Source organism: Lygodium microphyllum, chromosome 20 (genome assembly GCF_053477565.2).
Source record: "Lygodium microphyllum isolate KBCC chromosome 20, Lygodium_microphyllum_v1.1.10, whole genome shotgun sequence".
Classification (NCBI taxonomy): domain Eukaryota; kingdom Viridiplantae; phylum Streptophyta; class Polypodiopsida; order Schizaeales; family Lygodiaceae; genus Lygodium; species Lygodium microphyllum.
Window position 1 is genome coordinate 76902346 of NC_141154.1, and position 144179 is coordinate 77046524.

Here is a 144179-nt window from a genome sequence, read left to right on the forward strand (position 1 = left end):
TAGTAGTCTACTTGCTTTAGATCAAAATTTTAAGGATTTCAGCAAATATCCTATAGTGGATCTTGATGTTTTACCCAATGAGGACATTATTACAATACTAAAGGTTAGATCATCATGTACATTACATCCTGTGAGGGTGGATTCATAGAATGAAGATATCAAATTGCCATGTTCATTTGCATTCTAACTTAATAACAAATGAGTCAATTTATACATCAAGTCACATACATACATACATACATACATACATACATACATACATACATACATACATACATACATACATACATACATACATACATACATACATATATATATATATATATATATATATATATATATATATATATATATATATATATATATATAAGTCCACTTTTAATTGTAAATATCTATACTAAAATTTTTATACATATGAAAGGAAATAGAGAGAAAGGTACAGTGCAAGGATGTTGAAGAAAATATCTCTTTACTTTCAATAAAAATACAAGTTTAAATATTGTGTTTGATTTTTGTATGATCTATATATATGAGCTTTCAAAAGACAATATATAAAAGCCTTTGTTTTATGAGTGGTAGCAGATCCATTATTAGCTTAAATTTTGAAATTGTGATCGCTTGGCATTCTTGAATACCACATGGCCAAGACAATACCATGCTTAATCCAAAATTGGCATTGTATTAAATGTAGAGATAGTTGATAATGTTGAAATCATTTAAAGACTAATCAAAGTTTCTCAGGGTGCTCCTCCCCATTAGATTGAATGCACAAGTCATTGAGAATACCTCAAGCCATCGTCTTATCATATCTTTGAAGTTAGTACACATATGTTATGTCACACTAGAAAGCATTTGAAGCATTGATCAAATTAAAGAGCGTGACTATGCAGGTGAACACTCTCCATTTTATGACAAAGGTTATTTTGTGCCTATCCGTTGGATGGACTTACACTTGTTATATCATGAAGCCATCAAAAAAGCTATAAAACTTCTTTGTCAACCACTCTTTTGATCATATAGTTAGTGTACAATAGTGAATAATGGTATTTTTTGGTTGTAGCATTTAATTTCTTATAGTTAACACATGCTTTGATTTTTCCATACTTTTTGGATACCACAATGATGGGTGATACATAGTTTGTATGCTCGATTTCATAAATGAATCTTGTTGTTTATGGTGTGTTTAGTTCTTTCCAAACATGGTGAGCATAGAAATGATTCATGGGGTATAGTCTTTATTTTACTGGCTTGGTGTTATGATTTAATGATATTGTATGTGTTAGTACTTGAGGGGAAATTTCTTTAAAATCTGAGTAATTCTAGGAAAACATGCCATGGTTGTTATTCATCCTTGGCAATAAGGTCCTTTGTAATATAGATTAGTTTGGGAGATTCTCCATGCTTTGCAAGGTTCACCTTGATATACTGTGTCCCACATATGACATGCTGGACTTGAAGGAACTCCTATTATTTCAAGAGCTTCAATGCTCATGGACTTAAGTACCTCTCACATGGTGGCTCACACTTAAATTCGACCACTAACTCTCCTCTTACTCTCCCAAGCACGCAAGTAAGAAAATCAATAAGAGCTTGTAGTAGGCATGTCTTCTCACCTCTGTACACTAGTGAAGGCTCAATGGCACCTCACAATCCAAGAGTGGCTCGTTTGGTTCGATTCCATTGCTTCTCCATGACTAATCCTCACCTTGAGAGCTCCAACAAAGAGAGGAAATGTGGAGAAGAAAGAGAGCCCAACTCTAGTATGGAAGAAAAAGGGGAAGAAGAGAAGAATGCAAAGCAAGAGAGAAGCTTCACTCTTTGGTCCCTCACTCACTCTCTCACTGTCACACCTGCACTCTCCTTCACTATCAACGTGATACATAAGAGAATAAGATAGAAGAAAGAGGAAGAGAGCTCTCAAATGTGCACACCCAAGAATGTAACTTTTATTCACTTTTTGACTTTCATACAAGGGCTTCGATTTTAGGGCTTCACTTATGACTAATCTTTTCCACTTTAAGTGTACACCTTGAGTTAACTAGACCAATCCAGTTGAGTGAATAAGGTATTGATTGACATTGTAACAATGGTCAACCTAACACTTATGTGAATAACTATGCCTAAAATATTACAATACAACCCAAGGAATATACTCCTTCACAAAATTTATTTTGCATGTGGCACTTCTACTTTGATGTGCATTCCCCTTCACCATTGTGGTTATCCCCTTCGTAGCCAAGTGTTAATCCCATGGAATTTGCAATCATAAGCAGTGTGTCACAGCATGCAATGAAGGTGTCAAATACTTGGGACATTTGGATATTAGCCTCTAAATGAGTAGTGGTACTTTATTAATGAGGGATGCCACTTGCTATAGGGTGGTTGGTGGTGCTAAGTGCTAAGGGATTGGTACTTGTGTAAGAGGGGGATTCTATAAGAGCCTTGTCACACCTAAGTCCATTTACTTAGGTTGGAGGGGCAACGATAGGAAATTAGTATGGCCATACACAAGGAACAACTTGTGTGGACCATGCACATCCAATGATGAGAAATGCTTTGTTGAGAGAGAGAGAGAGAGAGAGAGAGAGAGAGAGAGAGAGAGAGAGAGATCTGGCTGCCACATCACCAAACTTGGTCGAGTCTTTGAAGTCTCACTAATTTTAGTGAGACTAGCTTCACTTGCTAGAGTCCTAGATTTTTTGGAGGCCAAGCAGCTTGGCCACGCTCGCTTGAACTTGACTTCTTGGACTTCTGTAGGTCTTTTCGGTCTAAGTGTGGTTTGTCTCTAAGAAAAGGCAAGGCTGTAACACCGTGGCTTTAGAGGCGCTGAGACGAGTGCGCTTGCGTGGGTCCTAGTGCGGAGTGCAAGTATACCTTGGATGGATACTACGGGGTGTGCTGCTGGACTGTTTCTTAAATTCTCAAGGGGAAGACATAGGAACCAAGGCTTATGCGTCTCAGTAATGTGATGCATGGAAAAGGTTCGGAGCGTAGAGAAGAAGAGGGAGCTTACCAACAGCGGAAGTACGTACGCTGGTAGCCGAGGATGTGGTACCTCTGCTACTTCCTGCATCGGCTGCTCGACTACAGGGTCCCCGAGGTGGAGTCCCTCGCCAAGCTCTTTGACGTTGAGCAGCTGCACGAGCCTCACCTCCGCTGGAAGCAGCCCCCTCACCACCATCCCGATTCGCCTTTCTACTACGTAGACCTTCCATCCGAGGACATTGCACGCTCTATCGCTCGTAGAAGTAAGTATGCATCTTTCTTCTTTCTCGTTGTATGGTTTTTCTGTCTCAGCCTTATGTACTTACTTCTACGAGAAAGAGCGTTTTATCGTTGTATCGCTCCTAGTAACTGGCAAGCATTATAGATGTCCTTGGATAGTTTCAAGCGGGAAGGTTCTTAGCCGTTTGATGGCATGACCACTCATAAAGAGAGTCATACCTAGGGTGTCCAAAGTGGAAGTGCCAGAGATGGTCATCATTCATAAGCTCCTCAAAAGTGGCTAGGGCATGAAGCTATAATGGAATTTAGAGCTTGCTGATTTCAACTGGGAGGGAAAGTGTATCATCATATAGAGGCCATGAGGTTGTACCTCACCATGAGCAATCACTAAACAAATCGTGGTATCAAGGAGCCACTAGGCTATATCTCACCGTGAGAAGTTAGTGGACTAGTTGTGGAATCAAGGACCTTGATTGTGGTCGCGGTGTAGAAAATTGCTTGCCCTAGTTGGCAAAATCGCTAGACAAATAATAGATTCAGTCCAAGCTGTGGGACATATAAACATCGTCCAATGAAACGAGATTAGGGCTTGTGTCAGTATTAAACTTGACACAACTAAGACCCTAGATCTTGATTGAGTAGTTAGAACCACATATTATATTTTTGGTTGTAGGGGCTCGAGGTATTATGTCATTGATGGGGATCATGTGATGTGTGTTTCCACTGTGTGTAATCCAAGTAGCTGGAGAGCCACAATGTTATGTAGGGTGAGCCTATGTGGTTGTGTCGTTAATGTGGACTAAGCTTGTAACCTTGGATGTCTCTGCAAAGACAAGTTGGGTGTGAGAATGAATGTCCATTGAGAGGCTAGTCAAGCATGCTCTCTAGAATTGAGAACCGTACCAACTGTGATGGTTGATGTGTGGCTTTGTGATTTTGAGAGAGGGGAAATGCGCGGGTGGGTAATCCATATGAAGAATATCCTGAAAGTGCTCAGTTTGGAGGACAAGCCGTCACCACTAGTGCATCTCCAGACTTCTGTGTCTTGCATAGGAGTAGATGGATTAGGTTGAAAGAGCGGAACATACTCAATGTTTCTTTCTCTATTTTTCACTGTGTTTTTCGGGTTGATCACTAGCCATCATCTACAGGTGAAATTTCTGCTCGATGTATAAGAATCAAGTTGGATTCAACTAGTGAAAACACAAATGAATGGTAAGAGCCATGATAGTTAGATGTTTGATCATGTTTCTTTGCTAGGGCCAGAATCTTGAGGAGCAAGCTATGAGGCTCACTCCTACTTAGTTCGTGGCAGAGGTTGCTCTAGAGATTGCAGTGGTGAGGAAGTGTTTGAAGTCATTTTCCCCTTGAGAGTTCTTTCATTTCTGATGTCGAACTTTCAGATTAAGGCATAGGTTTCTTCAAAGAGTACGGGACTCTGACACCATGTAAAGGAATACTTGAACATGAAAGATAAATACGAATGTATGACAAAGCACAGAGTGATAACAATAGAATTCAGAGGTAAATAGTAACTCAGAGACAATGAAGACCGAAGAAGATTGAAGAATGAATAATACAATGCTCAATATGGTACACACACTATGCAGAATGAATACAAAATCTCATGTCTTTGAAAGGAATGGGGCATAAGATGAGTTAGAGAGTGTCATACTTTGAATGGATGTCGAAATGTAGCAGGGAGCCTCCAAACAATGGCCAGCTACCGTAAACGGCAGAAGACAGGTATGCAGGACACATTTTTCTAAAAAACACTGGGCTGAATATGTCGGTGACTGATCTGATAGTGAAAACAGCAGGAAACTGGTGACAGCCGGCTCTTGGAGTGTTTGTGCAGGCTGGGCGGTAGCTGCAGGCTGAAAATGTAGTAGTCTGGGAGTGGGCGACAGCTGGCTGACAGAAAATACAGCAGTCTAAAGGCTGATGATGGCTGATCAGCTGCAAATGCAGGCTGTTGGAGGGCTGAAAACTTGTGCTGAGCTGATGGACGGCAGCATAAACTGAGGTATTTGTATGGAAGGGGTATAGACAGTAGTATATAGGGCATCAATGATTTGCAAGACAAGATAGGCTGAGTGGAAGAGTAGCCTTCTATTTATAGATGTCTGGATCCTCCCAAATTAGGGTTTGGCTTATTTGGGATGCTAATGGGACATACACTCTCTAGAAAAGTTTGGTAATTTTAATGACAGTTCAATAATATTGCCAAAAAAAAAAACACTTAGTCATCATTCTCTCTCTCCCGCTTTGCGGGTGCCACACATGTCCATTATTTGCTGTACATTGTCATTAAATTGATCTAGTGCTCTCATTGATGCTTCGGGTTGCATATAGGGACTGATTAGTGTGCATTGCACTCAGCATTCTATTTAGATCGGTGCGGTTCTTTCCTTATATTTTCAGCATTTTCATTGGTCTCTCTCCTCCCTTCTCTCTCCATGTTTGTGTTCTTTTGTCATGCACACTCACAGTTTCACCATTTGAGCATGGTTGCCACGTTTTATTTTAGCATGGCAAGGGGTCTTTTTATTTGATTGACCCCTACACATTTATTTTTGGAAAGAGAGGGGGGAGGGAAGATTTTAGTGTTACATCCTTGGACCTTTGAATGGGTGCTAGAGGCATTGGTCATAGTGGTCATGAAGTGATTAAAAGCATTAGGGTTAGGGTGGCCAAGTCCAATTCATAGAACTCAAGGCCCTATTGTGCACATCATTGTGTGATCACCCTTTTTGGACTCTTGGTCCATAGGTTGACGCGTTCGTACATTGGGACGGTGTGGGCTGGTGTAAGGGATGCTAGCTTTTGGCATGTGGTTGAGAGGTGGGTTTAATGTCCATTCTTACTATGTTTCTAGATATGGCTTAAATTGTGTCTTGTGTGCAAGTTGGATCTTAGGTGTCTTGCTCCATTGTATCAACATTATACATGATTCACTATTGGATTCATCTTTTGTGTTTTTGAGTTTTGTGTCATAATGTTTGTTGTACAATATGTGTTCCTCCCCGCAAACCCTACCGTTACCCTTCAAGCTATTGCCTAGCTTTTTGATGTAGTTTTAGGCTGCATTTTAGCATCAATTGCAGGATATGTGCTATCAATCTAGTCTTTGGTATCCACCGAAGGATATTAGTGCATTAACTTGCAAATACATCAGACTGAAAATAGTAAATTAGCAACTTAAATACTCACAAACAAAGGGGCTATGATGCTCCTACTTAATGTCGATGACACACAGGAGAGATCTTGAATGCAATAATTATTGAGCTAAAAATGCATTACAAATTGATTATCTCTTTAAAATAGCTCCAAAATATATAAATTACCAAAAGTTTCATCAAATGGTGCATAGTCCTAGAGAGTTTCTGTGTCCCATAAGCAAAACCTTAATTTGGGAGGATTCTTCTGTATCTATAAATAGATAGGCTGCCTAGCATTCAATCTATCCTTGTCTTGCAGGTTTTAGCCCTTTGCTAAGCACAATTGATTCACAAATACTTTGTCATCTTTATTTGTAGACTCTTACCAACTTTTGACTATCCAAAAGACCACTTGTAGACTTCAACAAGTTCAACTTGCCAAACCCAAGAAAACACAACCAACAATTTGGCACGAATTCATGGAGCAATATTTAATTAAACATGTCTTGGATAGTTTGCATGCATGCTTACATTGCCTCTCTTACAAATGGTGAGTTTTTCGTGTTGTCCATGACAAAAGTCTACAAAGAGCATGTGGATTGTGATCTCAAATGAAGAGAGAGGTTTCCAACCCTAGTAAACTTGTTCCAACAAGATTTTGATCAAAACCAAAAAGCTGCCACCTTGTTGCTTGATGTTGTCTCCTCCTCCATGTCCTATGACTCATGCAAAAACTGCACAATCAGATTTTCACTCGCATTTTTGCCTAAAAAGCATATTTTTCACATGTTAAATTCAAGTATCCTAGGTTTGGGCCATCTACCGAAATTTAAACGGAACTTTTGGTACCCGGGTTCTAAAATCCCCAATTATTTGGATGTGCACTTTGCATTTGCATATCAAGTAATTAAAAAATATATATTTGGCTCTCAACTATTAAACACTTGTTACTAATGAACCTGCCCATATCTTGCACAACTTATGCAACATCATGCTTACCCATTGCCCAAAGTGTTAGCCAGTCATTTCCTGGACAGTCAGTGCAGTACGGCAGAGGAGGTGCCACGTCAGCAGTGCAGTCGGACTGCATAGTCGGCCAGATTTCTGCTGTCGGCTGCATTTAATGCAGCTGACCTGATGCTGTTATTATTATTATTTCTTGGCTATTTATAGCCGGTTCTTGTGGCACACTTTATTATTCACTCTTCAGTGATTTTAGATTCTGATCTTGAAGACCCGTTGGCTGAGACAGACTGTGCTCGGGCTGACGGAGATCGAGGTCATCAAGTCGGAGACGTACGCAGATATTTCCTCTGTCCCCTTGTGTATTTCTGCACTCTTATACAGCATACTACACCGCAGATTTTCTGCGTTTACACTCCTCTCTCTCTCTCTCCCTTCTCTCTGTGTTCACTCTCTCTCAGTCTTTGTCCTACGCTTTTGCATCGCTGCACTGTGACACAAAGAGCTAGAAGTAGTTAATTTGAAACTTAGAGAAACACATCCTATTGACACTTAATAATGTTTCCTTGCAAATGTGATGCTAATCGATGTGATAAAAAATAGGAATGGAATCTAAAGGAGTTGTGCTTGAGTGCAAATGACTTGTGAGATGAAATGAATGAAGGGGATTGATTGACAATATGTGTGGAGTGAAAGGATTGGTGATAGGAGAGGTAGGATTCTACAATTGGATGCACCAAAAGCAAAATCACTAGAAGCGTTGTGACTTACATGTCATATGGAGAAACTAGAGGAGTATCGCAATGAAATTGGTCCAACTCCAAAAAAATTTCCATACATGCAACATAATCCATGAATTTAGTGTTACTTCTGAATCAAACTTCCTGAGGAATCCAAATAGTTGCCATGTCTTGAGGACCAAGGTTTTGCAATGTTTGAGGAGCCAAAGATGCTAGGAATCAGCATAAAGAGTGTGTCATACTTAGATGGATCTTGGATGCATCACTACAACTTCAATTTTGCTACAAATCATTAAACTTACTGCTTTATTGAATCTTGGAAGCTTCTATGGAGTCCCATTGAAGTGTTGCAACAAATTGCTGCAAGTATGTAATTGCTTTCTAGCTTGTCCTTGGCTCCATTAAAAGCATGAAAATTTATTGCACGACCACCCTCTTTGTAAGCCTTCGCCTTACCCTTGTATGATTATCATAGCGGCACAAAATTAGTGGCTAGAGAACTCACACCCATGCTTGCTCTCTCACTAAGGACCAGGACCAAGTGAAGAACATCACATGGGCCAAAGGGGAGAGAAGTTTAACAATAATTGTTGGCAATCATGACAAATAGGAGTGTAGCATCACATCCACCAAAACATCATTGTATGTGATGCACAAGAGGAAAGAATTGATGAAATTCAATTACCCTTTATTTAGCATGTGATAGTTGATGATGTTCAACATAAATAATGGCACATTTTTGGACTGTTATAGTGGCAAGACCTCTAATTTCTTGATCATTGTTTGTGGTGCTTGCTCGTAACTTTCATTTTTTGATTGTTATAGTCGCAAGACCTCTAATTTCTTGATCATTGTTCATGGTATTCGCTCATAACTTTCATTTTACCTCTATCCAAAATGGAGTAGTTTTTTTCTTTTATAAGTGAAAAACCTCAAATTATCCAAGAAGATGCACAACCATAACCATGTGTTGCATTGCACATGCCATTTAAGAACTAAGATCATTGTGCACTTGATAATATGGTATTGCAAGGTAGTTGAAGGCATGGCTAAAGCACCACATGGTTGGCGATGGGGATCACATTTGCCATTTGGGTTGTCACGTTGACGAAGGCAAGGATTGCACAAGTGCAACCAATAGCTAGTTCAAGGAAGTCTACATGCAAGGTTGAACCAAATTGGTTGACCAATTAAAAATTAAGTGGCTTTGCCTTGATTTGAACGTGAAGTGGCTGGAGTCGGCGGACATTCATAAAATAAAAGCATGTTGGGCTGACTATTTTACATGTTCCTATTTATGGCGACAATAGATAGGAGACAAGGCATGGTTAGCATTGCTAGCAAGGATTGAGATTTGTTGATTTTTTGTGGATGCATTGTCAGTAGCCATACCTTGTATACACCCATATTAGTGTTGTTATCATTTATGCCTTTGCACTCTCTTATCTTTTGTTAAATTGTGCATTTAGGACGTAGTGTCTTATAGTTGGTATTGGAGTCAATTCTCAATGATTGGGCATAGAGCACTAGGAGTCAGAGGATTCCAAAATTTCATTGCTTTTGAACAACCAAAGTGCAAGAGTTCTCTTCACATGAAGATTTTGTGTTGCTTGTAGAGGCAACACATATGGAGATGTAGGTGACGTGCACAAAGGCAGCAATGCTTTGCCTAGTCACTTTGTGGGATGTGCTGGTAGTGCACTATGGGGACACATTGTGGGATATGCTGGTAGTGCACTATGGGGACACATTGTGGGATATGCTGGATAGTGTACTGGGGTTGGAGCATTGTAGAGGTATGGTATTGGCAACATAGTCATAGGGGATCTGGGCTTAGAACACATGGACTATTGAAAATGAAGGAAGAGAGAGAGAGTGAACACAAGACAATGAGCAAGAGTGGGCAACAATTCCATACTCAAAAGATGGAAGTGCTAGAATGATAGAATGAAAGTACAATAGGGCTTAGAACACATAGACTGTTGAAAATGAAGGAAGAGAAAGAGAGAGTGAACACAAGACAATGAGCAAGAGTGGGCAGCAGTTCCATACTCAAAAGATGCAAATGCTAGAATGATAGAATGAAAGTACAATAGGTCTTAATTAAGACCTATCCCTAACTCAATCGGAGTTAATTTAACTCTAGAACTAACTTTAGAAGTGGTAACACAACTTATTAATGTAGTTGTGTTCACACTACAAACCAACTAACTAAAACATTGGGCATTGCCCATAGAATCGGCAAATTCTAACACCCCCCCTACGGTGCCAATGTGATAGAAGTACAGGAAGGTCAATCACCAAAGGGTAGCAAGTTCAAGGACTTTCGAAAAGCCTCAAACTTCTCACAAGGATGTGGGCTGGTGAAAATGTTTGCAATATTCTCTTGTGTAGGGACATACATCAAAGTGATCTCTCTTGCACAGCATCTCTCTCTGACATAATGGTAATGTATCTCAATGTGTTCCGTATGAGTATGAAACATAGGATTCCGTGCGGCTGCAATAGCACTCTGATTGTCAAAAAGAATGGGTGTAGGACCCTCCAAAGAAATCTGTAGATCAGCCAACAATCTATGCAGCCATACTCATTCCATTGTTGTGGTGAAGGTTGCTATGTACTCAACCTCACAGGACGAGGTAGCCACTGTAGGCTGTTTCTTACTTAGCCATGAAATGCATGAGCGGCCCAGAAAGAAAGTGTCCATTAGTAGACTGCCTAGTGTATGCATCATCAACCCAATTTGAATCACTGTAAGCTTGTAGATGCAAGTCTCCCCCCTAGAAAATAATAATGCATTTGATTGAGTACCTTGCAAATATCTGAAGATGTGCTTAACAGCTGGCCAATGTATGGTCCATGGGCTGTGCATATACCTGGTCACCTGAGATATTGCATATTGAATGTCAGGGTGTGTGTTGCAAAGATAAATAAGACAATCAACAGCTCGGCTGTAAATTGCAACATTAGACATTTCTTCACCATCATGCATAGACAGCTTTAAGCTTGGCTTCATAGGAGTGCATATAGGTTTGCAATCTTGTATATTAATCTTATGTAACAGCTTATCCGGATACAGTGACTGTGTAATGATGATACCATGGTGATTTTGGGTGAATTGAATCCCCAAATAATAGTATAAACAACCTATATTTGACATAGCAAATGCATGTTTTAATTCAGTCTTAAAATGTGTAAAATTTTCCTCTATAGGTCTAGTGAGCATTATGTCATCTACATAAAGAATAATAACCAGCAAGTCCCCCCTTTCATTCTTAATATATAGAGTGGAAGAAGTCAAACTATTTTTGGACCCTTTGCTAGCCAAATAAGCATCAATTTTAGAGTACCATGCACGAGGAGCTTGTTTAAGGCCATAAAGAGCTTTATGCAACTTGCATACCATATGCTCTTTCCCTTTAATCTCACACCTTGGAGGTTGAGACACTTTAATATCCTCATGCAAATCCCCATTTAAGAATGCTGTTTTAATATCCAACTAATGTACTTTCCAACCATAATGTGCAACCATTGCAATCACACATCTCATTGTACTCATTGGGATGTAGGAGTAAAAGTTTCCTCATAGCCTATGTTTTTTTTTCTGTGCATCAACTTTTGCAACCAATCGTGCTTTGTATCTATGAATTGCACCATCAGCTTTACGTTTGTTTTGGAAAACCCTTGTAGTATCAATGGCCTTCTTGCCAGGTGGTAGATCTACAAGATCCCATGTAGAGTTAGTGGTAATGGAGTCTAACTCCTCCTGCATGGCCTGAATCCAATGTACATCTTGTTGAGCTTCATCCAAGGAAGTAGGCTCATTATCATCCAACAATGAGCTTATAAACACATGCTCATCACAATCATCTACTTTCGTTATATCAACTAAATGTACCCCCCTTGCATCATGTGTTGTATGCGTAGCCTGTCTAGTACATAGTGTACGTTGCGATAATGGGGCATCCATTTTACTCTCTTGGAGAGTTTGTAACAGTCATCTCGAGATTGCTTTTACTGCATTTACAGAAGCCCTTTCATACTGAATTGCTACCTCCACTACATGTGGCAAACCCTCATCAATACCTTATTGTTCAAGAGTATATGGAGTAGCAATAGTTTGCTGTAATAGGTATGTCCTACCATTTATATCAAGCACGAACTCCAAAAGAAGTGGTAAAAGGCCTTCAAAAACATCACCAATGTTATGTGTAGTTGGCATTTGAAATTAGTCACGAGAAAATGTTGTATTTTCAGCAAATATGATATCCGTACTACAAAGACCTTCTTCATGTGTGGGTCATACATGCAATAACCTTTACTTTCTGAATTGTAGCCAATAAAAATGCATTCTATAGCTTGGTCATCAAGCTTCCCACGAAGCTCTTTCAATACATGTGCATAGGCTTTGTAACTAAACACCTGAAAGTAGTTAACTTTGGTTTTCTTTTCTCAAACAGAGTGATTGTCTTCAAAGCCTTTGTAGGTACCCTATTCAATACATGATTGGCACCACACAGAAGCCCTTCTAACCAAAATTTATGTGGCAGTCCCTTGTGAAGGAAACTGCTAGGGTTTGCACTGAGGACACATAGAGTGTACTACCACGACAGAAACACAAAGAGACAGACACAGACACAGAGGGCAAAACTCAAATCCTAAACGCAAAACTCAAAACTTAAATACAAACTGAAGAAGGGAGAGAGAGAACACAACTCTGAAGTGAATGAATGCTGTAAATGAATGTAAGAGTACACAGTGTGCTCAAGGGTAGAGCAATGTTGGAGTGTGACGTCCACCGAAGACGGATCCCAAGTCTGTGACCACCAGTTGGAGTGTAGGAGTGCTAAATAGTGAATGGCAGCAGGCTGGTCACCAAAAAGCAGTAGTTTGGAGTCTGGAAACTGGTAAACGTAGCAGTGTACCACTGATCGGAGGCTAGAAATTGTGCACAGTCTGTTGAAAACCCAGGCAGGTTGAAATAGTGTTTGAGAGTATCAGGGCCTACAATGCTGAAAACCCAGGCTGGCTGATCCTAGAGATGATGGACAGCAGATTGAACAGCAGTCTGGGACAGTCTGGAGCAGTCGCCAGCATCTGAGAGCTGTCGCCTACAGCAATGGACATGCTGAAGATAATGTGGCTGCAATCGATGATGGCTGGATAGCAGATGGAGGTGGGCTGCAGGTTGGAAACGGGGCGCCAACAACGGCAGAGGGTGTACGGGCTGGTGTAACCTGCAAACAAGGATAATGGTTGAATGGAGGCAGCCTGTCTATTTATAGATGTGGAAGGGCGCCCCAAAAATTAGGGTTTCCACTAAACTCTCTTGAACCGCTCCCTGTTTTACGGTTTCCACTGAACTCTCTCGGACCGCTCCCCATTTTAGGGTTTTACTCTAAAAGAGCATTTTTAGTGTGATTTGGGGCTGTTTAAGAGGCTAATCAGCAAGTAATGCATATTTTAGCTCAATATCCCCTCTCAGGCCCAAAACTGAGCTGAAAGGTTAGGCCAGCCATTGTGATGTTTATGTACCCCAAGGCGTTGCATCCCAAAGCAGCCAAGGCATCGGACAAAGGATGTACATCGGCTGCCCAGTGGCCTACCAAGACTATAGAGGCGATGGTTATCTTACCAAGGGAATCCAAGTAGTCACCCTAGAGAGGACAGGGCATTGGACAAAGGGTGTACGTCAGCTGCCCAGTGGCCTACCAAGCCCTACAAAGGTGGATGAAACTACATGGATTTTTTTTTGGTGGTTTTTTTGAATAAGTGAAGTAAATTTGATGGGATGCGGCCCATTGAGTAAAAGTGACCTAGAAGACGGGAGTAGAGAGGGTACATCCAATACATCACAAAACAGTACAAGCTTACCCATCTACTCAGGGTGTCGATGACGAGGAAAAATAGGTGATAGGGTATCCATGTGATGAAGAAAGATGGTGGTTTGGTAACATGTAAACGCCCCGAACAACGTAGTATGCTTAACAATCATGATATTCGCTTGTTTTCAAGATTTAATATAAAAGAGAATGAACACTTAAAGCTGAAAATGAAAATTACTCACAAAATTACAGCCATGAAAATGTAAAAGTAATGGAGACAAGATTGAGGGTTGAAGATGGGCAACCAACCTCCTTCCCCCCCCCCCCTTTCCACCCCCCCCTGCCGAAGGAACGTATTTCTGCTCAATCCAAGTCCCTTAGGGAAGAGCTCAGTTACAATCAACCAGAGAGTGAGAAGAAGTAATTCTCACTCTCACAAGATCATGTAAAAATGTACAAACACACATGCATTATCTATTATGCAATGATAAGAACTGATTTCTTTACAGTATGAGAGAAGAAAGAGGGGAAATCAGCCTTTCTCCATCGTTGATCAGCAGTACATGGATAGGGCTTGCTTCTTGTTGCTAAAATGGAAAAAAGAGCTCGAGAAGGAGGTGCTGTAATGAATTTACAATAGAAGAGGGAATATGGAGGAATTTGATAATGGAGAAGTGGGGGATGATGATGGGGATGGATGGGGCCAGTTTCTGGCTATCTGTGGGTGCTGTACATGAGTTTACAGCAAAGAAAAATGATGCTGAATGAAGAAAAACGAGCTCTTATTTATAGGAGGGGGAAGAGCTAGTACAAAAGGGGAAAGTGGAGTAGCACAAGACAAGTGTCCAGCCACATGTCATGAGATGTGATAAGTGGTGGGACACTTGGAAACTTGTGTGACAAGTGTCTTGACACTTGTCTCTTCTCTATGGCCTTCCTTTTTGGGCTGAATACTGTCAAGAATAGAAACAACCAAATTTAGTAAGCACAGTCAGAGTACAGAATTTACTATTTTTAGAACGACATCTCTATTTTTTAGGACTAGCATTTTTAGGCTAATTCGAGGCTCCTAAAATTTAGGGACCTCCTAAAATTTAGGGACCCCCTAATATGGGTGTCATATGAAAGCTTTTTCCGTGTACATCGCAAAAACGGTATCAGAATCTTCGTGTGACTTTTCTATACAAAGAAATGTGCAGTTCAAGCTTTCAGCCCACACATGTACATTGTACAAGCATTTCATGGTCATGCCATCTTGTTGATTGTAACTGTTTGTTCTGGTGGATCTAGCCCACACTTCAAGGCATCAATCCTTTCTGTGTGCGAGTCTAACCCTGATATGCGTGAGTTCTGGTCACAGGCGCCCAATCGGGCCATATAGGTGGAAGTGTGAACTATCTTTTCTCTAACCCACTGCGTGGGTCCACCATAACCTGTGACCACTCATCAGTGGCCAGCTCCAATGCACTTTTCTTTATATCTAATTAGTGCAAAGGAAACAAATTTAATAAATCATTATATAGACAAATTAATGAAAAAGGATACCTATTCTGTTTCTATAGAGTTGTGACAGCCCTCTGGCTTTTATTCAGCTATTCTCAGCTGAAAAGCTTCTTGATATGACTAAAGAATGTCTGGGTAATCCTTCATGAATTTTTCATCTACCCACTGTGCATCTGTTGTGGGTAGATTCTTGAATTTTAGTTAGAATTTTTGTGTCACAAGGCCATTTCTCGTGGTTCGATCCTTGTGAAACAAAATGTGTTCAAGTTTCAAGAGTTGCTCTGTTTCTTCAACTTCTGGGGGATCTTCAGTAATGGGTTCCTTTGGTTCTGGTCCTATGTAAGGTTTTAGCAAACTTATATGAAAAGCATTGTGTATTTTCCAATGAGCAGGAAGCTCAAGTCAATAAGAAACTTCATTTATTTTCTCAATCACATTGAAGGGTCCAAAGTATCTACTGGAGAGCTTTGGAAAAGATGAATTTTGACCGGAACCTTGTTTGAGCCTGCTTTGATCAAACTTTAGCAAGACATATTGACCTTTTTCAAAAGCCAAAGGTCTTCTTCGTTTATCTGCTTGCTTCTTTTGTTGCTCTTGGGCAACTTTGATAGTGGCTCGAACTTGATCCATTGCTGTTTTTAAATCTGAAGCAAACTCATCAGCAGCAAAAATCTTATCTTTAGTGCAAATAATTGAATGAGGAATCACTTTACCCTGTACTATTTCATTTGGAGCTTTCCCTGTGGATGAGTGCACTGTATTGTTGTAAGCAAACTCCAATAATGGAAGATATTTCTCCCATTGTGACTTATGTTCACTAACATAAGCTTTCAACATATCCAAAAGAGTGAGATTCATCACCTCTGTTTGGCCGTCAATTTGAGGATGAAAAGTTGAGGAGAACTTTAAAGTGGTTCCCAAATTCTCAAATAAAGCACGCCAAAAGTTACTTGTGAATTTAGAGTCTCTATCTGAGATGATCTCAAAAGGCATATCATGTAATTTGAAGATATGTTGAATGAAAAGTCTTGTAGCTTGTGCGGATTTCAATGTTTTATCACATGGAATAAAATGTGATTGCTTGCTGAATCGATCAATTATGACCCAAATCATATCATGACCTTGAGGTGTTCTTGGAATACCTAAGATGAAATCCATTGTGATAGATTCCCATGGATCTTTGGGCATTAGAAGAGGTTGCAACAATCCTGGAGTCTCCTGCCTATCATACTTGGATTTTTGGCATACTAGACAAGCCTCAATGAAGTTACGTGTATCTCTTCGTAATGTTAGCCAATAAAAGTAGCGCTCAATTGCACTTAGAGTGGCTGCCCTTCCCCTATGCCTTGCATAAGGGGGTTCATGACTTTCTTCAACCGTCTTTGATGGAATAATCTGGATGAGAACCTCCTTGCTGTAAATTTGACCAAATTGCTGCAAAATCAGTATCTTCATCATAAGTATTCTTCATCGTTTGAAAATCTTCATGATGAGCCACTGTAATAGTTGCAATGCGAGGCACTCTAGAAAGTGCATCAGCAACTACATTTTGTTTCCCTGGAGTGTACATAATTTGAAAATGAAACATAGACAAGAAATTTTTCCATCTTGCATGTTTCTCCTGCAAATGCTTTTGAGTCTTGAAATACTTCAAGCTCTGATGATCGGTTTTAATAAGGAATTCATTGCCTAAAAGATAATGTTTCCATATCTTCAAAGCATGAACCACTGCTAAGAGCTCATTTTCATAAATGTCATACCTTTTCTCCACATCATTTAGACGGCGGCTTTTAAAGGTTACGGCATGGCCTTCTTGATTTAGCACTGCACCAATACAATCACCGCAAGCATCTGCTTCCACCACAAATGGTTTTACCAAATCTGGAATGATAAGAACAGGTCCAGAAGTAAGAGCTGTTTTCAGCCTTGTGAAGGCTGCCTTCTCTTTTTCCTTCCATTGGAAAGAGGACTTCTTCTTTGTAAGGTCATGAAGTGGAGAAGCCATATGTGCAAAATGCTTGATGAAGCGGTGGTAATAAGAGCATAAGCCAAGAAACGATCGCACCTCATGTACATCATGAAGATGAGGCCATTCTTGAATTATCTTGATCTTTTCAGGATCTATCTGAATCCCTTCAGAAGAGATGACATGCCCAAGGTAATTTATTTTATGCATGAAAAATTCACTCTTTTTACCATTTACCAAGAGATGATTTTGTTGAAGTAATTGTAGAACGATCTCCAAGTGTTGATGATGCTCCTCTTCATTCTTGCTAAAGACAAGAATATCATCAAAAAAAGTACCGACATATTGTCGATGCTCTCTAAAGATGTGCTCCATTATTCGATTAAAGGTGGCTGGTGCATTGGTTAATCCGAAAGGAACCACCAAGAATTCATAAAGACCGTATGAAGTGCGGAAAGCAGTTTTGTGTACATCTTGTGGTATTACCCTAATTTGATGATAACCACTCTTTAGATTAATGCGGCTGAAAACCGTTGAGCCTCCTAGACGATCCAAAATGTCGTCAATTCAAGGAATATGAAACCGATTCTTCACAGTGATTTTGTTGAGGGCTCGATAATCAATGCACATCTTGAATGTGCCATCTTTCTTTTGAACAAGAAGAACCGGTGAACAAAATGGTGAGCTACTTAGCCTAATTAGCCCACGGTTGAGTAGGTCTTCGACTTGCTTTCTGATTTCTTCTTGTTGAGGGCGGCTCACACGGTATGGTGCTATATTAGGAGGAGAACTGCCTGGAATAATATTAATATGATGGTCTTCTGGCCTTTTTGGGGGAAGCTGATAAGAAAGATCTTCCGAAAAACAATCTTTATACTTTTCCAAGAGCTAAAGTCGCTCTTGGTTTTCAGCATTTATATTATCTTTTACATCAGTGACATAAAGCAAACAACATTGAACACAATCCTTAATTGCTCTAGAGACTTACATATGGCTTACCATAGGTATGGTGTCTCCAGAAACTCTAGCTTGGATCTCGTACTTCTTGCCTTTGTTGGTGAGTTCTACCTTCTTTTTCTGAGAGAAGATATTTGAATCTACTCTATGATTCCAGGGCATGCCAAGAATCACATCGCAACCATCAAGGTCTCCGATACAGAAGGTATCTTCGTCACTGTAGCCTTGAATTTGAAACTTGAGCTTGCCAATGTAAGGTGTCACAGTCTTCACTGTGTCACCTTCATCGGCATTTAAAGCTTTGCGAACTTCTGTCGGAGTGTCCATCTCTTCATTCTTTAATCCAAGCTATTTAGCTAATTGCAAGGAAATGACATTTTCATTCGCTCCAATATCTATCAAGAATAGTGCTTGCTTACCTTGCAAGTGTCCCCAAGCTTTTAATAATTTGCGCATCTCTGGAGTGTGAGTTGTGTTTGCAACTATATCACTGATAGCATTGATTTTCACTGGCGACTTAGGCTTGTTGTCAGAAACCTTGCTTTGTTCTTTGTTTGGACATTGCTTCGCTATGTGGCCTGTTTGTCCACATTTAAAGCACTTTCCTTCTTTCATGAAGCGCTGCTTTTCTTCTTCGGAAAGTTGCTTTGCTTGTGGGTATAGATTGGAGCGAAATTGAGGAGCATTAGGAGGTGCATAGGGCTTCATCTTCTTTTGATTTGATGGCTGCTTTTGCCGTTGTTTTTGTCCTTTATTTGGGGCTGAATACTCCTCATCATCAGCTACTCTCTTCTTATCATTCTTTTGGAATGATTTGTTGCCATTGTGCTCCATTTCCCATGTCTCAGCATGGTCCATGAGTTCCCTGAGACTAGAACAATGATAATGATTAAGAGCAGTACGAAGTTTAAAATGCAAACCTCCTTGAAACTTCCAAGCTTTTCCGAACTGCTGATCTTCTTGAAATGTTGGACCTTCAAAAGTAGCTCCCAAAATCTCTTGGTATAGTCACCAAGTGACTCATTTTTCCTTTGCCAAAGCCGATCCCATTCCATTTTTACATCTCTTTTGAAATGAACAGGAAGAAATTGGCTTTGTATCATGCGAACAAAGGACCGCCATGATTTTGGGGCAGCATGATCATATTCCAACCCCGTCCACCAATTATGGGCTAAGTCGGTCAAATGCAAAGTTGCAAACTTAATCTTTTCTTTTTCTTTATACTTGTCACGACCATACAAAATTTGAAATTGACGAATAAACTTCAGAAGAAGATCAGGATTTCGGGAACCATCATACATACTGAACGTGATCTTCTTTTCAAGTTGAGATAGTGACTTAGTCTTCTTCTTCTTCTTATGCCTTCGTCCATGCCCGGATCTTGAGGTTGAAGATGATGAAGTGCTTGATGGGGATGAAGATGGAGACGAGGGTGAAGAATGTCGACGCCTTTGACGATGATGAGGTCTTCCACGAGAGAGGTGTGACTCTTCGTCACTAGAAGAGGGTCCATCAGAGTAGGCGCCAGATGACTTTGAAGAAGAGGATGAGCTTCGACGCGATCTCTTTCTTTGTCTTGAAGTAGAATGGGACTGCCTCTTAGAAGTAGTTGGACTTCTTGATTGGCTCATTTCATTGGTATGGCTTTGTCTCCTTGAAGCAGATGGGCTTCTTTCCTTGAATTCTTTGGGATTCTCAACTTTTTCTAGTTTGAGAAGTTGCTCACGAATTTGCTGATTCTCCTCTCTAAGACTCTGAATGGCTTGAAGGATAGCACTCGACTGATCCATTGAGACTCTAAGAAAAATATGCTCAAGCACTCAATGCAAGGGTTGAAAACAAACAAACTTATAATTGTAAGTACTACCAGTGTTGGGGTGAGGATCGAGCCAAAGCTCTGATACCACTGTAAACGCCCCGAACAACGTAGTATGCTTAACAATTATGATATTCGCTTGTTTTCGAGATTTAATATAAAAGAGAATGAACACTTAAAGCTGAAAATGAAAATTACACACAAAATTACAGCCATGAAAATGTAAAAGTAATGGAGACAAGATTGAGGGTTGAAGATGGGCAACCAACCTCCCTCCCTCCCCCCCCCCCCCCCCCCCCCTTTCCACCCCCCCCTGCCGAAGGAATGTATTTCTGCTCAATCCAAGTCCCTTAGGGAAGAGCTCAGTTACAATCAACCAGAGAGTGAGAAGAAGTAATTCTCACTCTCACAAGATCATGTAAAAATGTACAAACACACATGCATTATCTATTATGCAATGATAAGAACTGATTTCTTTACAGTATGAGAGAAGAAAGAGGGGAAATCAGCCTTTCTCCATCGTTGATCAGCAGTACATGGATAGGGCTTGCTTCTTGTTGCTAAAATGGAAAAAAGAGCTCGAGAAGGAGGTGCTGTAATGAATTTACAATAGAAGAGGGAATATGGAGGAATTTGATAATGGAGAAGTGGGGGATGATGATGGGGATGGATGGGGCCAGTTTCTGGCTATCTGTGGGTGCTGTACATGAGTTTACAGCAAAGAAAAATGATGCTGAATGAAGAAAAACGAGCTCTTATTTATAGGAGGGGGAAGAGCTAGTACAAAAGGGGAAAGTGGAGTAGCACAAGACAAGTGTCCAGCCACATGTCATGAGATGTGATAAGTGGTGGGACACTTGGAAACTTGTGTGACAAGTGTCTTGACACTTGTCTCTTCTCTATGGCCTTCCTTTTTGGGCTGAATACTGTCAAGAATAGAAACAACCAAATTTAGTAAGCACAGCCAGAGTACAGAATTTACTATTTTTAGAACGACATCTCTATTTTTTAGGACTAGCATTTTTAGGCTAATTCGAGGCTCCTAAAATTTAGGGACCTCCTAAAATTTAGGGACCCCCTAATATGGGTGTCATATGAAAGCTTTTTCCGTGTACATCGCAAAAATGGTATCAGAATCTTCGTGTGACTTTTCTATGCAAAGAAATGTGCAGTTCAAGCTTTCAGCCCACACATGTACATTGTACAAGCATTTCATGGTCATGCCATCTTGTTGATTGTAACTGTTTGTTCTGGCGGATCTAGCCCACACTTCAAGGCATCAATCTTTTCTATGTGCGAGTCTAACCCTGATATGTGTGAGTTCTGGTCACAGGCGCCCAATCGGGCCATATAGGTAGAAGTGTGAACTATCTTTTCTCTAACCCACTGCGTGGGTCCACCATAACCTGTGACCACTCATCAGTGGCCAGCTCCAATGCACTTTTTTTAAATATCTAATTAGTGCAAAGGAAACAAATTTAATAAATCATTATATAGACAAATTAGTGAAAAAGGATACGAATTCTGTTTCTATAGAGTTGTGACATAACAACAACCGCCAGTGGAAACAACTTAGGATCCGTGCAAGTGGTGCTCTGCACAATGAGATGCAAAGTATGCTACATGCTAAAGAATGCTCATGCAGCATGTGCCACTTGGACAGCGTCCCTCGTGGGAAAATTGTTCACTTGCCCAAGCGTCCTAGTACAAGAATGATGTAATCATGCAATGCAAAGGGTAAGGTACAACAGGGGGAAGAAGCTGATGTCGAAGACAAAGTGCTGAAGCTTGTAGAATACCAAGAAGGATAGGAACCCCCTTTCAACTTGGATGTAGATGCCGAAGAAGGAAGAGGAGCCTGATGTCGGTCTTCATATGGTACCGAGAACCATAAGGAATGAAAGAATATGAAGTGGATGAAGTATCCCGCTAGAAGAACAAGGTAGAAGTCACCGCCATGATAGCATCGAGAGAGTTGTTGCACGATCCGCCTCGGGAGGGGAAACCGCCATGCTGGAAGAAGAGCAAGTACTCCTAGGATGTTTATACCATGAAAGGAATGGTGCGCATCCCCACGTCTCTAGCCTAGGGAGGACCAAAGCAATCTGCAAGCTAGCCCTACACTAAAAGACAAAACCGTGCAAAAGAGATGAGAATCTGCAAACACAGAGGTTACTGGTAAGATGCTCCAAAGCAAAACAGAACAGAAAGAAAATCTAACTCAAAATAAATGCAATGAATGTGTATGTGTATGAGTAAATGCAGCGGAAGACAAAAAAATGGAAAAACTAAGAATAATGAATCCTATGGGCTCGACTCTAAGACTGCGAAAATTGAATGCTAGATTGACCTAGGGTATTCGAAAGGACCTAGAGGCATGCGAGTCGAAGAAGGTGGCTATCATCGCGTATGTCCAGTAGTAGGGCTTTGCCAAGGGAATGCTTGACAAGGTGGAGAGGAAGGTGAGATGGATGCATGAAGTGCAACAGGATCGGAACTTGCAAACCAATCAGCCAATCCCTTAGGGGTAGTGAAAGAGATGGGCTGTTGAGGCTATACTCGAGCCACATGTCCAACATCAACGAGTGCTGAAGGAGTAGATGAAGCAGGAGTGGAGGGCGTAGCCGCATTGGACTGTGCAGTCGCAGCGGTCTGCTGAGGCTTTTTAGGTGGTAGACCTTGGGCCTTGGAGCGACACTCCTCGTCCACATGGCCTGCTCTCTGGCAATGTGTGCAAAACCGGTTTTTCTTAGGGAGTTGCTACCAGATAGGTCTAGATTCTTTGGTTCCATCTGAGGAAGAGGAGTCACTCTTTGATTGGCTTGCCTTCGCATCTAGCGAGTTTATGCCACTAGTGGTTGTCTCTCTCTCGACTAGGCAACCAACCCCCTCTACTCTGAATAAGGCTGTGATGAGGATTTTTTATGGACTTGAGCATACAGCCTCGTGTAATGCAAAAACTGGCACTTAAACTCGTAGAAGGTTGGCAATCTAGATTGGGAGATGATGTGTTGAATGAAATTGAAGTACTTGTTGGGCAACTTATGCAAGAAGAATGTAACTTGATCGTCATCTGACTTTGGAGAGCTAGTAGTGGCGAACTCAGCAAGTAACCGCCTATATTTAGCCAGCTTGACTTTCAGATCATCCCCTTCCTTAATAGAGAACTCTTGAAGCTCAAAGTCAAGATTGATGTGCTGAGTACGATCATGAGCCGCATAGCGGTCGAGAAGGTGACTCCAACGCTCTGATGCGAGCGGGAAGTGCTGCAACTGAGAGTGAAACTTAGGAAGCAATCCTTGCATCAGCTCAACAGTGGCTGTGGCATATTGAGCTCTCCATTGACGGATGTAATCAGGGTGAGCTAGTCGAGGGTCCCGCATAGGCTCTAGACCAATGACGAGGTCCCAAAGATTGTGAGACTCAAGCACTTGTTGCATGAAATTAGACCAAGTGGTGAAATTTGACCCGTTAAAACGCGTCTTATCCGTGAAGGCATTCTTGGCCATTGCAAAAGGAGTGGTAGTGCTCGGAGATGGATAGTGTCAAAAAGTGTAGTGTGGGTAGGATGGGGGAGTGGAGTACACTTGGGAATGGGCCCCAGAGTGACCACTAGGCATGCGTGTAGTGTGCAAGGTGGATCCATAGGTAGGGATGGGTGGACTAGGCATGGGCATGGTAGCCACATGAGGAACCCAAGGAGGTGGGATGGGAACACGGTGAGCAGAAGATGGGAATCCCTACATAGGTGTAACCCAAGGAGAGTGTGAAGACGCACCATAAGCTGAGGATGGAAACCCCTGCGTATGAGTGGTCATGGGAGATGTGAAGCTGGGGATAGTGAGGAGGATGCCCATCACAGTTGTCCCAAGAGTTATGGGTGTGCTCATGTGCTGAAATAGGTGAGAGGCACTGTGTTAAAGGGTGGCATTCCTCCTAACGAAGTACCATGGTGCAAAGAGGTAGAGAATGGGATGGAGAAGGAAAAGGTGCTAGGAGCGGAGACGGAAGATCCAACCCCTAGGGTGTGTGATGCAGATATGGAGTGTAATCCAAGGTTTTGTAAAGATGATGAGAGGGGTGACATAGAAGAGGGTGGGATGGGAGGGAAGTGAGAAGTGTGTGTGATATGCTCAAATGAAATAGAAGCTGTAGATGTACCTGAATTTCGTCTGCTTCGTGAGCCCCCTCTATTGAAGTTCACATATGTAAAGCCATCGGGATCCTGTATCTCAAAAGAAAAAATAGGTGAGAGTTTTGATTCATGCAACACAAAAGAATTGTACAAACCTGACATTGGACCTAGCTGAGATGATGAAGATGGATCGCTAGACGTTTCGATGTGGTAGCAAAACTGGTAGGAGGGGTGTAAACGTCACCATACTTGTTGCGATAGTACTTCGCAAAGTCCTCCTTTGTCATGTTAGTGAAATTTGGTGAAGGTGGTGTGAGAGTGCGCAACGGAAGAAGAACACGAACACAGAGGAGGAGAGAGAGACAGCAGAAAATGAAGGAAGAAAATCTGCACTGACTGTAATGAATGCTGAATACAAAACTGTGGACTGATCAGTCCCTGCACGCAGCCCGAAGCGTCAGTGAGGGCACCAGATCAGGCTGATGATGACGGCAGCACCGAAGACGGAGGAAGATGACGGAGTCGGAGTGTGCACCTGCCAAGGAAGGAGGGAAGATGATAATACAACTGATTGCCAAGTGGGAAATGGCTATAAATAGCCAAAAAACCCAAAAACTGGCCGACCTGAAATTTGAGGCCATAAATATGTCCGACCAGCATTTAAAACTGATCCGACCAGCATTTAATGCTGGTAAAAATGCCAGGAATGCTCAGAAAAATCCCGGAAAGGGTGGACAATGTCCGGCAGGTGAGGCAGGCTGAAGAATGCAGAAACTGCCCCAGGAAATGCACATAAAATCCCGACTGGAGGTGAAAATGCACTGAAATGCAATAAACTGAGTGCTCTAGAATGAGCTACCTTCTCCGTCAAAACAAGTGATAGACAAGTCAGAGCTCCTAAAGTCCTCATCTGACTCAGACTGAGGCTCACAGGCAGGAGATGACAAGGCATGACAAACATGACTGCTAACACCCCCTCTCAGATCCTGGATGTGGCTGAAGGCCAAGGGAGAAACGGATCCTGGGGTGGCAAGAGGAATGCCAAGGTCGATGAAGTCCGTCGATGTAGACTGCTGCTGAAGGAGCTCCTCACGATCCTGGGAATCCCCCTCTAAAACACTAGGGGCCAGGGAATCCACAGCCGCATCACCGAGATCGTCCCCCTCTGAAAGGGATGGGGGGTAGAGGGAACCACCGGAGGAGAAGGTGGGGGATGGGAAGGAACCTGTGGAATAGAAGGTGCATAAGCGGGAACGGGTGTAGCAATAGACTGCCTCGGAGGACCCTGCATCAAAGAAGGGGAATGGAGCCTGTAAAGCCCGCTCTCCTGCCAACCTGTAGATAAGACAGCTCATGTAAAAGAATCCTCAATAACAACGGCATGCTCGGCGAAGATCACTCGTGTGCCAAGCCTCGTAAGGCCATAAACTGAGAGAAGGGGAAGGCCCAAATCCGGAACATGTAGGGCCTGTGAAAAGGAGCTCGAAGGTCGGTCGGTAAACAAAGGCAATGTGCCAACACCACGAATAGGCACCAATAAAATGTCACCAACAGTGACTGAACCCTCTGATGGACGGAGATCCTGTAACAAATCACCTCGGGGAGTCATATGACTCGAAGCACCACTGTCCACTAACCAAGGCTGCGCAGAAGACACTGCAGCCACGGAAGAAGGATCCTCCTCCAAAGCATGGATATGAAGGAACACTGACTCATGGGTAACAGCTGGTGTAGAGGTAGAAGAAGGCTCCGATGTAGATCCACCCGTCGCTCCCGGACGAAGGTGAGGGTACTTCTTCCAACATTTCTCCTCGGGATGTGTCCCTTGCCCACAGTGTGGGCACTTCAGGCGCTCTGAATCTGAGTCAGAGCTTGAAGGACTGTCCTTCTTCTTAGCCTTTGACTTCTTCTTCTTCTTCTGTCCTCCTGAACCTGCAACAAAGGCTCTAGTGGAGTCGGATCCACTAGCACTGACCTCTCTGAGTCGCTCGTCATGCTCCAAGACAAGCGGGGATAGCTCCTCCCATAGAAGCTTCTCACGGGTCCTCGAAGTAAGAAGGCTGGTGTAGAAGACATCAAACCGAGGCGATGGCAGCTGAGTCAAAAGAATCATAGCCATGTCTTCAGAAGATATCGTCCGACCGAGGGATGCAAGCTCATCCCTCATATCCTGTAATCTGGTGATGTGGTCCTTCATGGAAGGACTATCATCAATAGCGAGCATCCGCAACTTCTTTTCAAGAGATATCCGGTGGGCAAACGTCTTCTGTTGATAGAGAGACGCGGGCTTTCTCCACACGTCTGCTGCAGTCTTCAATCTGTGAACATGAATAAGGACAGAATCCTGCAAACTCAGAAAGAGGAAAGATCTGGCTCTAGAATTGAGCCGATCCCATAAGGCTGCACGATCCATAGATGTCCCATCTGCGGGATCCACCTGAGGCCGGGGAATAGGAACAGAAACAAGCTCCCAAAGATCGAAGGAGTCCAAGATACACTCCACCTTGCACGACCATAAAGAAAAGTTGGAGCCATCCAACCGGTCCTCTTTGGGCAGCTGAGGAAGTACGGGTACCTGTACAGGGGGTACCAAAGGCTGCATCTTCGGCCCACTGGAAGGGGCTCGCCGAGATACATGAATAGAAGGGGGACGGGAAAGAGGAATAGACTCCGGACGACGGTCCTCGTGACAGAAATCACGCCTCCGTTCAGATGAGTGTCGAGACAAAAGCTCGTCATCTGAGTCATCAAAGCCCGTAAACTGATGAGAAAACATCTGCGATATCTGCAAACACCAAAACACAACAAGGGAAGGTTGCCGGTGCCGAAACACCAACACCAGAAGCTCTTGAGCTGGCCGCCTTGCACAGAACGCAAGGATGATGTCAAACGCAAATGCTAACGATGCAGTCACCACAGAAAAACAGCCTCTTGCCTCAAAACGCCAGTAAGGAAGACGTCGCCCAGTTGTTGGGGAGGCCGCCTGGCTGAAAACGTAAGCAGGAAGAGGTCGTTGATGACGTGGCAGCCACTGGAGAAGGCGCCAGCAGCAAATGCAAATATTTGGGATCTCTTGGAAGGGCCGCCTTGGCTGTTGGGGATGACGCCAGCAGCAAACACAAAGATATGACACCAAAATAGGCCGCCTTGATCAAGAAGATGGTGCAGAAGGTGACGTCTCAGCTGTTGGAGACGTCTTGACCAGCAAACGCAAAGTTGTGGGTGTTCTCCCGCGTAAATCTCAGCTCCGTGTACTCTCCTTCGGCTCTGATACCATGTGAGAGTGCGCAACGGAAGAAGAACACGAACACAGAGGAGGAGAGAGAGACAACAGAAAATGAAGGAAGAAAATCTGCACTGACTGTAATGAATGCTGAATACAAAACAGTGGACTGATCAGTCCCTGCACGCAGCCCGAAGCGTCAGTGAGGGCACCAGATCAGGCTGATGATGACGGCAGCACCGAAGACGGAGGAAGATGACGGAGTCGGAGTGTGCACCTGCCAAGGAAGGAGGGAAGATGATAATACAACTGACTGCCAAGTGGGAAATGGCTATAAATAGCCAAAAAACCCAAAAACAGGCCGACCTGAAATTTGAGGCCATAAATATGTCCGACCAGCATTTAATGCTGATCCGACCAGCATTTAATGCTGGTAAAAATGCCAGGAATGCTCAGAAAAATCCCGGAAAGGGTGGACAATGTTCGGCAGGTGAGGCAGGCTGAAGAATGCAGAAACTGCCCCGGGAAATGCACATAAAATCCGACTGGAGGGGAAAATGCACTGAAATGCAATAAACTGAGTGCTCTAGAATTAGCTACCTCCTCCGTCAAAACATTGATAGACAAGTCAGAGCTCCTAAAGTCCTCATTTGACTCAGACTGAGGCTCACAGGCAGGAGATGACAAGGCATGACAAACATGACTGCTAACAGGTGGAGTGTCGTCCTCCTCACCGAGTCCATAATGCCGTCTTAGGGCCTCCAATGCTGGAGAATCTTGATAAGACATCATAGGAATTGGGGAAGAAGGTGTCTGGGACATAGTGATTCGGTTACAAGTCGTATTGTGAGCCTCGCACAAAGACTAGCTCTCCACAATATCCACAGGATACTCTTTACATGAGCACCGGCTCTGATACCATGTGAAGGAAATTGCTAGGGTTTGCACTAAGGACACACAGAGTGTACGACCACGATAGAAACACAAAGTGACAGACACAGACACAGAGGGCAAAACTCAAACCCTAAATGCAAAACTCAAAAACTCAAAACCCTAAATGCAAAACTCGAAACTCAAACACAAATACAAGAAGGGAGAGAGGGAACACAACTCTGAAGTGAATGAATGTTGTAAATGAATGTAAGAGTGTACAGTGTGCTCAAGGGCAGAGCAATGTCGGAGTGTGATGTCCACCGAAGATGGATCCCAAGTCTGTGACCACCAATCAGAGTGTAGGAGTGCTGAATAGTGAATGGCAGCAGGCTGGTCGCCAAAACATAGCAGTCTGGAGGCTGGAAATTGTTAAACACAGTAGTGTACCACTGATTGGAGGCTGGAAACTGTGCATAGTCAGCTGTAAACAGCAGGCTGAAACAGTGTCTGAGAGTGTCAGGGCCTGCAATGCTGAAAACCCAGGCTGGTTGACCCTGGAGATGATGGACAGCAGGTTGAACAACAGTCTGGGATAGTCTGGAGCAGACGCCAGCAGCTGAAAGCTGTCGCCTACAGCAATAGATAGGCTGAAGATAATGTGGCTGCAGTCGATGATGGCTGGACAGGAGATGGAGGCGGGCTGCAGGTTGGAAACTGGGCGCCAACAGCAGCAAAGGGTGTGTGGGTTGGTGTAACTTGCAAACAACGATAATGACTGAATGGGGGCAGCCTGTCTATTTATAGATGTGGAAGGGTGCCCCAAAAATTAGGGTTTTCACTAAACTCTCTTGAACCGCTCCCCGTTTTAGGGTTTCCTCTGAACTCTCTCGAACCGCTCCCTGTTTTAGGGTTTTACTCTAAAAGAGCATTTTTAATGTGTTTTGGGGCTGTTTAAGAGGCTAATCAGCAAGTAATGCATATTTTAGCTCAACATCCCGTGCTTTTCAACATACAACGAGTCATTTTCATAAGAGTGTGATTATTCCTTTCAGCAACTCCATTTTGCTGAGGAGTCATTGCAATAGCGGCTTGATTCGTAATGCCACGATCTAACAAATATGTCTCAAATATACGAGACATGTGCTTCCCCCCTCTATTTGTGTGAAGTGTCTACACTTTTAAACCAAATTCAGCCTCAAGCTTTTCCACAAGATGTTTAAAATGCATGAATACATCAAAGTTAGCCTTCAGCCCATACACCCATGTATACCTTGAGCAATCATTGATAAATGTAACAAAGTAAGGTGACCCCCAAGTGCACATGTCCTCATGGGACCATAAACATCAGAGTGAATAAGTTGCATTTTCGAACAACACGCATTGCACCATCATTTTTGAAGGCAAACCTGTGCATCTTGCATCTTGCCCAAAATACATCCCTTGCATGCATGAAGAGGTGGAGTCTCCACTGGAGGCAATGCATCTACCATATGACACCTCTGAAGGGTCATCAAACTCCCAAAGCTCATATGTTCATAACGGGCATGCCAAAGCTCCGCATTCTATATAGCGGGTGTAAGACTAGTGATTGCTAGAGCATCATGAGACTGTTGGCTATAAGTGTCTAACAAGAATAAACCCTCATATAGGGTGTTGGACAGCACGAGTCCATAGTCTCTCTCTGTCTTTGACAATACATTTGTCATCCTCAAAGATGTCCTTGAAAGCCATGCTTATTTGAATGCTGAAATAGAGAACAAGTTCTTTGTAATGCCAGGCACAAATAATACATCGAGAAGCATGAAGTCTGAACCATATGCAAGAGTAATAGTGACTGTCTCAATGCCACAAATATCATAGTTGCTGTTGTTTACATGTGACACGCTTCCTAGTAGGGGTTAAATGCATAGAAGTAAACAAACACTTCCTTGAAGTGATGTGCTTTGAAGCACCACTATCAAAATACCATTTTTGCTGCGTTTAAGCAGCATTAAATGTTGAATCAGCCACATAAGAATCATGACTACATGTGAGAAATGCATAATTCTTCTCAACCAAGTTGGCTAAAGTATCGCTATCTGCTAATTTGCTGGTTGATGTCTCTTCGACAGACAAATTGGAGTCTTTCTTCTTATCCTTCGCCAATCTCTTTTGGCACTCATCAATATAAAATGACTTGGCTTCTCGCAATAATGGCATTTTCCCTTCTTTTTAGACTTATCTTAGTCTTGGACAGCCTTGTTTGATGGTTGTCCAACATCACCCTTTTGTTGATTTTGTGCATTTTACCTAGTTTTACCCTTGTCTTAAACTTGGAAAGCATAGCCCCATCACTTAAACACAAAGAACATTCTTTTGAGTCTGCTTCTTTTGCAACAAAGGGCCTTCCAACTCCACAAACTTAAGGGATTGCCATTGCCCCCTCGGCAAGAGATCTTGGTCTCATTGCAGGCAGCAAACATACGCTCAAGTATGTCCCATCGTGATTTTGAGGTCTTGCAAGACCGGATATACAGAATGATAGCCCTTTTCACTGACAATGCTATCAAAGAAAGTGCATGAGCATCCTTAGAATCCCATTTTCTTAGATCCTCCGTAGGACTCCGTAGGAGGGGGAAGAGGAGTAGTAGCAACAACAACACTAGCAACATGTCCTTGAGCACGACGTTGAGGTGTTTGAGGTGCGAGGCCTCCTAGTCACTGCAAGTCACTTGTAACATAGTCCCATGAATCTTTTGCAACAAGAAGGCTGTGGACCATAAAACTCCACAATGGGTAGTTGGATTTATCAAGCTTGTCCTGCTAAGGGAGGACACCAAGGATGCTGCACTGATCATTGTTGCCTTGACGTGCCATGCTGTCAGAAATGAGCAAAAATTTGCAGCCAAATACTTCAAAGCTGAAGTATAGTCCGTAGAGTACTAGAGATCCCTCAGGATTACCAAACAAGTGCCAAACTGTCATACAAATGCCAAAGTATGTGCAATGTCACCCAAAATAGCACTTAGCCACAATAATAATAGCAATGCACTACTGTAGTACACCTGCCTCATAATTCATGACCACAAAATTACAAATTCCAGTAATTTAATGTCGATTCACACCAAAATTTTTGCATTTCCCCCAAATTTCCTGTTCAATCTGATTGTAGCAGCAATTAAATGCTGTTGTACCACTAATTTTATGCCTTGGGATGTGTGCAAGGAAAAAGGCCCAAATTTCTCTGAAATTTCAAAGAAATTGAAGAAATTTTCACCTTATAGTCCAAATTTCTACAAAAATGTCACTTAGGGACATGTTCCAAAAGTAATGAGTAGTTGGAATCCACCTCATGATGCGTGTTGGGGCAAAAAACTGAACAGTCCCAAATTTCTTGCACTAATGTTGAAGAAATTGTGCAATGTTGGCAATTTTGGTGGAGATTCACGCATGGGAGCTTGAATTGCCCAAAAGCCCCAACATATCTCGAAGATATTTTGAGAAATTTTAAAAATAGGCTGAAAATCCCCGAATTTCTTGGTAGGAGTGTGAGAAATTGAAAATTTCTTCAAAATTAGGTATGAGACGAGCAAGATGGATGAGAAATTGCAGAAATTTTTGAAAATCCCCAAATGTGGAAAGTTAGGGTTTTTGCATTTTTTTGTCAAATTTGCAGAAAATGGCGAGCAAAGTTGAGAAACTGGCGGGTAGGGTTGAGAATATTATGAACAGGACTGAGAGAGGCTATGTGTATAGTTGTATGCAAGACTACATATGGGATTGCGTGTAGGCTGAAAACAATAGCAGCACCTTTTCCAAAATAGCAACTTTTCTTCCTTAGGCTAAACGTTGGCTGGCTGCAGCAAAACCTTGGTGGAGTGGCACTAGCTAACGGTGGTTGTTTAGAATCCGTGTGTAGAAGTTGCTCTGATACCAAATGTTGGAAATGGGAGGAAGAGTGTGTGAACACAAGACAATGAACAAGAGTGGGCAGCAATTCCATAGTCAAAAGATGCAAGTGCTAGAATGGTAGAATGAAAGTATAATAGGTCTTAAGTAAGTTAAACCTATACCTAACTCAACTAGAGTTAATTTAACTCTAGAACTTTCTTAGAAGTGGTGACACAAGTTATTAACTTAGTTGAGTTCACACTACAAACCAACTAACTAAAACATTGGGTACTACCCATAGAGTTGGCAAATTCTAACAGGGACCCCGTCTCCAATGCGTCGTGAAAAGGGTGCATCTCCATGCAATGGTCCATCACACGGGATAGGGGGGATAGAGGGAGGCATGTGGGATGGGACCTAGGGGACTCCATGTGTCATAGGGTTTGTTACTTGTACTATTTGTATTGTTTCTTGTAGTCTTTAGTCCACTAGTTTTATTGTTTCTCAGCTTGTACTGTTTCTTGTAGTCTTTAGTTCGAGGGCTCATTATTTAATGGTTATTGTTGAACTTTAGTCTTTATGTCATATGGCATCTATGATTCCTCAGTTTAAACTTTTACTACATTTCTTAGTTTGTATTGTTTCTTGTAGTCTTCAATTTGAGTACTCATCATTAGTGTTTACTGTTGGACTTTAGTCTTCAAGTCATACAACATTCCTTAGTCACCATTTGGCATTGACAATTATTACTTCTACTTTTCAGTTTGAGTATTCATTATTCATTTAGGTTTCAACTTTCATGGCTCGTGTATTGTTTTAAACATTTATGGGACATTTTTAGGAGGTTTTTGAGTTAAGCTATTGTATTTGTTTAGTTTCTTTATAGAATATTTTGATTATGTCCAGAAAATATGTAATTTTTAGGTCCCCATCCTTGTCCTGGTTCCCCGTCCCCTATTTTCCTCCGTCCTTGTCCTTGGTGACTATGATTGGCAGCCCACACTTTTACACACCAATATTAGTGCTGTCATATAAGATTTGAGTATCATTTCTGCCTTTGGGTTCTAAGGTGTCGAAGATATTTCAAATGGTTCCAAATACAGGTTTTGGCAAATTAAGTGCTTAGTACTCTCTTTTCGTCTCTGCAGGCTTTTTGGTGAAAGGAATCTTTGAAGTTTGGGGAGTTGGCAGCTGTTATGAAGAACTTCGTGCATCTGTAGAAAGCTATCCTGATGATCGAAAAATTCCATACCTAGCTCCAGATAGCAGTTTCAAAATAGTAGTTGACAGCTTTGGAAAGGTTCTTGGCTTTCAAGAGCAAATGCAACGGATTAACCATCTGCATTATATTCCCTTTAAGGTTCGGTTCTTTGTTATCTTTTAAGCATTTAAATGCTATCTAGAAGGAGAAATCAATCTGCTTTTTTTTTTTTTTGGTCAATTGGTTCCTTCGGGCAGCTGTGGAACTTCCAATACTTTTTATGCTGTAAATCCAGGGCAAGGTAAACCTAAAGAATCCAGAGCACAGGTTCTGGTTATTAGAAACCGATAGTTATATGGAAAACAATGGCCTTCCACCAGCAATGCAAAAAGTGGTTTTTTTTGGCCGTGAAATCGGTGGCTCTGATCGGAGTTTATTAGCCAAGTATGAACTTAGCAAGCGCAAATTTCTGGGCCCAACAGCAATGGATGCAGAAATTGCTTTTTTGATGGCTAATCAAGCTTTAGTGAAGCCTGGGAAGCTGGTTTATGATCCTTTTGCTGGGACTGGCAGCATTCTTGTAGCCGCTGCTCACTTTGGTGCTTTAACACTGGTAATATTTGATTTTGGGGCATTAGCAATGTTATTGGTTGTGTCTATTTGAAGCTTAACAATTGGGTGTTTTTCCATGTAAATTCTGAATCATGCAGTATTCCCTGGTTTGAATAACCTTCATTGAATAGATATAGTAACTTATTTGGTCTTTCTTGAACATTGGCCAAATTACTGCTTCTGATTATTCAATGTTTCTCATAAAATTACATGGCTGGCTGTTTTTCATATTAACTGACTCTGCAGTGAATATTGCTGTAACCTAAGATGTGAAATACATAGGTTGAACAGTAGCAGCTACTGGTTGGTTGCAAAAAGTGCTAAAGCAAAGGCCGTGTTTGTGGCCATTGAGCTTCCTCTTCTGAACCAAGGCTGCCACCTGCGTCGCTTGCATATCTGCCGTCCCTTCCTGCATCCCTATCAGTCACTTTTGTTTTCACCTTGTATCTTCACCAGTGAGTTATTGCCTGTGCAAAGCTGCTGATTGGTTACCTCCTTCTATCGTGCATGTGCAGCTCCATATTTAGGCAGCGTCAGTGTAATTATCCACGTACAAGGCTTTTTCTTTTTGTTTTTCAGTCCTGGGAAGTTTTGTAATGTGGCACATTTAGGTTGGCTGGATTTTGTGCCATTCCAGGTCAGTCATATTCCTTCTCAGCTGGCTAGCCAGTTCCTGCTTCTGTGCATATGTTAGGCAGCCCATGTTGTACACACTTAAGTTCTGTTTTTAAGAGCATTTTGCCCGAGAGCATTGTTGTCCATTCTGCCTTCATCAATTAGTCTCTCTTTGCCGTCCACACTTAAGTAGAACATGAGTGAATGAGCATATAGATCAAGCAAAGAGACATCAGTGCATAAAGGCAAATGAGAGCAGCAGAACTGAATCCACTCGTGTGCAACATGACAAGTTACTGTAGCCATCACCATAGTAAAGAGGAGCAATGATTGGAGAATACAAAGTGGCCAAAAAAGTGTGTGCTTGGTCCTTCTATCCATACCATGTACAAACAATGGCTGTCTCGACCAAAGTGTCTGTTGGAAAATGATAGTCAGCTATGTAGGAGGGAAAAGAGAGACAATGAGAGTGTGCTGAAGCAAAAGAGTAGAGTGTACTTGCTGAACTGAAAGAATGAGAATGAAAGGTACAAGATAGGTCCAAGATAGACCTAGCTCTAACTCAACTAGTGTTAACTGACTCTAACTAACTCTAAGAGTGGTGACACAACTTATAACTTTAGTTGTGTTCACATTAAGAACTGAAAAAGAACTAAAGACTAAAACATTGAGCACTACCCATAGAATTGGCAAATTCTAATACCCCCCTGCAGTGCCAATGTGGTAAAGTATAGGAATGATCAATCACCAAAGGGTAGCAAGTTTAGGGACTTGCGAATAGCCTCAAACTTCTCACAAGGTAGTGCCTTAGTGAAAACGTCTGTAACATTTTCTTGTGTAGGAACATACATCAAGTTGATCTCTCCTGCATAGCATTTCTCTTTGACATAATGGTAATGCATCTCAATATGTTTTGTGCGAGTATGAAACACAGGATATTGTGCCACTGACTGTCAGAAAGAATGGGTGTAGGACCCTCCAATGGTAAATGTAGATCAACCAACGATTTGTGCAACCATACACATTCCATTGTTGTAGTGAAGGCTGCCTTGTACTCAGCCTCATAAGACAAGGTAGCCATTGTAGGCTGTTTCTTGCTTAGCCATAAAATGCATGAATGACCCAGAAAGAAACAGTGTCCACTAGTAGACTGAATAGTGTTTGCATCACCAGCCGAATCCGAATCACTATAAGCCTATGATTTCAAGTCTCCCTCCTTGGGAAATAATAATGTATGTAATTGAGCACCTTGTAAGTATCTGAAGATCTGCTTAACAACTTGCCAATGTGTAGTCTGTGGTCTATGCATATACCTGCTCACCGAAGATACTACATACTAAATATCAAGGCATGTGTTGCAAAGATAAATAAGACAGCCAACAACTTGGCTGTAAATTGTAACATCAGACACTCTTCACCATCATGCATAGATAGCTTTAACCTTGGCTCCATAGGAGTGCATATAGGTTTGTAATCTTGCATATTAAACGTATGTAACAACTTATCCACATACTGTTGCTGTGACATGATGATGCCATGCTGATTTTGGGTGAATTGAATCCCCAAATAATAGTGTAGACAGCCCATATCTGACATGGCAAATGCATGTTTCAATTCAGCCTTGAAATTTGCAATTTTTGCTTTTGAAGGTCCAATGGGTAGCACGTCATCTACATAAAGAATGATAAGCAGCAAGTCCTCCCCTTCATTTTTAATGTATAGAGTGGGAGCAGTTGGATTATTTTTGAACCCTTTACTGGGCAAATATGCATTAATTTTAGAGTACCATGCACGAGGAGCCTGCTTGAGACCATAAAGAGCTTTGTTAAGCTTGCATACCATGTGCTCTTTCCTCTTAGTCACAAACCTTGGAGGTTGTGACACATGAACATCCTCATGCAAATCCCCATTCAAGAATGTTGTCTTAATGTCCAACTGATATACCTTCCAATCATAATTTGCAGCCATAGCAATTACACATCTCATTGTATTCATATAGGATGTAGGAGCAAAAGTCTCTTCATAATCTATGTCCTTTTTCTGTACATAGCCTTTTGCTACCAACCATGCTTTGTACCTGTCAATGGTGCCATCAGCCTTGGATTTGAGTTTAAAAACCCATTTTGTGCCAATGGCCTTCTTGCCCAGTGGTAAATCCACAAGCTTCCATGTTAGGTGGCAATAGAGTCTAACTTATCCCGCATTTCCTGCATCCAATGTACATCTTGTTGAGCTTCGTTGTCCAAGGAAGTAGGCTTATCATCATTCAACAGCGAGCTCATAAATACATGCTCATCACAATTATCTACTTTTGTGTGCTGTATGTCTGGCAACCCTTCTAGTGCATTGAGCTAAAGGAGCATCCATTTTACTCTCCTGAAGAGTTTGTAACAACCATCTCGGGACTGTTTTTGCTGCACTTATAGCAGCTCTTTCATGCTGTATTGCGTCTTCCATTGCATGTAGCAAACCATCATCAATATCCTGCTGTTCAGGTGCATATGGTGCAGCAACAGCTTGCTGTATTTTGTCTATTCGGCCATTTACAACTCCAAAGAAAGTGGCAAGAGATCCTCAAAGACATCACCAATGTCATGGGCGGCTGGCATTTGAAACTGATCGTGTGAAAATGTAGCATTTTCAGCAAACATGACATCCCTACTGACAAAAACTTTCTTTGTGTGTGGGTCATACAAGTGATAGTCCTTGCTTTCCAAATTGTAGCCAGTAAATATGCATTTTAAAGCCTTGTCATCAAGCTTCCCACGAAGCTCTTTCGGAACACGTGCATAGGCTATGCAACCAAACACCCGAAAGTAGTCAACCTTGGGTTTTTTGCCTTGCCAACTTCAAACGGGGTGATTGTCTTTAGTGTCTTAGTGGGTGCACGATTCAACACATGATTTGCACACTGAAGGCCCTCTAACCAAAATTTATGACGCAGTCCCTTGCTTTTGAGCATACAATGAGTCATCTCCATAAGAGTGCAATTCTTCCTTTCAGCAACACCATTCTGTTGAGGAGTCATTCTAACAGTGGCTTGATGCATAATGCCATGATCAAGCAAATATGTCTCAAAAGCACGAGACATGTAGCCCCCCCCGCCCTGCCAATCTGTGCAAAGTGTCTGCACTTTCAAGCTAGTTTCAGCCTCAAGCTTTGCAACAAGATGTTTAAAATGTATAAACACATCAGATTTTGCTTTCAGCCCATACATCCATGTATACTGAGAGTAGTCATCAATAAATATAACAAAGTAAATATGGCCTCCAAGTGCACGTGTCCTCATGGGACCACAAACATCAGAGTGAATAAGCTGCATTTTTCGGACAACACGCATTGCATCATCCTTTTTGAAGGCAAATCTGTGCATTTTTCCCAAAATACATCCCTTGCATGCATGAGGAGGTGGAGTCTCCATTGGAGGCAATGCATTTACCATATGACACCTCTTAAGGGTCATCAAGCTCCTAAAACTCATATGTCCATAGTAGACATACAATAGCTCCACATTTTGCATAGTGGGCAATAGAGTAGTGGCTGCTAGAGCTTCATGAGACAGTGCACCATAGATATCCAACAAAAATAAACCCTTATACAGGGTCCCAGACAGCCTGAGTGCATAGTCCATCTCCTTGTCCGTGACAATGCATTTGTCATCCTCAAAGATGACGTGAAAGCCATGCTTGTTAAAAGCAAAGATAGACAAGAAGTTTTTGTAATGCTAGGCACAAACAAGACATTTAGAAGCATGAAGTCAGAACTATCTGCAGCAGTAATAGTGACCGTTTCAATGCCACAAATAGCATAACTGTTGCTGTTCGCACATGTAACATGCTTCCCAGTAGGGGTTGAATGCAAAGAGAAAAACAAACACTTGCTAGAAGTGATGTGCTTTGAAGCTCCATTATCAAAATACCATGTTTGTTGCGTTTCAACAACATTAAATGTTGAGTCAGCCATTGAAGAATCATAACTTCAAGTAAAAAATGCACAGTTTTCCTCCACAAAGTGGTTTGAAGTATCACCATTAGTAGATGTGTTGGCTGATTTCTCTTGGATAGCCAAATTGGAGTCCTTTTTCTCTAGCGTTACACTAAGGTGTTTGAGGTGCAAGAACTCTTGGTCGTTGCAAATTATGTGTAACATAGTCCCACAAGTCCTTCGCTACAAGAAGGTCGCGGACCATAAAACTCCATAATGGGTAGTTTGATCCATCAAGTCTATCCTCTTGAGTGAGGACACCAAGGATGCTGCTCTGATCATTAGTCCCTTGACATGCCATGCTGTCGGTAATGGACAAAAATCTGCAGCCAAATACTTCTTTGCTGAAGTATAGATTGTACTTCTCATAGTACAAAAAAGCCCCTTGGGATTATATAATAAGTACCAACCTGTCACACAAATGCCAAAGTGTGCCCAATTTGACCAAAATCAGCACTTAGCCAAGAAATAATAGTAGTGCATTGCTGTACCACACCTGCCTCGTAATGCATACCCTCAAAAGTACAAATTACAGTAACTTGATGCCGATTCTTACCAAAATTGATTGAATTTTTTCAAAATTTTTCTCAATTTGATTGTAACAGCAATTAAATGCTGTTGTATTGCTTGTTTGCTGCCTTGGAATGGGTGCCAGGCAAAAGCCCCAAATTTCTTTCAAAATTTCAAAGAAATTGAAGAAATTTGTAACTTATAGCTTGAATTTCTACAGTTATGTCACCTCGAGGTGCCAGTAGCAAACAACGGCTAGAATTTGCCTTGAGATGTGCGTTGGAGCCTCTAGGACAAAAGGCCCCAAATTCTTGGACAAATGTTGATGAAATTGTGCAATGTCAGCATTTCTAATGAAGATTTGCATGTGGGACTGCAAATCATGCAAAAGCCCTAAAATTTTTGACGGGAATGTCAAAGAAATTGTGAAATTTCTTCAAATTGGTTGTCAATTTGAACTCCGGGAGTGAAAATTGACAAAAGCCCCAAATTTTGAGCGGCAAGAGCTGAGATTCAAAAAGAGATGGCCAAAATGCACGGGAAATTGCAAAAATTTCGAAAAAACCCCAAATCTCAAAATTAGGGTTTTTGCACTTTTCAGGGTTTGTAGAAAATCATAGGTAGGGCTGAGAATATGGTGGGTAGAGGTGAGAAAATAAGGGGCAGAGCTGAAAATAGTAGCAGCTCCTCCAAAATAGTAGCTCCTTGGGCTGCGTGTGGTCTGCGCATGGGTCTGCGCATTGGGCTGCTTGCAGGCTGAAAACAACAGCAGCTCATCCTTCTCTTCCTCAGGCAGAGAGTTGGCTAACAGCAATAGGACCTTAGGTGGGGCAGCACTGGTTGATGGTGGCTGAATTGAATCTGCTCAAAGAACTTGGCTCTGATACCAAATGTTCGAAAATGATAGCCAGCTATGGAGGAGAGAAAAGAGAGAGAATGAGAATGTGCTGAAGCAAAAGAGTAGAGTGTGCTTGTTGAATTGAAAGAATGAGAATGAAAGGTACAAGATAGGTCTAAGATAGACCTAGCTCTAACTCAACTAGAGTTAACTGACTCTTGATTCTAACTCTAAGAGTGGTGACACAACTTATAAGTTTAGTTGTGTTCACACTAAGAACTGAAAAAGAACCAAAGACTAAAACATTGGGCATTGTCCATAGAATTGGCAAATTCTAATAGTGTCTTACTTTATGCTTCTCATTTTCACCGCTATTTGTACATATAGCTATTTTTTTATTTTTTTCCAAGATAAGCTATGGCTAATTGTATTACTTACAAAAAATACAACAAAGTAGAAGTGCATAACAGTCTAGCTGGAGCTAAATGTTAATGAAATCAAATATATACAAGGCCTCTCAGCATAGAAACAAGGAATGACTATTCCGGCCTAACACGTTTCAAACCCTCTGAGGAGGTGAAATGGCCAGGGAATGTTCCTTGCCGTTCCCTACCATTCCCTGCCATTTCCCGTGTCGTTCCCTATTTGGAACGGCCATTCCGAGCCTGCTGATAAAAAATTGATGTTTTTTCTATTTTTTTCTCCTTGCTTGTGTCACACTCCTACCACACATTCACCTATCTCCATTGCCTAATGTGCACGCATTAATCTTTTTTTTTTCGTAAAAGGTAATTATATTAATTACGAAAAAAAATACACGATTACTGGATTACAAGATACATGATGACACAAAGCCATCATGTGAAGAGGTTTTCTCTTTCTCTCTCTCTCTCTTTTTTCTGATTACAAGATACACGAGGGCCCTAGGCCAACATGTGGGGAAGCCCCGTAGTAATGCACTGAAAAAGTTACACCAATCATGGCAACGACCCAGAGGCAATTGCCATATGCCACGGATGCAAATCCTCTCGAGGGAGCAAGTCGGAGTGTTGGATGATATCCAGCTGCCAATGCAAGAGCCCTTTAAGCCTGGCAATATGTCGGGGTACATTAGAGGCCGAATCAAAGAGAAAAGCATTGCGCGTGGTCCAAATGTGCTCCGAATGATCCCGCATCCCGGCGGGATCTTTGGTCCACTTTGCAGGGCTCCATGTCACTCGGCCGAAGGGGATTCTTGATGGGAGATTTCAATATGTGTGTCGACTCTTCTCAGTCCACTTCAGGGCATTCGGTAATGGATACGCCGGAAAGCCGGGTGTGGAGTTCTTTTGCTTTGCACGTGCTCAAGCAAGATCTTTGGTCGTGGCTTCACCCTTCTTTTTCAGGGTTTACCTTTCATTCCGCACAATATGCAACTACCTGGTCGCGGCTGGACAGAATGTATATCATGCAGGGCGATGACTTTCTTCCCGACATGCTGGAAATGAAGGTCTTGCGGCAATATGCGTTGTCGGACCATTTCCCCCTCCAGCTTGAGATGCGGGCACACTCTATTGCACCTTTTGTGCAATTCCTGGATAGGCTCCCTTTACGCTTCAACTCCTCTTATCTGAAGCATTCAGTTTTCCAGGGCTATATGCAGCAGTTGATTGAGAGGTTCTTATTGGACTTCGCCTCTGAGGGCTGGCCTTCATTTGCAAGGCTGCTCTCTAATGTGCAGCGGGTTGCTCGCCAGTATGGGATCCATCATGCCTCGCTTTGCCGCCGGCGTCGACATGCAGCAGAAGACTTACTGGCCTTGGTCCGTTCCTTGCTCCTGGATTCCCCTGATGATGATTTTCTGCTGTCTCTGGAGAGGCGGTTGGCCCATCTTATTCAAGTGTTTCAGTTGAAATCTTATCAACAGGCCAAGCTGCACAACTTGATGGACACAATGCAAGATAGCACCTGCCAGTCTCATACTGGCACCCCCAATATCTGAAAAAGTGAAATATGACCAGACTCCAGGATTCGGAAGGTCGCATGGTCACGGATCCGCAGACCATTGTCACTATGTGCAGAAACTATTTTATGGATCTTCTTGGTTCCTCTTCCTCGCCTTCTAGCCAGGTTACGCATGCCCGTGCGGTCTTCTATCATCTGGTCCGCCAGCAGGTTCCAGTTGATATGCAAGCCGCTTTGGAGACGGATATTTGCGAGGACGAGGTTATGGACGTTTTGTTGCACCTGCCGAATGATAAAAGCCCTGGCTGGGATGGTCTCACTAATGAATTCTTTCAGACCTCGGCCACGCAGTTGGCAAAGCCATTGGTGGCCATGTTTCAGCAGGTGTGGGAAACGGGGGTCATGCCCTCCTCATGGAAAGAAGGCCTTATCAAACTAATTCCAAAGGTCCCTTCGCCGTCAAAGTTGCAACACTGGCGACCAATCTCTTTGATGGGCTCCATGTATAAAATCTACTCCAAAGTGCTGGCGAATCGGCTCCACAAGCACCTTCCAGCTATTGTGCATCCTCTCCAATATGGTTTCATTAAGGGCCGCAACATTCTGCATAATATCTTAAATGTGCAAATGGCCATTGACTATGCGCGGCACTCCGGTCAGGAAGTGGTATTGATCCAATTGGACTTGGAAAAGGCATTTGATTATGTGGACTGGTCTTTCATTGCAGACCTCATGTCGGCCATGGGCTTTGGTACCCGAATGTCCCGATTGATCTACACCATCAGTGCTGAGGCTTCCTCCAGAGTTATGCTTAATGGTGGAGTTACAGAGCCATTTGTCCTTGCACGCTCGGTCCGACAGGGTTGTCCTTTGAGCCCTCTCTTCTTTGCCCTGGCGACTCACCCGGTCCTTTCAATGTTATCCTCCATGGCAGCCTCTGCCCAGCTGGCCGGTCTGTCTCTTCCGTTGGGTCAGCACTTCGTTAGCCAATCCTTGGCGGATGACACCTTTATGATTTTGCAGGCGGACAGGGACAACATTCGAAGGGCATTAGATGTTTGGACACTCTTTGGTCAGGCCTCTGGGCTTCGCATCAATGCCCTTAAGTCAGCCCTTCTCAGTTGTACGGAGCCTGATTTGCAGTCCTTAGGCTGGCAAGGCCAGGTGGTTTCCCGTGGCTCCATTGTCAGGCATCTTGGATACCCACTGGGGGTGGATGTACGGCCAAAAGCCCTGCTGGAGTGGATTTCACAAAAATTGGCAGCAAAGTTTATGTATTGGAAGTCGCAAGCGTGGCCATTCCATGTCCGCCTCAAAGTGGCCCAGACAATCATGCTTCCAATGCTAACGTATTTCCTGCCATTGTTGCCATGGACTCCTACTACTTTGAAGGCCCTCACTCATCCCATCCGTTTCATGCTATGGAAGGACTCACTGCAGGCCGGCATTTCCTGGATTTCTTGGTCACACGCATGTACCCCTAAGCGCATGGGTGGCGGAGCGATTTTGGATGCACACACTCATATGTTAGCTCTCCGTTGGTCCCTTTTTCGTGCCATGTGTGTGGATCACCACCCTTGGTCCATCATAGCCCGTTATTTTCTTGAGGACAGCGGGCTCCGCCATGGCAACACACGGCTTCGGGCCTCCTGGTGGCATGTCCTTAATGCTGACTCTCGTGTTTCCAGTCCCTCGTCCTCTTTGTTACTGCACTTGGTCGGCTCTTGGAAAGTGGTGCTCCAAAAGGCCCGCTGGCACCCAGTGGGGGACCGCTTGCAGACTAACTCCTTTCAGCTGGAATTGTTGGCAGTATCGAGATTCCTTTCATGGGAAGATAAACATCAACTCAGACCAAGATTTAATCGCATGGCCCGTTTAGGTGTGATGTCGGTTGCGGATGCTACCCTTGCTACTCGCAATGTCCTCGTCTCATTTCGGACTGCTCGGCGACTCTTTAAGATCCCGCGTGGATACCGTGATTTGTGGGAGCAGCTTTCGTCGAAGCTTCAGGGTCGCCAACCCTTTCTTGCCTTGACGGTGGATCGCCCTTGGCAGGACTGGGATCTTGCAGGCCGCCTGAGTCTGGAAAAGGCCTCCACTAATCAGGTGTATCATCTTCTTGTTCAAGATCACCAATGGCTGGGAGAGAAAGCTAACACTGTTTGGGGACTGCGGAAATCGCTGTCATGGTGGCACAAAACGCTGATGGAGGGCTGGCAAAATAAGACACCTTTCAAATGCAAGGTTTTTCTTTGGCGGGTAATGATTGGTGGTCTTCCTCTGGCCTCGGCCCTTGCCAAGCGTCGCATCTCGAATGGTAATTGTTTCTTCTGTACCACACCGGCGGAATCGGCCCGACATCGTTTTCTCTCTTGCCCGCTCGCCAAGAATATCTGGTCACTCTTGTCGCTCATTTGGCGCGCGGTGGTGGGATCCTCGCTAACTCCTTTCGATTGGGTTTTTGTGCGCCCGAAGTATTCCGCACCGCCACAGTTGCATGAGAAGATCTTATTTCACTTTTTCAGATATTGTGCACGCATTAATCTCTCTCTCTCTCTCTCTCTCTCTCTCGCTCTCTTTCTCTCTCTCAAGTTGAAGATTCAAAGTGTCAAGACAAGCCACAAGCCAATCAAGAGTCCATGCAAAGTTTAAGCTCAAATTTGATGCATTATCAATTCTTGCAAATTACAATCAAATTTCAGCACTATCCTCAATTCCGAGGTAATCACCCATTTATATTGTCTAATTTCAAGGGAAATTGGGGTAATTGGGGCAATTTGGAGCTATGGGGGTAATTGAGTCATTTTGGGACATTTGGGTCAATTTGGAGCATTGAGGGGTATTGGGCAATTAGAGGGACATTCGGGGCATTTGGGAATTTGTGGCATTTTTGGAGCGTTGAGAGCAACTTGGAGCAATTTTGGGGCATTTAAGGCGATTTGGGCGATTTGTAGCATTGGGGGACTATTGGGGCAATTTGGGTCATGCAGGGCATATTTGGGGCACTTAAGACATGTGCTGTCCCCCCCGTTCCCGTTCCCTGACCTTGGACATTCCCCACGTTCCAAGGAGTCCCATTCCCATTCCCATTCCCATTCCCCGTTCCAGGTAACTATGCCTCTCAGCATGATTTGTGGAGAATGGGAGAAAGAAGCCATAGCGGGGGTCAGGGTCGGGGGTATAACACACTGAGGGCTCCCATAAGGTGGAAAATTGGCTATGGTAACAGTGGATGTAAACAACTGCTGGAGCTGTCGTCAATGCTGTGACTCCCCTTGTAGTTGCTCCTTGCAGCCTCTAAGGGAGTGGATGATGGATGATCATATGTCTACTGGAGTGGCATATATTGAAAGGCTCTTTTTGTTGAATGGTAGTTGGTAGCAAGCCTTCCAAACGTGCCACCTTGTGGGGTTCTTGTCAAGCTCTGAGATTTTTGATGATGATACAGTGGACTGTTACTACCTATTGGCTAGGCAATGCCTCTTGGCCCACTAGTGCACACATCGGCCTCTGTGATGAAGATCGTGTCATGCATCTCCGCCTTGTTGGGAATAAAGGCCTCGTCCCCAAGAAGCGTGGTCGGGCAAGCCACCTTCATATGCTCATCTGAAAGTGTTTGGCTGTGAGGCTTTTGTGCACATTCCGCCTCATAAAGTAAGTGGCGCCCTGACTAACTAATTGATTGAGTAAAGCTCCCTACATTATACATTTATACATTCAAAGATGGGCTCTACTCGATGGAGGATCCCTCAGCGTGCTTGCAGGCTGTTGGGTACACAGCTTGCTATCGTGACTATTCATAGTTGAGCAGGCTAACAGTGACACACAGTTTGAAGCGTGCAGTATCCTGCATCAGCAACTGGAGGAAGCGTGTCTGCAGATAATTGCGACTATCTTGAACTCCTCAGACCAGAGCAAGGCATTGCAGAATAGTGTCTTGAGAGGGAGAGATTTGTCTGAAAGGGGATGCTGGGCTGACCTGCAGGACTGCATGTCTGCATATTTGTATACAGGCAGACAGAGAGAGCAAGAAAAATAGAGAAAAGAAGACACAGAGAAAAAATAGCACAGACCTGAAGTGGTGCAGACCGGTAGTCAAGTGGGCTGCAGTGGTACAGACCTGTAGTGGTATGGGCCTAGTGACCTGCAGTAGTACTTAAACCAGCCTTCCTCCTTGGATAGGGTGGTGATAACCTGATTAATCAATAATTACAGCAAGTAAATAAATCACATAAACTGAAATGCTCACTTTACCACTTTAATCTTGGACAATGGAACAGCCATTATATCTTGTGGGAGTGGGCCGAGGGACAGATAAGGAGAGTGCCTTGCTTCAGCAGATCCTGAGTGCAACAAACCACTCATGCTCAATACAGATGTGGGAACCGCAAGCAACAATGATGATGAGGGAAACTGTCAAGCACAACAAAATGCAGTCTATGCTAAGAGGAGAAGAGGGCAGGCTGCAAACACAACTGTAGATAGTAGGAGTGGCAACTTTGGAGTAGGAATGCAGTAGTAGGAGGCACAGATGGAAGCCCTGAAGCCAAATGAAGGTGTCTAGGAGTAGGGGTGGCAGCACAGGTGCTAGGCGCCAAAGTTGGATTCCCATGCTTGGGTATCAAAATCTCCCATGTGGGAAAAGTTTGTCCAAAGGCGGGAAATTTATACCATTCCATATTTGACTTTCCATTTTCAATTAAACATTCAGGGAAAACCATTTGATACTTGGCATGGTGGTTGTGATGCTTTGAAGTTGGCCTTTTATGAATTCATTATACCGGTTTCAAGTTCCAAGTTTGAAGGTTGAAGTTTAAAATTGTGTACAATATTTTATTTTCTTTACCCATGTTGATAATGATGGCTGCTGAGCTGGTGAAGATATGGGATAAAAGGGATGAAGTGTGGCAGTGCCCATGATTCCAATTTATGGAACTTTCTAAGCACAAAAACTCTGGAATTTTGTAACCTCTTTTAATCGAGTTGGGAAGTCTTTTGGTGCTATACAAGAGCTGAAGAAAAGCGCCCTATGAAAGTGGCTGAAATTTGAGGCTGCTTAATGGTGTATTCTTAGAGGCATCATACTTAAGTCAACCTTGGGAAGACCAAGGTTATGATTATGCCACATAGTTTCAGTGCACTAGATTAGAGGACAAGTTAGCTTTTGGCAGAGAACTGATTGAAATTGTCAGATCATATGTGTATTTGGGTGTGATCTTCAAATGATTGTATTTCTTCAGGTGGGAGGCTGCAAAGGCCAGGCTAACACGATATTTTGCAGCAATGGGTGTACTGTGAGGGAGAGCGAATACCACATACATGTAGAATCTTAGGATCCATGCACCAAACTATGGCTTTTTGATACATTCGTCACATTGGCACTTGTGTATAGAGTGAAGGCCTGGGGGCCTGGCCTTTACCACACAAGGAGAGAGCTGCTTGCAGCATGGAATGGGCCAGAGAGATTTCTATGATGGATGGCATCCCATTGAGAGACCACTAGTTATGATAATAGGCTATAGCACATATGGTCCGGAGCAAGCCATCAGTCCCCATGAGATGATTAGTGCATGGCATGAGAACTGACACACTTCTACCATTTGACTACGGTCTCAACTTCCCTCGCCTCATATTTATCTGCCTGGAGCTGAACTGAGTATTCAGACGTCCAGACATGTGTGGTTAAAAACGACTTTTCTTTTTTGCTATTTCCAGAGTGATGCTTGCTATTCTGCTAATGTTTTGTTGCTTTCTAGTATGTGCTGTATTAATGGTACCGGAAATTTATGCTAGGGTGCAGATATTGATATACGTGTTGTGCGCGATGGCCGTGGTCCAAATTGCAATGTGTGGAGCAACTTCAAACAGGTGCTTAATAATAATACTCAAGGATGTGCAAAGAAATCTTGTTGCCACTTTTTGGTTGAAGCAACTTTTGTTAATCACGTGAGCCAAATATCGGCAAAAATGCTTCTGAATATGTAGTTGTTAGATTTCCATAAACACGTGAATTTCCTCAATTTGTCTTCTCAATCTCTGTTTCCAGGTGGTTTTTGAGGTCTTTATTGGAACCTTTTAAAGATAGGTCATATATCACAATCTTTAAAAACCCATATGTTTGGAATCTTTGTACTGACCTCACATGGTCAGAATTCAACGCTCTTCCTTAAAGTTTGGAAGGGTGATACTCCAATGTGATCCAGACCAGTACCTCCAATCTGATACTGTGTGTGTAGTGCAAGTGGCTGGCAGGCTTCAGGCTGATTAGAAAAAGTTCATCCTGAAAGGTTAAGGCTTGCAAGTACAAGGTAGAGCAGAGCAGGTAATAAATTTAGTTGACCGATGAGCTTTAAACTCAATGTACAAGTGATAAGAAGTTGTAGCTGAGAGATGGTCCTTAAAAGATGTAAACTTTTTGTTGTGAGAAGTATGTGCTTGGCCGACAGATGGTTAACTTGGTTGAATTGTGGCACTTTGGTTTGGTCTCTAACAATCAAAGTTGCGAAACTGTGCAGTATAATTTGCCTTCGCCAGTTGGTCTAGTGCGAGCTGACAACAATGCTCCTCCATGGCGGTTGAATCTTAAGGAGGTGAGGTTTTGATTGAATTGTGCTTAGACGTTCTAAATATTGTGTGATGGTTTGTTGCAATGTCCTGCATGTTTTCCTGTGCATTGCATACATGTGTCCTTTTTCACAATCGAGGAAGGAAAAATAAGATTAAGTGCCATGTTCCTTTCCTTAAGAAATGAAGTAAATGGTTCATGCTCAGCCAGATAACTCTAAGGATAAGATGTATATGCACAACTTAAATATGGTTGTCAACTGGTGGAATGCTTCAGATAAATGTTTACACCTGCTTGTAGGCTGATCATATATCAATGCTCCACTTAAGACTGGAAATACACGGGATTTATCTTCATGTAAATTTTGAACTGTTAGACTGCTGTGACAACAAGGAAAAGAATCACATTTGAGCTGGAAAGGCTTGCATGATTGTGTAAGAAGCAAATGAATGTACGTTTCATGGCCTTTAAGCCTGCCATTGTAGTTGAATGAATTACACTGTAAATAAGTGCACTGATAACTCAGACAGGCTGGTTCATGGATCTACAAACGACTTGCGCCAAGCAAGATGATGATGAAATTTTTGCCTGAAACCACCCTTCTTTGAAAATTTTCTTCCTCTGAAGTCAATTTGCTATGAAGGAAGATGGCCATGATTGACTGCTTGTGCCTAGGCCCTAGAACCAATCTTGTTCATACATGCTGTGAAGTTGGGTGCAGACTGTGAATAGTGGGCAGCTTATGCTCATATCTTACTATTGATACCATTGCACCTGCACTTAATAGGAGCCTAGTGCGTTGACATATTAGCTGCAGTTGAGGATTGCTTTTGGTGGTTTGCTGCCAAAGTTTCTCATTGAATGTTCTGTGGGTCAAGATTGCCATGAAGGTTTTGTGGATGAAAGCCCAAAATCTATTCGTTTTCATGTTTCACACCAGATGAGGCATTAGTTGACTGTGCATCTAGTAAACGTTTTCAGTTTAAAGTCTTGCAGTAAAACTTCAAGATCTTGTGGGTTTGTGGAGCGGGTGTGTTTTGGCAGCTGTGGGGTCTCTGGACACTGAGGCCTTTCTTAGTAACAGACTTGTCTCTCTGGGATTTCATATCTGAGTTGTGAGTAAGATAGTTCCTTACATTATCCTTCAAGTGGCTTTTCATGTTCGTTCTGTTACATTCTTGAACACGTTTGGATGTGTGTCTGCCACATTGGTCGGGTCAATGACTAGGTGTATGCATCCTAGGGCTGTTAAGGAGTCCTAAAAGGAGGGCTCAGAGGCTCATTTTTGCCACATCTTCTATGATCACCTCTCTTGGATTCTAGGCCTTGAAGGTCATCATGTCTAAAATCAAACACGGTGTGGATAGGTGATATCAGATATCAGACCTTGTGACGAGTGTGGCCCATTATGCTGCTCTTCCTAGGCTTGGGAGCAAGCATATTTGGCTCTTATGGTGGGAGGTGACTGTGATGATAGACCAGGGGGAGTATGGGTTTGGCCTCTCCACTGCCCCTTCTAAGGGTTGTCACCACCTTGCTTCTCTTGTTGGGGATTAATCGACTGGGGTGCGGGGTCTGATTCTTGGATTTGGACTGTGTGCTTCTTGCCTTAGATTGACATTTGTCGTCATTATGGCTAGCCTTTTGACAATGTTGACAGTATCTATTCTAATTAGTTACATTCTGCCATCTCAGTTTAAGTGTTGATTGATTGTTTCCTTGGGATTCACTAGCTCTATTTTGATTTTGATTTTGATTTGAGTTTTGTGTGTCCTTGCCCTATTGCCCCCTCTGAGAAGATGCAATAAGAGCCTCCTCTATCGAGGATGTGTGATAAAATTGATCGAACGATGGTGTGCAATGCCATAGCTGACACTCAAACTCGTAAAATGTGGGCATCTGAGGTTGTGAAAATACTTGTTGCACAAAATGGAAATATTATCTTGGTAGCTTGTTAAGGAATAGGGTAACTTGATTGTCAGAGGACTTGGGAGCCCTAGTGGTTGAGAACTCGGCGACGAGACACCGATACTCAACCAACTTGACTTTCAAGTTATCCTTGTCTGTGATTTTGAAAATTTGAAGCTCCCAATCCAAATTGATGTGACGGGTCCTATCTTGAGTGGCATAGCGATCGGTTAAGTGTGCCCAACGCTCGGGTGCTAAGTCGAAATGTTGAAGCTGAGAGTGAAATTCAGTAACAAGTCTTGCATAAGCTCAACAATAGCGGAGGTATTACAAGCTTTCCATGAGCGGACGACCTTGTATGAAACAAGGACTGGGGTTCCAACTGTTGCATTAAATCCCATAGGTTTTGAAAGTCTAAGACATGCCTCATCAAATCTGACCAAGTGGTGTAGTTTGACCTGTTGAAACGAGTCTTGTTAATAAATGCATGCTTGGCAGATGAGGAACTAGAACCATGAGGTGTCTGGGAAGATGGATAGATAGGATAAGATGGTAGGGGTGGATAAGAAATAGGAGGGGGTAAAGGTGGATAGGTAGAAATAGGTTGTTAATGTCCAATGAGTGCCGATTGCTGCGGAGGTACCGAAATGGACATAGGTCCATATGATACCATAGGTGTAGGTGGAGGCACTGGGACACGATAGCCTTGTACAAATGTTGGCTAGGGTATTATAGAATGATTGGATGCCTTGTATAAATGTCGGCTAGGGCACTATAAAATGATTGGATGGTCCACTAGGTAATGCCGTAGAGGCAAACTGCGATACCAAATGATCCACACTCGAGGAATGCCCTGTAGGGGAAAAACTCAATAGTGTGTGTGTGGAAGAATGAGCTCCCATCATAGGGACACCACCCGAATAAAAGAAAGGAGTCCTAAAGGCTGTGCCTAATGGAGGACCCTTGGTGTGGTGTGGTGGAAACATAGGTGCACTTAATGGAGGCTGAAAGGAATGTGTCGCGGAAGATGAGGAAGGATGGGTGGCAGCCCAAATGGATTTGTGATGGATGTCGTGGGAAACATCATAGGTTCCTTTTGTCCATTAAATGCACTAGATAAAGATGCACCTACTCCATATTCACCATGAGAAATAAAATTATTTGAAGGAAAAGGAAGGGTAGGAATACTTACAAGGTCTTCTTGTAGCTTCTTACCTAGTTTTGAGTTCATGAAGAAATACACGTCTTCCTCGTAACTCACAAACCAAAGCTTGTTTTGAAGAGTCTCTTCTTGATGAGCATCTCGCGATCCAACAGAAAATACAGAATCAGTTGTCATAGAAGCTGAAATAGTAAGGTTCATACTTGGCATTTGAGAAAAGTATTGTGGAAGTGATGTGTAATCCGAGCGAGGTTCCACTTGTAGATTCCAGTCCGTAGTAGAGATTTCGAAGGTCTTGCAATATCATTAGTTCTGTACACTGAATCTAATGGAGAAAACTTAGACATACCTTCAATCTCTTGTTGAGCCCTATGCATGAGGATGAGATCATACTTAGTGGCAGAAATTTGATATGGTTTGTGGACTCCGTGGTAGTTTGATGGTTCTCCGCCCATGTTGGATCGGGCATTAGCATGCTAGGAGGCCCACTCTTGATTGTTTTTATCCATGTTTGGTTGTGGAGATTGGAGCGGTGTTGTGAACGTGTTCAAAGTCATGAGACCCTTCTGTTGTTCCAACTTGCGTGAATGAGCTTTCTGATCAAAGGCGAAGGTTTCTCAAAGAATAGCTAGCTTTGATACCATGTGAAGAAATGCTCTAAACGAAAAAGCATGAAACCAATCGTGCAACAAAGCACAGACTGATAAACTTAGAATAGAGTTAGGGTTAGGGTTAGGGTAACTCAAAAACAATAAACACAATAATAATAAAGTGAATGAATAATCAATATAAAATGCTCATGCAGGAAACACACTATGTAGTGAATACTGAACCTTGAACTCTTGTATCTCTGGGATCAAGGCAGAGATTATGAGGTGTAGAGTGTGTCATACTCCGGACGGATCTTGAATCGCAACAAAGGTAGCCTTTGAGTGTCGAACACCAGCAAATGTAGCCAAAGAAGGCTGGATTTGATGTAGATGGCAATGCAAGAGAGAGAAAGTCTAAAAACGCAGGTACCTTACGAGAGAGAAAATTTGTACAACAGCTGTTAGGTGCAAACGCAATACACAGTTTTGAGAGAATGTTAGGGTGGTAGCTAGAAAACCAGAATGTATCATTTAGAGGAGAGAGAAGATCCTGGCGATAGCAACCAACTATAGGCGATAGCTCTTGGGACTTGGCGATAGTAGCAAATAGGCATGGAAGGCTGGAATTAGGCGCTAGATGGTAGCAAGTGGTTGGTGGAAGCTCTGACCATGATGTCCTTTGTAAATGAGGTGTGGGCAGCAGAGATATGGCTCCTAAAACCTATAAAAACGAGATTGAGGGAGAGTGGTGCCTACTTATAGAAAGTTTGGGGCACCCAAATTAGGGTTTGCATGTGGGACATAGTAACTCTCTAGGATTGCGTTTCTTTTTAAAATAAGAGGTTTTCTTCATTAATTAAGCATGTTTTGGGGCTGTTTAAGTCGGGCTAATACATTTTTAGCTCGACACTTGGATCCCACTATGTGAAATAATTAACTTGCACCTCACACGTGCAAGTCATATTAGTACAATTGATCAACTTTTAATCAAGTACTAATCAAAGTAATAAGATTTCACATCCTCGTGATAAACCATCCCCTTGAAATCCTTGCAATCATCTTCAATTGCACTGCAATGTGCCAAAGCATTCGTTGCCACTACTGGAAATATGTGCTGGCATTGCAGTCAAACAACATATGCACCTATTGCTTAACCATGCTCATGCCCTTTGCATGTGAAATTCTAGTCACTTAAACCAATTACCATCCACACAATGAATCATAACCACTTTCAAAATCATAAGGGATGCATCCACATACCAAAACCTAACATTGTTCTGACCACTTAGGCATTGTAATGGGTAAGTTGAGCACAAACAACATTGCATAGCAATGATATACCACATGATAGTCATGTAAAACATACATCAGCTGCAAAGCACATGTACCATATACATTGCATTTCTCTTGCATCACTTGCAAATGTATATTGCATGCCATTCATGTATCCCGTACATACCTTGCAAATGCACATCACATTCAAACGTACATTCCATGTATTCTATACATGCTAGCAATCTTGCAAATGTATAATTTCAGAGCCTAGGTGCAAACCATTCTGCATACTAACTCATAGTGACTAGTACACTCAATAGTGATCCCAATGGCATAAATACGGTTAGCTCACAACACCCTAGATGCAAGGTAAGTACATCCGAGATCCTCTACATAACCAAGCTGTCCATCACTAGGGGAGTGGAGATGCAATCTCCCCCTTGAGCATCAGGCAATACTTTGGACCTTATATGCTTTGCTGAACTTGAAAGAGCTCGATCCAAAATCGACTCTAACCGAAACACATTAAGGTAAAGTGCATCACTAAGAATAATTTGCCATGTCACGCTCCTCCATCTAATTGCATTCTTTTATAGGTGAAACAATGGTGAAGCTTTACCAAAAAGCATATGGAAGCTTTACATGTAACTTCACTTGCCTCGAAACCTCCACTAGGTTCTAGACCTTCTTCCCTCTTGAGCATTCATACTATCACATTGCTGCAATTCCAACTCGATTAAGATGCAACATTATATCTAGTTGACTAGCTCCTCATGTCACCAAGTGGTGATACTTTTTTACAGTTGCTCTTGGAATAAGCAGGATCTTTGCATAGCCAAAAGAGGCAGCCATCGGGACAAATTGGACTAATGGTTTGTCTGAGCCTTAGGACCAGTTCCATATTGAATGGGCACTGAAGAATAGAATGCCAGTGGTTTGGGACTGTGTGCTTAGCCACTGGAGATGGTGCAGGACAATGAGCCTGGCCAAGATAGAAGATGCACATGTGAGAATGCTCACGGAATAAAAGTCTCTGTAACTGAGCCACATTACACTTTTGATGTGGTCGCAATGATAAAGTTGCACAGAACAACTTGAGGAATGCAGGGGTCACCATCCCTAAAATTTAGGGAGTTACTATTTTTGGACCCCAGAATCTGTTCGCGTCATTGTCTTTGTTTTTACACGAGGATTAATTCTTTGGTTTGTGCTGAGGTCAAATTTTGCACCGATCATGGAGAATTTTAGACCGGAAGGTTTAAATGGGAAAATTGTTACATGTATGCCATGTGGCACAAATTCCCAAAAGAGAGAGAGAGAGCATTTAAAAAAAAAAGGTAATAGGCATAAGGGCAGATGGGAGAATGAAGTTTTGAGGAGTTGAGGGCAGATTGCTGCAAGAAAACTAGCCATGGAGAGTATTTCTACGTCTCTGACTCAAGCACGGAGGTAGAGCTTGCTCCCTTTGATGACCTCTCTCTCTATTCTCAGAAGAAATGCTTTGCATGATGGATTGATTCCATTGAAGGTACAATTCTGTGTTTACTCTGCTCATGTTGAATAAGAATAGTGAACTCTGCTCATGTTGAATGAGAACAGTGAACTCTGCACATGCTGAATCGTAAGAACAGAGTCATGCAGAATGAGAACAGTAAAATCTGCACATGCTGAATCATAAGAAGAGTGAACTCTGTTCATGCTGAATAAGAACAGTGAACTTTGTACATGCTGAATGAGAACAGTGAACTCTGCACATGCTGAATCGTAAGAACAGTGAACTCTGCTCATGCTGAAGAAGAACAGTGAACTCTGCACATGCTGAACAGGAAGAATAGTGTGCTGGACAGTAAGAACAGTGAATTTTGCACATGCTGGACAGTAAGAACAGTGAATTCTGCACATGCCGGACAGGAAGGGATGTTGATCTAGACTTACTGTACTGTTCCTATGCAGCTGGGATTTACTTAGAAGAGATGAAAACCAACTGTTCACAGGTTATGTATTTTGGAACATTACCATTTTTGTAATTTTCTATCTTTTAATTGATAAAGAAATACCGAGAGGGGCGCCGGTCTTCGGGGCCAATCTGGTGTTGAGCGAGGGAGAGAGGTCTTAGTTTATGTGTGTGTATGTAAAGTCCAGGTGTTAATTGAAGGAACTACCGCTTTATGCGAGTCATAGACCGGTTGCACCTCATGTGTACCTAACATGCTAGGAGCACCAAATACATTAGGCATCATTCTTATTTGCATACTTTGGACCATTGCAATGTGATTGCACATGGGAATTTGCATACTACTAGCTATACCAAGATATATTTTCCCCTATGTTGCATGTATGAATAGCCACAGTTTTCCTCATGAAGGCATTACTAGTTGCATTTTTCCTCACGAGCAGCTCTATATGGAGCATTTGCATGAATAGTATTAATACCATGAGTCCCAAACATAGTGGGCTGCATATATGCATTGCCAAACTTGCCAATTTGTGCCTCAACATCATGCTAACATTACTATACATGGGGTTATGCATATTACCAGCCATACTTGGATACCTTGGGCCTTGCATACCATGCATTAGCTGCTGCATACCATAAGGAGTTGTGCCATGCATCCTCATATGCGGTCCCTGACTCATCATAGCATGGAAACTAGTGCTACCACCAAAGTACCCTGACTGCCCCATCATTGCATGTATGCCTTGCTATCCAAAAAGCATTAGATTGGCACTTCCAAGTAGGCCTTGCATATGCATCAATTGCCTCACTAGCATCATTTGCTTAAGCTAACTACCCACGTTTGGAACATCATGTTGTTGTATTGGCTCTTGCTTCGGTACATCTTGCCGTTCCAAAGCTCTTGAAGACGATTGCCTCTTCTTGTCTTTGTTGCCCTTCTTTAAGGGATTTAGAAAGCGTATGAACCGAGGATCATTTGCCAATTGCACTAACATTTGAGCTGACGTCCTTAGCTGATCTTTAAACTGGTCATGAAATTCCTCTTCCTCTTGTTGGTCATCATCTTCGAGAGACCTAGAAGTGCCCACCTCTTGTCCAATTCTCTCATTCTTAGCTTGCCGTCCATGTTGCATGCCTTGTCCAAGATCAAGCATTGCATTCCAATTCGAGGGAATTGATGGTATCCCGGCAATGGAACCTCGAAACTAGCCTTCCTCCTCTTGTCGGCCATCATCTTTAAGAGATCTAGAAGGACACACCTCTTGCCCAATTCTCTCATTCTTAGCTTGCTGCCCATGTTGCATGCATTGTCCAAGATCAAGCATTGCATTTTCCCCAAAACTTTGTGAATTTTCAGATTAAGAGACATCATCCATGCTTGATTCCATCTCATATTTGAAGATATTCTTGCTGCAATGCTCAGCTGAATACAGTTTCAGTATTAGAGCAAAGCTTCCGACAAAGTGTTTCGAGCCCACCAATTCGAGGGAATTGATGGTATCTTGGCAATGGAACCTCGAAACCAGCCTTCCTCCTCAGATAGGGTGGTACTAACGTGATTTTACAATAATGAAAGCAATCTTAAAAAATTCACATAAACTGAAAATGCAAATATTAGGACAATGGATAGCTTGTTGGCCCTAAAATTGGTACCCGTTGTGATATTTCTTTAACTTTTATTATAAATTGATGGAGTAGAATTGAGATCCTTTGATCTCCTCTGCTGATCCAAGTGCCTCTTGTTGTCAAAACTGACTAGCAAGCCTACTAACCAATTTGCCCCTTGGTTTGCTTGGTAATTGGCCTCCGCCTTGCTCCTTGAAAGACAAATTCAGCCCGCTAGCTAGCCTCTTGAATCTCCTTGAAATTCCTCAATTTTAGCTGTTGGAATTCAAGTCCTAGGCTCTCAATTTTGAGAACGCATCTCGAGGTGTTGTCAAATCTTAAGTTTTGATGTAAATTAGGGTTTACAGCAGAGATTTTTCAATATCTCCACCTTTCATGACTCAAATAGCTGGATTCTGGCGAGATAAGGTGAGAGATGATTGGGGATGAGAGAGAATACTATAGAGAAATTTTAGAGTTTCATTGTAAAAAATGTTAAAAAGTTGTTGATGCCTTGCTCAAACAACCATGAAAGCTATCACTACAGCTTAGGACCATTAGAAAGATTGCTGCCCCCTCGTGTATGCTATCATCTATACCAAAAAGGCCTTGGGATATTGTCATCTATTCTTAGAGGACTCCAAATTGTTGTCACCTGCTATAGAAATGGTCGTTGGTGGTTGCAAATCACACTAACGGTACCTTCTTGTTCTCTAATAGCCTCCTCTCTCATAATGGCTAGAATAGACTTCCACCAATCCCTAAAAACGTTTTTTCCACTTGCATGGGCAAGTTTTGCCAAGTGGCAACCTTCTAATATCATATTTCAACATTATCCAGCCTATTAAATTAATTATCAGAATATTAATTCTAAAAATTAATTTAATAATTATTCTAGTGCCAAGAAAAATAATTCCATTGGCCAATAATTAAATTGGCTAGGCCAATTTGTCTTCCAAGCATCCTTGAGCAGTTGTTAGCCCGTAGATCAGTATTAATTAATTGATTAAGGTCTAGTCTCTAATGTTACTATTGATATTAGTGGCTTATAAATTGGTCTAGGCCAAAATGTGACAACAAGCACCATCTAGTATCTATTAGGCATAACTTATTACAACTTTTGCCTTTGATACCAACTGATATCTCGGGGTCTTTGGGTCCACACTGTGAAATAATTAACTTGCACCTCATATGTGCACGGCATATCAGTACATTTGATTAACTTTTAATCAAATGCCAAGCAAAGCAATAAGATTTCATGTCCTCATAACATCTATTGGCTTTGGAAAGTGCATACAGACTAGCCATCTTTAACTATCGCAATGGCTAGAATCTTACACTTTGACACATTGGAATCGCAAAGGAGGGTCGGCACAAGTCGTTTGCCTACAAGATTTCCCTTGACAAGAAGTTGCGGATGCTCAATCTTGATGATTCCTCCTCTATGAAGGAGCACATCACGAAGATGGAGGACATGAGAGATGAGCTTGCCGCTCTTGATTGGATGATATCCTCTAAAGATATGGCTTTGATCCTTTTCACTTAGTTGCCGTCTCCTCGGTCGATGTCTTCTACACTAGCCTTATCACATCGAGGATCCGTGGACACTCTAATGGGAGGAGCTTTCACCGCTTGTCTTGGAACGTGATGAGCGACTCAAAGAGGTTGGGGCCAGTGGTTTTGGCTCCACCAAGGCATTTAGTGTAGGTATAGGTGGAGGAAAGAAGAAGAAGGCATAGGCTAAGGACAAAAAGTAGGAGGACAAGAAGGATGAGAAGAAGGAGAAGAAACCCAAGTGTCCACACTGTGGGAAGGGCACTCATCTTGAGGAGAAGTGTTGGTAAACGTACCCCCATTTGAAGCTGAAGGAGAAGGATTTGAAGGATTTGAAGGCTGCCCCTGATGATGACAAAGTTTTGTCTTTGTGTATGTATTTGCTGAGGAGGATACAACTCTTGCTTCTTCTCCTCAAGAGAAGCCTTGGCTCGTTGATAGTGGGGCCTCTTATCACATGACCTATAAACAAAGATTGGCTGTAGGGTATGTGTGCCAAAGGGGGCACAGTCACCATTGGTGACAACTATATCTTTCTAGTTCGAGGAGTGGAGACTATTTCTTTGTTGCTAGACAAAGTGTCTTCTTCAACCAAAGTTCTTTATGTATCGGATTTAGGTTTTAACCTATTGTTTGTTCATGGTTTTACACTAACAGAGGATGCAATGATAGTGGAGGATGCTTCTATAGGTGCTGTTCTCTGGACAGGATCGTAGGAGGGTGGGCTTCACATGCTCTTAGCCTTAGCTGCAAGGTCTTTCCACGAACTTGGGCTACTTTGGCATGCTTGTTATGATCGTCTCAATTTTGGCATGCTTGTTATGATCATCTCAATTTTGACGCAATATGACAGGCCTCGTGGAAGAAGATGGTGGAGGGACTTCGTGACTTTTCTCGTATTCATACTTTGTGCCCTAGCTGTTTGAGAGGCAAGAAGCATAGGCAACCACATCCCCAGGTTGCCAGTAGGAGGGCTTCTATCCCACTTGAGTTGGTTCACACCGACCTTTGCAGACCTATGGGCGCGGCCTCCCTTGGGAAGACCAAGTATTTGATGTTGATTATTGACAACTTCAGTCCTTATGTGTGGCTCTATTTTTTGGAGTACAAGAGTGAGGCATACTCCCGTTTCTGCAAGTGGAAGGTGTTTGTGGAGACACAGACTACTTCCAAAGTTCGTGGCGTACAAGCTGATCATGGTGGAGAGTTTACTTCTGACCTCTTTTCTTAGTTTTGCAGGGTTTCGGCATTCGGGTGGACTATACCCATCCGAACACCTTTAGAGAATGGTGTGGTGGAGCATGTAAATTGGACCATACTAGAGAGAGTGATCGATGTTGTTGGAGCATTGAGTCTTCCTCATTTCCTTCGGGGTGAAGTGGTGGCTATTGCGTTTCACATTTGCAACCCTTTCCTGACCGTTGCGTTTCAAGTCATGATTCCCTACGAGGCTTTCTTTGGTTGAAAGCCTTCCAGGTCTCACTTTCACATCTTTGGATGTGATGCATTTGTCCATGTGGAGAAGAAGAAGAGGAAGGTGAAAGCTTGACTCGAAGTCCAAAAAGTTTATCTTCGTGGGCTATAGTACTACCACGAAGGGATATTCTACGATCCGATGACACGGAAGCTTAAGGTGAGCAGGGATGTGATCTTCGACGAGGCTTCAGTCTCCGAGGATCTTATTGATGGTTCTATTCTAGGTGATTCTTCATCGACTGACCCTCCACCACCCTTAGTTTCTCTCCTTCCTTCCAGGTTGCCTCTTAGCACTCCTTCCTCGTCTTCGCCTCCTCCCCCTCCTCCTCCACCCTCTCCTCTAGCTTCCCTACCACCTTTGACGGATGCGGCTACTACTTTTCGTTGCATACTTCCACCCCTTCAGCCTCCCCTCTAGAGTCTTTTAGGGCTATCAACCGTCCAAGGGGGGGCCTTCTTCCAATGAGGAGGATTTACCTTCCCTTGGTGAGAGAGAGTCCCTGCCCTAGGTAGGTGCATTGTAGGTACCGGAGGCTGCTCAGTCTCCCTCACAACAAGATGAACCTATTCGGGTTTCTCGTTGGTACCGACAACTTATACAAGATTTTGGTGTTTCTCACATTCTTGCTTCTCCTATAGGTCAATGCAAATGAACTTGCTTACAAGGCTAGCGGAATAGTTCACTTTTTGTGAACTATGCTCTTATGTCACAGATTTTTCATGCCAGTGAGTCTACTATAGTTGAGGAGGCTCTTGCACAGGATATTTGGCGTTAGGCCATGTAGGAGGAGCTTGGTTCTATCGAGTGTAATCAGACTTGGGAATCGGTTCCGTGTCTCCCGAAGCGGAAGGTGATAGGTGTGAAGTGGGTCTATAAGACCAAGTACCTTGTAGATGGATCCTTGGACAAGCACAAAGCTAGGCTTGTTGCCAAGGGTTTTGCTTAGAGAGCAAGTTTGGACTATTTTGAGACTTTTGCACGTACAACTAGGATGTCTACTATTTAGCTTATTTTGGCTCTTGAAGCCCACCACCACTGGCCTGATTATTAGATGGACATAAAGTGTGCCTTCTTAAATGGTTTCCTTCAAGAGGAGATTTATGTTTTAGAGCCTCCAGGTTTTCTTGTGTAGAGGAAGAAGGACCATGTCTACAGATTGCAGAAGGCCCTCTACGGCTTGAAGCAGGCTCCTTGTGCTTGGTATTGGAGGATTGATCACTTTTTTTCGGAGAGTGGCTTCCATCGATCAGCTCATGAGCCCGATCTATACTCCAAGGTTGAGGGTGATAAGTGTGTTTTACTCATCTTGTTTGTGGATGATCTTATTATTACAAGGAGCTCTCCTCAAGAGGTTGATCGTACCCGGGAGGTTTTGCGACAAGAGTTTTACATGATGGATCTTGGGATCCTACATTTCTTCCTTGGCTTGGAGATCTATCAGATGGCATAGGACATTTTCATTTTTGCAACACAAGCACACTTTTGAGCTTCTCTCAGAGTTTGGTATGGCCGATTGTCGATCTATTTCTTGCCCCATTGACCTTGAGTATAAGCTTTTGGTAGCCAGAGCTCCCCTTACAGATGCCACCTGTTATAGGTGTCGTGTTGGCTCCCTCATTTGGCTTATTCACACTCAACTGGATATTTCTTTTGTTGTGGCATTGTTGTCTTCTTTCATGAAGACTCCCACTTAGGAGCATTAGAGAGCGGCTTTGCACGTTCTTCGTTATTTACAAGGGATCCTACAGGACGGCATGCACACACACTTTTTAGTCTTTAGTCTTCCCTTTGCAAGTGCACACTCTGATACTTTGACTATTTGTGCTTGGTGTTGCCATCGTCATTAGCCTGATCTGGTGCCCTCATTGACTCTTTGGGCTATGTGCAGGGACCGATCAGTCCATCATCATTGTATCGACATTCTTCTTTAGTCAATGCAGTATTCTTTAGCCAGAGCTAGCCTAGTGGGGATGTTGATACCAATATTATTGTATGCATATGACATTGTTCTTATCTTGGATTCACCAGAGGCTTTGTAGTGTCACCTAGATGTTTTGCATGTCTTTTGTAGAGATAGAGGCCTCACAGTAAACCTTGGGAAGACCAAAACCATGGTCTTCAATACTTTAGTAGCATGGGTGACTAGATGTACTAGTTCACATTTGGAGGAGACATAGTGGAGTATGTGAGGGAATGTGTTTTTTTGGGAGTCACCTTCTCGAGCCGACAATTTATGTTGAGAGGGGCATTAGAGACACTTCTGGCACGAGGCTATGCAGCACTAGGGGCAATCGAGAGTCAATGTACTCAATTATAGTTCAGCAGCCTTGCATCAAACTATGGTTGACACCCTAGTCACACCTACACTACTATATGGAGCAGAGGTATGGGGCTGTAGCTTGTACCACGTGAAAAAATACCCTAATGTAGAAACATAAATGAAAGTGTATGACAAAGCATAAACGCAAAAGTCTATCATGCAACAAACAAACCGTGCAAGAATGAAAATTGTATGTTGAACTCTCCTGTCTCGAGGACCGTGGCAGAGGTGCTGAGCGGGAGAGTGCTTTGTACTCTTGACAGATCTCGAAATGCAGCAAGGCAGCCTCCGAAGATGTCTGGCAGCAGTAGATGCCAGATCTATGACATTCGAGCCAGTAGAAGGGAACACTAAAATGCTGTGGTAAAACACAACAATAAAACATAGTAGTAAAACGTTGTAGTAGAACATAGGAGTAAAACACGCAGTAAAATGAAAGTAGTAAAACGCCACAGTAAAATCACAGGAAGTGGCATGAGCTGGGAGCTAGAGGTTGGAAACAAGCACCGGATGGGTGAAGAAAGCTTGAGGCAACTTCGATTGACATATCCTCCGTGAATGGAGAGTGAAAGCGAAGTTCTAGCACTTGAAACCTACAAAAACGAGATTGAGACTGAATGGAGGGAAACTGATCTATTTATAGAAAGTTTTGAGACCTCATGTTGTGCACGGTTTTAAAAATCTCTCGAATTGCACACTATTTTAGGGATTTGATTAAGCATTTTTAAGGCTTTTTAAGTGGCTAATTCAGCATGTAATGCTTATGTTAGCTCAAGATCCCCTCTCAGGCCCAAAAACCGAACAAGAAAGGAAGCCCAATCCAAATTTGAGTGTTTTTGTTTAAATGTATTTTTACCCCAAGGCGTTCCACCTCAAAGTAGCTAGGGCATTGGACAAAAGGGTGCACGGTGGCTACTCGGTGGTCTACCAAGACTACAGAGGTGCTGGTTATCTTACTAAGGGAGTCCAAGTGATCACCCTAGAGAGGCTAGGGCATCGAGTTGGTTGCCTAGTGGCCTACCAAGGCTTGCAAAGGCAGATGGAACCACTGTAAACTTGTTTTTTTTTTGGTTTGATAATGATTGTTTCAAAAAGGGAGGGGGCAGTTGATTAAGTAACAGACGGGAGACAAGTAGGCAGAAAAAAATGAAGATACAAAGTACAATATATAATAATGTCTGAAAAAGAAACTATAAACAACATTTGGTCACCGCATGTGTTAGTAGGTGGTGGAAATGAAGGCTGGGAAGAAGAGTCAGCCATGGAACCATTATGGAAGAGTGGTAGTAGGCTATCAAAGATGTCTGAAGCATCAATAATAGGCTGTTTTTGACAGTCGAGCAAGGGTTGTGAAGCATATTTAGCAAAGATAACATCTCGACTTTGACAATAACCTTGCTTGTCGTGATAAAGATGATACCCTCAGTGAACAACCTTATCATCCAGCTTGTGCCTTTTTTGAGAAGGCACATGAGCATACGCGGATGATCTGAAAGTCCTCATATGGGAGAGAGAGGCTTGGAGCAAGTCCATGCCTCATAAGGAGTGATGGTGCCTTAAGTTCTTGTGGGATGCTTTGAACAGGCGACACATAGAATAGCACTGAATAAAAAAGAATTAGGTAAATTCTTACTCTTCAGCATGCATCTTGCCATCTCTATGAGTGACCTATTGTTCTCTTTTGCTACTCCCTTTTGTTGTGGGGAGTAAGAGACAGTGCATCGATGATGAATACCTCAAGATGCAAAATACTATGAAAACTGTTTGGGAAGATATTCACCCCCCTTGTTGGTGTGAAGGGTCTAAATGCAAGTCACTGTGGTTATCCACCATGGCAATAAAAGTCTTGAAGTTAGAGAAGACTTTAGACTTAGAATCAAGCCCATATACCCAAGTGAGTTGGGATTTGTTATTAATGAATGTGACAAAATATAGGAATGCACCAATGGATTTCGTCTGCATAGAACCACAAATATCACTGTGAAGGAGATGCAAAATAGATGGCTAATGAACATGAGAATCCTTGGGAAAGGAGAATCAATGCATCTTACCAAGAATTTTCACAAATGTGATTCAACGGCAAGTGAATTTTTGGAAGATCTTCGACCATATCCTCTGATTGAAGCTTCATCAATGCTTGATAGTTAATGTGGCCAAGCTTCTGATTCCATAAATGTGTATCATGAAAATATTCCTTTGTTAATAAGGCACTATGAAGAGGATTTTCAGCAAGTTGCTAATCGTAAGTATCAAGACGATAGAGACCTTTAGTGAGGGTGCTGCCAGAAGTGATATAGCAATGGAAGCATAGACAAGTCCTGAAATAAATTGTTGAACACAAGATAGAAGAGAAAGAAAACAGAAGAACATTGCAAAAGAAGAGAACTTAGAGATGTGCTTGGGAAATGGAATCCATATACTAAATATGAGACAGTCGTGTATAACAATGAGTCATTGGCTGTGTGGACACTAGCATCGGCTCCTCTCTCCAACAGAGCGACTATCTGAAGAATGATGATGATTGATGAGGAGGAGGAGCAGCCCCATAATAAATAGGCATGAAGTAGGCCTAAAATGGCAATTGGTCAACCAATATTAAATGCTGGTCGACTAGTATAAAATGCCACAAATGCAACACATAAATCACTAAAATAATGCCTAAATAAAAAACAATGTGCCTAGCCCTGAGAGGCATGTATTGACTCACACATGAGTTGATAATCTTGCTAATACCCTCTTAGATCATGGGTGATCTAATACAATACAATGGTACAATGAGAATGACTCATCATAGTCTATACAACATAGAACCACTAGAGTAGAACCATGGATACCGAAGTAGTGGGTGATTAAGCCATCATCAAGGTGTCTGTAAGAGAACCTAAGGTCGATGTTGATCGTACCAGCTCTTGAAAATAGAGAAAAATCATAACATGTCTTTGTGTTTGTCATCCATGTCTCCCAGCAGCATACAAGACCATCCTATCAAAAATGGCTTTGAACATATATGACCATGGATTCCTTGCCTTTGGCCCCAGACCGCCAAAGTATCCCCTCATGTGAGCACAAGACTAGGAGCCAAGCCCGCTCTCCATCCAATAACCAGCTCATCATGAATTGAGACGTCAATCCTAGCTCTAGGGTTTGAACTTGCCAAACTTTGGTCGATGTGTCAACGACATCCCTCTTTGGAACCTGTGCATCTATATACATGTATAGATGAGGCTTGGCTGCCCCATCTCACCATTGTCTCACACACCTTCTTTGGCACTAGAGAGTTGTGAGGGATAATTGCATCACCTGGACTAGAAAGTATAAGGGACAATCAAGCCCTTTCCTTGATTTGAAGAAGCGGATCTCTTCCATGCCTTGGACTTCTCCTTGGCTGGAGGATTGAAGTCAGAGTTTGAGGAAGAGAATCACTCGTTGAAGGAGTTTTCATCCCACTTCTTCTTCGTCTCCTTCTTTTTACATGACGTTGCTAACTCCTTGCAGTTCTTCTGCAAGTGTCCCTTCTTATCATAGTGATAACATTGGGCCTTTGACTTCTTTTTCACCTCTCTTTGAAGCTGCAAAAGCCTCACCTGATTCTCCATAAGAAGATGGAAGCCTGCCTTATAGATGCAAAGATGCCTCGTGCTCAAGCAACATAGAGGACATATGTGTGAAGCTTAGAGGTGTAGATGATGTCTGTGCCCTCAAAGCATTCGCTACTCCATCAAACTCTAGGGGGAGCTTATAGAGTACCATTCCCACTAGATATGCCTTTGGAAGGGTAGATTGCATGTATTGAAACTGGTCTTGTACCTGTGTAACACGAAGCAAAAATGATTGAATAGTGCCCTTAGACACAAACTTCATCTAATGATGTTGGCCATAAAGGGTCATTGCATGCATAATGGAAGGTGCCTTGTATAACATTTGAAGCTTCGACCATACTTTTGGAGATGTCCTACAGTAGGTAACCACCAGTAGAACTTCTTTAGTAAAGAAATACATTGAAGAAGAGCAGAATAGGCATGCGTATTATTTGAATCCCATGTAAGCACAACTTTCTAATGGTTGTTCTGATAAAAAATTTCGGAAAGTGGAAAAGGACGTTGAAGACGAGGTATAACTCCACAAACAATGTGCCAAAATTGCTTTTGCACAAACCAAGCTTTTAGCATAGCACTTGAGACCAACGTTCCTTTGGATAGGGTGGTAAGTAACTTAATTTAAAACTTATTACAGCAAGCTTAAAATTCACATAAATTGAAAATGCACACTATATCACTTTAGTCTCAGACATTGGACACCCGGTTGGCCCCAAAACTGGCGTCCCTTTTGGTATTTCTTTACCTTATATTGCAAATGGAAAGAGTACAATTGAGATCCTTTGATCTCCTTTGCTAATCCAAGTGCCTTGCTGTCAAAACAGACATCCAAATCAATTTGCCCCTTGGTTTGCTTGGGGATTGGCCTTCCTCTTGTTCCTTGAAAGACATTCAGCTCCATATGTGATATTGGTTGGCTGGCCTCTCGAATCTCCATGAAATTCCTCAATTTCAGCTTTAAAGGGATCCAAGTCCTAGGCCGTTAATTCAAAAAATTAATTTAATAATTATTCTAGTGCTCAAAAGATTAATTTTACTAGGCAATAATTAAATTGGCTAGGCTAATTTGTCTTTTAAGTATCCTCGAGTAGTTATTGCCCCTTAGACTAGCATTAATTAATTAATTAATTAATGCCTAGTCTCTAATGTCACCACTGACATTAGCGGTCAATAAATTGGTCTAGGCCTAAATCTAACACGGAGTACCACCTAGTATCTGTCAAGCATAGCTCATTACAACTTTTGCCCTTGATAGCCACTGCATCCTTGGGGTCCTTGGCCTGTTACCATGAAATAATTGCCATGTGCATCACATGTGTTGAATAACCTTGCATATTTGATTAATATCTTAAATAAATGTTGTCATCAAGATTAGAGCATCTTAAAATTTCATGTCCACGTGCAGACCTCCCTCTTGAAATCCTTGCAATTGTTCTCGATTGTATTGCATTGTGCCAAAGGAAAAAGCATATTGCTTTGGAATTTCCATAAGGCATCACAGTTACAACATTCGCCACTGTTGTTCAACCATGCCATATGTCCCAAACATGCTGAAAATTTGCAGCCAGCCTATACATAACATACAACTGAAAAGTAGTCCAAAATTGTTGCGGGAAACCCATTGGATGCATCCATAACTCATGTTTCTCAACCGTATTGACTCCACAACCACAGTAAAGCATATGCTTAGCGTAAACCTTGACTGAAACTATCAATGGCATTTACTAAGGTGTTGTTTTTCATGAAACCGGCTGTAAACCATTGAAAACTGAGCATAATCTGATCATAAACCGATCACTTTTTGATCTGAGAATTGATCACAAATTGCTGCAAATGTGACCTCAACTTGATCAAAAACTAATTGCAAAAACTGATCATGCATAGATTGATGCAATACTGATCCCAAATGTGACCATAAACGGTTGTCAAACTGATAAAAAATTGAGCTGAAACTGATCAGAATTTTTGTCTCAAAACTGAGGCAAAAATTCATGTCAAACTAATCATAAATTGATGCAATGCCCGGGTCAAACTCATACTAATCTGCATACATCTTACAGTGACTAGTACACTGAGTAATGACCTCATGGCAGACATTTGGATGCATGTTGAATATATCCGAGATCCACTACATCCGAGAGCTGTCCAAAACTAGTGGAGTGGAAGTGCTACCTCCCGCTTGAGCATTAGGTGGTACTCTGAACCCTTGCTTTGCTGAATCTGACTTATACTCAAATTGAAATTGGCTGTAACTGAAAGGCATCTAAGTAAAGATCCAACAACTGAGAATGGTCTGCCACGTCATCCTCTTCCATCCACTTTGCATCTATTGGTGAAACAATGTTGAAGCTTCACCAAGAAGCATATGGAAACTTTACCCCTAACTTTACTTACCTCAAAACCTCCACTACGTTGTAGGCCTTTCTTCCCCTTGAGCATTGTGATGCTTTATACTTTCACATTGTTGCAATTCCAACTTAACTAATATGCAACATTGTATCCACTTGACTAGCCCCTGATGTATACTTGATATGCTAGAAGCATGAGATGCATTAGGAAATATTATTGTTTGCATACTTTGTACCATTGCAATGTGACTGTGTATGGGAATTTGCATACTACCAGCCATACAAAGATACATTTTCCCATACTCTGCATGCATTAATAGTTTTATTTTTCCTCATCATGACTAATACTATACAAATCATTTGCATGACCAGCATTGATACCATGAGTTCCAAACATAGTGGGTTGCATATATGCATTGCTAAACTTACCAGTTTGTGTCCTAGCATCATGCCAAGATTAGTATAGATGGGGTTATGCATATTACCAGCCATACCCGGATACATCGGGCCTTGCACACTACGCATTGGTTGCTGCATATGATAAAGAGTTGTGTTATACATCCCCATATGCGGTCCTTGACCCACCATGGTATGGAAACTAGTGCCAACACAAAAGTACCTGGACTGCCCCATAATTGCCTGCAGGCCCTATTGTCCAAAAACCATTGGATTGGCATATCTAGGTTGGCCTTGCATATGTATCAATTGCCCCATTGGGATCATTTGCTTATGCTCACTATTCACATTTGGAACATCATGCTGCTATATTGGCTCTTTCTTCGGTTTATCTTGCTATCCCGAACCTCTTAAAGATGTTTTCCTCTTCTTGCTTTCGTTGCTCTCTTTTAAGGGGTTTAAAAAGCGTAGGAACTGAGGATCATTCTCCAATTTCATTAACATTTCAGCTGCTATCCTTAGCAAATCTTTACACTGGTCATCATATTCCTCTTTCTCTTGCTAGTCATCAGCTTCAAGAGACCTAAAAGTATCCACCTCTTGTTCAATTCCCTCATTCTCACCTTGCTGCCCATGCTTCGTGCCTTGTCTAAGATTAGGCATTGCATTTTTCCCTACACTTTGTGAATTTTTTAGATTGAGAGGCATCATCCTTGCGTAATCCCATCTTATGATTTGAAGACACTGTTGCTATAATGCTCAGTTAAATACAATTTCAGCACTAGAGAAAAGCTTTTGACCTTCAATTAGATACCTTGAGCCCACCAATTTGAGGGAATTGATGGTATATGCTGGTGGGGGAACCATGAAACTAGCCCTCCTTCTTAGATAGGGTGGTCAATAACTTGATTTAAAACTAACTACAACAAGTATAAAATTCATGTAAACTTAAAATGCATAATTTACTAGTTAATCTTGGACATTGGACACATGGTTGGCTCCAATACTGACACCCCTTTCGGTATTTCTTTATCTTATATTGCAAATGGAAGGAGTACAATTGAGATCCTCTGATCTCCTCTGCTAATCCAAGTGCTTTCTGGTGTCAAAATTGACCGGCAAGTGGCCAAACAAATTTGCACCTTGGGTTGCTCAAGGATTGGCCTTCACTCTTCTTCTTGAAAGAAAAATTTAGCTCCAAATGTGATATTAGCTAGCTACCCTCTTGAATCTCCATGAAATTCCTCAATTTTAGTTGCGAGAATTCAAATCCTAGGCCCTCAATTCTGAGCATACATCCCAAGGCAGTTGTCAAAATAACCTTGGTTTCTGTTGTAAATTGGGGTTTATAGCAGCAATTGACGGAAATCTAGTCCTCTGATGGCTCAAACTGTTGAGATAACTTGAGAGAAGACTATGAGATGAGAGAGAATGCTGTAGAGAGAGAAAATTTAGAGTTTCATCGTGAGAAATGTTGGAAAGTCTTATTGCCCTGCTCAAATAGCTATGGAAGTTGTCATCTACAGGTTGAGACCACCGGAAAGATTGCTGCCCCCTCCTGTATGTGACAATCTGCACTAGAAGGACCTTGGGTTGCTGTCACGTGCCTTTGAAAGGCTCCAAACTGTTGTCACATGCTGTAGGACTGATCGCTCGTGGCTACAAATCACATCAGCAGCCTCTTCTTGCTCTCTAATAGTCTCCTCTTTCACAATTGTTGAAATAGACTCCATCAGTCCTAAAAACGTTTTTACCACTTGGATGGGCAAGTTTTGCTAAGTGGCAGCCTCTTAATCTCATTTTTAATCATTATCTAACTTATTAAATTAATTTTAGAATATAAATTCTTAAAAAATTTAATAATTATTCTGGTGTTCAAAAGATTAATTTTACGAGCCAATAATTAAATTGGCTAGGCCAATTTGTTTTCCAAGTATCCTTGAGTAGTTATTGACCCTTCGATTGGCATTAATTAACTAATTAATGCCTAGTCTCTAATGTCACCACTGACATTAGTGGTTAATAAATTGGTATAGGCCTAAATTTAACACGGAGTACCACCTAGTAGTTGTCAGGCATCCCTTATTACAACTTTTTCCTTTGACACCTACTTTATCCTTAGGATCCTTGGCCTATATCATGAAATACATGTTATGTGCATCAAATAACCTTGCATATTTGATTAGTATCTTAATTAAATGTTATCGGCAAGATTAGAGTATCTCAAAATTTCACGTTGGCGTGATAGACCTCCCCCTTGAAATCCTTGCAATCCTCCTTGATTGCACTGTATTGTGTAAAAGGTAAAGCATACTGCATTGGAATTTCCATAAGGCATCACAGTTACAACATTGGCCAATATTGTCCAACCATGCCATATGCCCCAAACCTGCTGAAAATTTGCAGCCAGTGTATCCCTAACATAAAACTGAAAATCAGTCCAAAATTGTTGCTAGAAACCCATTGGATGCATCCATAACTCATGTTTCTCAACCATTCTGACTCCACAACCATAGCAAAGCATATTCTCAGCATAAACCATGGCTGAAACTGTCAATGGCATTTACTAACGTGCTGCTATCCTTGGAACGGGTTGTAAACCATTGAAAACTGAGCATAATCTGATCATTAAGTGATTACTTTTTGATCTGAGAATTGATCACAAACCGTTGCCATAGTTTTCTTCCTACATCCTATGGTATTGATTGCACCGTACGATTTGTACTGTACGGTACCGTATGTATCCGTATATTTTATATGAAAAAATGGTCTGTTTCTGGACATGTGTTTATCGTGTTTGGCCGCGTTTTGCTTGCGCTCTCCATCTACGTTCTGCGTGTGTGGCACTTTTTGGGAGGTGGGAAGCCTTGGATACCTCATCTCATCCCCTTTCCAAGCTATGCACTCCCCTCCCACAGCCCTCCTTGGATTTTATCTAGCCGGCAGCCCTCTTTGAGTATTGACCCCTCTTTGATTGTTTGACCCTTCTCTCATCTACAAAAGGTGCTTTTCTTCTCCATGCTTCCATACCAATTCAGCAAGCATTTACCATTCTCACCTCCCTCTCTTGGATTTGAATTGATTTGTGATTTGTCATTCTCATCTTCCATCCCCTCTTTCCTGCACCCTATCAAAGCATTTGCCATTCTCATCTCCCATCCCCTCTCTCTCACTCTTGCTCTTTCAACTTTACCCCAACCCTCTCTCTCTCTTTCAACTTTTAAGTTTCAAGAGTCAAGACTCAAACACGTCTCTCTCTCGCTCTCTCTCTCTCTCTCTCTCTCTCTCTCTTCCCCCCTAGGCTTTTCCATTCGTCATCGGCACCATGACTCGTGAGAAGCACGAGGCTTTTAATTTGCTCATAATCCATGTGGAGAAGGACACAAAGAAGTCCAACTCCCACCATTTGACGTGCGAGTATTGCAGGAAGCGCTATATAAGTGGTGCAATTCAGCTTCTCCAACATCTTTTCAAGACCAGGAGGGGGGGGGGAGGGGTAAGTTGCTCCATGCAAGATCCCTTAAAACATTGTGGATTAGATTCTCGCCAAGATGAGAGAGGGATTCACAAGAGGAGGAAGTGGCTTATTGGCACCAACTTCTATGTCTACCAGTGAGGATCGAATGTGGACATATCTTTAACAGATGCAAGAGAGGCCTCTACCATTGGTGTTGGGGGCTCCATATTTGCATCTGGCTCAGGTAAAAGACAAAGAGTGGAGGCTCATGCGGCACTGGAGAGACAATCCTCTCTCTCTTAAGCTCTCGGTCATGCACGTGGATCGATTGCCTTTCTTAGAGAAAGGCAAGGACCTGCGGACATTGAATTTGCATGCATGGTGATTGAGTGCAATCTTGTATTCAATGTCCTAAAGCAAGAGCAATGAAAGAAAATGATAAAAGCCATTGCCAATGTGGGTCCATGTGAAGGATGGACGGGTGTCACATACAACGACATAAGGATGAAAAAGATTGATGAAGAGGAGGAGAGGATTGATAGAGTCCTTGACTCTATTCGGGCCGTATGGATAAAATATGGTTGCTCCATTCTTACCAATGGATGGAGTGATCGTAAGAAACGGGGCATCATCAACATACTTGTCTCATGTCCACTCGGCACTCACGTTTTGCGGACCGTAGATACCGGCAAGAGGGGGAGGAAAACGATGGGTGCATTCATCTACCGCCACATTCGGCAAGCTATCATTGAGGTATACATTGTCTTTTAAATTTATTTCACTTTCTTTCATTATGATAATTGATTTATGCATAACTATCTATCTCTCTATTCTAATATCTCTTTAATATCTATCTTGATTCTCTCTTTTCCCCTGAGCCCGAACCCCCATCTCTCTTCATTCTTGAATCTTGAAAGTTGAAACTTGAAAGGCTTAACTCTCTCTTTCTCTCTCCAACCTCCAAGTATTGTTACTTGCAATTTGTAAATTGTGGTTGTAGGTGGGCCCCTCAAATGTAGTACAAGTTGTTACCGACAATGCATCGAATTGTTGGTACATGGGTTGTTTGCTTGAGGCCGAGTTTTCCATGATTGTGTGGACTTCATATATAAGTCATTGTTTGGACTTGCTCATGGAGGACATTGGTAAAGCTCAAGTGGGTGAAGAGGGTGGTCTGCAAAGCTACATCAGTTGTCACCTTCTTCACGGTAAAGGTAAAGGTGCTTGCGATGTATTGTAAGCATAACACACTTAAGTTGAAGAAGTCTTTTTTGACTTAGTTTGCTTACATGTGGTTGTTGCTCGAGCGCTTTTATGAGGTGCGGTCTGCCGCCTTACGCTAGACAGTGGTGTCCACTCTATGGAATGAGTGGGATGAGTATGAGACAGAGAAGGCCAAAGCCATGCAACGCTTGTGCCTTAATGAGCAGTTTTGGTAGAAAGTCTGTGCCTTAATGAGCAGTTTTGGCAAAAAGTCTCGTGACTCCTTTTTATAAGGTGTTACGTATGAGTGATTACGAGGGGTCCAATATAGGCCTTCTCGTTCACTTCTTTAGAGTGGCATTGGTGGAAGCATGTGCTTGCACGGTGATCACAAAGACACGGTGTACACATGCTCTAGAGATAGCAGAGAGGAGATGAGCATGGATGCATAAGCCCATCCATAGTTTGCCGCATAGCTTAGCACACGACAATTAAAGCAGCTATTCTATTGCCGCACTAACTTATGCATGATGAGGGCTATGATGAGCATGGGTAGTCCGGAGTAGGTAAAGTTTAAACACTTAACCATAAAATTTAAAATTTCTTGTTTTAAACTTTGAACTTTGAAGTTTATACTTTACAATTTAGACTTTAGCATTTATAATCCTATGTGCATTGTGTAGGTGAATGTTGATACATTTAAGTTGACGGGCGACACTCTTTCGAGTGTACATCAGGAGGTGGAGGAGGAGATGATTTTTGTAGAGCTCTATAGAGAGCTTATAGTAGCAGATACTCATGACACTCGTAGTCAGCGTGCTCGTTGGCGAGGAGTTTGAGTAGATGGTAGTAGGGGTATGGTCATTCGGCACCCTCCAATATCGAGGAGGGGTGGTTGAAGTGGCTTGTAGATATATGTAAGGCGGGGCTCTAGTAGCTCATATCCCGTGCCTCATGATGACATCCCCCCCCTTGCCTACACAGGTGCCACCTAAGGAGCCATCATTTGATGAAAATGAGCACTCGGATGGTTTTGATGATGATGATGATGATAGTGATGCCTCATGATAGATTCATAGGTCTCTCTCTTTTTTATATCTACTATCATTGCATCCACATGCATGATGCCACTATGATGCATCATGATAGATTCATAGGTCTCTCTTTTTTGTATCTACTATCATTGTATCCATATGCATGATGCCACTATGATGCATCATCCATGGACCATGATCCATCATCCATGTATATACTAAACTGTAGTTGTATCGCATGTTTTGTGCAGCCCATGTGATAGTGATGGCCACGGTCCAACCACCCTCATGTATTCATCTTATTTTGTAGTGAAATGGGGATTTCCACATTAAACATGTAATCTATCATTTAATGATTTATGGTTTAAAAAAATCATGTTAAATTTTTTTCGTATTAATATCGTACCATACCGTACCGTGTAAAATCATAAGGTACCATTTAGTATCGTATTTTATCGCACCGTACCTGACAACTATGATTGCTGCAAATGTGACCTCAAACTGATCACAAATTGATCGCAAAAACTGATCAGTAACTAATGCATAGACCGATGTAAAATTGATCCCAAAGGTGACCATAAATGGTTCTCAAACTGATAAAAAAATAAGCTGAAACTGATTAGAATTTTTATCTCAAAACGGAGGCAAATACTCATGCCAAATTGATCATAAATTGATGCAAAAGTATAGTTTCAGTGCGCGGGTGAAACTCATACTTATCTGCATATATCTCATAGTGACTAGTATATTGAGTAGTGACCTCATGGCAAACATACTGCTAGCACAATACCTTGGATGCATGCTGAATACATTCGAGATCCACTATATATAAGAGTTGTCCAAAACTGGTGGAGTGGAAGTGCTACCTCCCCCTTGAGCGTGAGGTAATACTCCGAATCCCCACTTTGCTGAACTTGACTGAGCTCGAATTGAAGTCGATTGTAACTGAAAGGCATCTAGGTATAATTGCAATAACGGAGGATGGTCTGTCAAGTCATCCTCTTCTATCCACTTTGCATCTATTGGTGAAACAATGTTGAAGCTTCACTAAAAAGCATATGGAAACTTTATCTCTAACTTACCTCAAAAGCTCCACTAGGTTGTGGACCTTTCTTCCCCTTGAGCATTGCGATGCTTTATACTTTCACATTGTTGTAATTCCAACTTAACTAATATGCAACATTGCATCCACTTGACTGGCCCTTGATGTGTACTTGACATACTAGGAGGATCAGATGCATTAGAAAACATTCTTTTTTGCATACTTTGGACCATTGCAATGTGACTGTGCATGGGAATTTGTATACTACCAGCCATACGAAGATACATTTTCCCATACACTGTGTGCATTAATAGTTGCATTTTTTCTCATCATGACTAATACTATACAGAGCATTTCCATGGCCAACATCAATGCCATGAGTTCCAGACATAATGGGTTGCAAACATGCATTGCCAAACTTGTCACTTTGTGCCCTCGTATCATGCCAAGATTGGTATACATAGGATTATGCATATTACTAGCCATACCCACATACATTGGGCCTTGCACACCGGGTATTGATTGTTGCATGTGATAAGGGATTGTGTCATACATCCCCATATGTGTTCCCTGACCCACCATAGCATGGAAACTAGTACCTTCACACCAAGTACCTTGGGTGTCCCATAATTGTATGCATGCCCTATTGTCCAAAGGAATTGGATTGGCACTTCCAAGTTGGCCTTGCATATGGATCAATTGCCCCATTGGGATCATTTGCTTATCTCACTACCCACATTTGGAACATATTGGCTCTTCCTTTAGTGTATCTTGCTATCCCGAACCTCTTGAAGATGATTTCCTCTTCTTGCCTTTGGTGCCTTCCTTTAAGGGGTTGAAAAAGCGTATGAACTGAGAATCATTTGTCAATTGCATTAATATTTCAAGTGCTGTACTCAGCAAATCTTTATACTGATCATCAAACTCTTTCTCTTGCTAGTCATCAGTTTCAAGAGACCTAGAAGAATCCACCTCTAGTCCAATTCCCTCATTCTCACCTTGCTGCCCATGCTTTATGCCTTGTTCAAGATTGGGCATTGCATTTTTTTCAACACTTTGTGAATTTTTAGATTGAGAGGTATAATCCTTGCTTGATTCCATCACACGATTTGAAAACATTCTTGTTGTAATGCTCCACTGAATACAAATTCAGCACTAGAGCAAAGCTTGTGACCTTCAATCAGGTACTTCAGGCCCACCAATTCAAGGGAATTGATGGTATATTCCGGCAATGAAACCATGAAATCAGCCTTCCTCCTCGGATAGGGTGGTAAATAACCTGATTTAAAACTAATTACAAAAAGCATAAAATTCACATACATTAAAAATGCACTCTTTACCACTTTAATCTTGGATATTGGACACTTAGTTGGCCCCAAAACCGGTGTCCCTTTGGATATTATTTTATTTTAGGAGTACAATCAGGATTCTCTAATCTCCTCCGCTAATCCAAGTATCTCTTGTTGGCAAAACTGACCAGCAAGCGTCCAAACCAATTTGCCCCTTGGTTTGCTCGGGGATCAGGCTTCACCCTGCTCCTTGGAAGACAAATGCAGCCCCAAATGTGATATTGGCTAGTTGGCCTCTTGAATCTCCTTGAAATTCCTGAATTTTAGTTGTGAAATTCAAGTCCTTGGTTCTCAATTTTGAGTATGCATCTTGAGATAGTTGTCAAAACAACCCTGGTTTCTATTGTAAATTAGGGTTTATAGCAGAGATTGACTAGATGGCTTAAACTGTTGAAAAATACTGAGATAATTTGAGGGAAGGTTGGGGGATGAGAGAGAATGTTGTAGAGAGGGAAATTTTAGAGTTTCATCGCAAGAAATATTGTAAAACTATTGTTGCCTTGCTCAAACAGCCATGGAAGTTGTCACCTATAGCTTAGGACCACTAGAAAGAGTGTTGTCTCCTCGTGTATATTGTCATCTGTACCAGGACCTTGGGCTGTTGTCACTTGCCCTTGGAGGGCTTCAAATTGCTGTCACATGCCGTAGGACTGATCCCTCATGGCTAGAAATCACATCAATAACCTTTCCTTGCTCTCTAGTAATCTCCTCCTCTCTCACAATGGTTGAAATAGACTCCACTAGGCCCTAAAAATATTTTTCCCACTTGCATGGGCAAGTTTTGCCAAGTGGCAGCATTTTGATCCCATTTTTCAGCATTATCTAGCTTATTAAATTAATTTCATATATTAATTTTGAAAAGTAATTTAATCATTATTCTAGTGCTCAAAAAGTTAATTTTACGAGCCAATAATTAAATTGGCTAGGCCAATTTGTTTTCCAAGTATCCCTGAGTAGGGTGCAATCTCCCCCCATGCCTTGTGTGAGTGCTCCACAAAAGCATGTATTTTATGTATTAATCATCTTCAAGATCAAATAATAGCCCAATTTACAAAATAGCATGCTTTTGGCTTTTGAGTTTGCTTTTAGCACAAAATAGAAATAAAGCTAATGGGCGAGCGCCTAGAGAGTCAGGCATACCCAATACAATGTCCAAATACAAATATCATATTCGTGTGCCCATGCACATAAAAAAAATAAATAAATAAATATCCAACGCCTTAATAAATAGGTGCGACAAAATATAGGCGCCATGCCTAAAATATGCGCCCATCAAAATATAAGTGAAAACTCGAATACACGCTATCCTCCACCCTTAGATTGACACGAATTAATTAATTAATGCCTAGTCTCTAATATCACCATTGACATTAGTGGCTAATAAATTGGTCTAGGCCCAAATTTCACACGGAGTACCACCTAGCATCTGTCAAGTATCACTTATTATATTTTTTGCCTTTGACACGCATTGCATCCTTGGGGTCCTTGGTCTGTTACCATGAAATAATTGTCGGTTGTATCACATATGCTAAATAACCTTGTATATTTGATTAATATCTTAATTAAATGTTATCGATAAGATTAGTGCATCTCAAGATTTTATGTTTCCCTGATAGCACTCCATGTTAAGATAGTTAGGCCCATGTAACTTATTATTAGTAGAAGTGCATGGAGGAGGCATTTGGAGAGGATGGGAAGAGAAGATAGAGAAGAGAAGGTATACAGAGAGAAGAGAGCCAATCAAACAACACCATTGACTACGTAAAAATAGAGTTCACACACAGTATTCATAGACTGATCACAAAAAATTGATTGCAAAAAATTGAAAACAGTGAACAAACAGAGGCAGATGTGAAAAGGCAGCAATAAAATATTCAAAAACTGAAAATGTAGGCTGAACAGATGTTAAATGCTGACGCAGGCTGCTGTACAAGCATTGAATGGAGAACACAGGCAGTAGGAAGTTGATTTGCAGAAGGGAGCAATCACGAGTTATCGAAAAAGTTCAATTGCATATGTTGCAATGTAATTCAATTTCTTTCAATAATAATGTTGATGTAAATTTGGATGTAATTAAATATTTGGATCGAATTCCACAGGAGTACAATGATGTCTTTCTGTTTGAATATGGACTTCAGTTGTCTTGCGGTACACTAGACAATAGGATCGAGATGGTGCTTGGTAGCCATCCAGTCTCTTGGTAACCTTATCGGTTTAGCTTGAAAGAGGAGGATCAAATAGCTTGGTAAGTTTATGTCTACCTAGATAAGGGTTTCATTTGAGCTTAGTTTACATGGGGCCGGCTTGTCCTTCTGGCGAAAAAAAGGATGGCATGATTTTCTTCTATATTGATTACAAAGGTCTCAATAAGGTGACCATCAAGAATAATTGTTTGGAAAACTATCCAAGCGTGAATTTTCTCGTGTGGAGCTTTTATATTTTGAGCATGTTTATCTCGATTGATGAAATTCGTATTGAACTTGAAAAGGTTTGAGTAGTATTTAATTGGCTTATTACAAGGACTATAAGGCAAGTAAAATCATTTTTCGGCTTCATTGAAAATTTTCAAAGGTTCATTAGGGACTATGCTCGTATTGTTGAACCCTTAGTACATTTACTTAAGGGTATTTGAAGCAAGAAAAAGCATGTTAGTCCACTAGTTGTTTGGACTAGTGGGCTCAATCAATGTTTTCAAACATTGAAATAACTAGTTACTATTTCATGGATACTGCAGATTATTGATTTAAATAAACCTTTGAGGTTCATACAGATGTGAGTGATTATGCTATGGACGTTGTTCTTTATCAAAATGACACACCTATTGCATTTGAAAGTCGTAAACTCATGCATGCTCAAATATAATATACCACTCAAGAGAAGGAACAATTCGCATTCATCCATGCGTTTAAAATTTGACATCATTATTTATACAACACTCGATTCATTATTTGGATTAACCACCATTCATTGAAATACCTATGTGATTAGCTCAATCTATGTGGCCACAAGGCGACATGGGAAGAGCTTATGCACGAATTTGACTTTGAGATTTATTATTGAAGGGGTATAACTAACATGGTTGCTGATGCTCTTGAATTCTTGAAGTTAATGCCTTGTTCTTCTCTAAAATTTCAATTGATTTCTATCTTTCTTTCAAAGGGCGTTGCCAAAATGATATTCACGTAGGTAAGATTTGTCAACTAGTTCAAGAAGTGCCTAGTAGCCTAGGAAGCTTTGGTAGTTCGGATGCTCGAAAGCTAGCTCTTGAGAGAAAGATGATGGAAAAGTATTCCATTCACAATGGATTACTCTTTAAACAAGGCAAAGTATATATGCTTGATGTGATCAGGATATCTACAAGAAAATTTTGTACGAGTGTCGTGGCGCGTCGAGCGCATGCACCTTGGCATACACTAGACTTTAGCTTTAGTTACTTGCTACTTTTATTGGATGCACATCAAGATGTTGGTTGAGTCTTATACGTGTGAGTATATGCAGTGTTAGCTTAATAAAGTTGGAAGGCACAAACAAGCGAGGATCTTACATCCTTTACAAATTCCAGTTAGAAAGTGGAGTAGCATTTCTATGGATTCTATAGTAGGAGTGCCTTGTATGAATCGAGGTCATGATGAAATCTTGGTTGTGGTTAGTTGATTGAATTAAATGGCTCAATTCATTCCCACAAAGATGATTGTGAAAAGCCACATGCTGGTTGGTCTTTTTGTTGAGCATTTTTATAGGCTTTATGCTTTGTCTAATGGAATAGTCAATGATTGAGATCCGAAGATTCACTGGCCATTTTTGGTAGATGGTTTTTCAAAAATTGAAACTAGATTATCTGTGTCATCCTTGGAGCATCTTGAGACTGATTGATATAGCAAGATGACAAGCAAAACTATGGCGGATATGCTACATGCATACGTCTCTCGTAGATAGTCTAATTGGAAGCGTTATCTTTCTTAGATTAAGTCTGTTTATAACAATGCTAGGCATTTGGCTAATGGTTATAGCCCATTTATGCTTATGTAGGGAGTGAAAATATAGTATGTGATTGACTTTCTACACTATGTAGAGAATGTTGATGATTGTAAAGAAAAGCATTAAAACGGCCTAGGATTGTGCAACGTTTTATACTAACCAACATTGTGTCCCCTGAGAGCTCTAGGAGGGCATATGGGCTTATTTTAAATTCTTGAAGAGAAGCAAGTGCTATAAGTTATCTTCGAGGCATTGTGGGTTTCTAGATTACCAAGAAGATAAGAAGCATATCCTATGAGCTTAACTTACCTTCAGAGATTAAGTTCATCTTGTGTTTTACATGAATTATTTGAAAGAATGATTGGGGCAAGGTGAATTGATTGTTGTGATTGAGGACGTCATGTGACTCAAGGACATTGCTTGTTATGTTTCACTTGAACCTGAACTTAAATGATCGTGCTAGATTGTTTATCCTGAGTATTTTCTCAAGTGGAAGAATTACTTAGAGACGGAGGCGACTTGGGAATCATTATGCTCTTTGAAGAGTTGTTTTCCTCACCTCGTTCTTGAGGATATTGTTAAGGATAGCAGTCATTCATAGTTATATCTTCAAACATCTGGATGGGCGCTAGTAGCATTGATCACAATGGTCATGAAGTGACTTAATATGAGTGCACCAAGGACCCTTTGGGGTTAGGGTAGTTGAGTTCTATACATAGAACTCAAGGCCCTATTCTGCATTGATTGTGTGATTACCACTCTTGCCCGTTGACCGACACAATTGTACAGTGGGACTGCATGGGCTGATGGTACGGGACGGTAGTCCTTGAGATTTGGTTGTGACTTGGAGTGTTTCTAGCTCTTAGGCTGGAGGGTGAGTCTATTTGGCTCGATGCCTAAGAGGCGAGCTTGGTGACTGGTTCCTTTATATTTGTGGATATAGCTTGTATTGTGTCTCTTGTGCATGTTGGATCCTTGGAGGGCGTTTCACGCGAGAGAGAGAGAGAGAGAGAGAGAGAGAGAGAGAGAGAGAGAGAGAGAGAGAGAGAGAGAGAGAGAGAGAGAGAGAGAGAGAGAGAGAGAGAGAGAGAGAGAGAGAGAGAGAGAGAGAGAGAGAGAGAGAGAGAGAGAGAGAGAGAGAGGATCCCGCGCGGATACCGTGATCTATGGGGGAAGCTTTCCTCGGAACTTCAGGGTAGGCAACCCTTTCCTGCCCTGGCTATGGATCGCCCTTGGCAGGACTGGGACCTTGCAGGCCGGTTGAGTCTGGAAAAGGCCTCTACTAATCAGGTGTATCATCTTCTCATTAAAGATCACCAATGGTTGGGCGTGAAAGTTAATGCTGTTTGGGGCCTGCGGAAATCACTGTCATGGTGGCAGGCAACGCTGATGGAGGGATGGCAGAACAAGACACCTTTCAAATGCAAGGTCTTTCTGTGGCGGGTAATGATTGGTGGTCTTCCTCTTGCCTCGGCCCTTTCCAAGCGTCGAATCTCGAATGGCACTTGCTTCTTCTGCACCACTTCGGCGGAATCGGCCCGACATCGTTTTCTTTCTTGCCCGCTCGCCAAGAATATCTGGTCACTCTTGTCACGAATCTGGCACGCGGTGGTGGGGTCTTCATTGACTCCCTTCGATTGGGTTTTTGTGCGCCCGAAGTATCCCACACCGCCACCGTTACATATGAAGATCTTATTCCATTTTTTCAGATACTGGGGATGCTGGCACATTTGGACCACCCGAAATGCTTTTCTCTTTGATTCGGCTTCTAATGTACCGCGACATATTGCAAGGCTTAAAGGGCTCTTGCATTGGCAGCTCGATCTCATCAGGCACTCTGACTTGCTCCCTCGGGAGGATTTGTATTCCTGGCATTTGGCAATTGCCTCTGGGTCCTTGCCATGATTGGTGTAACTTTTTAGTACCCTAGTCCGGGGATTTCCCACACGTTGGCCTACGGCCCTCGTGCCTCTTGTACTCGTGTAATCATGTAATCTTGTACTTTTTTCGTAATTAATACAATTACCTTTTACGAAAAAAAAAAGAGAGAGAGGGAGAGGTCAGTTTTTATGTTGGCTCGGGCATCTAGAGTCATGTTGTGAAGCTTAAAGGACTTCTTCAATAGCAGCTTGATCTTATTCAAAATGTTGATACTTTGCCTATAGAGGATTTAATACTTAGGTGTCAGGCGGTCTCTTCAGTGACTATGCCTTGATTTTTGTACTCTGTGTTCTTTTCTCGTGTGGCTTTTGTACTTTTTCAGTCTTTTGATATAATATAATCACTCATTACGAAAAAGAAAAAAGAATTTGCCATGCAATAGACAAGGCGGATCCCCTCGATGAAGCTAGCGTGACCTGCAGAGAGGATGCGGGCTATCAGCTGCAAACATAGCAGCTAAGAAACGCGTGTCTTTGAATTTGAAACTTACGAAATGTTTCTTAAAGTACAAAACGTTTTTGAGAGTAAAAAATGTGGGCATTTTTTTTTCTCTTTTTTTTGGGTGAGTTGGAACCCAAAACATGGTTTTTTTGGACAAAAACTATTGGGCAATGTTAAAGATGATGATGATGATGCTCAAGATTTTGGACGAGAGACTAATTTTTTTGTGATTTTGTTTAGTTATTGGACTTTGTCAATCTAGTATCTATTCTTGTCTTGAGAGTTAAATATTATATAACTTTAGTCTCATTTATGAGTTATTTATGATATATTATGATTCATTCTCGATTTTGACATTTTCTCAGTTTGTTTTGAAATGAGAATCATGATGTTGCAACTTGACGCAGTCCATATTGTAGATAGGTTATGTACATGTCAATTTCAATTTTATTTGTATGATATGTATCATGAATCATAATGTTTGAGTTCTAAACCATAGTATAGCTTGTCCAAAGACTAACTTTGACATAAGTGACAAGTTAATAATGGATCATGGATATGTAATGTATTATTCTCAATTGACTCTATTATCACTCAAGCTCAATTGGCCATTCTTTGTTTAAGAGAGAGTTCCATAGAGGTTTAGAATCTCTTTCCCTAGTCACAACTATTAAAAATCCCTATATGAAAAAACCCGCGTTTCTTATTTTACCCCCTCTTGAAAGAAACTTACGAAACACGTTTCTGACGTTTCGTTTCTAAATGTTTCTGATGTTTCTAGTTGCTATGGCTGCAAACCTGTTTGACCTGCAAATCCGAGTTATTACCTTGCAGACCTGCATGATTTGCACACCTAAGGTATTGCAGTGCAACAGTGAGAGAGAGAGAGCCGGGGGGGGGGGGGGGGGGGGGTAGTAGAGGCAGCACACAGGCCTAAGGGAGAGTGAGCTCACGTTTGCGTGCAGAATTGGAGCAGCTGGCTGCTGGTACAGGCAGGTGGCGCAGGCCTGGGACAGCGTGCAGCAGACCTGGAAGGGGGTTCTTGGCTGACTGCTGTGCAGTGCTTGGCCTCAGACTGGCCTCAGACAAGGTTGGATATTGCAGATAGATAGGATTTCACTGTGCCAGAGTTGAATATTTTTACCTTCATTGATCAGGTAGTGGAGGCTTTGGGGCCTGATTCTGAGGTTGGTGAGGGGGAAGAAATGGTTCCTGTACTGAGATGATGGTACCATGTTTGGAGGGTCAGCCATGTTTTGATGTTCAGTCACCAGTCAAACGCAGCGAACACACTCCTGACGCCTTGATGGTGGATTCTGAGGAACTGCACCACGGAGTCAGCCTCATAAAAGATACCATAATCCAATGTGGCCTTAAGGTATGGCAAGGTAAATTATGCTTTGAAAACAAAAACTTCAAAGCTAAAATTGAGCAGGCACAATGGTTGAGCAACAAGAATTGATGATGCATATGGCTGTAATACAAATATTGGACATAATCAGGATTAAATGAAGGAAAATTAAGGGGCCATTGTTGGTGAATAAGAGATTGAGCATAAGCACCTAACCTAAAGTGCAAGGATCACAAGAGGCCACAGCTTGAAAAGCTTGTATTGAAAATCGAATCTACATATTGGTGAATAAGAGATTGAGCATAAGCACCTAACCTAAAGAGCATGGATCACAAGAAGCCACAGCTTGAAAAGCTTGTATCAAAAATCAAATCTACATAGCTCCTTTTGTACGAGAGAACCCTCCTTTAGAGGTGTGTACATGTGTTGCTCCCACACATGCCAGATGCAAAAAGAGTGATGCCAAGTATGCTTAAAGGTGTCACACTTGAGGGCATATACTTCACAATATCCATAACAGTTGTTCCCACTTGCAAGAAGATTACATTACCAGTGGTTCTCATACAAGAACTGCCTAATTAACTAAACCATGTTGAGGTAGTCCTCACATACATACAAGACTCCTTTACATTGATCTCTGTGCAGATCACAATGCATGTGGCTGATTGGTCCTCAAGGGTATTGGACCCACCAACACCTCTTCAATTTGGTCTTGCGTCAGGTTTCAGATGCTTGAGTTTATTACTACAAGGCAGATATCACTTTGGGGGTATCGCAACACGCTCTGCCAGGTAAAAGTGTTAGTTAGGATGGCCTTGCTAATAAATGCAGGCTATGGGATTTTGTGCTCCAAACTTTAATGGCTGCATATCCTACTTTTGACATGGTTATTGATACAGGGATGCTGAGATGGGGATTGCCATTCAGCCCTCTATTTTCTAAAATTTTTACTCATCCTATCCTTTTGTTGTTGGATAAACCTGTAAGTGATTAGGGATAGCAACTTCCAAACGTGTCCACTTTCTTATAGAATATTCAATTATGTATTTGCTTACCATACGTGTATAGCAGAAAGCCTATTTGCCATAAGGGTGCTACAAGGGGTATTGATATTGATACTGGTAACATTCATTCTCTTGTAACATGATATTTAATGGTGCCACAAGAGGTATGTATGTCAATACTTGTAAAACTTGAATCAGGAGTAAGCTACTTGCTAGATCTAAATGTATCCTTGATCTGAATGTGCTGAGTGCAACTTGAAGAAGGTTATTCTAGTCAATGAAACAAGCAGAGTTTGTTGTATTAGAAGTCAGTTATTCAATCTATTAAGTGATTTGACAAGTCTTCAATCTCGGCACTGCTTGGTGGTTTCTCAATGTCTTTTATCATCCTTAAATTTTATCCATCAGTACTGATATCTTGGAGCTGCATTTGTGCTGGATTGAAGGATAGCAAGTTAACATCAAGAAGCTCATTGATTTTTTTTCTTGTTTCTGTGCCAGATGTTCTCTATGGACATGTATTTTCTTGGGAAATGCCTATGACAATTTTGTTTAAATTTTTGGCGCTCAGGTGTTTGATGCAATAATTTGCGATCCACCTTATGGTGTGCGAGCTGGAGGAAGAAAATCAGGGGGAAGGAAGCTTTTAAAAGGGACCAAAGATCCATATATAATTCCCGAGGACAAAAGACAAGATCATATACCGTCAACTGCTCCATATTCATTTGCTGAGTGTGTCCATGATCTTTTGGATATGGCTGCCCGACTGCTGGTGGTGGGTGGCAGACTAGTGTTTTTCTATCCTGTTTCGAGAGAAGAATGCTATGAAGAAGTCTATCCTAAACATGAGTGTTTCACCCTAATTGCAAGCAGTGAACAGATTTTGAGTACCAAATGGAGTAGATGTTTGTTGACAATGGAGAAAACAGCAAAATACACTGTGGAGCATGCAAAATTAGCTCAATTGAGACACCTTGAATTTAAGTTGAAGCATGCAGAAATGCTTGAAGAGAGGGATAGCACAAGCCTACATTCACTCGTGTTTTCACCTGCAGGTATGGATAATGGTGTCAATGAAGTTACTTCTACTAAGCCAGAGCCTCGCTCTAAATACAGAGGCAAACATGTGTAACTATCAAATTTTTGTGCACATGGTATGGGTAAACAGCTGCAGTCTGGGTATAAGAATACACAGACATTCATTCATTTGGCAACTGACCTGATCAGAAGAGAGTATTGACTGTCTTGTTGTCAATCCTGCTCACTCTTGTAATGTTAGAAACAATTTTCAACAGCTATTAAACATTTTCACTATTCATGAATTGTTATTGATGACAAGGTTGCCAAAGTCATTGCTTTTAGAGGAAGGTAGTGTCTTCGACATATTACAATGTGTAACTAGGACCTGCGAGGCAAGTCAATGCTACCTTGCATTATTTAAAAAATGTTTGAAGCACATTTGACATCTGAAATATGCCATACGAATGTTTGCCTTTTTTGTATCATGTGTTCTTGGACAGATTCATGTTACAGCATGATGATTAAAAGCAAAGCCTATGTATTACAATAGTATGCTTACAAGGCCTGCTTCAGTTCTAGTTAAGAAATTTGGGGGCTACATGAGTCTCATCACAGGGAGTACATGAAGTTCGTTTGGTTATATTTTTGTAAACTGGCATTTTAGGGCCTCAAAAAATACTCACAAAACTTGGAAGCTCAATGTTGGGTATGAAAAGTATTTTCTTTAACATTGGGTTCCAACTTCCCTTGACTTGAGTAGGCAGATGTGAGATAGGTCAGTGCCAAATAAACCAACCAATCTTTTGACTTTCGTGTAGAGAACACACATTGAAAAGTAGAATCAAGCCTTTTCAAGACAGAGAATGCAGTTGCAAAAGTAGGTTGTGGTGGAGTCCATGTCTCAATGAAACTTAGGTTTGCTTGGTTAAGATGTATGATTGTTTAATAGCATACCACACATTTTTATTTAGACTTGATAGAGAGTCTTGCCTTTGCAAGAGATAGCATGGACTTCGTCAAGTTTGTGTGTGAAGATGGTATTGGTTGAGTTTGAAGTGGTGTGCAAGGTTGAGATTTGATTTTCCTTGGATCAATGTTCCATTGTTCATCAAACGCTCCGGTGGTGAGGCCATTCTAGGTGGTTTTTACACATGCTGGTGAGATAAAGGAATGTGTAGTGCCACAATCAATCAAGGTTTTGAAACCTTTATCTTGATAGTCCGACGGTGTCTGAATCACCGAGAACTGGCAATTCGGCCCTTTCTTGTGTAAAGCGGCATGGACTGTCGCTCTTTCGAACTCTGCTTCCATGGTCGGATCTTCTTCTTCCCCTCTTTCGCACATTTGTCTATTGGCAATGCAGGTGGTTCTTCCTCTCCCACGGGTAGCGGCTCCTTGACCATGGCTTGCTCCTTGGAAAGGCTCTTGGCGATGTCCTCCGCTGAGCTTGGGACATTGCCTCTTAAAGTGATCGGGTTCATTGCAGTGGAAACAACGGAGGTTTTGGCCATTACTTTTTGTTGGTTCTTGCTTTGCTTCCTATGATCTTCCACTCAAATTGGATGGTTCTCCTAATGTTGTAGTGCAACCCATGTCTTTGATCTTCCAATTTGCATAGTGGCTATCTTGGTAAGTTCTAATAAGGTATTCCTTGGGATCTTCTATCCATGGCTTGGGTCCTATCGTGCCAACATTATGTGATAGAGTTGATTGTTATGAGCCCATTTCACAAGCTCTCTACATCATCCCTCTTGGATAGTTCTATAGCAATCTTTATAGCTTTTAGGTGCGTATATTGCTAAATGAACATGAGGTAGCTTTTGGTCACTTCTAGCTCCTTCAATGAGTCTCTTTCTAGGGTCAATTGATTTATTGATCCATTGCAATAAAGTTTTGGAACATAGTGGCCCTAAGAGCGAGAGTCTCACGGTGAGAAGGCCATTCAAAGAGCCAACCCACAAATGGGCAACCCAATTGAAAAGAGTCCCTCTAAAAGTGTCCATGTATATAAGCTTGGAGAAATAATGGAAGAATCATTCTTTTGTGTGCGTCAAAGCTTATTACTCTCATTGATGTTTGCTTCGTGCTTGTTTCTATTGAGAGAGAGAGTGTGTGTGTGTGTGTGTGTGTGCGTGAGGGACAAGGGTGAAGTATTCTTGACTTCATCATCAGCATCATCATCTTGGCTATGGAAGTTGGAGCTTGATGTGAGCCAAGTGTGGATTGAGCTCTTGGAGTGGAGGAGGTTGCACAAGGATTGTGGGACCATCTCAAGCTTCGGATTGGGCCAACTGTAAAAACCTTGAACCTATTTAGCTTGCTTGTGAACTGATGGTTTGGGGCGGAGAGGGGAGCGACTAGGTGAGAGTTGGTTAACCAAAGGAGGTTGAACTCTTGAAACAATAATACTTTCGTTCATGTTCCATTGTTGAGTGTGGGTTCCATTGCTAGAACAAGGGCTGAATTAATAATCTAAGATGCTCACTTCTCCACCTTGCTTAGGAATTTTGAGCTTGCATGGTAGGCCTTTAAAACAAGCATGATTAGAGTTGAAGGTGAAAGGAAACAATAATCGTTGTTTGATGAAAATTGAGTATTGGATTATTTGGTGCAGTTTAGCTCGGTGCAAAAGAACTCAGGAAAAGACACTGGGAAATATTTGGGCATAGAGACATTATGTGAGGGATTCAACCTTGGGAACAGGTAGGAATAGGAAAATAAGGGTAAAAACAGGCACGAGCATAGACAGACAATGTAGAATTCTACTCTTTGCAGTTCATCCAATGGGCATCCGAGTATTCGTAATCGAGCAGAGTAGCACTCCAGCTCTTGATCAGTCCAGCGCTTGAGCAGCAGTGCTTCAGTACTGAAAAGGAAAATCAGTAGAGCCTTGGCTCCCCTGCTACCCAAGGTCACCACTGGAGTCGACTGACAGACCTTAGAGCCCGATTCGAGAGATCCCACTCGAGACCCACGTTACACTCGATCCCCACACTAGACAGCTTTTGACCGGGACTCCCTCGAGGAACCCACCTTGCACCACTCCACTCATAAAGGGCCACCCCTTCGACTTGGCCAAAGACCCCTTCTTGAGTATGTAGAACTCCAGTCCCATTCAGTCCCTTCACATCTTGAACTCTCAAGCCCCAAACTATCCACAAGCCAATTGTCAAGTTGAGTCAACTAGCAAAACCTTAATTTATGTGCTAACCAAGGTAGTGTCCACAGTATGAGCCAATTGGGACAACAAACACATGGCAATGCTATGGGCTTATTTAATTGCATATAAAACTGCCACGGTTCAAACTATGACCATTGACCTATGGCACAGATGCCATCATGCCCATCAAGTTCCTTATTCCTAGCTTGCACATAGCAATATAAGAACACTAGGAAAGGGAACAAGGTTGGGACCAATTGACATGGAGAATTGGAACACCTTACAAAGACTATAGGCTATTGTCCACCTACACTCTTATATTTGAAAAAACCCATTGAAAAGCATGGTTCGACAAGCACATATAATAGGGAGCTTTGACAAGGGGGATCTAATCCAACATTTGCTCAAAGGTCACAACCATAATCCAAAATCTAGAGGCATGGGACTCTAATAAGTCTATTGCTAGCCAATGTCTTTCCTATTAGGGAGGATATAGAAGAGCATGGGGATACTCTTAGTTTCTATCATCACTATTAACTTACATTTGCTCAATACTGCATAGGGTTGTCCTCTTATGGATTGAGCGAATTGAGCTTAGGATCAGAAGAGATGAGCAAAGGTTGACTCACTTCATCCAAGAATTGGTAGAGCAATGTGTTGTGGTTAGAGCCTTCATCAATGTGGGCCTCAACAAGAGCCTCTTTGCTAGCGATTAGCCTAACCCTGAGGTAGACTAGTAGTATTACTCATTCTTCATCCTCATCCACGCCATTGATTGTTGCAATGGCTCTAACTTTGAAGTTTTTGGACTAGGTTGAGTTTCATGGTCTTGTTGTTGGGGGCCCTAGCTAAGTATTGGTAGTGGTTGGAATTTTTGTGGGTTCTAAAGGGATTCATGGCTTTAGTGCCCTAGGGGGGTATAATTCTTAATGCAATTGCCATTGAAGTGGCCAATCCCCTCCCTTAATGCAGTCACCATTGAAGTGGTTGACCTCCCTTTCTAAACCATCCAAGCTAACTCTAATTTTTAAGTTAGTAGACTTCTATAATGGGCAAAGCTTGTATCCAAAACAAAGAGCCAAAAATGCCAAATTCAAACCCAAACCTACTGTAGCAATAATGCTTGTTGTGTAAACCCCAAAGTGGTGCCTAAAGGGCTAAATCTAAGAGACCATAACACTAAAAAGTATATTGTTTGTATGGGAAGAAGGGACTCAAACATTCTACATAAGATAAGAAATTGCCATGGTTGTGGCTAATAAAGTGGATATGGTGTCAATTAATCAAGCACTAACCTAGAAATAGGAAATAGAATAGGAGTAGCCTCTTATCAATGCCCAATTTGGTGAAATGGATCTAAAATTGACACCATCCACACTTTTAAAGGAGATTCAAAGCTGTCAAAAGTAGCTTGCATCCTTCGAGGAAGCCATATGTAGTCCACTACTTCCAACATTTTCAAGGATCCATCACAGTAGCTGTTGTCAAATCAACACCACTAGATAAGCCATTAATACTTCCAATCAAATATGGGAATCAAGACAATTGCAAACACAAAACTAGATTCACAAAACAAAGCAAGTGACATTTAGACTCAATCCTTGAATCTTCAAATATAAAGAACTTAATTTCATACATTCAAAAACTTAGATCAAGTGGTGATAGTAACCAAGCAATCAAATAACCTCAGTGGGTGTAGTTTACACCCATGATTGATTAGAGTAATACATGCATTGAATTGCTCAAATCTTAGAAGATATTAACTAGGAATAGAATTATGAATGTAAAGACACCATAGGAGATTAGTAGAGCACCCAATCACCTTAATCATATAAATACTTGAATAAGTTCTAGCCATAAACACAAGAATAAGCCTTATGGCCAAAGCCATAAGGTAGTGAAAACTGACTTGAGGTGGGGATGTCTATCTATGCTCAATCAAGAGGATTTGAAGTTGAAATTAAATTCCCAATTGTTCCATGCTATGTTCTCCGGCATGTGTTAGAATACTCACATATCTAAAAGCCTCATGGAGGACATTCTCATAGGAACTTAACAAAACTCAAATAGCTATTGGGTAGAAACAATGTATAATGCAATTATAATGCTCCAAAACTCAAATAGCTATTGGGTAGAAACAATGTATAATGCAATTATAATGCTCCAAAACTCAAACAGCTATTGGGTAGAAACAATGTATAATGCAATTATAATGCTCCATGATACTTTGGTAATAGAAAGAGTGCATCTCAAAGAAAAAGGCGAACATCAAAGTCACCACCTTGAAGGTTTTGGTAGTGTTTTGATGTGGATCATCTACAAAGCTCTCAGCTATCCTTATGGTCCATTTCATAAACAAAAAAGGCCTCATCTTGCAAAGGAAATAAGGTCTATTTCTTCAAGATAACCCAAAACAAATAGCAATAATAAATTGCTAAGGAAGCAAATACATGATGGATATAGAAACAATAATATAAAGAAAAAGACAAACAAAAAGACGAGAAATGGAGGGTGGCATTGCAATAATCTAGGAGAGATCACAAAGTTGCCCACCCTTAGAGATGAACAGAACATAAGGATTAGGAGATGATTATTAGATCATCTTTTAAAAAGAAAATGAGAAAAGAAAATTCCTCATTGTAGTAGCGCTATAAAGAATGGCTAAAAAGGCCCATGTATAGGTGGTAGCTAGTGTAGAAAAATGAGAGGAAAAGGTATCTAAAGTAGTCTCATCTACTAGACACAACAAGGACACAATCTAGCTCAAGAAATTATGCATTGCATGTAGGGCCAAGCCCTAGTTGTTAAGCAATCAATTGAATAGAGAGAATAACAACTAAAAGAGGAACAATAAAGAAGAAGTGTAAGACAAATCCCAATGGTAACAATTTTTTAAAATGTCTTCAAATGATTAATTAGTCAAGATATAACCCATTGCAAGGTCACCAAGCATATGCTCGTGGAAGTTGTAAAAGAGTCTTGTAGAAGTTTAGGAAGGGCGTATTGACAATTTTGATCTTAAGACTAATTTTGATCCTAACTATGATGAAGGGAATAAGGGATTTGTCTCCTACAACCTTGAAACTATTCAGTTTTCTTGCTTGCTTACTTGTGAACTAATGGTTTACAGAGGAGAGGAGAGCAACTATGTGAGAGCTCATCAACCAAAGGTGGTTGAACTCTTGAAACTAGAGGAGATTTGAACATGTCCCATTGTTAAGTGTGCAAGCAACTCATAACTTTCTTTCTATTTGTTTTGTGCCCTCTCCTCATCTAATAGCCTTTGTGCTTTGCCTTTCTTTAACTACCCTTTCATCTCATCTAAGAATGGCAATAGAGGTATCGATACTTAATATCTTGGAAGGTTTTCTAGTCTCAGCATAAATGTTAAGTTGCAATCGAGGCTAGAAAATGTAACCTCAATGGACCTTTTCTCCCTTAGATGAGTGCTAGTTCCTTTGGTACTTAGGGCCGTTCTATGAAGTATAACATTATGAATCACCTCTTAGAGGATACCAAAGATGAGGTGCTTCTTAGTGAAGGTTTACAACTTGTCATGGTTGAGGAACTAGACCTCCAAGGACTAGTTGTGCAAGGTAAGATGATTATGTCACTGCCAATTATTGAACTAGGAATGGAGGTAATCCAATTTCTATGGTCCTTAAGGGTGGCTTTGAGTTGTAGGATTTCTCTGATGCCCCCCTTAATTCGTTTTGAGGATTTAATGTACTACCAAAGATAATCACACATTTTCTTTACGGATGTGGTCCTGCAATTGCTATGGCCCTTAAGGGTGGCTTTGAGCTATATATTTTTGTAATGTCCCCTTGCATTCACTTGGAGTCTTTAATGTACCATCATAGATGATCGACATACTCCCTGTGGATGTGACTAGTTCACGATGTAGTGCAAAATGAGTGTGCTAGTGTAATTAGGAGTTGGTCAAACCTTAGTGGATCAGGCTCTTGTTTCACACTTGAGGACCCACTTGGTGCATTGTTGTTGATGCTGTTCATTGCTCACAATGATAGGCCAAGTTCTGGTGTCTTACCCGTGATATGCCTTAGGATGGTGAAGTGGGGAGAGAGGCTAGGTAGTCCCTAGGTGTAGTACATGAGTCCCTAGGTGTAATGAGTGTGATCATGCTCTTTTTCTCTTGTAGCTTGCATTTTTGTGTTCTTCTCTTTTTGTTTTTTGCATTTTCTTTTTCTTTTCTCCTTGCATGGTCCTTTTCCTTGTTTCTTTTCTTTCCTTTTTTATTTTTATTTCTTTTTTGTTTCCTCTCTATTTTTTTCTTTTAATCATTGTTTTGCTTGCGGGGTTACGATTACATAATATGTAAAGAGTTTATTGCTCAAAGGGAGTAAGTGTAGCATTTGCTAGAGGTGACCTCATCCTAATAGATATTTCTTTACTACATTGCAAAGGCTGAGGGATGACTCTAGATAGAAGGGGCGAGTGCACATGGAAAATATGCTCTCCACCATCTCCTCCTCTGATAGAGTTGTAGAAAATATAGTAGCTATATTGGCATGAGGTGAGGTCGCACCATTGCCACCCTGTTGACTCCTACATTCACAAGTGGTAACACATCTTCATAACAAGGTGAATGGATGGCATAGAAGCTCCACTAATAGCCTGATAGTGTCAAGTTGTGATAAAGGTTGGGTCTAGACGATTGGAAAAATTCCTCATAAACTATTGAAGAAGGACACCAAATCTTATAGCTAGAATAGGTAAGTCTTGTCCTTTCAACTCATAGAGTACCTTATGGAAATTGTTGCACCTATCCCACTACTCCTCAAACAAGTCTTGCAAGAAAGGGAATAAAATCAACCCATTTGCAAAGGACTAGCATATCAAAAGGTGGGCCAAGCGATCATATCAACTTCCAAAATATGATATCATGACTCTGGCTACCTTGGTCATATGTCCATGGGCTTCTTGTCAAGCCAACTACTCCTAATCCCTTCACAATGATAGCTTTGTTGGAAGGTCTCAACATTTTGTTGGGCAAGCCACTTGCGAGCTATATTTGCTCCTATTTTGATGAGTAGGTCTATGGTTCACAAGGGGAGTGGCCTCCCAAAGTTGGTCTTCTTGTACATCTTGAAGTTGAAGGTGACATGTATGCTAGCCTTATGCCTTCTATCATAATATTGAATGGTTTATTCTAGCACTTTCTCTTGTTCTGGTATATACGAGGCTCGTGGCATGTCAAGAGGGGTCCCACTAGGTTTTGCATGGATGCCTTTGGCACACTACCCATTTCTTCATGCGCCTCCCTTTTCTCTTGTGTCATCTCACTCTCTTTTGGTGTGTGTTGAAGTCCATCTTCATTGTAATATGAGAGAACATCCATTCGATTAGTAGCATTTCTTTGGGTGGTGGCTTTTCTCCCTCCTCAAGCTAAGGGTGGAGTTTTATGCTTGAGGAGGGGAAGGTGCCAATTCAAAGGCCCATGTGTTTGAGATCATCATCATAATACCTTTGTGAATACAAATGAGACTCCAACCTCTCTCTTGCTAGCTCATAGCTAGTACTTTGAATTCTACCCCAAAAAAAATTGTTAGTGGAGGTGCAAGACTCAATTGGACCTTCAAGTCATGGAAGGTGGTTATGTCCGTCACAATAGGGATTGCCTAATGATAAAGCTCATGTTGCATTTTGAGCATCTAATTGACCACAAACATATCTTCTCTGAACCTACTTTATTGGAATAGGGAATTTTCCAAGTCCAAACACATCTTCTAGATGACCCTGACTTGGGCATGTTCAACTTCCTTTTCTACCTCTTGCATTGCCCTTTTGAGGGTCTTTTCATGGTTGCAAAAATTGATGAAAGCAAGGTCCAATTGGTCACATTTTTCTTAGCCCTCCATAAGTTTCTAGGGTAGGACCTCTTATCTTTCTCTCTTCCTCTCCACATCTTTTGTAAGCTCTATAACTTGGGCCCTAACCTTCTCATCCTCTTGTTGGATTGCCGCTAGGTTTGGCACTCAAGCTTATAGTCCTAGCTCACTATTCTTATCTACTATCTCCTTGTAATTTTTCTCTTCCTTCTTCTTGCTCTTCTCTTCCAATGCCACCTTCTATTCCTTGAAATTCTTACACTTTTCTTCTAATTATTTGATTTTCTCCTTGAGCTCTTCATCTTTTGCTTTGGACTCCTTGATCTCCTCCTAAAATTTCCTAACTATTTCTTTTAATTTATCATATTTTTCTTGGGTCTCCTTGCTTCTTTATTATAGCTCTTTGGTTCTAATATCCAACAATCTATTCCTACCATTTACTTGTTTCCCCTTTTCTTCCAGCTCTTCACTTTGCTCTCCTATTATTTGTTCTTCATTTCTAACTCTTTCTCCTTTTCTTCAATCTACTCTTATAGCTCACAGTGATGGTAGCCCAATTGAATGGTGAGCCTCTCACAATTCTCTATCACTTCAGCTAATTTTATGTGCAATTCATTTTTAGCATTGACAGCATGTCCTTTTTCTCTTCTTAGCTCTTCCCAAAGATTCACTAGGGTAACATGGCCTTCTTCTATTCACAACTAGCTATCTTGTTGATTAGCGGACTTACCTATTGTTGTCATGCCGCCAATTTGGAATTCTTAGGTACCCTCTCCTTTAACCCTTGAATTGGCTCAAAGGGACTATAGGACTGCTACAACATCTCTAATGCTTGAGCCCTCCTTTGCCACCTTTTCCTTACCCTTGCACAAGCTCTTGACTCTTTAGTCTAGTTGTGATTGCAACTTTATCAACCATTCATCCTCTCAATGCCACATGCCCTCTATGAAAGACTCTTTGATGCCCAACATGAGGCTCTCTTGGAGCTCTCTTGATACTTTACCTCAGCCTCATCTGTTTTCATCCATATCTTCCTCATGCCTATCTCCTTGTCCAACCCCCTTTAGCTTCTCTCCCTGGTTCACCCTCTCATATTTGGGGTTTGGTCTTTCCCCTTATTGATCTCTTTTGTAGTCTCTTTATCTCGCTCTCTCTCTCTCTCTCTCTATATATATATATATATATATATATATATATATATATATATATATATATATATATATATATATGTTGCTTACCCTATCCCTTGTTGGACTGATCTAGAGGGTTCTACTAGTCATGTTCTCTTGTTTTACTTGGTCATTGTAGTGCCTTTACTAGTCTATTACAAGCTTGTGGAGTGGATTGTTGCACCTTTGGTGTATCCAGGTAGCCATGTCAAGAATTACTTAGTGAGAAGACTTGCTTAAATTGCTATGTTGAATGCACATAATATATGCAAGGAGAATCTTATTCTTAGCCTCTTGTGTAGCCACAAATGTTGCCTAGTGATCACTTGGCTATCAAAATGAATTTGGATGACATAGTGGCTTGAAATGAGAGCATTCATGGATGAGTCAAGGTTGTTGCCCGAATGGGCATCAAGACTATTAAGGGTAGTAAATTGGTTGTTCCTTTGCCTAGCATGACATATGGTGGTTTAACTACTTTACATGCTTCATTTTTTGATGATCATGCTTTTGTTGCTTTGAGAAACTTATCACAATGAAAGAAGCCAAAGAGTGTTGATTGTATTTGGTCCATGTACATTGCATATGCATTTATACACCATAGTGACACACAAATTTGGTTGGCTTGGTTGAAGGCAAAAAGCTTTTAGTACTAGGTGGATCTACATGTTGAAGTGAAAGTAGATGCTAACATTAATATCTATGAGGTTTGGCTTGTTGTAAAGGCTTACACTATGCAAAAAGTAATTGATTATGATGAGATTTTTGAATCTACTCGACATATGATCACCATTTAGTGGCTTATTGCTTTATACAATTTGACTTAGATGTATATTAGGTAGATATTAAGGGAGTATTAAGGCTACTTTCCTTAAAGGAAAATTTCTTTAGCAAAAAGTAATTGATTATGATGAGATTTTTGAATCTACTCGACATATGATCACCATTTAGTGGCTTATTGCTTTATACAATTTGACTTAGATGTATATTAGGTAGATATTAAGGGATTATTAAGGCTACTTTCCTTAAAGGAAAATTTCTTTTACAATATCCTAATTTTTCTATTAGGGGACATGATTCAAATATTGATAGACTGACAAAGTCTCTTTATAGATTGAAGAAAACATCTCAAGCTTGGCATGAGAAGATAGACACATGTTGGTTTGTGATTTCCCTACTCAATTGAAATGCACTATCTAAGGAAACACACAAATTCTCTCTCTTGGTCTTGCACTACAAAACTTAGCAGTTTGGGGGTTGATCAATCATCTCTTTCCACTATCGAAGTAGTAAAAGTGCTTTAGTAAAGTTGTAAGAACCCAATCTTCCATGCTTGAAAAGAAATTAACTTACATTATCATTATATTAAAGCAACACTTATAGCAAGTGAGATCAACTTGGTCTATGTGACTATGTATGGGTCTATGACAACTTAGCATATCTATCAAGGCCCTCTCGATAAATCTATTAAAAGGTCTCTCTTGTGAGAAGTATGAAACTTTTGCAAAGATTCGACCATATTACCATTCCCAAATTCACCTAGCATATTAGTGTACTTATTTGTATCATCACTCCCATGAAGATTTTATAACATGTAGTATGGTAGTGAAGTTTGAACACGTTTAGGACAACCAAAGTTTTTCCCTTCCAAAAAGGCCTTTTCCTTGAGACTAGATTTGCCATTCTCTTGTTCATTTTTGGGTTGTGTACTTGTCTTTTGTTCTTCCTATTGAGCTTTGTCTTTCTCCTCCATTGTGGTTTGCATTCTTGCTTTTCTCTCTTGTCATCACATTTTCACCAACAAATACACCCTCTGTTAGGGTGGGAGGACAAAATTATATTTTTCTAGTTGTAAAAAAGCTAGAAAATGATAGAAAATGTATGAAGACTTAAGAATATGGCCTTTAGGCTTAAATTTGAAGGACATCCTACAAATTAACTCTAAATCTATGGCAAACTCTCTTGAACTAGGCATGGAGTTGTCTTACCCATTTTAACATACTACTTAGATAGTTGGTTTCTTAGTTTACTACAAAGAACATACAAATCATATAATGCCATTACCTCCCTAAAAGATAAGGGTCACAATAAAATGAAAACAACTAAAGGCCTTGCTTGATATTAGCTAAGGTCATTTGCTTTAAGGTTTGTAAAGAATCCAAGATTGGCAAGTAAAGCTAGCGGGCAACATCATTTGCTTCAGGGAGGTAAAGGGCATAAAGTTGAATGTTGGTCATTAAAGCTTATTTAATGAATAAAAGAGGTTTTCTTTTGACCAATGGTTCATCAAGAATGCCAATTACAATCCTACCATAAGAAGATAATTTGAATTGACTTATCTTAACCAATTTGGATATAAGCAAACCTCATTTTTGAAATAGGCTATATGAACCATTTTGATCTTAGTAAAAAAATTGTAAATGTGAAATATCAATCACAAGATTTAGAACTCATGCTTGCCGATTTGAACATGAACATAGAAAAGTATGCATAATGGGAGAAATGCTATTGACAATCTAGCTGAGCTACGTGGGATTAGTCATTGGTCAAATTTAAGCATGTTGCCTTTCAAGTGTCATTTGTTGTATGGGATATGTTAGCCCAAGTTATTTGTATATTGGAAATTAAAATATTCTAATATGTTGCCAAAGAGTTGATGGATGTGCTCTTGGAAAGTACTTTGAAGGAGTCTTATTTGCTCTACTCTTTTGCTTTTCTAGGTACTTTAATAGACACTAAGATTGTACTTCCCACAAATGATAGAGCACCAAATAAGCTCACCAAATAAGCTTATGAAAGTGAATCTAGAAAGGTGTTGGATGATTAAACTTTAAAAGGTTTCATGCGCAACATAGATTGCCTTTATGGTGCCACTATAATAATAAATTTAAAAAGTGGCAACCAACATAGCTAAACAATTTTTTCTTTCTCTTCATCTACTTTACTTTGAGCTAACCAACTTAGTTTTAGGAGTAAACTTGTCCCGACTAGAAGACCATAGTGCAAGAAAAAAAGTAGATGGGTTATCAATATGCTACAAAATGGTCCAATGCAAGATAGCCAAGCTTTTCTGAGGCTTTTCTATAATCTAGTCCATGAATAGAACTAATTAATAGCATAGACTCCTCTTAAATGAGTCTAGATCATATGGCTTCAATCTTCATGGCACAAATTAGATCCGTACTTTTACCCAAAAGTATGTATTTAATGTAAACATTGGTTGAAAAAGATGACAAAAGTGATGATCCATACTATTATCCCATGAAATGTTATAATCTTGTACTTGGCTTAGTGGCTAGTACATTGGTGCATTAGCTTACTAATCCACATTTAATTTATTTCCTTGATTTATATCCGTCCAAAGAGTTTCAATGCCTTGCACTACCAAATATGGTCCTTGTGAATAATGATTAAGATTTTAGACTTATACCTCTAAGCAAGACCCTTGGGTACAAAGATGGCCTTTTATTAGTCCATTTACTCTCTATAACACCTAACAGCTTCTTGCTTGGTTGAGATACATGGATCTACATTTATCTTATCGGATTTGGTGTGTGATCAAATAGCCTCCCACATGGTCAAACTAGCTCTATGTTGAGATAGCTACATAGCTCCAAAGAGAGCACATTGTAGAAAACACCCTATTCCAGCTTTGCTAGGAAGAGATAGAGTTACATAATCATTGCATGTGTTATTGTCTAGCATATTAGGAGATCATAGAAAATAGCTATAGTATCCTCTTCACTAAAGGAGTTTCCTTTTCATATTCATGAGGGTGATAGCCTAGTGTCAGCTCAAATTCTACCTACTTAACCTTTTGTAGACATACAAATTCCTAGCTATTGTGGTGGCACTTGTGTTGATAGTAGAAGGGGACATACAAAGAGCCCTCACAAACTTCTTCCATCCCATGGGGCTGCCATATGGTACTAGCCATTCTTTAGTGCCATTAGTAGTAGTTCTAGGCCCCTTCCAAACTTTAGGACACCTACCCTAGGGGGTGATCTTTGCACAAAGCTATACAAAGTCAATCACCCATACCTCGAGAGGTGGGACAAAGGCCGCTACTATGAATGGATCCATGCCATCATCAGGTGTAAGGACAATTGGCTCTCTATCCCAATGAGAAGGACATATTCATGATGCTTCAACAATCTATGTGTGCATCCTCAAATGACATATAGTTCTTGACTTGAGCTACTTTCACCCCATAAGTCTTGTTCTCCCTAGAATTGTTGCTCTCTCTCATGAGATGCCTATACATATATGCATCTATAGCCTATCATGCTTGGATGTAGAGTAGTCTAGCACATCTTTATCAGTTTCAACATTTTATCTCTATCTTATAAGAAAAGTTTTCCTTTTGTTTATTCGGGTGATGTACGCATTGAAATGATGACATTGTATCTATTGTGTCTCATAGACTACTTTAGAGATGTTAATATAATCTATCTACCTATCTATGTATCTATCCATCTCTCCCCTCTCTCTATCATGAAATTATTGTTTCGTTGTATGGTTGTCATGGTGAGATCTGTAGTTTGCAATTAAAATGGCATCTCTGAGTATATTGCAACTAGAAACCTGTGAGCTAAATCACCACTCAATGATATGATGGATTAGAAGACACCTTGCACCAAATCATTTTATCTTATTTAGCATTACTATTTTCCACAATATGGAGGATATGATAATACCTAAAAAATATCATTTTATGAAGAGGAGAAAGCCCATCAATGAATTGAGCTAAATTAGTTCTCAATGATAAGATAGATTAGAAGACACCTTGCATCAAATCATTTTATCTAGTGGTAAAGCGTGTACTTTGTAACTTAGAGATAATGGGTTCAAGCCCCACAAGGTGTATCATGGTTGGGTAGAGACATGGATCTTCACATGGAGTGTTTGCGCGCAGTTGGGTGCTCTTGTCCTTTAAACAATCGAGTGAACCCTCCTCCTTTGTTGCCTCCTTCACGAGTTACCTAAGGAGAAGGATCCTGTAGGAGATCAAGTTGTGTTGTTTGCTTGGCTTGTGGAATACCCATGGTATCCATAGGATATGCTTGTGTTGTTTCATGGCTAATATTTGGAGGGGATGGAGGCGCTCCCCTTGTGGGCATTGGGGGGGGGGGGAGTCTAAGTTAAAATTCTCCCAAATTTGAGGTAAAAAGAAGCATATCAATCCCAAGATTTGTGGGAAGTGTCAAATGTGAAGGATTTACGTATGGTTCAAGGAATAATATTTCCGGAACTTTGGATTTTAAACACGTTTATACCATAATTGTCCTCAGCCTGCCGACGATAAGCTGCAACTACTTTTGGCGGTGTGAAGAAGCCCTTTGAACAACACGAGGAGGCTCCTCGTGATAGCAGACAGCCGGCATTTTCATTAGGACGCCGTTGTAGCATTCACGATGAGTATCGACCATCACTCGATATAGCATTGCACGAGAGAGAGAGAGAGATGGGTATCGACCATCACTCGATATAGCACAAAATTGGATTGCACGAGAGAGAGAGAGAGAGAGAGAGAGAGAGAGAGAGAGAGAGAGAGAGAGAGAGAGAGAGAGAGAGAGAGATGGACTGCACTCAAGGGCTTGAGGTCTTGGGCTATGCCGCGAGAGACGCCTCTGGCTACCTTTCTCCATACACTTTCCATCGGAGGTTTCCTTCCTTTACCATCCTATCTAAAGACCACCCATCTCCATGACCAACCCTCCATGACTTTGTGGCTCCTAATGGCCACTTCTTATATTGCACCTTGCTTTTAATAATCAAATAATGTTTAGGAAGCACATGATTAAAAAAATCTTTTGGGAAGTAGTTCATGCTTTTGGATTGATGCAAGTTCTCGATGACATTGACTCTAACACTCTCTTTGGCACTGATTTTAGGCCTACAGGACCAAATGATGTCCTCTTAAAGATTAAGTACTGCGGTATATGTCATTCTGACTTGCATCAAGCACAGAATGATTGGCAATTTTCTATGTATCCTCTTGTGCCAGGGTAAGAGCTCAATATATGGCTTCATCATTTGAGTTAGATTGCCATTTGTTAGCTCATTTTGTCTTCAGAGGTAAAGGAATATTCACAAATCCCTAGAATTTGTATGCTAAGTGAGAAATACTTTTGTGTTGTGAGGATTAATTATGTGATTTGATTTTAACGGTAGGCATGAGATAGTAGGTGTTGTAGTAGAAGTGGGTTCGAAGGTGGATCGCTTTAAAGTGGGGGACCATGTAGGAGTAGGATGCCTTGTGGGCTCTTGTGGTACATGTGAAGCTTGTGACATGAAGTTGGAACAATATTGTGATAAGCTCATCCCAACATACAATGGAATTGATACTGATGGAACTACAACAAAAGGAGGCTATTCAACCTTTCTTGTAGTTGATCAACGGTGAGTGGTAGCTAAATGTGGTTAAATAAATATAGAACCTTCTTATTCAAGGTTATTGAAGCTCGATATGGAACTGTTTAGTTTGATGAAGCTTTCTAAAAGAACTCGTATTCTTGTATGCAATGTGAATAGATTTGTGCTTAACATTCCCAAGAACTTGCCCTTGGATGAAGCTGCACCACTGCTTTGTGCTGGGATAACAGTCTATAGTCCCATGAAATACTTTAATATGGTTGAGAAGGACAAGAAAATTGGAGTTGTTGGTCTTGGTGGGTTAGGCCACATGGCTGTGAAATTTGCTAAGGCTTTTGGGCTCGAAGTAACAGTGATTAGTAGATCACCTCATAAGGAGAGGGAAGCTAAGGATTTACTAGGGGTGGACAACTTCCTTCTTACAACAAATGAAGAGCAAATGAAGGTCAGTATCCTGAGAACATGCCAAAAATGTGATTTTCAAGCATGTTCAAGTCTTATTAAGTGTGATTAGTTCTCATTTCCCTAGCACCAAGGGATGTTCAATAGTATCTAAACATGGATTTTGAATTGTTTTCATCTTAAATTTAAAAGACTCATGTGGTTGAAATATGCGTGATCGTGTAAAAACATACATGGCTAAAAGATTATTGTCTTTGTAAACCATGTAGAAAGCTCGCAAAAGTCTTGACCACATTATTGACACTGTCAGTGCGGAACACAGTGTTGATGACTTGTTGAATCTTCTAAAAATAAATGGAAAGATTGTGGTTGTTGGATTGCCTAAGGGACCTTTGCAAATAGGTGTTATCAATATGATAATGGGTGAGCATCATTTCTCATAGTCAAAACTTCCAAGGTTATAGTAAGATTCTTTTCATATATAATTATTTGTTGTCTCAACATTAATTCAAATAGTATAAAGGCAATAATTGCACATTTATATAGCAACATGATCATGCTAAAGGAGGCCCGTGCATCTCATCTATTTTATGTTCTTCAACCTTGACATAGGTCGTCGCCTTGTTGCGGGTAGTGGCATAGGTGGGATTGCTGAGACTCAAGAGATGTTGGACTTTTGTGGTGAGCACAACATCACTAGCACCATTGAAAGAATTTCCATGGACTATGTTAACATAGCGTTTGAAAGGTTGATGAGCTCTAATGTCAACTATAGATTTGTCATTGACATTGAAGGCACTTTGAAAGCTATATAAATGCGAGCTTCAAATATTGGACAAGCATAATCTCATGAAATATATGAATTGATAGGCTTTGTCTCATTTTTAGCACCCCCCTTTATGTCACACAAGTAAAGATTATACATCTTTTGTTAAATCTTAAGTAGTTATGTTGATAGAACATAATGTTGTGTGTGTTTACCACCACTACCTACATGGATTGGGCATATGCCAACAATATAAAAGTTACATCTTTATGGCACATGCTTGATGTGATTTACATTACTGCTTAAAAGTGCAATAATCTTATGAACTTTTCTACCATAGCAATTTAGAGCAACCAACTTAAACATGATGGGGTATCATGCAACGCTTCTTGATCCACAACTATGTATCTCCAACCCATAACCTAGATTCAATACATAATTTTAATACAAAATTTTCCATTTCTACCTTACTTTTTAATTCTAAAGGGTCATGCTAGCTAAAGGCTTTCTTGCATACAACTATAGAGGATCATGGGATTTATTTTTGTTAGGGTTGGACACTTGTAACCAAGAATATTAATAAATTGGGTGGAAATAAAAAGTGACATAGTTGAAAATGACAGAAAAGAGACAACACAAAGAAATAGAATGTGAATAGAGAACATAGCAATTATGGAGGAGTAGAAATGGTTTCTTGGCCAAATAAAAGAGACCATGGTTGGGTTTGATGATGCCAAAAGCTTCCAAAATATTGCAAGCGGTGAATGTTAAAGGCAAGAATATACAACAAAAACTATAAATGACAATTCCATACATTACAAAACCATCATATCCCAAATCATTTACTTTTGAAAATATATATTGATCCTCTAGGGTCAAATATCGAGACCAAATTCATGCAACAAAAGAAAATACCACACACCAAGGCTTACAAAGGACACGATAAAAAGGGAAAGAGAAGCATTCTCCATAGAGTGTTGCTATTAGTTCTTTCTCCACCCAAATCAAATCTAAAAGGTTGATAATTTTTTAGCTGATGAGCTTGACTAGGATTGGTTCTTTGATTGTGTCTAGTTCTTTGTTCAAACACTTGTGTTGTTATTTGTTGATACATATTTTCTTAATTCATATTTTGTCTCAACTTATGTATCAGAATCCTCTCTTCATTAATCATCTTCTTGATCCTTGGACTACTCTAAACAAATGTTTATGTGATTATCTCTAAAAATGCATGAAGATATGTGCAAATACATATTGGAAATCATGCCAATTATGGATGGGTTTACTAGTCTCAATATACTCCCTTTTACTATCCCACATATAGCAATTTTGGTCACGTCTAAAGTCAAAAAATGTGATAAAAGGTGAAAAGTAATAATGAACTATTAAAGTACATGTTTGTAGATCTAATAGGGAATTATAGGTCCACAACAAAAGAATAATGGGTTGTTTTACAATAGTTTACTTTTTGCTTCAAGTTTTACAAGCTAGCTACAAGATCTTACAATATTTTTCTCTAGTTGGTCAAGAGCACCCCTTCACCCTTTGATGCACCCCATCCTTATAGCATTTCTAGGGCTCCAAACATGCCTCATTTATATGGATCACATCATATTTCAAACCTTCCTAGACTCATTGTTCATTTTACCTTTATTAGCTCGAGTCATGTTCACTTGACAATGAAGATCCATAATTTCCATGGTTTTTGATACTTTGTTTTAAAGTAGGTTGACCTTTAGGCAACTCTAGTAGAGAGGACGATTTAGAGCGCACTCTACTAGTTTTTAGAGCATTTTTGGCATATATGTAAGGTGTTGTTAGTGAAAATTGACGATTTAAAGCTTCAAAGTGGTCGTTTGTGCAAAGTATTCGAAGCATAAGACATGGAAAATTTTAAAGTTAGTGCCCTAACAGAGTGCCAAGTCAAGTCTATAAGGAGTGTAGAAGAGTCGAGCTATTAGTTGCTCATCATTTTTGTGCGTTTGAGGCCTTGTTTCATGTTTCAAGACCTTAATTTATGTGGGAACATGAAAGAGGGACATGTTTTTGGCCAAAAGGTCCCAAAATCATTTGAGGGCATGCCCAATTTGAAGGGACACTTGTGGTAGGGTTTAAAGAGAAAAAAAGGGAAAAAATGTGTGAAATATGAAAAACGCCTCCATGGGCTCCTTGTGATGATCTTCTCCTCCTGAATCTTCATCATTTGGCACTTTTGATCATATATTCGAAGCATATTCTCCTTTCTCTTTGTGATGATATCATTAGCCTTTCTCTCTCCTTGCAAAATTTAGTATTTCTCTCTCCTCCCTTCCCACACACATAATGCCAATTCTTATGAGAGAAGGGGGAAGGGGAGTGTGAGGGTGAGAGATGGAAGTGATACGACAAAGGATGATTGTGAGGTGGCACTAGAGCATTGTGGAGTCCTATCAAGTGCATTAGTAGCCATTAGAAGCATCAATGGCATTGATATGCATACAAGGTGACAACAAGTGCATCACGACATATAAGCGATTTTTGGGTAAGTTTATTAATTTTCATAGCAAATGAAATAGGATTGAGAAACTATTGTAGAGGGAGAAAACGAAATAGGAATACTTAATTTTTAGCACTTTCAATTTGTTGTTTTTTATTTTTTAAAATTTATTACATACATAGCTAAAAATTTAGAAAAATAAAAAGCTAAAGAAAAATAAGAGAAAAATACTAATAAGTAATGGAATGCTATAAATGAATCAAAAAACCAAAAAATAAAATTGTATTTCAAATATAAATTTAAAAATCATAAAGCATCTTTATGTTTGAATTAGATATTTTGGTAGCATGAGCACAATTCCAATGCTATTCGTTGTGTATCAAAAGAATCTATGTATTAAAAACTAGAGAATAAAACATCTTTGTGTTTGAATAAGACACTTCGATAGCATGGGAGTAGTTCCAATGCTATTCTTGTGTGTCAAAATAATCTATGTGTTAAAAACCAGAGAATAATTGTTGAAAACATTGATTCTTTGGTGCATATCGTGAATAAGTTGCGATCAAGGTAGTATGAGTTAGGAGGATTGAGTGTTTTGGGATGTAACTAGCAATGCCACAACGAGTAGAAAATTCATGAAAGATATAAAGGGATGTTTGCTGCACATATACATCTTGTTTGCTCATTAAATATGGTTGTGCATGTTTATCCACACTTTGCATTCAAGCATATATTGCACATGCCAATGGATATCACTTGATTTTCCCATAACTAGGTATGTGAGGTAGTCCTAACTGTTTAGTTACGTGGCCTTTAGAGGGTTATAAGTGAGGGAAGAGTGGAGCTTGTGTTACATTTGTGTAAAACGATGAGGATTGACATCCAATCCCTATTAATTGGGTCAGTATATTCGTTTTAGAGGCCGTGGCACTCAACTACAGAGGAGCATGTGTTACATATATGTGGTGTGCTAAACACCTTATATTGGGCACTCCTGCTTGGAGTTCGGGGAAAGCAATTAGATAACTGGACTAATAATGTAGCATTTTAGAGTTTAGAGAGGTCTTCTAGCTTATAGCTAGTCGCTCGTGGCTGTAGGACTGTGAGGATTGGTTGTGTGAGGTTCGGTAGTAGTGAGCTTTGAGTGAGAGAGTCATTGTTGGGCCCATTTTAGGTCCTAAAACTAGCATAGATACACAATGTACTTTTTGCTTTGATAGGAGCAGCACCAAGGACACACATATTTGAATATGATTAGTCTATCCTTAGTCTCAATATCCTCCATGTCAAGCCAGATGTGAAGTCAATCTAGATCTAAAGTCAAGCCAATCTCTAGTGTTCATGTCAATAGCTTCCATATCAAGTCGAGAGTTTGATTTAGCAAATGCTCTATGTGAAGTCAACCCGAATGTAAATTTTCTACAATTAATTTAGTTGTCACTAAATGTTCATAAGGAGTTTAAGAAAATCCTACAAACAAGTTATGTTGTAGAGCTTATTGGTGTCAATCATGTGGATGGCAAATATTGGGAGCATGTGGAAAAACATTACCCTAGGGTGTAGGCTTATGTGTATGGCATTTTGATTGGAAATAAAGTGGTAGACCCAAGCTCATATGTAAACATTAGAAATGCTAGGTTTGCCTATCCAAAAGGATGTTACAACTATTCTAAAAATGGCTAATGATAGTTTAAGAAAACTGGTATGAATGGTATCTCAGGTGCATGTGATAGTAGCTCACATCGAGTGCATTCTTGACTTCCATGTCATCTGATTTGGTGGGAGGCTTGTTGCTTGGACAGCCATGGATATTACACTTTGATTGTTTGGTGGACATCCCAGTCGATTGGTTAATCTTTGGGCATGGGATACAAAGGATGACTTTGGATGCCTACCTAGAATGCCTGTTGAATGAAGGGCCATTGCCTCCCACTACTAAATGGGAGGTGCTTGAGGGAACCTCCGCAATTGAAACCTTGAGCTTGAGTGACTCCGACAAGGATTCCACTAGGGAGGAAATCTATCAAGTGTGTTTGAATGAGTCGATAGGGGTGAAAGATTGGATTTTTGTTAATGATGTTATGGAGTTAGATCTTGGGACTCTTAATGATCCCTGCCAATGAAACTAGGCACTATACTATCCAATAATAAGTGTAATGATTATGTGGAACCCCTACATGAGTTTAGGGACATATTTTCATGGAACTATGATGAATTGAAGAGGACTCCCCCTACCTTTGTTGCTATGCATACGATCCCATTAAAAGAGGATAGCAATCCTATAAGGCAAAAGGTCAGACAAATTCCTTTTGAGTTGAGAGACACTCTTTTTGAGGAGATGATGCACCTAACAAAGGTAGAATTGATATTTCTGGTTGAACACACTGAATGGTCCTTGCCAATTGTGATGAGAAAGATGAAGAATAATCAAATTTTCCTTTGTGTAAATTTTAAAGAGTTGAACAAGTAGATGGTGAAGGAATACTACCATGTCTCCTTTATCAATCAGATTCTAGATCAATTGTTGGTAGGTCCAGAGTTGTATTTCTTCATGAAGTGTTTTGTAGGTTATAACCAAATGGCCATAGCCAAAGAGGATAATCTAAAAACAACATTTATTACCATCTTTAGTACTTTCCCATATAGTCTCACAGCTTCGGTTTATGTAATGCTCCTAGGCCTCGCTAAATGATGGTTGACAAGACGTTTGCTAATATCTCCCCTAAAGAGAGTTTAAGGTTTTCATAAATGATTTGGGGATTGCTATGATCCGCAATAGATATTTCATTGTTCTATGTAAGTGTTTTGAGTGTTGTTGTACGTGTTGGATAATGTTAAACCCTAGGAAGTGTGCATTCGGGGTTCCTTATGGTTTGTTGTTGGGTCATGTAGTGAGTGCGGTTGGAATCGCCATTGACCCTAAAAAGGTACCTATCATTATTGCCATGAGTCCACCCACTAGCCCTAGGGAGATGCATAGCTTTGTTTCATCCATGGGCTATTATCATAGGTTTATTAATATGTTGGGTGACCACTCACTACCCTTGATGAATCTCTTATCACACAGCCATGTTTTTGAGTGGGATTGAACCATGTAAGGTAGCATTTGAGGATGTTAAGATGAAACGTTGCAAAATACCTGAAAGGTAGAGCTTGAGTGGAAGTATATAAGTAGAAGAAAGCACAAAGCAAGAGCTATAACATATGGTGCAAGAGAGCAAGAGAAAGAGACACTGCATGTGGAAACTCAAACAGTCACAATATGTGACCAGCCTTCCCTTTTTTTAAATGTCACTAAAAGAATAATGAATAAAGTGATAGTAATAGGTACTCGCCACCCTACAATGTACAAGTATGCGAGTATTGTAAGTGTAATGAACACATGAGTAGTTAGGCACAGACACCTTTACCCCCAACAATCTCCCACTTAAAAGCAAATGTGCCCCTAGTGAGGAGAGAACAAGAAAAAAAGGAAAAAAAGTACAAATATACATAAAGTACAATGGGATGAGGAATAGATATCATCTCAACCTATGCCCATCATTTTTCTAAGTCAAAATGTTCTATTGAGAGACTTTAGTGAGTAGATCTACAAGATTCTTATCAATTGAGCTCAATAGAATTTTCCTCTATCACCTCCCTAATGAAATGATAGTGTAGCTCAATGTGTTTTGTCTCCGCATGGAAGATTGGATTCTCGACCAATTCAATGGCACTCATAGAATCCGAATGTAGTGTAGGAACCACATCACTATTACCACGGTCTATGGCTAGACGGCCTAACCAAAGAGTCTTCTTGCAAGTCTCAATGGCTACAACATACTCTTCCTCTGCGTAGTAGATAGGGTTGCGCATTTATGCTTCCTAGACATCCAAGAAACAACACCTCTAGCAAAGGTGAAGACATAGCCAGAGGCGAACTTCCTATTGTTTGCATGCCCTACATAATTAGAGTCAGTGTAACCTATGACTCTTGTTTGTAGCGTCCTTAAGGTACCTCATGGTACCCTTCATGGTATCCCAATCCTGATTGCCATGTATAGCCATATAGCATGCCACAACTCTCACTAGAAATGCTTTGTTAGGACGAGTAGCTATCATGGCATACATCAAAGTACCCATTGTAGATGCATAACGAAGCTTTGCTATCTCGACCTTTTGCTCATTAGATTGTGGACAATCAACTTGACTAACCTCTACATGAGAAGGTAAAGGACATCCAATAGGCTTAATATCCTACATATGAAAGTGCTTAAGGACCTTTAGATGTACTCCTACGACAAGTAAAGGAGCCCCTTAGAGTGATTGCACATGATGTACATCCCTGGTGTCAAACCATGGAACTCATTTTCTAAATAAGGTGATCAAAAGCTTCTAGCAGATAAACTATTAAAAATGACACCTTATAATCCATAGGGGAATGGGCAAGTTGAAAGTACCAATAAATAGCTTGTGGGAAGCTTATCAAAGATTGTTTTAGAAAAGAAATGAGATTAGGACAAAAAATTATATGTGGCAGTATGGGTGTATAACCACGACCTTTAAACAAGGTACTACTCGCACTCCATTTAAATTATTTTATGGAGAGAGTCACTTCTTTTGCCATAGTAAAGTGATTTATTTCGTTAGGCCAACATGGGACTTGAAATGGGCCGGCACTGGCTATGGCACTAGCCGGACCTCATGCTCATAACAGACAAATACACCATCACGGCCTTGCGGACCAGGAGCATCTATCTACTGCTAAAGGACAAACTGCCCTAAAGCCTAATCTATGCGTTTATAGTTTTATCGTTTTGTAGTCCAATGTTTCCCTTTCTATAAACTCCTCAAAGGGAGAACCCATATACACCGCGGCCCCACTGAAGCTCTCCTACATCGCAAGGATTAGCCCCTTGATGCGCTGCTCAACATATAAAACAAACGAACAAACTCCACTCTTCATTTCCTAATCTAGGAGATATACCATGTTTCCTCACTTAATGATCCCACAAGAACCAATGTCTATCCTACAGCTTAGGATGCCTTTCCACACTCAACGTAGTCGTTGTCATTGAAAACATGTGCTATGCATCCAGGATTTTTATATTCCGATACCATGGTTTCATGCACATGCAAAGGTGAATGGTTCTAAAGTGCTCAAACATCATTTTCAAATTAGCAACGTGCTTGTGCACAATCAGGCTTTTAATGCTTATTCTCTAACCCGTTGCAGCGATGAAAGGATAGCACTGAGATAATACTTGTGCTACTATCCTCTTAATTAATATAATAGAAACTCTATGACATGAAATGCATCAAAAAATCAACAACAATCAGCACAAAAATCACACCATTCAAACATCCCAACCCCCTACGTTTAGGTATTGCTTTCGTTGCACAGGTGTAGAGGTTCATTTTTTGTCATAATTTGATGTAGAAAAAGCAATAAATCACAAACTTTAACAAAGAGATAGGGCAAACTGAGGCTAAACCTCATGCTCTGCCACTACCACACATTCACAAACAATTCTTGTATTTTTCCTTATTTTTCCAAGACGTATTTCTAAATTTTCCCTTATTTTTTTCATTTTCTTGATTTATTTGGCAATAAAATAGGCTATTTTCTGGTTTTTCTTATTTCACTCATTTCAGCATACTAAATTCAATTTATCTTTCATATTCCCCCCATGGGAACACTTTTTCCCCACCCGAAACGGAAAAACTACCATTTTGCCACTTAAAAATCGTATTTCTGGATTACGGAAATTAAATAAAGAATGTAAATCATTGAAAAATTAGAATTTTTTGATGAACAACAATTAATCATAATGCAAACAACACTCACACAAATTTTCATCCAATAAGAACATAATTATTATCATAAACTATCAAAAATCCTTCATTTTCTTCATAAAAACGGTCATACCATGTTTTTACGTAACCCGAGACGCCTTGAATGATTGCATACTCAGAAAACGGAGCCTCCATTGCTCTCAATCCAATGCCGTGCTTCAATCTTCAACATCTCCATCCATTTCCATCACCATTTTCTTCATTTTTTCTTCATTCTTCCTTCATCAAGATGCCACACATGAACATTCCATAGAGAAGAGAGAGAGGGAGGAGAGAGAAAGACTAGATCTGGTTCTCTTCATTCAGTCCATCATTCCACAAGCAAAAATGAGCGATAAGATCAGCAAAGAGAGAGAAGATCAGGGGTATCATCGGTTGCAAGGGTTGTATTCAACCTCCAATCATGATGAGAGAGGAGAGAGGGCGCAGATTTCGCCAGCGTGCAGACATTGCCTTCTTCATGCTTCTTCTCTCTCCACAATTTCATATTTCATGTGGCATAAAATTTGGGGGGGGGGGTTTCCAAGCTCCCAAAGGTCACATCCCCTTTTGGTCCCAAACTTGTCCACCTCTTCAAATCTTGCCCAAATGTTGGCCTTTTCCCCGTCCGGCATCCGATTCGAGCTCTGAAAAATCCTGGGCGTTCGGCTTGACATCCCGCATGACAGTCGGAAAAATGATCAAAAATCCACAAGTATCGCTCGAGCGCCTTTTAAAAGTCATCTTTCACTTGGTGCTTAAAATCGTCCTAGCTGGGGCCACCGCCTTCGATGTTAAATATTTTCCCCCTAAATTTCGGATTTTTTGGCAAATTTTAGGCACATCCCGGGCTCAAAACTCCACTCTCAATGCTCGGGTAAGTTACTCATGAATATATGTGTGCATCACGTGAGTTTAAAATAAGGTATTTTTAAAATACCATTTTTATACATTTTTTACATACAGAAGGGTGTAATATAAAGGGGTTATTTACAGATTGAATAGAAAAGGGTTATGTTTTATTCAAGAAAAAATCACAGATAGGGAAATTTATAAATAGGCCTTGAATGCACCTGATGTAGAGGATATACATATAGTAACTTCCCTGAGGTCATGTGTTTATTTGCCTTGGTGTGGGTGTGTTTATGTTTCTTTGTTTTAGTGTTCTACTATACATGTTTGAAGAATCACCTGGAGAGAGCCAATTGCTACGTGGAGGCTTCTTGTGGCCAGTGGAGGTGATATCTTTCCTTTCCATGTTCCACCTCTTTAAGTAGAATGTGTATGGGTACTTGGGGGATGTTTTTTTTTTCCTTTTTTTGGGACCTACACTGTAGGCATGATGTTCCAAGGTTAGGTTAGGTATGTTTGGGGAGGTTTGTGTAGTTGGCTACCTCTTGTAAAGACATTGTTAGTCATGCAAAGATTTGTTTGAGCAATAGCCCTAGTGATCCACCCTATCGTCTTGCTAGTTTGCCAAGTAGTTATTTCTAGGAATTCATGTCAGTTGTGAGGTAGTTAGGGAGCTTGATGAATAAAAAAAGAAAATGATAAATATATCTAAAATACTTGCAATACGAAGGTATGTAAAAAGGGATTCTAACCCCTAAAATAAGAGAATAGAGAGGAAAAAAATAAAAACAGTAGATGCTTATTGCCTTGTGAAGGCTTGGTAGGTTTTTAAGGAGGAGTTAGGACCGATGCCTTGCCCTTCCTCGAGGTAACCTTTAGCCAAAAGAAAATAAGGATGGTTAGAGAAATAGTACAAGTGAGTGAGAAAGAAAGATTTAGTGTTACCTTACGATAGTTGGGTAGGTTCTTGGGTATTAAGATTGGACTTGAAACCAATTCCCTATTCTCCTTAGGTCACAATACGCTTAGCTCCCTACTTTTTACACATCCGAGTAGTAAGTACTAAAGAATAAAGAATGTCAAATAAAAAAATATATGAATTTAAGTGAACTAGGCTATAGGAGTCCTCACCTAGTAGGAGTTTCTAGTCTGGTTATCCTAGGTCAGGTAGGCAGGTTAGACCACCACTTTGGATGACTTCTTTGATAGTTCTTTTAGCTATTCTATGTTAGAGCAATTGATTAGCAACTAGCTCTTGATCTCTTTATTGGATTATGCTTAGCCTATCCCTCGTGGAATTCGTGCCTTGCCTTTGTTAGGGGGTAGGGTGAGAGATGTGTTCTGTGTTATGTTGTGTATTATATTTGAATCAACTTGATGCTCTCTATGTTTTCTTTGTATTCAGATTAGTTCATGGGTTTGACTTGTTGATTCACCCTATTCCATGCTCTCCAATGAGAGCGCGATTTTAAGCCAAATAAAGGGCTAAAAGTGTGCCAAAATTTATCATTTTGAAGTGGAACTGTAAGCCCCATTGGAAGTGATAGACGCATATCCAATCATTTTAAGTGTCAATGAAAGTTGTTGAAGAAGAGAATCCCATAGCGGTTGTGAATTTTTATAAATTTTTTCGACAAGAAGGACCAACAATGTCAAGTGCCAAGCAGTGTGCGAGTTCTAGACAAGCAAGCAAAAATTTTCAAAACTCGAATGCGGGAGATGTGGGTGTCCAGAGCGGGAGAAATAAAAAGCCAAATGAGAAAGTGGTTTTTAAAAGTGGTTTGGGTTGGGGTCACAATCTAAATGAAATTTTTTCGTTGGGGGGAGGGGGCGTTTTTTTCATGTGCAACCAGGTAGAAGGTGCCATGGTATAGTGACTATGATGAAGAGGGAGAGATGGTGATTGGAGCCTCCAAACACCTTACGCAATTGAAGAAATTAGGCTTTTCCTCAAATTTTTTTTTTGCTTTCTATCACTACCTTTGGCTCTATAAATGGTAGCCCAAACAAAATTTTTCATTTCTAGTATTTCTCTCTCCTCTTGTGGACCGTTATTATGGGAATGACCAAGAGAAGTTCACGATGAGATATGGTTGTCCCGCTTGAAGTGCATGGAGATGAGATGATGTTGATACTAAGATGTAATGACCAGCACTGATTAGAGCCTGAATTTGAATCAATTTGTTTGTCATGTATTCAACTATAAAATTATAAAATGCGAGAAATCTCAATAAGTCTCATTTTTTATGGGAATTTGGTTCTTTTGATATTTAATCATGGAAATTATGTGCATATAGCACACAATTTGATATGAGAGTAGTATGTGATGTATTCGAGTGCCACCATAAAGAAAATGTAGAAGCTGACATCATATTAGTGAGAAATTGATTATTCAAAATATAAAAAAGCAAAATGAAGTAGTTTTGATAATAGTTGATAAATATGGTTGAAAGAAATGTTGTATATGAATGAAATAGTGTATATTTGATTGCCATGGTTGGTCTTTGCTATTATATGATTAGAAATTACAAATAATGAGTATTTATAATAGAAATAAGTAAGAAAAATTAAGAAAAAATACAAAATAGAGAAAAAATAAATCCAAAAAAGAAAAATATAGTAAAACATGTTTGCATGTATGGTGGGTGTAGGACATGATAATTAGGCTTGAGATTTTTGAGTTCATGATTTGTCAGTTGATTCCTTGTCTATGTAGAACTACTTTGTAGATCCCCTAGCTAATTATGCTTTTGTTGATGGAGAGGGAGCTCATGCTCAACTGCCAAGACCCAAGGACTGCTTATTGCTTCAAGCATTTCAAACGAGCACAAATGGATATCTCTCACCTAGCTAACATGCCTGCGATCCTATCAAGGTGTAATGAGCTTACCTTGATGCCCAAATGGGTAGCCTCCTCCTTCAAGAAAGCCGATAGCTCCATGATTAGTGATGAGAGCTCAAGCATCCTCAAGCCTCCACCTCCAAGCTCCATCCTCCATAGCTGCATGTGAGAGAAGAAGAAGAAGAAGAAGAAGAAGAAGAAGAAGAAGAAGAAGAGAGGAGATGATGAAGAGCTTCTTCTCCAAGATCCCTCACCCTCACACATTCACTCCCTCGCACTCTCACACTCCCTCTCTCAAGCACATACAAGTAAGCAAGAAAGAGAGAAAAAGGGAAGAAGAAGAGTCCACTTTAGCTACACACCAAAGAATGAGCTTCTCATTCACTTCTGAGTTTATATGCAAAACCCTTATCCCTTTGGGCAACCATGCCTTTTACATGGCTTGCCATTGTGGCAAGGTCCCCTTTTTTCCATTCCCTTCTAGTTGCCCTTTCTCTTTACCTAGACCCATTTTTCCTTTACAATTTACACACGAGGGAGCCTCAACCTCTTTTACAAAAGTTTTAGGGGCACCTTGGACTTAAAAATGTGATTTTACCTTTGATTTAGATTTTGAGGTTTCCCTTGCGCTTTTGGCTATTTCCCTTCTTGCTTCTTCCTTTGTGTCCGCACTTAGAGTTTTCTTGGACTTCTTTTTCTTCATCTCGAATTGGGGTTAACATTACCTCCTCCTAGATGAGTGCCAGTCCCATGGCACTTGTGTGTCTGTGTTGATGAGGACTCGGTGATCTGAAGGATGGTTGGTGAGTTGATGATGATGGGGCCTCTTGGGGATTAGTCATGGGAGAGAAGTTGATCAAAATGTTGAGGTGGTGGAGATTGAGAATGGTTGGAGTGGATGACGGGGCCTTCGAGGTTGGTGATTTGGCACCTTTGTTTGTACCTAAAAAGAAAAGAAGTGCGCTACCTAGGGGGAGTGTCTACCTTACCGTGTGGTGCATTGTGCTCATGCTAGTGGAACTGGGAGTTGGGTATATCTTGTGGGTATTTTTCCACAATTAGGGACCTAGTTCATGCATAAGACAGGTGTGGTGGGTGCGACTTAGGGAGACAAGTCTAAGCATAGGCGAGTGTGACCTCCCTAGGTATGTCTTGCCCTTGATATGCCCTAAGCGTGATGTGGGGAGTCAAAATGGACTAGGGGGTTAGGGGTGGAGCTGGCAAACCAAAGCCACCAAATGCACCTAGCTTGAGAACCCCTAAGTGTAATGGCTGTAGCCTACGTGCAATGAGGTGATTTGATTGCTTTTCTTGTGATTTTCTTATCTTTTCTTTTCTTTTTCCTTTGTTTTTTGTTTCTTTTTCTTTCTCTTCTTCTTCTTCTCTTTTTTTTTTTGAATTACATAAGTATAACAAGAAGCTAGTCTTCATCATCCGAGTCATGAGAGGGTGGTTCTGGGGGCTTAAGAGGTTTTTCAAGGAATTTCTAGCCTTGCATGTACCCCTTGAGGTTCAGACATACTTGGAGAGTGGTAGTGGAAAGAAATGGATGATTTCAGTGAAGTGAAGTGGCTATCATTCATATCTTCTAAAGGGCTAAGCAAAATGAGGGGATTAGAGCAACTCGCATAATTAATCTAGCCATAGTCTAGTTGTCTATGCCATTGGGATAAAAAAAGAGTGCTAGGTGATGGTGCTCTTGTAGTGTTGGATCTTGCCTCAATAGTATCCTAAGCAACCTAAGATAGTTACATGTAGTAATGAAAGCGAGATCGGGGCAACAAGAGAATTCATCAATGAAGCGAACTATTGAGTAGTATAGGTCCTCTGCCTCGTGAAGACTAGGGCTTCTTTGGGTTTAGTAGCAATCACATTATAGATCCATGGAAAGTCATATTTTCCTTGGATGCTTGGATTAAAATCTACTCCTATCCTTCTTGGATATGGCATGAAAGTTGGGTTATTCCTTTTGAAGGGTATGGTGTTATAAAATGCCATCCAAACGTCCATGTTTACATTAAAAAAGTGCATTCTCCACGTTGGTTGGCATTCATAGCCCTTCATCGCTCTGGGTACTTTAAAAACTTTGTTTATAAAAAAAAATGTGTCCTCTATCCCCCATAAGGTAGGGTTCTATTCCCTCTTAGATATCCATTTGTCTCCTAGCCTGCTTCTGACATTAATTACCTCTTCCACCACCTTGATTGGCAGTACTTTGTACAAGTTGGCGGAAAATCAGAAATTAAAGTTGAAGGGATTACGAGCAATCTCTTATTGCTCCCAGATTATGAGTTCAACATTAAATCTTGCTCCCAAAAATTAAAGTTGAAGGCTTACGATCAGTCTCTTGTTGCTCCCAGATTATGAGTTCAGCATTAAAGCTTGCTGGGAAGTCATATTGGCTTGGTGGGAGTGGGATAAGTGCTATTGGCACTATTGTTGGTTGAGCATTCACCCTCCTGCATGCTTGCTCTACCATCTGTTCTCTCTTCCTTTTAAGTGTAGCTTTCCAGAGGTGTCCACTTGCTGCTACTCTTCTAGTTGAGGGAAAGGGGGTAGTGGGACTAGTTCTTCCTCTTGAGGTCCCATCCCAAAACTTGTTCCTGCCTGTTCCTCTTGTATGTCCTCCTGTTGTGCTTCCTCAATGAACCCTAGGGCATCCACTTCTTGTGGGGTCAAGCCTACCCTTAGTAGATAACTCCTTTATTCTTTGAGGCTAAGGCTGACACCCATTGGTTGTGCTGTCGGCATATGCAATCCTGCTCTTAGGGCCCTGTGGGCAATACCCAGCTTCCTCTTCGATGGTTCAATGGCCTCCCCTTCTTTTGTTTGTGTGATGTCCAAGATTGTGTTAAGGAAGGCACGTTGTTGGGTCTCTAGGCTCACTTGAGCGGCCTTTTCCTCGCTCTCTGCTAACACTTTATCTCCTTTCACATGGGCTAGGCTGCGCGCCAAGTCCTTGAATCTTCTTTGATTATGATTGTCCCAATCTTCTACTCTCTTTTTCATTTCTTCAAGGCTCTCCCCTTGCCTTTGAGTGAGGACCATCAGTCTTTGCTCTTGATCTTCAATCTCTCTCTCCAAACTCTTTTGCTCCTCTTGTCCCAAGGTTACTTCCTTTTTCAAATTTTCTATCTCCTTTTGATACCTACTTACCCTTTCCTCTTGTGTTGCTTCTAGCATCTTTGCGGTGTCTTGGACATTCTTCATTTATTCTTGCAACTCTTCATATAACTTTGCCAACTCATCAATACGTTGTTGCATCCTCACGAGGTTATGTTTCTCCTCAGCCAGCCTTTCTTCCCACTTTCCTTCTTCACCCTTCTTATCTTTAAGCTTTACCTTCAACTCATGTATTTTTTTCTGGCACATAGCTACTTGGCAGGTCCTCTCTAATTGAAACGCCGCCGTGGACTCCTTTTCGGCTTCTAACTCAGCCCCATTGCTACCTACTTATCCTCCTTTGCTTTCTCTAACTATGAGAGAAGATCTTGGATGTACTCATCATAGTTTGCAAGTGGTGTCATTGTTGTGGGAATGGAGGTCGTAGAGGTTTCCACCCTTTGGCTTCTAGGGTTCTATCTTGACTCGGCATCTGTTGTTGCTGTTGGTCGCTTGGTTCTTGCTACAGGGGTGGCTTCACCTATCCCTTGGTCCATTTCTTTATTAACCAAGAATTGCACCCAGGCCAACATGTTGCTAGCATCAACTTTAGGTGTGGAGCCTTGGGTGGTTGTGGTTGTAGGGGTGGTGGTGGGCACTAGGAGAGTAAGGATAGGATCAATTAGACCCTTGCCCTTGCCTTCTTTCACCAGGGGCGGCTTGATCTCTGGAACTTAGGTACGTGAGCTTGGGCCTTCATCTCATAGTGGGCTCATAGCACCTAGCTCAAAACACCATATTGGGGAATATGGAAATTTCCCATAAGTTTGGATTTGTCATAACTTGAACACCATGACTCCAAATCGAGCACTCTATAGCTCAATATATTACATTTTTCAAGCGCTTTCCAATGATAGGTTATATCATATGGTTTTAAGAAACTTATGGGCATGTTCGGGTGCCACCTTTTTAGTATTCAAAAAATGGGATTTGGGAGATTCCCAAACTCACTAATATTGTGTTTCAACCTATCTGCACTATTGTTCTATTGACATGCATGTTGCTAGCGTGATGTCCTCTTCTTCCTTCCTTCTCAATTCTTCCTCTTTTTCAGCTGCCTTCCTCCTTCTCTCCTGTTCGGTTCTCTTTGATTCTTCTTTTAACTCTCTGCCTCCTCGTTTTCTTTCTTTTTTCTTTCTTCCTCTGCTTTCTTGGATTGTTTCTTAGCCTTTTCTAAGTCTGCCTTCTCCTTTTTCCCGATTTCTTCTTCTTGCTTCTCCTATGTGGTATTTTTCTTTGCTTTCTTATCCCTTCCACGGCTAGATTGTGTTTCCTTTTCCTCCTCTTCATCACTTGCTGTTCTTTCACTGGATTGCTCTCATTCATGGTGGGGACGCAACCTTTTTGGTGTCTCATCAACCCCTTCTTCTTCATCATTTTGTGTTTCTTTCATTGCCTCTTGGATAAGAGCCATCAAAACTTTCCCATACCCAATGAATGAGGCTTTTAATGATGGTTTCTTTCTTTCAACTCCACCTTTTGATGCTGAGGATTCTCCACCTGCCGGCCTACTTTTGAGGGCTAGTGCCTTGGGTGATTGGTCGATCGTCTTTCTCACATACCCCTTCTAATTGACCTCATCCAGTGAGTGGGCTGCCAAGCTCTCTAACATGGGCATGTTGATTCTGTGCATGAGTGAATTATACCTTTGGTTGGAGAATAGGGAGTGGATGACCTTTGCTTGGATCCTTAACTCTGGGTCAGGGATGTCTTGAATGCTAATGCCATCATTGGTTAGAACCTAGTCTTTCTTCATGTTCAACATGGTATAGACATCTCTTTTTGGTCTCCTTTCCACCTTGGGTTCTAGCCGTAGTGCCTTCTCCACCAAGGCCTTATGTGTACCTGCTTGGCTCCTTCTCCTCTTCCAACTGTCACTATGCCACATTCTTTGTTAGGATCGTAGGTTCTCAAGAGCTCTACGCATTTGGTGTGGTCGGCGGTCTCTTACCCAAATTTCTTGACGTATTTTGCCAAATTACACTATTCTATGACTCTTTTGGCAGTCTCCTCCTTGTCCACAAATTCTTCAATGTTGAGGATAGTTTTGAACTTTAGCTGGTTGTATTTACGGTTCTAGAGGGAGATGTGGTACCTTGCCATTTCTTTTTCAGTGAATGGAAGTCGATGGGCCTGATCCTGTTGTGCTGCCATTTTGAGTTCCTGCCATGATACCATAGTTCACCATTAGTGTCCTTAAGATAATTTATTGCTGAAAGGTAAGTAGGAATTGATTATGATTTTATGGAAAGAATAAAATGCTTAAGTAGAAAAATAGAATTTTCAGTCAAGTAGTCCATTCATTCCCAAAAAATTATGACACTTTTCCTTAATCACAAGTTGATTTTCATCCACTCTTTTTCACTTTTGGACATTGATTGAGGCTTTTTTCCTTGCATGTTTCATTCACCTTACATGTTTGATTCCCTTTGGAATTGAGAAGAATCCTTCCTAGGATTAAGATTTGAGAGGTCAAGGGCATTCAACGCGTTCTCTCGGTGTTTTATTTTTGCATGAACCAAGCATAAAAGTTTAGATTGTATTCTGGATTAGCATAGCGCTCCATGTCGAAAGAACAGATGCCTACTTGAGTGATGTAGGTGAGAACATCCATGAGGAAGTCATTGGAGTCTATTTAATTGGCAATGTGTTTTCAATCTAAATATGGATGGGTCAAGAGAGGTGCTCTTTTAGTAGGGGTTGGTGAGACAAATGGTGGTCAACACCCTATAGGAGGTTGAAGCTACGTAAGTGGGGTCATACTCTGAGGTTTTTATTGCATGTCATTGCTTCTTATTGGTCATGATTTGGTAGCCCTTTTTCTCCCATTGAAGTCAAAGAGCATACCATTTCCTCAAGAAAGAGGTGTCGTTGTCAGCAAGATGTTTCAACTCCTCCATTTCCTAGCTAGTGGTGGCAAGGACTGTGCTCTTGTCATAAGACATAATGAGGCATTGTTTTCGTGCATGTTCTCAAGATATCTCGGTGATAATTAATTGCTTGGTTGCTTGGGGAGCCTTAACAAATATGAATTTGGATTCCTCCCATGAGCAAGGCAACGTATGTACCTCTATTACTAAAGGCTCATCCAAAAGACCTAAGTCTAGCATGTCATAGCTTTTAGCAAGTGTTGTAAAGGTGGAATCTAATCATCTTAGGAAATCAACCAAGTCATCCCCATTATTTTTAGTGAAGTTCGCAACCAAGGTTAGAATTGATCTCTGCTTATAAGAAGATCTAAGACATGCAGGTGGTTGGGGTTTGAGGGAACTAGACAATTCTGTAGAGTTGATGGTTGTGGCTATGGTTGTTCTTGATGGCACGGTTGACTCACTGGTGTACTTGGCTTGGCTTGCAATGCGAATGCAGTGCTACTAGACTCTGGTGATGTTTTAGGGACACTAGCAGTACTAGGTTGAGGCAGTGTGTGAGTAGTAGGCTGCGGCTTTGGTCGATAGACTTGTTTGGTCTCTGCTTGCTTGGGTGTTTGAGGCTTTATGGGCTTTAGAGAGCCTAAGTCATTTGTGGCATTGGGGCATTTTCTATCGCATGGCTTGGTGTGGTCAAGGTTGCAGGCAACATTTGAGTAGTGCCCTTGGCCATCTTGGCTTTAGGCACCCATATCCAAGCATTACCCTTGTAATAGCCTTGCACTTGCAATAAGATCTTGGGGACCCATCATTTCTTGATGGTACATCGATGCCTGTAGTTCCTTCTCTGCCTCCTAAGTTTCAAATATGAGTTTCTAGCCTTATGAGGTCATGATTGTGTGCTTTTAGGTGGCGGCCCCCCTTGATGGTTATGCATCCATTTGAATTGTGGTGCATGGGCCTTAGCTTTGAGTCCAACGTTCTTTTTGCTTTGAGGTTTGGCGGGTTGTGACGAGTCACGACCCCCCTTCTTAGGATGGGTGGTGGGTTACTCTACTAGTGGCTTTGTAGGCTTTGATGGAGCCACACTGCCCTTGTTGAAAACCGTGACTATATGTACGTTGATGATGGCTAGATGAATGCATTGTGACTGGTAGTTGACATTACAAAGTTTAATTTTTAAACGTACATCCTAATAGCAAATCTGTACTTGCATCCTTTGCATTCGTCAACACATAGAAGATCATTGGTATGGTTTTAGACTTGATGGAGAATGTAACCTTAAACTTTCCCAAAAGTGCATATGATCAACCCCTAAATGGTTTGAGTTTGGCATTAGTGCGATGCAATTGTGGTCTACCAATTTGAATCCAATGATCATGAGTCAAGATATTAAAGTCAGCTCCCTCATCGATCAATGCATCAAATGTATGTGCTTGTTGGGCAGTCATGTGTAGGTAAGTCAAAGCTATGGCTTCCTCATCTTCATCTTCAATTTTTGTGATAGTGGCCAATCGTACATTGACAGAGGACTCTAGCATTGGAGGCTCATATAGTGGGTGCATGGGCGAGTAGTAATTCTTTATGTGATTGCCATTGAAAAAGCATATGCCCTCATCCTCTAGGGTTTCGAGTTCTACATTACTGGTTCGGTTGATGGTGCGAACTCTGAAAGGTCCTAGCCCTCTAAACTTCATCTTCTATTTATGAACTTTAATTGAGTACAACATTACTAAGTCACCCTGTTCAAATCTCATTCCTTGACGTGCTTGTCAAACCAACTATTGTGTTGTGCATTCTCACATATCAACACATGGGTGGCTAGAAGTCGAGTCTTCGCACTCTGTCCATGCTTCCTTTTCATCCCATCTCTCTTGAAGAGCTATTCTCAAGCTAGGAATTAAGAACTCTACACGTAGAATTGCTTGAGTTTCGTAGGTTAACCTAAAGGGAGTCTGTCCTATAGCCGTTTTATAGGCTATCCTATAGGCCCATAAGGTTGCCATTATTTTGTTATCCTAGTCACTACGTGAGACAGAGAATACTTTGGTCAGAACATTGACTGAGATTTTATTAGTAGACTCAGCCTAGCCATTTGCCTATGGGTAGTAAGGTGAGGATTTTCGATGGATGATTAGGAAGGTGGATAGGAGGTGAGTGATCACTTCATTGATGAAGTGCGTGCCACCTTGAGATCACTAACCAGTTCAATAGGGTAGCCAAATCATGAGATCACTTGCTCCCATAGGAACTTAGCTATGGTCCTAGTATCATTTTTCCTTGTGGCTTGTGCTTCCACCCATTTTGTGAGATAATCGATGGCAACAATGATGTATTTGGCCTGCGAGTACTATGCTACAGGACTAATAGGCCCAATGAAGTCAATCCCCCACTTCTCGAATGGTTGTCTTGCAATGATTGGACTTAACTCCATTTTGTCCTTGTGAATAGGTACCTTGGTCCATTGGCACTCATCACAGTGCTTGACAAATCATGTTGCATCTCAAGAAAGAGTAGGCCACCATAGTTGAGATTGCAACACCTTGCAGGCTGCTGTGTCACCACTGAAATGTCCTCTTGCAATCCCATCATGTGCCTCTGCAAGTATATCATGCATTTCATACTCACACACACATCTTCGTAGTAGCAACCGGTCTTGCCCTAGCCTATAGAGTTGGCTTGCTATCAGCTGATAGGGTTATATTTTAAGGATGAGTCCCCTAAGTGGGCTTTTTTGATGGGCCTTTCAAGGAGTCAGTGTTCAAGTACTTAGACTATGTTGTTTTTCCAATATGATGTCAAGCTAGATCTAAATAAATCTCATTCGCTAGATAGGTTAAATAGATGTGCGATTGGAAATTTGTCCATAATGCCCTATCCAACGGCTTCTCCGATGGGTATGTGAGACATGTGGTCAGCCCCGCCATGTAATGCTACTTCCATCCTTTGCATACCACCACTCAGAAGTCGAATTCTAACAGTAGAAGTAACCATCAAGCAATGCATCTTGTAGCAAGGTTTATTAATGAGATAAAGCAAGGTTTGATGGTCAACAAAGAAGGGAAAAGGCGTAGCCAAAAGACAATGCCAAAATTTCTTTACAGCAAACACCATGGCCAAACCCTCTCTCTCTGTCGTTGAGTAGTTCATTTCCGTATTCGTGAGTTGTCTGCTAGCAAAGCTCATTGGATAGTCTAGATTGTGTTCACCAGGCTGGCACAACACAGCTCCCACGATAAACTTCAAAGCATTAATGAGTACATGGAAGGTTATGGTCCACTCAGGGGCTCATAGGATTGGTGCTATGATTAGAGCCTTTTTCAATTCCTCATATGCTTGGTGGCATACCTTAGTCCATTCGAATATTATGAGCAACTTGTATTGAGGTCTAGCAATCAATGTATAGTTTAGTACAAATATCTGATAATACCCTGTATGGTCTAGGAAGCATTGAACTCCCTTTTAATCATATGGTGGTGGTAGATCGACAATAACCTTAACTTTCAAAAAGTCAGTGATAATGCCATTCTTTGACACTACATGCCCTAGGATGCATCCATGTTTTACCTAGAACTAGCACTTCAAGGGGTTCAACGAGAGACAATACAATTGACATCGTTCAAAGACCACTCAGAGTTTGTTTAGGTGTTTCTTCCAATTAAAGTGAACACACAGATCATCGACGAATACTTCTAACTCTTTTCTAAGTATGTCTTTGAATATAGCACACATGAGTCTTTGGAATGTGGCTAGTGCGTTTGTCAACCCAAAGGGCATCACTATGTAGGTAAAGACCCCCCACTCAGTGGCAAATGGAGTCTTGTTCTTATCATCAGGATGCACTTGCACCAGATTGTATTCTGAGAAACCATCTAGAAAACTATAGGCCTCTTTACCAGTAACTCTCTCGAGCATGTGCTCTGTGTACGACAATGGGTAATTGTCTCTCTTGGTAGCAACATTGAATTTCTTGTAGTTGATGCACACTTTGATCTTTCAGTTTTTCTTTAGTACGATCACTATGGGTGAGACCTAGTCCATGTGCTCAATCTCCTAAATGAATCTTGCTCTCAACAGTTTATCGATTTCTTTTTTGACAGCATGAGCATGCTTGGGATTCATAGGATATGGTCACTACTTGACCCGCATTGCATCAGGTGTCATGGGTATATTGTGAGTCACTACACTCGGATCTATCCCTTTTAGCTCATCAAGGGACCAAGAAAAGACGTCTATATACTCCCGTAAGAGAGCAATGAGACTTACTTCTATTAAGATATTTGCAATCACACCTACTTTAGTCCCTTTGTGAGGAGTAGTGAGGGCTCAGGACCAGAATCCCATATGCACAGTAGGAGAAAGTACCACCACTCAAATCCTATAAAGCATTGTACTTGCACTCTTTTTCTAATGCAATGATAGTACTCTTTTCTTTCCAATAAAGTGTCATGTCACTGTCAATACACAAGATTGTGTTTATGAGTCCAAGTCTCAATCTTGGAACCTAATTCACTTGTGTAACAATTTGTCTTAGTCAGGGTCAATGTCTTCATGAGTTTCTTTTTCCTCTTTCAACCTCCATAGCTTTCGCATCTGCCATGCTCTAGATCCCATATATTTCACATGGTATCAGAGCTCAGTTGAGCATGGCCCAACTCTCCTTTCACTCCTCTCAGATCCTTTCCATCTCTGCTCAACTCAGTTTGAGTACTGGACCCTATTTCCAACTTCATTTGCATTCCTACCTTCAATGAAGCTTCCATGGCAACCATAGCCAGTAGCACCCTGTCAACTTGAAGCTTTCATATCTCTCTCTACAGGAAAAATCTATTCGAAATTCCTTCTAGAGAAGTGTTTCTCTACTTCTAGAGATCCTTGTTGGCACCTCAATCATTGAGATTGGGCAACTATAGCTTCAACATTGCCTCTTTTCAGAGTTGCTGCCATAACTGTGTCTGTGGACAGTATCTACCTACCTCTGTTGGTGTTAGAAATGCGGGATCTAGAGCATGGCAGAAGCTATGGAGGTTGGAAGGTAGAGATAAACCTCATGATGACATAGACAAAGAAGACAACTGTTACACAAGTGAATTAGGTTTCAAGATTGAGACTTGAACTCATAAACACAATCTTGTGTAGGACTGACAATGACACAGAGACTTGACACAAAGAGACAAGTACTATTGCATTATCATCATATGAAAGTGATAGTCAAGTACATCATTATATAGGATTGCTTGGTAGCACATTTCATCCACTGTGCATATGGGATTCTGTCTCTCTTCCTAGAATAAACTGCATCTTCCTAACCTAGCTGTTCCATACAAAGGGGCATACACAAGGTGTGATTGACAGATTCTCAACACCCCTCCTCAATCACAAACAGGAAAGGCACAAAGTGTGTAGAGGCTGTAATGAGAACCACCTGCAAAGTGTGGGCATACCACAGACATGGCAAAACACCAGAGGCTGTTGCAGAAAAAGCTAAGTGTGGGTACCATAAACATGGTGGACATCCAGAGGCTGTAACAGGGGCCTCACAAAGTGTACAGGGACTGTAATGCCAAGTTACATAAGGAGTTTACAAAGCTTATGAAAGGAACATTAAGGCAGGTACAATGCTTTTAAAACAGAAAATGAGAGACAAGGACCGATAAGCCCTTGTGGTCTTTTTCAGCATATGCTATTTCTTTGTCAGCATCATGGAAAATCTTCTTATCTTTCTTCTCTTCTTCATGATCTTCTTGGTCTGCTCCTTTATTGACTTTGCTTGTAGCATTTTTGAGTTTGCTCTTCCAGTTGAGTTTGCTCTTCCAGTTGTCCCCCTCAAGCAAAGTGGTAGACATGTCTTCAGAATCTTCAAATGGATTCATTGATTTCTCTTTGGTGTAGGTAGCTCCATTTCCTTCTGCAAGTAGAGTAAGAACATCTTCTATGTCATGTAAATAAGCAACACAAGTCATGTTACTCTTCATGAAGTGTATCCACATAGAATTTTTTAAGAAGAATAGTGTTAAATAACACTTGATAAGTATCAATAGATACTGTTCTTGATGAGCCTGATGTTGATGCTGGATCTTCTTGGACCTTCTTCTTGTTGATTTTGATGTTTTGATTTCTAGCTGAAGGCTGAGTTTTGGAGTAGATAAGTGTACCAAAACCTTCAGTTGAGTGAGAAGTAAGAGTTGGAAGAGGAGCTTGATGTGGTTGTTGCTTGAGCTACTTGATTTCTTCAACTCTATCAAATCTTCCAAGCACAAATCTTCCTTGATGATTTGATGGGAAAGTTGATCAGTTCAAAGTGGCAAGGGTTTTGCTGACTCCAGAGAAGTGAGAAATTCAAGTGAAATGAAAGCTTGAAGTAGAAAAGCTATGGCTTCCCTTTAGGGTTTGCAGGATGCAGCCTGGTTTTTCAGCTCGTGCAGCTCGTAGACGTGACCATTTTGCATAATACTTGATGGGAAGGAAGCTTGGGTAATGAGCTTCAATTGCCCTATGCACACGGACCAGATCGCAGCACGCAGAGGCAGCGCGAACTGTACGACCGGAATATGGCGCAGAATGGACAGCAATCTCGAATTTCCGCAATGCTGCCGTCTGATGTGCGCAATGTTGAACTGTGATGTGATAGGAAGCTGCGCCACGAGTAGAGGAACGTTTTTCTAGAAGGAATCGTGGGATGAAATGGCTTGTAGTGTGAGATCCAGGGGCTCAATCAGAGCTATGTGCTGTTTGGCTATGGCTGCCACAAGCTTGGCTGAAGATGAAGTTGAGAAAAGAAGTCATACACTGACACTGAGCTGGATGGAGGTTCAGAAGAATCAAGAGAGGGTGGAGAAGCAATGCCATGCCCAACTGGGCTCTGATACCATGTTAGAAATGTGGGATCTAGAGCATGGCAGAAGCTATGGAGGTTGGAAGGTAGAGATAAACCTCATGATGACATAGACAAAGAAGACAACTGTTACACAAGTGAATTAGGTTTCAAGATTGAGACTTGAACTCATAAACACAATCTTGTGTAGGACTGACAATGACACAGAGACTTGACACAAAGAGACAAGTACTATTGCATTATCATCATATGAAAGTGATAGTCAAGTACATCATTATATAGGATTGCTTGGTAGCACATTTCATCCACTGTGCATATGGGATTCTGTCTCTCTTCCTAGAATAAACTGCATCTTCCTAACCTAGCTGTTCCATACAAAGGGGCATACACAAGGTGTGATTGACAGATTCTCAACAGTTGGAGCAGCCATATCTCATCAACCAGGCCATATATCTTCAATATTTCTTCTCAAGAGTTGTTCTTTAGGTCAAGACACAACTTATTGGCACAAAAATCAAGGAGATAAATACACACCATGCCCAACATTTGCATTTTTCCAAATTGGGCGTAGTTTTTATAGCGACCACTTTGAATGCTTAGATCTCTCAACTCAGGAAAAATGAGTACAAACCCTCTTAGGGGGGGTTAGACCCATTAGTGAGGGTCCTCCATCTCAAAGGGTTTGAGCAGATTCGACCTGTGGAGCTCGTGGGAGCTCATTTACCAGTCGTTGGTCCCTGTTTTGACAGGATAACCATAGTCAAACTTCACCAAGCTTAAAAATCTCGTCATTTTCTCTCTTCTACCACTGGAACAACCCAGTGCCACTCAGACTTGAAGGTCCCAACATCAAATCAAGAAGGGGAAGATCTAGATCTGAAAGAACTTGAAGGATACTTGAAGAATTTTTTGCAGGTTTGAAAGACTCAGGGAAGAAACATAGTGTCTATCGACACTCATTTTTAGTGATCTAAACACTTGTGTCTCTTGACACATCTCAACCAACTCTTTTGCTACTTAAATTTGATAAGTTTGAAGCTAATTTGCTACTGGTCTCTCAAGTTGAACATGGGCAAAGATTCTCCTACTGCCCATTTCAAAGGAGTCGGGTTTCATACCTGGCAGACCCGCATCAAACTGATCCTGATGAAGAAGGGCCTCTGGGCCATTACCACTGGAAAAGTAAAGAAGCCTCATGATGTGGATCTTGCTATCACTTGGTAAAAGAATGATGATAAGGCTCAGGCCATTATCAAACTGGAGCTAGATGACAACTATATCCACCATGTGGATAACTGTGATACTTTACAGGATACATGGAAGAGACTTGACACTTTGTTCGGTGCACAGTCTGAATCATCAAAGTATGGTCTCTTGATTGAGTTTTTTAGGCTTGAAATGAAGTCTAGCACATCACTTGCCACATATCTGCCACATATCCAAATTACATGGAAGGACTTCTAACCCAACTTACAAGAATCAAAATTAAAATGGAAGAAGATGTTTGCATCGGTGTTCTACAGAGTTTGCCTCTTGAACATAATAATGTATCAACAACTCTAATTAATATGCCAAACCTTGAACTTGTTGATATCCAGGCATCACTGTTAGAGGAGGAAAAGAAGCTAAAAACTAAGGAAGAACCAAGTACCTCTAGAGATGAGCATGCATTATATGTTGGCAACAGGTACAAAGGCAAGAAGGATCAGCTCTTCTATGATTTCTGCAGAAGGACCGGACACATCGAGAATTTTTGCCATGCCAGAAAGAGGTCTCAAAAGGCCTATCTAGTTGCAGTCAAAGAAGAAGAAGAAAATGGAGAAAAGGAAGAAGAAGAAGAAAACCACCAGGAGAAGGACCAAACCTCTTGAGTCCTTCTATTTAGACCGACTTTTTTAGCTGTGTATTTCCTAGCGCTAATGCCTCAGACATAAACTTGTAAACTCCTCAGTTATCGTTGTACTATAGCCTCTGTACACTTTGTGAGGCCCCTGCTACAGCCTCTGGATGTCCATCATATTTGTGGTACACACACTTAGCCTTTTCTGCGAGCAGCCTCTGGTGTTTTGCTATGTTTATGGTGTGCCCACACTTTGCAGGTGTTGCTTTCACTAAATCCTCTACAGACTTTGTACTTTTGGTTGTGATTGAGGAGGGGTGTTGAGATATTTGCAATCACACCTACTTCAGTCCCTTTGTGAGGAGCAGTGAGGGATCAGGACTAGAATCCCATATGCATAGTAGGAGAAAGTACCACCACTCAAAGCCTATAAAGCATTGCATTTGCACTCTTTTTCTAATGCAATGATAGTACTCTTTTCTTTCCAGTAAAGTGTCATGTCACTGTCAATACACAAGATTGTGTTTATGAGTCCAAGTCTCAATCTTGGAACTTAATTCACTTGTGTAACAATTTGTCTTAGTCAGGGTCAATGTGTTCATGAGTTTCTTTTTCCTCTTTCAACCTCCATAGCTTCCGCATTTGCCATGCTCTAGATCCCATATATTTTACAACTTCCTCCTCCTCGATCAGGTCATTGACTATGAAGACAAGTCGAGGTGTCTCCCCTTCCTTAGCTAGAGTAACCTCCTTGACTTTGGTTGTGGCCCTTCTATTGGTTCACTCGCTTGCCCTTGTCATTTGGCTCCTAACATGATCACTATCCTGTTGCCTTTCTTAAACTTCATGAGTTGTTGTGATAGGTATTGCATCTTTCTTTGCTTCTTAGTTTGTGGTTCCTTAGGCTATTTCTTTTGTTCTTCCTTCAACCTTCGACGTCCTAGGTGGACTGGTAAGTCTCCTTTGGTGTGTCTGGTCTTAGACGGTCGAGGCATTTCAGGATCATTGTACGAGCTTACTTCCGACTCAGAATCAAACTCTCCTTCGCTAGAAGAGGGTGTCTCTCCTGGTGGTCATAGCTCAGAGAGTGAATGTGTCTTGAATAATGGTGTGGCACTCGGTTGGACTACACTTGCTTGCTTATAGTCGATTTCCCCTATATGCTCCAACCACGTGCGATCGTAATCCATGCCCATGACTCCTCTCTCAATTCTAAAAGCGTTCTTCTTTTGAGGTTTGGAGTCTGCTCGTATTTGCTCAATCACATGTCCTTCCATGTGTACTCTATCATATCAACCTCTCCTTCATCTCTCACTGAAGGAACATCAATCTTCATACTCGTCAATTCGAATCTTCCTTATCTGACTACTCATCATCAGCTAGGTCTTGACGTTGCATTTTCTTTTCATCGGCGATTAAGGCCCAATTATGCATCAAGTTCAGATCATGAACCTTGGTCCACCAGCACTTGGATTCGTCCAAGAGATCCTTGAGAAGTTTGAGATTAGTAGCTAGGTTGTTGGCTGGCTTATTCACCAAATGCACTAAGATCTCAAGGAGTTCTCGCTTGTTGTTTGGTACGTGGAATACAATAAGGTTAGGTTGTCTATGGGAGCTCCTAGCCATCATGCAAAGACTAGTACTGAGGGTGTGTCACTAGGGTTACCAATTGCCTTAGTGGCTTGCTCCTACTCCTCATCATTGAGAATGGCAGATCGATCGTGGCTAGCATGTGCATCCAATCTCACTCATCCTCAAGACAAGGGATATACTTGGTGAGCGGCCCATATGATTTTCTAACTTGTGCATCACCCTTTAACATGACTGAGATGGCATCTAATTTGACTGACATAGTCTTCTAAGTATCCATCTCTATCCTCACCACTTCCATTCATTTACCTAGGAAGATTAGACTATTGCCCCAATCTTCTAATAGGATGTTGTAGTCTACTCCTTTCATGACTATGAAGTCTACAGAGAACTGGACTCCTGTGATCTTCAATGGCCAATTCTTTAGTACTCCGAATGGCTTTACTTTTATTTTGTTATCTAGTGTGATATTAAATCTAGCATTCTTGACAAGCGAGTTACCCCAAGCTTGGAGCACTGCATGGCTAAGCACATTGACTCCTGTCCTTGTGTCTATGATTCAATTTCTTGTGGTATCGTCTAGAGCTAGGACTGGTAAGACTGCATGCATCTCTGTGCCTTCCTAGAAAGCATTAACGTGCAAGGACTTGGGCACTGAGTGCAGTGTTAAACTCGATATCTACATCACAACATCATGCTCATGCAAGTTAGTAGCAACTTACTTTATCGATCCTTCCAACCCATTGCTTCAGTTCTTGCCATAGCTCTAGATGCTGCCTAAGTAGGTCTCCTAATTTTAGAGTCATAAGAGTGGTTACTAGTGTTGTGAGAAGATTGCTAGTTGCTTTCTTTTCTCCTAGTCTTGCACTCCTTGGCCAATGACCTTGACTAGTTTGTAGGCCCATAGTGTTTAAACTTTGTCTAAGTGGCACTGCTTGTGGTGCAGCTGCGTCTCTTGAATTTGGTTGTGGAGGAAAAACTAGTGTGCTTATGCTTGAGAGATCATTGATCTTGTCCTCCAAGATGGGCTCAACATCCTTTAGGTGTTCCTGGGCTTTTTTCACCCACTCACTTTTATATGGCTTCTAGTTGGCACTTTTGGTTGGGATGCTCCCCTACCTTAGCACTCCCCTTCTCAATAGTCTTTGGAGCGTGGATGTCTTTGCCTCTACGTCTGTGACCTTGTTTCCAGTAGGTAATGTTGTGGCACTCTTGATTTCGAGCGTGACCTTTATGTCAATTTTCTTTTTTCTTCACCTACGGCTTTTCTTTCTGATTGAGGCTACGTCTAAGTTGCTAGGCCCTGGCAATGATATGCCAGCCTACTTTGTCTGCGCTTGGGTCATGACATGTAATGGGATGGGTGTGGCCTCAATCGAGTGTTTCAACACCAAACAACCCCAATGGGACTGATGGCATGATTGCCAAACTAGAGGATGGTTTCCGACTAGGCAATTGGCAAAGAGGTGTGTGATTCCACACTCGGCGCATCTAAGATCAGCCTTGTCTCGATTGGCTTGTTCCTTTTCAGGGCAGCGTGAGGAGATGTGTCCTAGGTGACCGCACGCCTAGTTCTTGGGTCTCCCCTCCTAAGCCTCGGCCTCTACCTCTACCTAGCACCATCACTGGTACTGGTTGATAATCCATGATGATTGGATTGTCCTCTTTGTCGTATGAGACATAAGGGTTCACATGGGGTTCTTCGTCATTTGGCTCCTCTATATAGTGGATTGGAGTGTCGCTTGGTGGATGGTTTACAAAAGGTCCAGGTGGCTAGGGTATGCTTGTGGGATTTATCTCCATCCTAGGAATAGCTAGTTTAGTGTCATTAGGTGATGGGAGAGCCAATGGGGCTCCCCTCTCGAAGAAATTTTGTTTCCTATTCCCTAGGTAAGGCTAGTTGTAAGGTTGCAAGTATGGGAGTCTCCTCGGTAGTCTTTGCAATTCATGGCATTGTGGCCAAACCTACCGCAATATACTCAACTGGCAGGTGGTTTCTGCCACAATACACACATTGGACGTGTGGGTGCATAGGTCTCCGTCATCATCTCTTGTAGTCTTGCTAGCTCCGTCTTCATCTCCCTTAGCTCCTAGTTTTGGCTAGTACTCTTTTGCTTATCGCAAGATGACCCAACTCCTCATTTCACTGGCACGGACACCCTGCATTGCACTAGGTAGGCACACCCCCTAGGTAGTGGACTTCCTTTTCCTTTTCAGGTACATTTGACAATCCATGATCGACCATCGACCTCGAAGGTCCCTATCACCCAATCAATCTACTCTCCACCTTCACAACCTTGTATCCATTCTGGGATGCTTCTTCTCCACATCCAATCTCCATAAAGCCCCATCATCGATCCACATGGCAACCCTTCAACCACCCGAGCCCTCATTAACAAGTTCTAGCAAGTGCCATGGGACTGGCACTCGATTGGAGGGGGTAATGTTAACCCCAGGGCAAAGAAATAAGCAATGCAAAAAAAGTAAAAAGAAAAGTAAAATGACGCAAGGCAAAGTGAAAAAAAGCAGCCCAATTGAAGAAATAGGAGGAAAAAAGCCCAAAAGCATAAGCACAATCTTAAAAGTTCAGGGCAAGCGCAAAATAGAAAAGGCACCTTTTAAATGCAAAGGCGCACCCTAACATTTTTTAAGAGAGCACTAGTCTCCCTCTTGTGTAATTTGTAAATGTAGACACATGTAGGTGAAGGCACAATGCAAATTGAAAGGTATTAGGAAATGAGGACCTAGGTTAAAATGGCCGAGCATGTGTAAAAGGAATGGGTGCCCAAAGGGGATTAGGGTTTTGTATAAAAGGAAAAAAGTGAATGAAGAAACTCATTCTTGTGTGTGGCCAAAACTAGCTCTCCTCCTCCTCCTCTTCTTCTTCTTCTTCTTGCTTGCTTGCTTGAGCTTGTTCTTGAGAGAGAGTGTGTGAGGGTGTGAGTGTGTGAGGTTGAGGAACCATGGTGGAGAAGCTCTCCATCTTCTCCTCTCTTCTTCTTCTCTTCTTGTGGGAGCTTTCGCTCAAACGCCAAGACCCACGGACCGCTTATTGTTTCAAGCGTTCCAAGTGAGCTCTAATGGCGCTCTCTCACTTAGCCGACGCGCCGTCGATCCTACGAGTGTAGTGAGCTTACCTTGATGCTCGATCGAGTACCCTCCTCTCTCTTGCACTCCGGTAGCTCCACGATTCTTGATGCTAGCTCAAGTATCCTCAAGCCTCCTCCATCTCCAAGCTCCATCCTCCATAGCCGCGCATGTAAGAGAAGAAAAGAGAAGAGAAGAGAAGAAGAGGAGAGGAGATGGTGAAGAGCTTCACCCTCTTGATCCCTCACTCTCACACTCCCTCTCTCAAGAGCACACACGCAAGCAAGAAGGAGAGAAGAAGAGAGGAAGAAGAAGACTCTTTTTGCCACACACCAAAGAATGAGCTTCTCATTCACTCTTCAACTTTATATACAAAGCCCTAAATCCTTTTTGGGCGGTTATCCCCTTTTCCCTCTTTTACATGGCCGGCCGTAGCCTAGGCCCCTTTTTCCCATTTTCCACCATTCTAATTTATCCTATTCCCAACTAATGCATACACTTTGCACAGGAGCGAGCCTGGCACTCTTTTACAAAGACTCGGGGGGCGCTTCCGCATTTTAATTCTTTTGTTGCCTCGGGCCGACACCGAAGCTTCCTGAGGGTCGTGTCCGAACATTTGAATTTTTCAGGGACTGGCTCCCAGTCAAGGCGCCTTTTTCTGCTTTTATCCTGCGCCTTTTTTGCTTTTTCCATTTTTTTCATTCGCGGAAACACGGTAACATTACTCCCCTCCTAGCCAAGTGCCAGTCCCATGGCACTGCCGTGGGACGGAGTGGCTAGTTAGGTCGGCTGCTGGGTAGAACAGGTAGGTGGGTGGTTGGGGGAATGATAGGTGATGGAGGTTGGGGACGATGACCAGGAAAGATTCCGGCGTGCTTTAGGCTCCATGAAGAGACTCGGTATCTTTCACACTGTTGTTGCACCCCTTATGTAGCCGGTCGTCTTTTGAGTATCAGAAACACTTGAAGCAATAAGCAATCCCTTAGGAGGGTGGTATTGGAGGGATTTATTCTAGAGAAACCCCCCGAATGTGTCTTGAAAACCTGTCGCTTTGATTGAAGATCCTTGTCTTTGAGTTGAAAGTCTTCAGTTTTGAGTTGAAGGTCTTCAGGCTTGTGGAATCAATAAGCGATCCGTGGATCTTGAGGCATTGGGCATGGATCTTTGTACGATGAGGTTCCAAGATCTATGCCAATGGCAGTTCTACCTTGACTTGGTTCGATCATGGTGGCCATTAGCAGGCAGATGGTTGGAGGCCGGCGCATGAAAAGAAGTTTGGGTCATTAAAGGGTGCCGTGGGTGATCTTCTTCTGCGGGTAGCCATTTCTTGAGAGTCAAACATAACCTGCAAGAAAAGTTGTGCACTCCCTAAGGGATGTGTCTGCTCGCCGTGTAGTGTGTGGTGCTCGTGGCAGTGGAACTGGGAGATGGGTCTAACCTTGGGTAAGCCCTTGGTAACGTCCCACACTTGAGAACCCAGTTCGTGCTTCGTTGGAGGTGCGGTGCGAGTCTTAGGGTGACAGATCTGAAAGTCCTACCCTTGATGTGCCCTAAGCGTGAAGTGGGGGAGGGGGCTAGGGAGAACCCTAGGTGCAGTGACTGTGGTGCTTTTTCTTCTTCTTCTTCTTCTTCTTCTTCTTCTTCTTCTTCTTCTTCTTCTTCTTTTGAAATGATACATAGGCCTAATTTTCTTGATCAGAATGAGGAGGAGAAGGGGGTCAGATAGACTTGCTCAAAAATTGGCGACTCTGCATGTAATCTTTCAGATTCATGCGTACATGAAGGGAGGTGGTGGAGAGGAAGGGGTGGTTGCATCTAGTAAATTGGCTGTCGTTCATGTCTTCTAGGAGGGCTAGGCAAAAAGAGGGAAGGAGACTAGCCCTCATCATGAGATGAGCCATGGTGCAGTTATCTATAGCGTTAGTGTCAAATAATTAGGGAGGCCTGCCGCGCTCTTGTGGATTCAGGTCCTGCTTAAGAAGTAGCCTAAGTAACCTAAGATAATTACAAGTGGTTATAAAAGCAGGGTCAGGACATGAGGAGAAGTCCGCAAGGAAGCGCATCATAGACTCGTCTAGGCTTTCTACGGTAAAAAGAAGAGCGTGCTCAAAGGATACTACAGTGGGGTTATAAATAATGGGAAAGTCATACCGCCCGTGGAGGATGGCATCAAAATCTACCCCTACCCTTCGAGGGTACGTCATGTAGGTAGGGTCGTTTCGCTCGAATGGCAGGGTATTACAAAACGCCATCCAGGCGAGCATGCTTATGTCGCATACTCGCCTCCTCCATAGGGGTTGGCTCTTGTAGTTTTGTACGGTGTGGGGGATTTCAAAAACCTTATCTTGCCAGTAGTGGGCTGCTTCTGTGCCCCAAGAGGTTGGGGTCTTTTTCCGCTCTTCCAGCCATTTTTTCCCCAATCGGCCACCGATCGCGATCACCTCGTCCATCACTTTGAGAGGCAGGACCCTCCGTAGACTGTTGGGTAGGAGGAAACTGAAGGGGAATGGATCCTTTCCTAGTTCCTGTACCTCCCACACCACTAGTTCTACGTGGAATCCTGCGGGAAGATCATCTGGGCATGGAGGGAGAGGTGCGGATGGTAGCACAGCTGGCTTGGCTCTCAGTTTCTGTCTGGCCTCCTTCACCAGTTTTTTGCGTCTTTCTTTAGAGATGGATTTTCTTTCTGCAGTTGGGTCTTCTTGTGGCGGGTCTTGGGTCTGCGGTGAGGGGAGTTGTGGGACTACATCTTCCCTGAATCGATTCACATCGATTTCTAGTTCTGCTTCTTCCCCCTGCCGTTTTGCGTGTGCTGCTTCTTCCTCGAATCCGAGGGTGTCTATCTCCTGGGGGGTTAGGCCGGCCAGCATTAGGTATTTTCGCTGTTCATCCAAACTCAGCCTAACCTCCACAGGTAATGGTGGCATCTGTAGTCCAGTGTGTAGGGCTCTTTTTGCCATGCCAAGTTTTCTTTGCATTGCCTCCAATGGCTCTCCTTGTGCTGCGTGTGTGGCGTCCAGGATACTGTCGAGGAAGGCCTGCTGAAGGCCACTTGGGCTGCCTCCGCCTTGCTCTCCGCGATGATTTTCTCCTTTTCTATTAGAGCAAGGCGCCGCGCCAGTGTCTTCACCCTCTTTTCATTGTGCGCAACCCACTTCTCTGCCCTTTTGTTCATTACTTCCAAGCCCTCTCCCTGTCTTAAGGTCAGTATCATGATTTTCTGCTCATAATCCTCTAGTTCCCTGACTAGCCTCTCTTGTTCTCCTCTTTCAGAGGTCAGCTGATCTGTCAGGCGCTTGAGTTCCTCCTGTTGCTCCTCCATGCCTCATTTTCTTTCTTCATCCCTAGCATTCAGCTCCATCACGAGTGCATCAATCTGAGCAGATTGCGCAGCAAGCTCCTGGTACTGCACTATTAAGAGCTTGTGCTCTCTTTGCATGTTTACTAACTCTTGAGTCTCGTTTTCGAGCAGCTACCTCCAGTGTTCCTCCCTCTCATCCCTAGCCTTCAGTTCTTGTCTCAGATCTGCAATCTCGCGTTGCTGCAAGGCTATCATTCTTGTCTTGTCCAGCTGGAAGGCGGCCACTGTTTCCTTCTCGGTTGCCAACTCAGCCACGGCTATCTTGCGTTCCTCCTTCGCTCTCTCCAATTGGAAGAGTAGCTCGGTGACGTATTCGTCATAATTAGCCGGTGGCGTCATCGTTGTGTGAATGGGCGAGGTTGAGGCTTCAACTTTTTGCTTTTTGGGCTCTTGCCTGGACTCTGCATCCGTGGCTGGCCTCTTCTGTCTTGTGGCCGTAGTCTCCGTGCTTTGCCCCTGGCCCATCTCCTTGTTGATGAAATGCTGCATCCACGCCACGAAGTTTGACACATCTGTGCTAGTCGGGATGCTGGGGGTGATGGTGGTGAGTTTCGCGGAAGGCACCAAGAGGGTAGGGATTGGATGGAGCGAGGCCTTGCCCTTGCCTTCAGGGACTGGAGGTGGCATGAACTTTGGCACCTGTGTGCTAGACCCTGGCCCCTCTTCTCTACGTGGGCTCTTCCTTAGTTCATCTGCTCGGCACTGTTGTTTAATGGACCGGCAGGTGGCCTCCGCCAGGTCCTCTGCCTCCTTTCTTCGTAGCTCCTCCTCTTCCTCATCCGCTTTTCTCTTCCTTTTCTCCTCTCTTTTTTTCTGCTCCTCCTTCTTTTTCCCTTTCTGTTCTCTTTCCCTCCTTTTCTCCTCTTCAGCTTCTTGTTTTGACGCCTCCTTTGCTTTCTGTAACTCCTCTTTTTCCCTCTCCTCCTCTTGTCTCTTTGTTCTCTCTCTCTCTCCTTTGCTTCTCTCAGGGATTCCTTCTTCGCCCTTTCCAAGTCTTCCTTTTCCTTCTTCCTGCCTTTGTCATTCTTCTTCTTCCTCTGCGTCACCTTCTTCTTCGTTGTCCTGATTGTCTTTTTGCTAGTCTGCCCCTCCCCTTCTTCTTCTGTTTCCGTTTTGTCAGTGGACCTGTCTTTGTCCTGGCGAGGAGGCAACCTCTCCGGCGTTTCTCCTTCTCCCTCCTGTGCCTCCTGTGCTTCCTTTATTGCCTCCTGAATGAGTACAGTCAAGACTGCTCCGTATCCAATGAAAGAGGCCTTGGAGGAGGCTTTCTTCCTTTCCATAATCTTAGAAGCCGAAGATTCTCCTCCTGTTGGGGCACTTCCCAGGGCTAGCGCCTTGGCCACTTGATCAATCGTCTTCCGCACATACCCATTCCAATCCACCTCATCTAGGGTATGGGCTGCTACATTCTCCAGCACTGGCACGCTAATTCAATGCATTAAGGAATTGTAACGTTGGCTGGAGAAGAGCACGTGCACCAACTTGGCCTGCAACTTGGCTTCTGTGTCAAGGATGTGCTGGATGCTTATGCCGTTGTTCGTGAGCATCTCTTCCTTCTTCACTTTTAGCAAGGCATAAACATCCCTTGTTTGTCTCCTTTCTGTCCTTGGTACCAATCCCAAAGCCTTTTCCACAAAGGCTGGATCCAACTGGACTTGCACCTGCTTTGTACCCTCTCCTCGGCCCACTGTTACAATGCCACCTTCTTGGTCCGGGTTGTATGTTCTGAGGAATTCTACGCATTTTAAGTGATCCGGCTCCTGCGAGAATTTTTCGATATACTTTGTAAGGTTGCACTGTTCCACTACCCTCCTGGCTGCTTCCTCCTTGGCCACCACGACTTCGATGTTGTGGATGGTTCGGAACTTGAGCTGGCCGAAGGTGCGGTTCTCTAGATGGATGTGATACTACTCCCTTTCCTCGTCTGTGAACGGGAGTCGATGGGCATGGTCTTGCTGCGACATTTTCTACTCCTGCCATAATTTGTAACTTTCGTTAGCATTTTTCACATATCACTTTGCTGTTTATGTGAGAATAAAAACTCTTGAATGAATTTTTTAGGAAGCCATTTTTTCCATACTATATGCTTATGCTTTTCACTACCTTTACTTTACTATACCCCCTTTTTATTCATTTCCTATCTGATTCTTTTCACCTTCACCACATACCCACATACCCCCTCCCCTTCCGGCTTAGAAAAGAATCCTTCCTAGGATTGGGGGTTAAAAGGTGAGGGGATTTGGACCTGTTGGGGTAGGAGTTACGTGTGAAGAAGCCACGTGTAGAATTTTGGATTGTATTCCAGTTGAGCATGAGAATCAAGAGCAGACGGTTGGATGGAGACTTGGGAGATGTAGGTCAAGACATCGTGAAAGAGATCTCCAGTATTAAGGCAGCTAGCAACATGTAATTTCTCTTCCATGAGGAATTGGTCAATGTAGGGGTGAGCGAGCACATGGTCGTCTAAATGCTGATTGCGGGTGATGGCCAAAACCCTAAACGAGATAGGTGCCACATAAGTAGGGTCATATTCGATGGTTTTAACTGCCATGCGTTGCTCAGCATTGGTCATTATCTGGCAACCTTTTTTCTCCCATTGGATTCTCAGAGCAAACCACTGCTGCAAGAACGTGGAAGGCGAGCTTGCCATCTGCGTGAGCTCTTGCAACTCGTGTTCAGGAACAGAACGAGGAGGCTTACGATATGAAGTGATTAGTCTTTTGAGGGCAGCTTGCTCCTTTGAGATTTCGTCGTTTGCTATCAGCTCAGAAGCAATTTTGGGGAATTTAGTGGTCATAAGTTCGTATTCTTCCCAAGTGCATGATAATGCACAAACATCCGAAGCTTGTGGCGTTTTCTTTGGTCGATAGATGAGCTGGGGCTTACTAGCCACAGCTGGCGATGGTTTGCTGACTATGCCCTAGGCACCACATGTGCAAGCCTCCCTCACTGGGGTGAGATTGCTTGTAGATGAGCTTTTTAACTGGCCATTTTTAGGCACCCAAATCCAGGGGTTGCCCTCATAGTATCCTTGTGCTCGCAAGAGATCTTTGGGGATCCATCGCGGTGTGGTTGTGTGTCTACGTTGATAGCATCTAGACTGCCTCTTAGGCCATGATGGCTGATGATTTTGGCGTTTAGGATCACGTTTGGGTGGTCTACCCGGATGTGGCCTTTGCTGTTTTGGCACCCATATAAGCTTGGACTCCTTGGCCTTGTGAGCACTCTTGGTGGGTTTGGGCCTGGGGTCGAGAGCCTGGCACGAGGCCATAGTTTTCTTCTGTTTAGACTTGGGCTGGAGCATGGTCGTAGGGGTTTCTACCAATGGCTTTGTAATGGTGGAGGAATAATGACAGCCCTTGCTGAAAGTCGTCACTATACGCACATTGCCTATAGCAAGCTGAATGCGGTTTAGGTTGTAATCCACATTACAGTTCGTTTGCTTTTTGAAAGTGCGACCCAATAGTGACACATTACCGGCTCCTTTAGTGTCAGGCAACACATGGAAGAAAGCTGGTAGACTTTCAAACTCGATGGAAATGACTACCTTGCACTTCCCTAGGAGTGAATAAGCATCACTCCCAAACGGGGTGAGTTTGGCATTAATGGGCTGTAGTTTCGGCTGACCAATGCGTGTCAATGGTCATGCATCAAGATGTTGTAGTCGGCCCCTTCATCAATCAAGGCATCGAAAGAATACATCGCTCCTACTACGACTGTGATTCATAGATACGCCTGTGCCACTGCTTCTTCGTCCTGATCTGTAAGGTCGGTTATAGTAGCCATGTAGACGTTCATTGGGGGTTCTAGCATGGGTGGCTCATGTAATGGATGGGAAGGAGGATAGTACTTCTTTATGTGACTGCCATTAAAAAAGCCTATTCCTTCAGCTTCAAGTGTCTCCAACTCAACATTCCCTGTTCTACCAATCATGCGTACTCTGAAAGGCCCTAGCCCCCAAAACTTCATCTTCTGTTTATGTCCTTTTACAGAGTATAGCAGAACAAGGTCCTCTTGTTCAAAGTCTCGCTGTTTGACATGCTTGTCAAACTACATCTTTTGTCGAGCCTTCTCACAAATTAGAGAGTGAGTGGCGAGGAGTCGGGTCTCCGTTAGGTGCTCTAGCTCCACTAAGCGATTGGTCCAAGCCTCTCTTCCCTCCCAACGCTCCTGGAATGCTAGCCTTAAGCTAGGGATGAAGAATTCTAAGGGTAAAATGGCTTCAGTTCTGTACGTCAGCCTAAAAGGTGTATGTCCTACAGCCGTTTTATAAGCTGCGCGATAGGCCCACAAGGCCGCCATTAGCTTGTTGTCCCAGTCACTTCTTGAAGTAGACACGACCTTTGTAAGCACATTGACTAAGATTTTATTTGTGGATTCGGCTTGGCCATTAGCCTGAGGGTAATAGGGAGAGGACTTCCGATGAATTATTAGGAAGGTGGAGAGCAAGTGGGAAATCACCTCATTAATGAAGTGCGTGCCTTGGTCGCTTACAAGTTCGATTGGACAGCCAAACCGTGAAATGACCTGCTCCCACAAGAACTTTGCAGTGGTTCTAGCATCATTTTTCCTCGTGGCTCATGCCTCTTGTCACTATGATGTAGCGAGCTTGGGAATATTGTGCTGCAGGACTGATAGGTCCAATAAAATCGATGCCCCATTTTTCAAAGGGTTGTTGGGCTATGACAGGGGTCAACTCCATCTTGTCTTTCCGCACCGGCACTTTGGTCCTTTGGCACTCATCACAGTGCTTTACGAATTTAGCTGCATCGTGGAAAAGGGTGGGCCACCATAGTTGGGATTGTAGCACCTTTCAGGCTGTTGTGTCCCCGCTAAAGTGTCCTCCAGCGATTCCACCATGTGCTTCTCTTAATGCATCATGCATCTCGTGCTCACATACGCATCTGCGCAATAAACCGTCTTGTCCCAACCTGTAGAGTTGGCCGGATGTTAGTTGGTATGGCTGAATTTTCAGGATAAGTCTTCTCAGCCTAGCCTTCTCAATGGGTCGCTCAGGTAGTCCGTTTTCTAGCACTTGCACTATGTCATCGGCCTAATACGGCATCAAATCAGCTTTAAATAATTCTCTCTAATTAGACAGGCTAAAGAGATGAGCATCCGGTAAATCTTCAGGTATGCCTTGTCCAGTGGCTTCTCCTGTGGATATGCAGGACACATGGTCAGCCATGTAA

The 144179-nt window shown here is 41.6% G+C and overlaps 2 protein-coding genes across 2 annotated transcripts; both read left to right on the forward strand.

Moving 5' to 3' along the window:
• Nucleotides 1–2742: 2742 nt before the first annotated feature.
• TRM11 (tRNA modification 11 protein) lies at nucleotides 2743–87015 on the forward strand. The gene is made up of 6 exons (XM_087660640.1): nucleotides 2743–3248; nucleotides 33406–33617; nucleotides 33754–34071; nucleotides 47755–47829; nucleotides 48477–48551; nucleotides 86086–87015. Exons 1-6 carry the CDS (start codon nucleotides 3047–3049, stop codon nucleotides 86644–86646), a joined length of 1443 nt encoding a protein of 480 aa, XP_087516766.1. The 5' UTR covers nucleotides 2743–3046; the 3' UTR covers nucleotides 86647–87015.
• A 15278-nt stretch (nucleotides 87016–102293) lies between these two features.
• Nucleotides 102294–104307, forward strand: LOC148019053 (putative mannitol dehydrogenase 1). Its single transcript, XM_087701294.1, has 6 exons — nucleotides 102294–102379; nucleotides 102610–102723; nucleotides 102890–103117; nucleotides 103250–103535; nucleotides 103762–103915; nucleotides 104105–104307. Exons 1-6 carry the CDS (start codon nucleotides 102294–102296, stop codon nucleotides 104305–104307), a joined length of 1071 nt encoding a protein of 356 aa, XP_087557420.1.
• Nucleotides 104308–144179: the final 39872 nt, after the last annotated feature.

Excerpts from the sequence above, each read along its gene's own strand:
- TRM11 (XM_087660640.1), top strand. The coding sequence starts at position 3,047 with ATGTGGTACCTCTGCTACTTCCTGCATCGGCTGCTCGACTACAGGGTC. Across the intron at positions 3,249-33,405 it reads ACGCTCTATCGCTCGTAGAA|GCTTTTTGGTGAAAGGAATC; the intron begins GTAAGTATGCAT and ends TCGTCTCTGCAG. Across the intron at positions 48,552-86,085 it reads GGCGGTTGAATCTTAAGGAG|GTGTTTGATGCAATAATTTG; the intron begins GTGAGGTTTTGA and ends TTTGGCGCTCAG.
- LOC148019053 (XM_087701294.1), top strand. The coding sequence starts at position 102,294 with ATGGACTGCACTCAAGGGCTTGAGGTCTTGGGCTATGCCGCGAGAGAC. Across the intron at positions 102,380-102,609 it reads CCATACACTTTCCATCGGAG|GCCTACAGGACCAAATGATG; the intron begins GTTTCCTTCCTT and ends CACTGATTTTAG. Across the intron at positions 103,118-103,249 it reads TTTCTTGTAGTTGATCAACG|ATTTGTGCTTAACATTCCCA; the intron begins GTGAGTGGTAGC and ends CAATGTGAATAG.